At 47.7% G+C, this 140,712-nt stretch overlaps 4 protein-coding genes across 7 annotated transcripts; 3 read left to right on the forward strand and 1 right to left on the reverse strand.

Annotated features, from left to right (window-relative positions):
- On the forward strand, positions 30,536–71,023 carry ACAP3 (ArfGAP with coiled-coil, ankyrin repeat and PH domains 3). Its single transcript, XM_021374652.1, has 25 exons — positions 30,536–30,549; positions 31,490–31,547; positions 34,115–34,234; positions 34,738–34,791; positions 41,622–41,680; positions 43,969–44,152; positions 46,418–46,462; positions 46,908–47,003; positions 47,338–47,412; positions 47,931–47,942; positions 55,441–55,553; positions 58,467–58,518; positions 58,931–59,031; positions 59,454–59,565; positions 59,958–60,166; positions 60,879–60,948; positions 61,064–61,158; positions 61,514–61,728; positions 61,972–62,076; positions 62,557–62,658; positions 64,727–64,828; positions 64,998–65,218; positions 65,381–65,490; positions 65,649–65,759; positions 65,866–71,023. The coding sequence occupies exons 1-25, from the start codon at positions 30,536–30,538 to the stop codon at positions 66,011–66,013; spliced, it is 2,583 nt and encodes an 860-aa protein (XP_021230327.1). The 3' UTR covers positions 66,014–71,023.
- On the reverse strand, positions 71,530–78,963 carry SCNN1D (sodium channel epithelial 1 delta subunit). Its single transcript, XM_021374661.1, has 12 exons — positions 78,644–78,963; positions 77,671–77,923; positions 77,337–77,530; positions 77,115–77,218; positions 76,754–76,917; positions 76,458–76,553; positions 76,190–76,307; positions 75,743–75,821; positions 75,468–75,525; positions 74,969–75,024; positions 74,588–74,663; positions 71,530–74,348 (listed from the first exon to the last, which is right to left on the reverse strand). Exons 1-12 carry the CDS (start codon positions 78,961–78,963, stop codon positions 73,944–73,946), a joined length of 1,923 nt encoding a protein of 640 aa, XP_021230336.1. The 3' UTR covers positions 71,530–73,943.
- Positions 90,483–96,675, forward strand: UBE2J2 (ubiquitin conjugating enzyme E2 J2). Of its 2 annotated transcripts, none has more exons than XM_021417455.1 (7): positions 90,483–90,730; positions 92,357–92,487; positions 92,702–92,742; positions 93,582–93,684; positions 93,798–93,936; positions 94,392–94,472; positions 94,922–96,675. In XM_021417455.1, exons 2-7 carry the CDS (start codon positions 92,357–92,359, stop codon positions 95,204–95,206), a joined length of 780 nt encoding a protein of 259 aa, XP_021273130.1. In that variant the 5' UTR covers positions 90,483–90,730; the 3' UTR covers positions 95,207–96,675. The 2 variants fall into 2 exon arrangements, with proteins under 2 accessions (XP_021273130.1, XP_021273131.1); XM_021417456.1 differs by lacking the exon at positions 90,483–90,730 and adding an exon at positions 90,760–90,984.
- C1QTNF12 (C1q and TNF related 12) lies at positions 100,649–117,314 on the forward strand. 3 transcript variants are annotated; one of them, XM_021417453.1, is made up of 9 exons: positions 100,649–101,423; positions 101,767–102,026; positions 107,945–108,064; positions 108,738–108,849; positions 109,259–109,440; positions 112,643–112,751; positions 113,000–113,090; positions 115,362–115,440; positions 115,742–117,314. In XM_021417453.1, exons 2-9 carry the CDS (start codon positions 101,856–101,858, stop codon positions 115,838–115,840), a joined length of 963 nt encoding a protein of 320 aa, XP_021273128.1. In that variant the 5' UTR covers positions 100,649–101,423; positions 101,767–101,855; the 3' UTR covers positions 115,841–117,314. The 3 variants fall into 3 exon arrangements, with proteins under 3 accessions (XP_021273128.1, XP_021273127.1, XP_021273129.1); XM_021417452.1 differs by having other exon boundaries at positions 100,650–101,040; XM_021417454.1 differs by lacking the exon at positions 100,649–101,423 and adding an exon at positions 101,479–101,497.

The raw sequence follows: 140,712 nt of genomic DNA on the forward strand, positions 1-140,712 counted from the left end.
GTCCCTCCGTCCCCTTTCAGCCTTGAAAATAATAACGAGAATAAAATCAAGCGGAGGGGCTGCGCGGGGGGGGGAGCGGTGGGAAGCAGCCTCCGGCGCCGTGCGGCGGGGATGCGGTGCGGGCAGCCCGCTCGGGACGCTCGGCACAAGGCAGGCTGCGCTCATTGCAGCGGCCGCCAGCCCGTTCCGTAGCACGGGGAGCCGGCGTCGCCTCCCGGAGCGGCTGGACGTTCTGCCACCGCGCCCGGAGCCCACGGCCTGAAATACGGCGTTTTCCACATCGCCGTCTCTCGGAGGGTGGATTCTTTTTATTTAGCAGTCTTGAAGGAATCCGGGCTCTGACAACAAAGACTCCGTCGTGGCTGTGCTGCATTGAATCGGGCGGTCCGAGCGCTGCCCGGGGGAGTCTCAGAGCCCGGTGCGGATGCTCGTTGTGCCCGCAGCGCCCTGGCTGGGTGTCCGGGTGCTGTGGGATGTCCTGGTGTTAGAATGGGAAGATCGGAGCTTCCACAGCTGGCGATCGCCTGCTGCATTCACACAGTGCTTGGATGGGAACAGAAGGAAGCAGACAATAGCCTGCAGGAGCAAGTTGGTTGGAAATACGCGTAGGGGACAGATACCAAGGGGCTCTCCCTCCCAGCGGGCATTTCTCATTGCTCCTCAAACGTTTTTGTTTATTAAATGGAACGCTTTGCATTTTCCTCCGCGTGCATTTAGAGGCGTTTTTCTCAGAAGATGGGTACAAAAGGCTGCAGAGGTCTGCTGCTGTGGCTGCTCAGAACGGTTGTCATTCTGTGTGTGCATGCATGTGGCTGCGTACAGCTGCAGGTAACGCAAAAACCCGGGCGAGTGCACCCCGTGGGTGCTGCACCCCACGTCCAGGGATCCTGGAGGGTCCTCCTCCGCACCACGTAGCTGTAATTGCACGCTGAGATCCTGCTCCTACTTGTTTCTGGAGTGGCACGGGCAGCACCCTGTGAGATGACAGGGCTGCTCCCATCCGCGTGCCTGCTTGGCTCTGGAATCACGGGAGTTTTTAATCAGGAAAAGTTAGATGCTCAGGCAGGCGTGCGGAAGGTACGAAGCTCCATCCTTAAAGCTCCGCTCGCTCAGCATCCATTAGAATTTATTCTTTTTTTTTTTTTTTTCTTTTTAAACTGTCATTTTATCCTCGGGTGCTGCCGAGCATGTGAACTGCTCGGTGGCATCCTTCCAGAGCGGTGACCTCACTGTCCAGATGTCTCGTTCCACATGGCACTGACCCTTTTTCCCGGTGACGTCAAGATTGATGGATACGTTTATTTATTTATTTTGCCTTTGGTGTGCGTGGGCTCCGGGCCAAGTTTCTTAGTATGCAAGGCAGCATCATTCTGCTCTGTCTGCTCCATCTGTAAAAACAAAACAGCCCTCAGAGTGCTGCGCTGGACCTTTATCAAAAGCCAGTTATTTAAGGAGGGAATTATGAACTATTTCCCCAGTGGCTAGACGCAGCCTAGAACAAGAGATTGGGTGAGAGGAGTAAGCCTGGACCATTCAGGAAGGCCCATATGTATGTATAAGGGGAAGTTGTAAGCCACTGCTACCTTAAGCAGTGACAAAGCACTGACATTTGTAGGGTTATGGCGAAACCAAAACTGAATCCTGTGTCCTAAGTTCAACAATGAGCCTTGGAGGAAATCAAATCGTTTTCTGTTTGATATACAGAGGGAGAAAGAACAAAAACAGTCGCATAGACATAAAGGCACGCTGGATCAGGCATTCCAGAGTCAGGCTACCAAACTAGTCTACTTTAGCAATCAAATCCAATTACATGTCAAAGCACTCCGAATCAATACTCAATATGCAGTCAACCCATCATTGCTTCCTACTTCATGGGGACCAGTTGCTAACCCCTTTTTTTTTTTTTTCCTCCTTTTGATTTTCATTACTTAAATACGTACGGATCTCTAGACTGGCAGGTAAACCTTATTTCTGTTGGGCATCTTGCAGAGACATGTATATTCTGCTTCGGTAAACAAATGTTAATTAGCTTGTAAGACCAGTTTTAGCACATTTGAATGCAACCCCAGTGGATGTTGCGGCTTTCATCTCCCTCCCTGATATGGGAGCCTTCTGTTTGGCCAGCAGCAGCCTGGGGAATCAAGGAACACATTTCTACCTTGTCCTAGCCAGTGGTCCAGGTGCACTAAGGGACAGATAGAGACATCGTCACCTATCCTGGGTATAAGGAGCGACTGGGAGGGCAAGGCACAAATTGCAGGGGCTGGATCTGGTTGCAGCACTTGGTGAATCGTAGGAAAACCCCAAATGCCTCTGTGGTAATTCCCACGAGGGAGGGAAATAAGTGGTTATTTCCTTAACTAGCGCCGCTGTTGCTCTTAACTAACCTTGTTAATTGGGCTCGCCGCGAGGTCGGGCTTCCCAGCAGGCTGCGTATCGGGGCTGAGCCACCCCTGGTGCTCATGGCTCTCATGCCCAGGGAAACTCAGGCATGGAGCTGAAGCTCCATGAGAGGTGCAAGGAAAGCAGTTGTCATGTGCCAGAGGAAAAGGAAGTGAAAAGACAAGTACAATTAGGAAATATTTTCTCCCTCTCACTGGAGTGTTTCAAACAGAACGGGAAGAAAGAAGAACACTTTACTCCAACTGATCTTGCTAAGTCTGGTACCAGATTGAATGAGACAAGTTTAAAGCGAGCATAACCGGTTTCGATGAGTCCATGCTGCATGAGCATGTGTTAGAGAAGGCTCTGAAGAAAAATCTTCAGGGGCTTGTGTGACTTTTGGCTGTTGTCAGCTGACATTGCGCACCGTTGACATGCAGTCTGCTGTAAGCCAAACTTAGTAGCTTAAGTTACCTAAAAGCAAATGTAAATTATGCCCAGAGTGGCAGAAGAAAGACTCTTCATCTGTTTAATAACAAAAAGAGCACATGCATTGATTTGAAATTGTTTTTTGTTACACAAGGCTTCTTATGTAAGCAAGATCCCTGCTACTGATGGTGGTTGCAGGAGGATACACCCACACAGAGAGCTTCTCTTTGAATCGAAGCCTAATGAGTACCATTACCATCACTTGCTGGTTTAGTTGCACGAGTGAGAAGATGTTATCACAAAAGCAGCACGATGCTATCGGCAGCAATCATAATTCCTGCCTTTATTTCTTCTATTTCTCATCTCTTTATCACTGCACTTCTAAAGTCGCAGGGGCTGAGGTATGTAAAGGAGGAGTCAAAGCAGAGATGTCACACCGAGTTTCTTCCTCTCGCCCCGGCCGTGAGATGCTCTCCCTGCTGCAGCAGTCCGTCCTGTCCGTCCAGCTCTGAGATACCTGTACCTTGCTCTGATGCTTTACACACTCACTGGGACTTCCTTTCCTCTCCTGGCTCGCTGCCTCACCTACTCAGCATTGCTCTGAAGTGAGCCCAAGGCTACTACAGAGCCAGATCAGACAGGCTGGACTGGGGCATGGCTTCTGGTGGGGTCCGTCCCCAAGCTAGCAGGGTGGCTTGTCCCTCCACATGTGGCTTTGTCACCACATGTACTTGTGCCATACCAAGGCCATCGCTGTGGCAGCACCACCCAAAGAGGTCTTCTGATGGAGCAAGGCTGCGTCATGTTTCAGCTGCTCTTGTGTCAGGTTTACAGCAGATCATAGCAGGACCCTCGCACAGCGCAGGCTTTTTTGCTCCATGGGTGGTAACACAGAAGCATATGGAATGTGCATTCCTTTAATTGCATTTCCCTGTCATCAGAGGTGCCATGGGAATCCTGAAATATGATTCTACGATTCTAAATACTTAGGAGAAGCTGCACGGTTTGCATTACTGTGGGCACATCTGAAGGTATTTCTTCAATGGAAGTCAGGGAAAATCCCCTGGTATTAGAGAGTGCCTGGGTGAGAACTCAGCTGAGATCTCTGGCTTGGCATTGATGGTGGTGTTTGATGCCAAATTTTTGGCAAGTGGTTTCCTGAGTAATTTTGAACTGTGAACTGCTTGAGCAGAGTCTCCCAAAGTGCCAAGGATCTGAAGCTAGAGCCCCACAGAGCCATTTCCACACTCCAAGTCAGTAAGGGATTTTTTTTGCTGTTGCCAAGATAAAACTGGCCAGATGTAGAAGCTGTGAGTTTGCAGTGGATGGTATTAAACTCAGAAATGCAATCTCTCAGGCTGCCTGTGGGAGAGCAAGCTCTTAAACTCCACGATGTAGCACACTGACAGGGGTAATTTTGTCGTTTCATAATTTGGCCACTCAACTTTGTTACCGTAATCATGCTCTTGTAGCACGCTTTGTTGTGTAACTGCACGTACCTTGTATGAACGTTTGCAAACTGAGGTGTTTCTGGTTGTCTGACAGATCACTATGGGAGCTGGAGGTTGCTTTCCTGTTCAGCAGCTGTTCCTCTCCGTGTCCTTTGCTGGCTGGGATGTAGGTGGCTCCAGGGGGATGGAAGTCACCTCTGCAGGCAGTGACAGACTTCTGACACGTTTCCCTCTCCTTCAATCCCGGTTGCCATGAGATAAGTGTAAGGAAAAAGCTCTTCAGTCCAAATGATTTTGCAGGGGGTGAGCTCTGGCTCTCGCTGGGCGTGAGTGTGGACTGTGTTTCCTCAGAGCCTTCCAGAGGGCAGCCACAAGGAACCCTAGGCCTTGTCCTTTTGGAAAGGCCAGAAGCCACTGAGAAAGCCAAGATCAGGGTTTTGCAAGTTGCTTGTTTTCTAGCTGTAACAAGGAATGTAAGAGGGTTGCAAGTTAGTTGACAGAGCTTGCTAAAAGGAGAAAACACAAAAGGGCAATAAGCCTGTGGTAGAAGAGGATAATTAGACCCAGAGGTAATGTGGCAGAGAGATGCTGATGCTGGCTTTTCTGCACTACTGAAATGCTCTGTGGAAGAGTCACCCATTTTCCCTTGGGCTGTGCCACATGCCTTGGTAATGGTGCTTTGCTGGTTGTCCTGGCACCGTGTGGTGTCCCTGGATCCCAGTCCTGGTCCTCGAAGGACTGCTGCATGGCCAAGTGAGCACATTCTCTGTGTCACCAGGGTCACGGCCACCAGTGCTTTTGCACTGTCAGTAGGGCAGTGCAGCTTTGAGCTCTGATCACTGGATAAGGAATAAAGCACTTCTAATGCACTGATCAGGGCACTGTAAATTGTACTACAGCTCCTCAGTTAGTTATATCCATGCTGAGGAGTCTTGCAAGTCTGTTTCCTCACTTAAACAGTGTCTTCTGATTTGCAGGGTGCATATTCTGGGGTCCATCTCTGCTCAGTTTCCCATAGCTTGTCAGGACAAACATGCTGAAATGGCCATCCACATAAAGCCTTGATTCTGAGCCCCCTAAATGCCCTGTCTCTTTAAAACTTGGTTTCATAACACTGAAATTTCAGCTAAAGTATTCATTTTTTTTGCAGCAGGAAAGCCAGTGCAACCATGAGGTTTTCTGGCTTCCTAAGCACTGGCTTTGCTGCAAAGAACAGGCAACTGCTCGCTTTGTAACTCTGGTTATCTGGGATAAAGAAAAGAACTCTAAAAACAGACCTCCAGTCCAGGTTTGGCTGAATTTTGGGGACAAGTTGTCATGTTTCCTTGGAGCCAGGAGTACTTGCTGGATTGCAGTTCTCCTGTACATCACAGGTCTGTATTCTGATTTCAGACATTCACAGTGATTCCTGGCTGCTGTTTCCCAAGTGTTTGCTACACACACAGCTCCTCCCTTAACGAGTGTGCTGCTTGTCCTCTGTAAAGCTTGCTTTGGAAACAGGGGTGGAGGGAAGGAAGGGAAAAAGGAAGGTAAAAAAGAAGGCAGATTCAGCTCTGTGCTAACACAATGCAGTGCAGACTTTTCCTGTGTGGAAAGGAAGAGGAAGCAAGAGCAGGATTTGCTTCCTCTTTGACCAGCAATTGCAGACTTGGAGAGGGAGGAGCAGGCATCCTGGCCAGCACAGAAGGTTGGGGTTTGTGCCTGCCAGGAGCTTTCTAATTGCTTCTTCCTCTTCTTTGAGGCACTGTTGAGCCTGCCCTGTTAAGATCTTGGAAGCAAGGCAAGGAATTGGAGCTACAGCACTGTCTGTGTGTTGGAGCTCCAGGGAGCTTGGTGTCTCGGTCCCAGGCTGAGGGGTTGGAGGCTGTGGTTGCACTCCAGCCTTGGGAGCTGTGTGTACCTGCTGGGCTGCATGGAGATGCATTGCATCCCTACCCCAGAGGACAGAGAGCAGAGCTGGGTTCCTGAATAGCTATTCCTTTGCAAAGAGTCTTTTTGTTTGTTTCTGAACCTGAAAGCTGCCTGGAACTGAGAACCCCAAACCTATTTTGCAATGGCTGCAGGAAGGTGCTAGGCAGTGGGGCAACCAGTCTCATGCGTATGCTCAGAGCCTGGGCATGCATGCATCTGCCCTGACAAACCAGCTGAGACAGCACCAGCACAGGTCACAGAAGCAGTGAGTAAGCGACACGTGTTGCTGCAGGAGCTCATTGCTCCTCTGAGCCGCTGCTCCCCAGAGGAGAAAATAAGGCAAGGTAATTGCCCTGCTCAAGCATCGTGGCAAAACCTTCTACTCTTTTCATGTAGTGGGATGCATGTTTAGGTTTACCGGTGAAGGTTTGTTTTAAAACAGTGCATCTATGGATTTTGTTGTTTTTTTTGCATGCTGCTGTCTCCTTCGGCCTCTCTTTTTGCAAAGAAAGGAATTCAGCTCAGAGATCTTGATTTCTAGGAAGGGTGAGAGGAGCAGGAAAAAATGCAATGGAAAGGTTGTATGGACACAAGACTAGCCAACCCCAATAGGGTCCATTTACAGCAGCGTGCCCACACACACATTGCATTCTTGTCTTGCTCTTGTTACCTACAAAGCTGTTCACTGCAGAACTTTGCTTATATGTGAGGTCTCTTTAGGGGGCAGAGAGCACTCTGTTGCTCTGATAGAGTTAAGCATCACTTAGTTTCTGGGGAATAACACACAGACAGCCTCTGGGAGTCATGGTTCCAGCGTAGAAATGTACTGGGTAAGCACAGGCTGTGTGGTAGGGAATGGCTCAAAAGGGAAGCAGTATCTTCATTACAGTGGATTAAAGCAGTGATGTCAGAACTCATGGGTGGCACATCACAGAGTGAAGTGCTCATTCATTCCTTAAATAAGCAGAAAGTGGCACAGCCTAAACAGATTATATAATATCAGAGAGCGAGATAATCCCCCCCCTGCATACCCAGTCTGCTTCATCACACTGTAGCGAGGCTTGATGGCTTCCATCCTGTTTATTAATAGAAACAGCATGCGTGAACACGTGTGTAAATGTATATGTGCACATGCAGCTCTTCCAGGGGCTGGATACATCTGTCTTTTGATAAGGAGGGAAGATATTTTGTGGGAATCAAATGCATGGCCTACACGCACGCGCATGCAGATCCAAATATGTATCTCGTAGTCCTTTCTCAGCATCCGAGCAGCTGTGCCTGTCTTTATTTAACACAGGAGACTGACGTGTGGCTCTGCCTGCTGAATCTCCGAATGCCGGGCTGACAATGCAGCGTTCTGCATGTGTACATTTTACAGATATATATATAGCTACAGTAAAGCGGATCTCCATGGGCACAGGGAGCAGCTGGACGAGGTGTATCGGTTCTCCCAAGACAAAGCAAAGTTAGGCTGTGCAAGTATACAGACTCGTGGCTTGCCCTGGGGCCATTTTTTGCCCATACACACGAGAAGAATACCAGCTTAACATCACCACTGCATTCACAGTGCTGCAGTGATGCGGGAGCCTCGGGAACTACTTGGAGAACGTGGCAATATGAGCCTGGCAGTTGTTCCTGCTCCGTTCCAGCATCAGTGAGACAATACTGTTTCCCACAGCTTGGTTTCTTCCCAGAATATCACCCCTTTGTCCTCTCTGCTAAACCCAGTTTTTTGGCAGGAAGGCTGAGTTTGTCCCCACCCTGTGACCTCGCCCCAGGATGTAGGAAATGGCCGCAAAGATAGCACCGACAAAGCAGGAGGCCCCTTCCCCTTTCCTGTCCCCTTTCCTTTCCCCTTCCCACACCCTACTCTTGCTTACCCTGCTTGAGGGCTGGCCCTTCAGATGGGGCACTTGAATTTGGAGGGAAGCAGCTACCCGAGGGCTGGAGGATGAGGAGGCAGCAAGCTGACATTTGTAGGAAGGCAGCTCCCTTCAGCGTTCTACGAGCAAAATGAAACAGGTTCAGCTGGATGGAGTTAAGGAGTCTGGAATAATGGAAGCTCTTGATGTGCCACTGACTCACCTGAATTCAGAGATAATGCAGGAAACTATGGGCCAATGGCAGGCTGGCTGACAGGACTGCACAGCTCCGAGCTGATAGATCCTGCATGTTGATGGATGGGAAGAGACTTCTCTCAGAACTCAAACTGCTATCGCCTCTGGGCTCGTCCTTAATCTGTACTTGTGTTTGCTGCAGTTATTCCTGGTTTAATATTGCAGCCTGTCTTAGAGGCACCAGTGCAGTTGGGACATACAGAGGTGGGGGGGAACAAAACCCTACACTTTGCACGAGGAGGTTAATGGTGAGTGTTTTGCATTCCATAAAGACACTGGAATTGTCTGCAGTAGAGTAAACACTGGTATTTTCCTGTTCTCTGTACTGGTTGATAACATGGACAGTACCATTTTTCCTCAAGATAGTGGGAAATATATACTTCCGTGTGATACAGTGCATAGGTGCAGGCTTGCAGGCGAAAGGAAAAGATCATTGTATTTCAGTGCAGAAAACAGCATCCTATGGTAGAGCTGAAAGAAGATTTAAAGCATAAACTGGAAAAGTGTCAGTAAAATAGCAGTTCCTGTTTGGTACACTGGAGATAGGGGTTATTTGAAAAGGTGCCTGACATCTCCCCATGCTTCTTACACTCTGTGCTTCTCTTTTACCTGCACTTCTGAACTCTGTGGGATGAAGTGTGCAAGATGCAAAGAAGTCCAGAAGAGCTTGAGGTTTCTTGCTAGCTCAACCACAGTGGGAAAGGATGGAAGATGCATATCTGGGAGTCCCACAGGGTTGCACGCTGTTGTTCTGACCCTTGACTTAGTGCTTCAATTCTTTTTCTGCTGCTGAGGCTTGGGTACTACAATGCCAACTTTGTTCTCCCATGCTTGGACCACATCAGCCAGCACAGAGAACCCATTAATTTTTGCTCTGAGCAGCATTGGTTCCTATTTCCTGCCCAGTGATTCCCTCCACCCCCAGCATTTTGGCTTTTTGTGTGGGCTTGGGAATTTCCTCCTTGTAGCCAAGGCTAACCATCTCATCTCCAGAGCGTGGCCCAAGACAGTATTAGGGATGACCAGCACAACAAGGTTCTTTCTACGGGGATGATTTACTAGCTGAAGTGTGACGGACATGTGATAGTCCATCATATGGGACAATAGAGAGCAGATAAGTGATCTGTAGCCAGTGAAAGTCATGCTATCAAGAGACACTTGGCAACTCTGGGAGAGCACAAGCAGCACCCAAATCTTCCAGGGCACAGCGAGGGGTGAGGGCCCTCCTGTGCTGCCCCAGTTGGTCAGCACTTCCAGCACTGCTGCAGCCAGAGGGCAAGACCTTGCTGCGTTTGGCAGGCAGCAGCACAGGAAAAGCCTTTCAGACAAGAGACAAAAGGAGCAGAGATGTTGGGGAGCTCCATCCCGAGCCAAGGCCCAGGGAGGAGGGGGGGAAAGAAACAAGGAGCGTTCAGTGCTGAAAGATGCCTGCTGGAGGAGGGTGGATTGGATGAGGGGAAGTCTCAACAAAGCCTTCTGGATCTCCTCCAGCTCTGTTGGTAAACGGATGCTGCTGGGTTCACTTAGGGGGAAGAAAGAATTGTTTGATACTAGTTTCTTGATAAATCCATTTTGCTTTTAAAAGAAAGCTAACACGCTGTCTAAGGAGAGGCATGCCCACATAACGTTTCTTTCTTCAGCTGATGAAAGAATATTCCTGTATGTGGTCATTGCTTTGCAGTTTCCATTTTGCTGCTGCAAAACCTTAATCCATTCAGCTGAGTCTCGCAGCTGTGTCATCCTCTGCAAAACAAGTATTCAGATCAGAAAGAAAGGTAAAGATCCATTCGGTTTGACAATACAAATTATTAGCTATCAGCATGAATAGTGCTTTCTCTGATGAGCAAGAATAATAGAGCTTCAAAACAAAGACCATCTGGTAGCTGCCACAGAGCAATTTTCATCTTCAGATTCTGCTGTGGCTGGGGTACTTCTCATTACATTCATGCATGTTGAGGACTCTTCAATGGCTAAGAATGAGGGAGGATGCTGCAGAGTGAGTTTGGAGTGGCCTCTAAAAAAGCCCAATTCCTCTACTTGGCCACCTCTTACACACAGCTTTGCAGTCCTAATCATCCTTGGGATTTGCACCTGTCATGCACGGTGGAAACCGGCCAAGGAGTGCTCAGCTCCTCTGAAGATGAGCAGAATGTTGTAGTGAGAGCTTAATGTAGTTTGGATGCCTTGCTTGGAAATGGAAGTTGGCAAGTTGTGCAACAGAGTCTGCTGGGTCTGAGCTGGGAATCATTTTTCAATCTGTTTTTGTAAGAGGGTGAGAGGAGCATGCTTACCTTTTTTGATGCGGAGCCTCCTTTGTAACCTACACAGGTTTGGGATGGAAGTGTGCAGTAATTAAGTTATTGAGCTGCAGTGGCAGCCAGATGTTCTCTCCTACTGAATATGTCATCGTGAGTTGCTTTGCTAATTCATCAGCACTAGTGCACATGGCTGCTCTGCGGAACGTTCCACGTGGAGAACCCATCACTGTGGTGCTCAGCTCAGCATCAGCTGGGAAATGACTTTTAATGTACTGAACAGGACAAGGACAGCGCTGAGCAAGGAATGTCCTGGCTGCTTTGGCAAGCAGAGGGGCCCTTAGGATGATGGCTTTTTAAAGTCAGCTGTGTGATTTACTGTCAGTCAGACTGTGGAACCCCTCAGATGTAGATGTTCCTCCTGGGTTTTACTGTGGTTCATGCAAACATCTGCACACTGCTGACCTGAAGCCACCAAAAGGGCATGCAGCCAAGAGGGAGGCAGTCTGCTTCAAGACTGCTTCCTGGCTTGCTCTACCCATCTCCACCAAATCAGGTTTCTAACGGGATTTTCCTTTCTACACGTCACAATAGAAGTACTGTGAGATTAACAGCACTGTTGTGTTGCAGAGCTGCTTCCCTTTCCTCTCCAAATTTCAGAAGCTGTTCAAGTACCGTGGGCAGCAATAGGAAGTGGTTTGCTGCCATGTCTGTCGGGATTTTCTCCCCCCAGGCTGCAGTGATGAGTGGTGAGGAGCAAACTGCTGCCTGCGTGGCATTTCCTCTGCCTCGTGTATCTGCTCTCATCTGCAGGCCAGCCAGGGTCGGACGGCGAGCATCCAGATGCTCCAGGGAGAGGTCCAGATGCTGAAGGTGCTGTCTCCTTGAACATTTGGCTGTGGGTTACAGAAGGGAAGCTGAGGGGGAAACCTGTTATGAGATACATTACATAAGGAGTGCATTAAAGGAGCTAAGGAAAGATTTCGCCTTTAAGCCTTTAAATCCTAGAGTAATTTAGGTTGGAAGAGACCTCTGGAGGTCACCTAATCTAATGCCCTTCTCAGAGCAGGACGACTGGATCGTGTTGCTTAGTGCCTTGATTCTAGAGGAGCTCAGGCTATAGCTGCCAGAGAGCAGGGAGGGGGGATTCGCTGAATGGAAGACTACTCAATAAACTCAAATACCTCACTGCATTCTAATGGGCCATAATATAACATAAACGAGAATACTAGAAGCAGCCTGTGCTTGTGTATATATAGCATAGTGCAGAAAAGCCTTATCTGTCATTGCGTGTCTCTTGAAGAGAGGTGTCACTTTTTGCTAAACATTAATGTGCTAATTTGGAGTCAGCGGAGCACCGTGCAACCAAAGCATGAAGTCGTATTCCTCTTGCTTCAAAACTGTCTAAACGTACACCTCCAGCCACTCTGCTGAGGGAGAAGGGCCACAAACTGACATTTAGCAAGTTTCAGGCAAAGAATGGGATAGTTCTGTAGCTGTGCAGAGCATGTGCAAGACGTTATGAGCACCGTGACCAAAACTAGAGCTAGGCTATGTTCGGGCACAGAACCTCTTCACCCATGAGAAGACACACTAGAAGCTGTTGTGGGGATTGTGTTTCCACATCTAGCCAAGCAGAACACCAAATACCACAAAAACATCTTGCACGCATGTGAATCAAAAGAGGGCTTCGACAACAGAAGGTTGGCAACAGAACTGCAGTAAAACAAGGCAGTCATCATTTTGCTTGCATATTAGCGTGTCAGTGATTGGATTCAGTGCTTTGTGTTGGGTAATGACACGCTGCCATTCTTTAACGTCCTGGTTAAACAGATCCACGCCACTGAATAGCCATACTGTGAAGTAATTAAGGTACAGCTCTTTTTTTTTTAATAAACGAAGACACAAATTGAAGGACAGTTTTGTAATCCTTATTCAGCATGAGCAGTCCATGTTATTGGGAACAACTGTTTCTACTAGTGGGACCAAATCTGTTATCCTCAGGTCCTTTACAACCTGCCCAAGTCCATGGAGAGCCACGCTGTGTCAAGTCATCCCATTTCCCTCTGCAGAATGAAGCCATTCTCTGCTACAGTTGCACTGAATATAGCAATGCACGAGGGGTCATGACTTAGTATTGTTTAAATGGGATGTTACCAGAAAACTACATAGAAGACTATACAAGTAAGTTTAGATTAATACCAAAAACGTGAAGTGAGGGCTCAGCTCTGGCTCTCCGCTGTGTTTATTTGGAAGTAAGATTTATGTTCAGCAGCAAGCAGAGTCAGGAATTTGGGATGCTGAGACTGCATGGTTTTCAAGTGCAGGACTGAGAAAAGCTTGCAGGGAACTGACGCTGCCTGCACTTCCCATCTGATTCTGATGGGAACTGCCTGCCTGCTGCTGCCTGCTCCCACATCCCCCAGCACCCAGACACTGAGTTCTGTTCACACACCAGCGAAACCAGAACTGAGCAATCCGGTTTTCGTGTCTTAATGTCCTTTATCTGCTTGGAGGTTCCCGTAGCATTCAAAAACTGCGCTGAGATCACCTGCTCTCACCTGCAGAGCAGGAAGCTGATGGCACGTGCTGGCTGCCTGAGTGTGCTCTCAGCCAAGTGGTAATCCAAACCCCATCCTGCAATCCCTCGCTGCACTGCCCAGCAGGACTCAGAGGAGCATGGAGCTGAGTTGGCTGGCTGCTTGGAGTTCTTCAGCAGGAAGGGAGCCCAAGCTAATAGCTCTGATGACAAGTTCAAGTGTTTAAGCAGACGACGGGCTCAAGAAAGGAAAATAATGTTTTCAGTGGAGCCTTTGGGAAAAAAAAAAACAACAACAAATGAGAATAAAGAAGGAGGGACACGAGGACCCTGCAGCTCATCATCATTTTGGTTTTACTTACAGTGGAGCTTCTGCTTCCTCACCTCTGTTTTTTTACTGCTGAAAACTCTCTCCTGCTTCCAGGAGCAAAAAGCATTGGCATGACCTTTCACATCTGCATCACGCTTATTGCCATCTGCAGAGAGATTTTAGCCAAGATTAGAAATACAGCTTATTCCATTATCCGGGAACAAAAATAGGAGACTCGAGCCACTAAAAACAGCTCTTCTGTTGCCATTTTCTCCATTAAGCAATTGGTACTGTTTATCCCAAAGACACGCAGTTTAATGATGAGCAAAATCCCCTCTACACTCCTTAGTTCGCAAGAGCAGTGGAAAATGAATTGCTATTTACGAAACATTGCACGAACCCCAGATAAGGTAATAAAAGCAATTCAGTTCAAGTTACTTAAATGCAAGTGGCTTGTATAACGTGTTTTCACCTAGTTTTTTCTCACTTATTCAAGACACAGCTTAGGTCTCAGTCTGAGCCAGCAGTTTCCCCAGGGAAGGGGTCTGCAGGGTTCATATAGTGCATGTAGGCCACTCTGTGGTTCACCAAAAGGGAAGCATCTTGTGTAAAGCAGAGCTGGGGATCTGGGAGCAGAAAGGCTGCTGGCTGCAAGGAAATAGTTAAAAAGAACAGGTAGCAGAAAGCATTGCTGCTCCAGCGAGCAGAAGTGGATCAGGCTGGAGCACGGAATTAGCATCACACTTACTATAAATAGATTTATCTGGGCCAGAGGAAATCTCAGCCATTTTGGCCAGAAGCATGAGTCACCTTTAAATGAAGCAGATCCTCCTGCAAAGAGGTGCTCCAGCCTCAACCTCAACCAAGGGCTGGCAGGAAGAAAACAGAGCAGCTCCTATCACAAAGCCAGGGACACCTTCCCATGACCTGGCTGCACACCGGGTTGATCTCAGTGAGGATGCAGAGCTGTAGCAGCCTCCCTGCAAAGCTAAACTGTACCAACCACAGCTTCCTGTGTTGTCCAAACACCCAGGCAGCTGAGAGCTGCCCAAGGTGACATTTGATTTAACCCTCTCCTGCTAAAAGTTTTTTTAATTATTGTTATTTAATTTCAGAAGAGGCAACGGAGAGGCTGGAAAGAAACGAAGTATATGGATCTATGTGTATGTGTGTATTCCCTGAAAGAAGGAAGAGCTTTAGGTGCCTTGACCCTCAGTTTCCCCCTGTCTTATGCCTTGGAACAAGGCCTCTCCCAGCCAGGTGGAGCTGTGGGTTAGTGCTCGCTTTGTGGCTGCTTTGACAGGTTCCCTGCTCCCTTTCCCCAGCCCCTCAGCCCATCCTGGTGTTTGTCCTTTTGCAAGTTCTCTCTGGATGTTATGCTTTTCTTCTGATTTATGGTTTCCTGTGGGCTCGGAGGAATGTGAGGCAGAAGCAGCGTTCTGCTTTGTCACTTCTGAGCCGAAAGGGAAACAGAGATTAGCAGCAACAGCTCTCGGGTTTTGTGGAGGTTTGCAGGCTGACAGCAAAAGCTTTCGGGAGGAGCAGAGCTGCCCTGTAATGAGCCAGGGGCTGGCTGCCTTGCTTGGGCACTGGGAGCACACAGAGCTGGCTGGAATCATTGCAGCCGTTGTCCCCACTGAGCAAGAGCACAGACCCAGGTCTATGCTATCAAACACAAAGAGCAGCCATCTATTTCTCACTCCCGATGATTTTTATTTTAGATAGTCTGAACGTGCAAAAACCCTCCACAAAATAGAGCAAAGGCCTCAGTTGAGACTTGGCAAGCAAGCAATGTGAACCTTCCCTCCTGCAGCAGATCTGCGAGTAAACTACTCGGTGCACAAAGGGAGCCTTAGAAATGTGAAGATAAAGAACACAGAAACCAGGATACTGAGTGCTATTACTGCATATCCTCTGGGAACATGCGGTGTTTTTGCAGTGCATTTGGATCATCCCAGTCTCTGGGGTGGAGACAAAGCCCTGTTAGAGCGTGAGCTGGGAGATGAGGTGGGTTGGGATGGGGTGGGTTGGGATACAAACTGCATGGTTAGAGCCCCTTAGGTTTGGGGCTGGGATGAAGGCTGAATGGAGTTGGTTGGTTGCTTGGTGTGTCGCAGTCACCGGGTTTCAGGAGGTTTCTCTCCGTTGTTTTCCAAGTCAGGCTTGTGTGATCTCAGTGATTGAGAATCCAGGGCTGTGGCTTGGCCTTGACTCAGCCTCAAATGAAAGCCAGGCACTCCTCCCCATGTGAACTCCATCTCCTTGGCCTGTTTCTGGCCACGACATCTCGCTCAGAACCCTCCATTCCCCCCATTGTGCCTCCCCATCTGTCAGACCTGTTGGGCTCCCTGCCTTTTGGGCTGGTGTGGGGAATACTTCCAAATGGGGATCCTGTTAGACTCCTCAACAAGTTGTCCATGGGTCAGGGTCTTTAAACACAGCCTTCCTGCTATCAAAGGCCACAAACTTTTCCCTTGCTGCCACTCTCCATGCAAAGTACAGCCCCAAAGGGTTCCAGATCACTGTGGCTGCTGGAACAGCATCCTTGGCCTGGCACATGCTTAGTTAGCCCATGGATCACTGTTGGATGCCCGTGATGGCTGGTTAGTTCTACAGGTGGGACTGACAGTTCTTCCCATCTTTTCTAATGTTCTCTTATATTCTTACTTAAAGGCCAAAATCTGGATGTACTAGGCAGCATGTAGACAGGGAATGGGCTTCTTCCCAGTGTTGCCTGAAGCATTTCACCACCCTGTATGTGTATGCTTATCGTTGGGTGCATTACATACCAGCTGCAGGCTTGAGAACATCTGGCTTTCTTCCCAAATTCCAGTCTGGTGGCAATAGATGCAACTTCCAGCTTGCTTTTGTCCATTACCTTTCATTTTTTTAACAGAGGTTTGAGGTATATTTCTCTGGCCAGCAGCACAGGGTACTGAGGGATTAGGAGGATCAATTCTGTTTTTGGCTTCTGCGTTGACTTCATTGGGTCACATTACTTCCCCCATGCCCTCCCTTGCTATTTTCCTGCCTGATCTCCTTAAACTCACTGCAGGTGTGACAGTCTCCTTCTGTAAGGTTGCATAATTTCAGGTTTGTAGGGGTCTCAGTATGCATGAGGAATGCACTTGCTACAGCAAGTAGTGCCAGCATTAGCGTCCTTTCCTTTGCTCACTTTTCAATGGGTGTGTCATCCGTGTGTATTTTGTAAGCATTAACTAGTAGCCAAAACGAGTGCAGAAAAACATCGCCCTTGGCTTGACTAGTCATGTAAAGATATTAATAACCACGAACACAAAGGAAATGATTAAGGAATAGGCAGTGCTCCTAATTGAATGCTTCTTCCCCATTCATGGGAGGAAGGGTGTGAAATCTTTCTTATGCTTGCCAGCTCTTATTACAGGAATCAGTCATTAGCCCCATTTGTGCGACAAGTTAGTTTGCAGTGCCCTGCCAATTCACAGGGCAGAGCTGGGCTTTCTTTAGAGCCTCCTGAGGAGCTAGGAGTGCAGGTTTGCAGGAGTTTCTGCCATTGTTTTTCCCCAATTTTTTTTCTTTCAGAAATAGAATGGGCTGCGAAATTGATCAAAGGCATTCCCGTCGTATGAAATCCCAAAGTCTATTTTTTTTTCTTTTCATTTGAAAACTCTTGTTTCATTTCCAGCACTTTGCAGTGCCAAGATGTTGTTGTTTTTTCTTTTTTTTTTTCCAGAAAAGATGTGGTTTTTTTTCTCCAGAAAATTCCCAGGCAGCTCTGCATTTGATGGAACACTTCATGGATCCTGTGCCATCGCGGCCTGCAGCGCGCTGTGTTAACTCTTGGCCCTACTGATGGCATAAAGCAAACCGGCCGCGCTGTCCTTCCATGTGTGATCACTCCTACGCAGCTCTGAGCAGGAGAACCTGTTTCCCAGGGAAAGGAAGCACTTGTTAGCACGTGGGTGATGTCCACTGCTTTTCTGAGGGCTCTGCAGCTTTTCCTGCCAGATTAGAGCATCCCTGGGTGATCCAGACCATGCAAGTAAGGGCTAACAGAGTTCTTCCTACAGTCCTTTGCCAGATAGGGATGTCAAAGGTAGGTAGATCTGCAGGATTTTGCACTGAGGGAGAGTAAAGTCTTTTGCCAATGTGGTGCAGAGCATCGTATCTTGCTGGTTGCCCTTTCGGAACGTGTATCTGGAGAGGAGGAAGGGATGCACCTGGGAGCGCCGAGTGACTCGGGGCTGTTGGTCACGTCAGTCTGTCTGACACAAAGGTCAGTGTGTTTAAAGAATGTGAGACCTTAAACCAAATTAAACAGCACTGGACCAAAGGGGAAGACGTTAAGATTTGCCCTGGTATATCGATGTAACACCCAGGGGTTTCTGCAGTGGTCATTAAGCACCAGGCCAGGTGTTGGTTGTGGAAATGTGCAGAATTTATGCACTGGGCTGGTACAAATGAGAGGATATAAGCTGGTGGGGGTGGAAGCGAATGTCCAAAAAGAAAGCCAGAACATTCACAAAAACAAGTCTCATTCAGTCCTGGGTTTGCTTTGTGATTTCCTTGTGAATCGGGGAAGAAAAAGAGAGTGGGAGGAGGGGAGAGAAAAGATATTCAGAACCCAGTCCAAAAGCAACCCCACACCCCCAGGCAATATCTCTTATTTAAGACATTTGTTTCTTCTGGCAATGGGAGGAAACCTTTCCAGACATTGTCCTCTGAGAACTGTTCAGTATTTGCAGTTAAAAGGGCAGTGCGCGTGTAAATATGTATGTGCTCAGAAGGAGAAGGAAGAAAAAATAACTGTTATTGTAACACAAAGGACAGATTTTTACTTTTTGGACCTAAGAGTTCGCACTGAGCCGCGTCAAAGATTTCATTGCATGGAGCCCTTAGTGATCTGCAGGGCTTTAGCTGCATGGAGCACCTCCAGCTCATCCCTGCGGTCACCCTGATTTCTCTGGAGATGATGAGGGTTCAGTTATTATTGCCTTGGGACTGTATCCCCAAGTCCCCAGATCACTGGATAAGAAGAGCAGTTGTTTTCTTATCTGTCTTCATGCATCAGTAACAACCTTTCTTCCTGTTCTACCAGGAGAGGCCAAGCGAATTTCTTCATCTCCGCTGCACTTCTTTGACCTGGAGAAGAAGGGCCGAGCTGCTAGTGTAGAAATGATTTGCCTTGCAAAGCGCGCTGGCTGCAAGCTGCTCTTAGGTGCCAGCTTGGAAGACATCCAGCCAGCACCTCGAGCCAGCCAACCCCTGCATTGTGTTCGAGCAGAGACCGTTGCAGTTATAGGGAGACCGAGCTAATCCAATTGTCCTGAGCACCAGGGTGGGGGCTGCTGGGGGCTGAGATGATGCAGCCTGGGCAAGTTCCCCAGCAAAGTAAGAGCACAGTGTCACGGAGATGGTGCCGTTCTGCTTCTTGGTAGCAACTTGTCAAGGCTGGGGGCTGTTCTGGAAACGAGGCTTTCATTAAGCACATTGTTCTTAATGGCACACGTGGTCTTACAAATCAGTCAAAAGGCCTTACTGGCCTTTAAATCCAGCGTGCTGTCATGTGTTGAGCAAAGACCCATTAGTGCTGTGTAAGGATGGAGGGGCTGGGGCACAACCTGCTTTAGCAGATGTGAAAGGAAGCTAATCAACTAATACAAAGGCACCTAAGAATGACATGCTGTCCATTACCCTGGGATCTGTGGCATGGCTTGTTTTAAACTGCGCTGTGTGTGCAAACCGCTCAGCAGGATTATTTTGGAGGCTGCACTAATTAAGGGATTATCCAGTGAAAGTGGTAGATGCTCTCTCTGCCTTAGATAATGGGACACTGCTCCTTCTGGGGCCGAGGTGGAGATTCACGGGCTGCCAGAGACGCACCAGTGTGTTCTCCCAGGCTGGTGTTGTTTGGAATATTGCTTCCTTGGCGTCGAAGCAGCTCCTTCCCTCTGGAGGTACAGAAACATTTGACAGCAGCAGGTGTTGGCGAGGTGGAATCCACAGGTGGGATCAGCACCGTGTGCTTTGAGGCTGAGGAGGAGGGTGCTCAGCTCTGCCCCCAGCTCTCACCCCAAGCCCGTGTGGTGGCTGTATGTGTGAGATGTGAGCTTGAGCTGCGCTTGGCGTGACTGCCTGCGAGCTGCTGGCTCGGTGATGCAAGTCAGGCCAGATGGTCCTAACCAGCCCTGCTGCTGGCAGGCTGCGAATCTGTGAATTCCCACTTTATTTTGCCATCGATTTTGATGATAATGTTTCTGCTAGCAGCTTTCATCCGTTCTCCCTCCGCACAGCACTCCTCCACCCGTGGGAAGGTTGGGGCCGCGAGGCCATGGGCGATTCAGCACCGCCCAAATGCCCTCAGCACCTTGAGGGCTCCCAAAAAACGGGTCACAACTGAGCGTGGGATGGGGACATCTCACCGAGCAGGGAGATCTGGGGACAGCCGGCCCTGGGGAACAGCTCCAGTGTGGGGCACACAGCGGGGCGGCTGTGGCAGAGGCCACAAGAGAGGGCCTTGTCCATGGCCTCGGGCGAGTTGGGGGAGCACCGTCAGGCGGTGCAGGATGGTGCCGTGCCCGCAGAATAGGCCCTGTGTGCTCCTCTGCTCCGTGCTGCGGGGAACAAGGGTTGGAGTGTGCGTGGGCACTTGTGCTTGGAGGTCGGGGTGATATTTGTCACTGCCACTGCGCTGAAGGGACACCTGCCGCTGGCAGTTTCGAATGTTGGCGTTTGTCTGAGCGGCTTTCCTGCCACAGACCGTCTTTCTCTCTCGCTTGGCACTTCAGGGGCTGCTGGGGGACAAGGAGGCTTCAGAGCAAGGCCAGGTGCAAGCTCAGCTCGTGGTGTGGAGCAGAAGGGCCAGGACAGCCCCTTGGGCTGCATCTCCGGAACTGGAGGGTGCACATCCACGGTGCTTCCCTGGAGACAGCAGAGGTTCCCATCAGCTGGGATTCCGTCCACAAGAGGCCCAAAGCCCTTCTCTCCTCCTCTCTCCCCCTCCCCCTGGCTAGCTTACCCTTGCTGTCATTTTCCAGCCCCAGGTTTCAAGCACTCAGGCTCAGCGTCTCCAGCCAGAGCGTGTGTGTGTGTGCATGCAGCTATGCATGTGTGGGGGAGAGGGGTTATTTAGGAGTAAAAGATTGCTCTGCAGCAATAACCATGGTAGACTAAACAAAATCTTGCACACATCTGCAGTCCAGCCACTTCTGGTTCGAGGCAGAAGCTCGTGCAGCATAGCAGCGTCCACCTCACATCTGCCAGTGGTGCTTTTTTTTTTTTCCCCAAAGTCATTTTTCTATGGAATCCTAGTGAGTCGTAGGCCCTGAGTCTACCTGCCATCCCAGACACCGGTGAAGTGCAAGGCTGCATTATTTTGAATGGAACAAATGTAGTTTCTAACCAGAGACTTATATAAAACCTGCTGGTGTTGGAAGTTCTTTCTCTATGGCCTTATGTTATGGATATCACATAGATTGGTGACAAAGGTACACAGCCTTCATTTTAATGGTCCAATTGATCACTTGTCTCTTGGGCTAAGTTCACCTTCCACAGCACTCCTTTCATTAGGTTGCTGGGGGTTAGGAGTTGAGCATTAATTTGTGATATTTTTTTGAAGTTGTAGTTTCTGGTATCGTGTGATTGCATGGGATTCAAAGAGATGGGATTGTCGCAGGGCAATGCGTTTCCACAGACAAGGACATCTGTGGTGCCCTTGCACCTTGCCTAAGCAACACCTGGAATGAAAGAAATGCAGAGGTGATGCAGATCTCCAAAACACTTCACCCTTCGTTTCCTGCCTGGCTTTCCTCTTTTTTTCGTTTGTATAAAAGCATAGTAAACATATTTCTATTTAGAGGAGTTTGGCAACCTGCAGCCTGACCTACTGCGACCTGGGAAGCAACCCTTTTCCTCACTTTGTCCAGGCTAGCCTGGGATGCTCAGCTGTGTTGAAGACACTTGCTTAGTGCCTGGCTTTTCTGTCGGGCTTTGGTTTGTTGATGTGCACGCCTCCTGTGCCCTGCACCAAGTGCTCTTTGCTAAGCAATGCAGATGGAGCCAGCCTACAAAAACTATGCATACTGCACATACCCGGCTTAGCAAGAGGCACTCCAGGTCTTTCATCACACGTGTTTGGGACAGCAAGGCACCCAGGGGTTCGAGCATAGCTGCTTGTAGCATTAACTCCCTAGTTTACTCCTTGCTGGCATATCTCTGGATCTCGTTCATCCTACTGGCTATACCAGTGCAACTGGTTTTACCAAGAGATTTCTTCATCCTGATTCCTGCTCAGCAAACTGTTCCAACTCAGCAAGTTAGGTAAAGCAGATTCTTAGCACTAGGCATATTCATGAAATCCTCTTGAATTTTGTGGGAGTGAGTTTTAAAAATCACATATCTGCTTGAGGTCTTCGCATATGCGCGGCCTTTAAATCTTAGCTGGCCCAGGGCCTGCTGTCCTCTCCATGTGGGTGAGTAGAGGCTGCTCAGCCTTTGCTGCCCTGCTGTGGAGCAGTGTGTGGTGGGAGCTGAAGCGGCAAATGCCAGCTTTCTCTGCAGCGAGATGTATCACGATGCTCTGCCAAGGATCCTGGCCAGGTGGTGCATTTGGTAAATGGCATGGCTTCTCTTGATTCATGTTGCAGCATTCAGCCAAGGCTGCAGGCTGGTGGGTGGTTTTTGCACACATACATGCTTTGGTAGGTCCTACACGGCTCTGGGAGAGCTAGCACCATGTGGCTGGGTTGAGGACGCTTGCTATGCAGCAAACCAGGACTGCAGAAGTGAGTCATTAGAGACATCTCCATCTAATGGCAGCTTTCTCTGTCTTCATCCATCTCTGTTCAGCATTGTTCTTCCAGTTGCCACACTTCTCTCCCAGCTTGCAGTGCTGAATGGGATGAACACAGACATAGCCCCTTTCAGCACCCTTCAAGCTCTGCTGTTCCTTGTTTGTACAGAACTGAGGGCATCCCATCAGAGCATCTCAGAGTTCCCCCCCGGCATCAGCTCAGTCTCTCGACTCCTTTGCAGAGCAGACAAGAACTGTGAACTCTGGTTTCTCGGGAGCTGTGGAACAAGGACAAGCGCATAAGAGAGGCAGCTGTATTCACAGGCAGTCAGTGAGTCCAGGCACTGAATCTCACCTTCCTGACACTTGCTGTGATTCCCTCAAGCCATGACTCCTGCTCTGAAGGGCAGCTCTTGCCTTTTGAAGCAAAGAAGAAAGGTTTTTAAGAGCTAAAACCACAATAAGATAAAACAGGAATTAATTTCTGCAAAGCCTTTAATTAGTTAGTCTGGAGGGAGCGGCTTCCATCTTTTTGACCTTTCCATTCTCTCTACGTTAGTCCTTGCCCTGTCTTGGAGGTCTGCACACGTGTCATGCTGATGTCAGGATGACCAAGGCTCAGTCTGTGTGTGTGTGTGTCTGTAAGGACCCCAGGGGGTTCAGATTTAAGAGAACACTGTGAAACACTGAGTGGGAGAAGGAAAGGGACAGCTCTGAAACTGAAGGTAGCTATATATTCTCCGCTTATCTGAATGCTGCTGATTTAAAAGCCAGAGAGCAAAAGCATCACATGTGCCTATTTCCAGCATAATTACTCAAAATCTAGGTCAGTGTTTGCACTGTGTGGAGCATTTATGCTTGGGAAGGCTATTGACTTGTCATCACTGGGGGCGTGCTAATAAATCTCTGGCAAGTATTCGTAGTAATCTGTTCACAGTATCTTTGCTCTGAAGATAATTGAATGTGTTGCAGTTGTCATTAATTGGAGTTTACATACTGCTTTGTGAAAGCAGCTCCATTTTACAGATGGGGAAGCCAAGGCAGGGAGCGAGCATGAGCTATTTTTGATGGGAGGGCTGAGTCACTGCCAGAGGTAAGGATACGACCCAGGAGCACCAGCTCCCAGGCTCCTGCTCCCAGTCAGACAGCACTCTCCCCAGCCTCGTCAGACCCACCCTTGAATTATGATATTCCAAGGCATGTAACCCCAGCTGCAGGAAGTCTTCTGTGCTGAGCTGTAAAGGGCCGTGGTGATGCACATACCAAAGAACCAGATAAACACTGACTTGTCCTTTGTGCGAGCGCTGCAGCCAGCAGGGACTGCAGGAGCTCCCTCCCTGCTGCACGCAGACAGAAGGCAGCGAGCTCGCAGTGAGGCACAGGGGTAGATAACAAGGGGACCAGGGAACTGCACTGTGCAAGACGTGCTGCTCACACTATCTGCTCTATCCTGCTACTGAACACGGTTTTGCCAGTGGTGGCTCAGGTTGGATATTATGAAAGATTTCTTCTCTGAAAGAAGTGGTGAGGCACTGGCACAGGAGGTGATGGGGTCACCATCCCTGGAGGCGTTCAAAAACCGTGGAGATATGGCACTGAGGGGACATGGTCAGTGGGCATGGTGGGGGTGGGTTGGGCTTGGACTTGATTGTAGAGGTCTTTTCCATGATTGTATGATAATAATAGACTATAAGGGCCAGTGGACTCAATATCAGCTGAGTTGGTTGTGAGTTGATTCCTCTCTTGGAGAAAAAAGGGACCAGTGAGAGAGATGGTGCTGTCCATGTGCTGCACCTGAATCACGCACTCGGACTCAAGACTATGAAGGCAGCTCCTTCCAGCCATGTTTAACCCAAGCAGCAATTGAACTGCAGTGCTTTGCACCCAGCTTGCCTCAGATGTATGCAGAGCTTCCAGTTATCCTGGCTACCTCCCTTTGGTGCTCCCCCAGCCATGCAGAGAACCAGGTGTTTTGAAGAGGATGAATGGAAGTGTGGCAGAGCAAAGGCTGAGCATTGGCATGCACAAGATTGATGGAAATGCGATGAGAAAGGCTGGTTTGATTAGAAAATGTTATGCAACAGAGCTTGAAAGCTGTGCTGGCTGCTAATTTTTCAATGAGCCTGGCCAACGTGTGGTACTTGGGGTGGAGGGTTTGTTTGGAGAGCAAATAGAGAAGAAGCAAAGGAGAAGCAGATGGCAGCGGTGCTCTCTAGCCAGGCCATCAACCACGGAGCCACTACAGCCTCAGGTGCAACTTAATCCCAAATTAACACTGTATGGCTCCGGGCTTCCCACTGCTGTGCGTGTAATTGAGGGAGGGCAGAGTCCTTTGTCTGGCAGGGCTGGGTAGTGCTCGTGTAATAGCGACCACACTTAGCTGACAGCAACAGGATTTAGGGGGCTGGGGAGATTTCCTGCATGTTCCTCCTGGCTCCTGCTGGGCTTCGCTCCCCTTCACTCCTCCCCAAACCATCCCTCTCCCCAGGTCTAGGTTGACTCTCCTAGCGGGAGTCCAGTTTGAGACTGGGACCATCTCACCCAGAGGAAGCATCTCACCCAGACTCTCCTCCCTCCCCAGCCCACGCTCCAGCTGAGGTGGGATGCTGAGTTGATACGTAACGACACTGCTCAGTTTCAGTGCTCTGTAGCCCTCACATCTCCCGCGTGTCCTGTGTACCCTGCTCATTATCCTCAGGAACCTTTGGCTCGTAGCTTTCTCGCAACTGGTTCCAGGCTGTTTCCACAAAGCCGGGCGAATCACGCTGGCATTCGGAGCTGGAAGCGGTGGCAGTTGCAGGACCTGGTTGTCAGGGATATTGTCACCATGGAGCTGTTGCCATGGTGCTGCCTGCTCACGCTGACGGAGAGATGCAAAGTGTGCTTAATTTTTTGAAGAAAGGCGGAAGAACAGTAAAGACTGGAGGGCACGGGAGGTTTTGGATGGGTATTCAAAGAGGCTAATAATAACTTGGCTTTAGAGCCTGGCTAGCTCTGCTGCCTGTCTGTGTCAGGTTCCTTGTTTTCCTTTTTTATTTGCATCTTACAGTAACAGCCAACAAAAGGAGGTGAGACTAATGTACTTGCAGGGTTACCCACAGTGGAATTTCACCATGCAATGAATGCAGCACTTTCCCCTCTTGCAAAAAAAATATATATATATATCAATCCAAAGAGTGCCACTAGTAATAAGTGCTTGGCTTTTACCTCATCTCAGTTTCAACCTCTGAAAATAAAACATCTCGCAGAAGACAAAGATGTGGAGGGGAATGTAAAATCCCATCTCCCCCTGCAGGCCCCTTTCCTTGGAGGCACACCCGCTGCTTGTTTGAAATTCTAGAGAACTCTGTGCTCCTCTGGAAGGAGGTTTGGCAGCTGCCGCTGACCTTGTCAGGCTGCTGATGGTTCTGGAAGGAGTCGAATGAGAAGCAGTTTGTGTCTGTGCCAGCCATCCTCGTCTAGTTCGGGCAGGGCTCGTCGCAGCAAGGCAAGAACTGGTTTCACTCCATCTCAAATAGTACCCGGTCAGATTTAATAAATAATAACAACCGTGATTTGCACACCTCCAGCTCCTGGCTCTGAACGTTTTGGCACTGCTGTGCAATGAATCCTCCAAACACTGCTGCGAAGGAGGGAAAGGTTCATTTCTCAGTGTTTTTAATCGTGATAATGGGACATGGAGTCACAGGTAAGCGTTCTCCCATCGATGCTGTGGCCACTGGGGATGGCACTGAGGAGTTCCTGTTTCCAGTCCTGACCCCTGGAAAGCTCACACTGAACATCACCGCAGTGGCACAGAGTGGAGGGCCCACAGCAGCCTAACTTGGAACTGTGTGAGCTATTTTCTCAACGCTGAGAGTCCTTTTAGTATCGCACACACATGCATGCAGCTATTCCTGGTGCAAGGTGGGTTCTTAGGAATCACTGAGCCATTCTTGCCCACTCAGCACACCGAGCAGATCCAGTGCAGGGTATAAAAGCCCCGCTTTGCATTTGGGCTGCAGTTCCGTGGTGTGACTCATCCCAGTAGCAGAGGTTTGGAGCTGAAGGAGCCTGCGTGCACCCAAGCAGCAGGAGCTGGCCTGCAGGCCGGCTCTGCTCGAGGTCAGCTTCTCTCCGGCGGGGAGAGCTGAATGCACAGCAGTGCTGCAGGCTTGTAAGGGGGGTGACACCCTCAGCACGTGCCCCAGTCGCAAGTCAGCCTGAGCTGGAGCTGGCACCAGAGGGAGGGAGGCTCTGGGGGAGCATCCCTGCTCCTGCTGAGCTGAGGGGTTCACACCACGTGTCCTGCTGGCATCACGCAAGCAGGCTCGGTCCCCTGCGTGCACTGTGTTTCTGGACTTCATTGCTGAGAAGATTTCAGTCTTTTTTTTTCCTTTGTGCCTCAGTTTCTCTGCTAGAAAAGTGAGGAAAAATGAGAGAAAAGAAGGGGACGTAATGACGTCAGCTTTGCGAGAAGCTTTGAGAGCTGCAAGTGGAAGTGTTGCTATTATAGCAGCTAATAATTTGGAATTATATTTTATCATTTTTGGAGCTCTTCTTCACATAGTTGCCAGAGGTAACCAAGAGCGTTTAAGTCACTTTATTACTTTATAATGCTCTGTTTGGTGTTGGATTTCTGTTGCACTTGTCTTCCTTAAAGCACACGCGTGTTTGTGTCAAAGGTAACAAAAGACACCAAGAAAACCATGCCCACCATTCCCCAAAGAGAAAAAAAAAAATGTGAAAAATGCACCCGGGCCTCTTTGAGAAACATATGTTGATCACTTCATGCCTAAGCTCGTTACTAACACGATATCATCTAATCACGAAGTTTATTCATCGAATACACAGCTGATCATGGCTGGTAGTCAGCTTATCACCTGGGGATCCCCCTGAGGTTTCCAAGCATGAATTAATCACGGGCTGCTCACGGTATCACTGTGAACCACGTGCTTATCAGTTTAGCAATGGGGAAGTCAAGAGATGCCTTCCGTGGCAGCTAGTAACCACGGATGCTCCAGTCTCTGTCTCGTTTGTAAGCCTATTACTCAGCAGCCAGGAGCAAACGGTGACTAATGGTAATCAATTTCAAAAGGTGGTTTGCTTGTGGCAGCTTTGCTCAGGATGTCATTTCCCCTCCATCTTTGTCCCTGACTCTGCCCTGACTACATCTGAGCGTGGTGTTTGGATGTGGTGCTTGGCTTGGGCTGTCTGCTGAGCATGTGCAGAACCAAGCTGCCACAGGGCATAGGCAGATGTGTTCTTGCTGTTATCTGCTAGCAGGATAGGTTTATTACTCCTTTCCACAGGGGATGTAAAAATGCTTCTGGGAAGATTTTTGTCCCACACAAATCATGCTTCTGAATGGCTTCTTTAAAGCAGAAATTAAAATTCCCACTGCAGACCCCTCAGGACTGTGGGGAATTGCTCTGATGAAGGAAACCTGAGCCTCATTGCTCTGGTTGGAAGGGCTCTGCTTTGTGCAGAACAGCTAGCAGATGAGGCTGCGGATTGCTTTCTCTTCCCTCATGATGGAAATAGCCCAAGGCCTGGAAAAGCATTAGCAGGAAGAACACAGCATCAGGAAGCACGAAGGGCACCCAGCCAGGAGATGACAGCATGGCTTTTAGCTGCCCAGAAATTGGGACGTTGCTTTTTTGGGGGGTATGGGTGAAAGGATTCAATTCCCTCTGTTAGAATCCCTTGGTTTCCTAGCCAGATGCCTCCAGCTGTGAGCGTTGAGGATGGGAGCCCTAAGTGCTGAGCATCCCCGTGTACACACTGCAGCTGCAGTGCCTCTCACCGTGCTGCTTTCTCTTGCTCCCGTGGTCCTTTGGGATGGAGCAGTGAAGGAGGATGCTGAGGTGGCATTACTCATCCCCATGGAGTTATTCCAGGTTGTCAGCTTGCTTGTATAACTGGAAAGCCTTTTATCTGTGACACACTGCTGGAAGTGGGAGAATTTGAGTTAGGAAATGATGTTGGCAGAGAATTGAGCCCACTGCCTGTGTTCTGCAGTGAGCAGTTGTACTGGAACCTGTTGTTTGTCTTGGGAAAGTGTGATCAGTGGACTCTGGCACTGTATCTGTAAGTAGGGTAAATACATTCTGAACCCCAGAAGTCCAGGGGTGAACTTAGGCATAATTGTAACCTTGAAGGATGGGAAATGGGATGTTCAAGAACCTGGAGCTGTGGCTTTGCCCAGGCTTTCTCCTTCCCTGGAGCACTGTGCTGGGCTTGCCCAGAAAGATCTCAGCTACCACTCCTTTAGCTCCTTACCAGCTTGTATCATAATGACCACATAGCACAGATCATAACAAAGTTTTCTGGCATTGATGCACTTGCTCCTGGAGAGGGATTGGGGTGAGTTTGTGTGCAAGCACTTACATGGCTTACTAAGGAGCAAAGGGCAGAGCTGTACAAAGAAGAGTCCCTGGCCAAGGAGACCAGGCATAAAGGAAAAGACACTGCAGGGTAGGGATTAGGCACTTGGCTGAGGGCTGAAGTCCTTTTGTTCTGCACTTACAACGTATCTGGGTTGACTGCATGGCTGCACTGCACCGAACCACATTTCTGCCTCACGGTGCATCCCTCCAAGGTCTTCATTCGCTGGAAGGGATGGCTGAATGTTCACCCTGGCTTCCTGTGATGTATCTGGAGTTCTGCCAGAGTCCTGAAACTGAAAAGGTCCCTGAGACACCGTCCTTGAAATCAAACGCATGGGACCCTTTATATCAAGTCTGTGCAGCAAATGTAAAGCTCAGGTTTCACGCTGCCCCTGCCGTGGCCAATTGTATTCATACCTTAGTGGATTCCAGACCCAAAATGTCTTCCTCCTCCACACAGAGTCCAAATATATCAACTCCTTTTCTTAGGGCATGATAAAAATGGGGAGTAAATTATAGATGCTCTCTCCACCTTCTGGCAGGAAACACACTGCTAGACTGCCTTGCTATATTAGCTTCTAGCTGATGTCGGCAGATTAAGCAACGGCTGCTGTTGCTTTCCTGGAAAGAAAAGCAACCCCAGAAATACTGTCTCTCTCTCTCTCTCTCTCTCTCTTTTTTAGCTGGTTATTATGTCCAGCTATAAGAAGCAAGAAGAAACCAAGTGGAAAAATTGAATCTGGCAGTAAGAGGGCGATGCATGAAGGCACACGACTTCCAAACCCAGAGAACAAAAATAGCTGAAAGAGAAAAAACGGCCTGAAAGAAGCTCTTTAATTATTCCATTTCTTTCAAAAGCTTTGCCCCTGGCACAGCCAGGCTGCCATTCCTATAGGGCAACCATATGTGCTGCAATAAAGCTCGAGCACTGCTGCATTATTAGAGGGAAAGAAGCTTCTTTTTTGGCTGTGTTTTCAAAGAGCTGGTAGCAGATTGATTGCGGCCAGAGCCCTGAGCATGATGAGGGCACAAGGGAGGCTGCACTTGCATAATGAATCACCAGGGCTTCGTCTGCAGTCCTACTGATGGAGGGTGGTGAGCTCAGATTGCTGCCTGGGTTCTGGAGAGCTGCTCAGGGAGGAGCTGGGATGGTTTGTGGGAGCAGGCAGAAGCCCAGTGGGTCTTCAGAAGGTCCTTAGCAGGAGCTAAGCCACTCTTATCATCAGCAAAGCAGCTTCACATTGCAGGAGCCCTTGAGTCAGGCCAGAGCTTGGACAGTGAGAGCCATGCTGTGGGCTGGAGATGGATCTGCTTTAGTGATTTTCCATAATGTCATTGCGTGTCCTTCTTCACCGAGCGTCTCTGGTGAGACAGAGGCTTTTGTAGAAAGCAAAGGCTGGTGTAACAGTGTCATCCCAAGGTAGAGCTTGTTCATAAAAAGTGCAAAAGCACCTCACTGCAGTTTTGAGGAGCTGCTATTGAAAAGGGCCATGCCAAACCCTCAGTTTCTTGCTGTCTCACCTCTCTGTCCTGGTTCTCAGCAGCTTCCCCTGAGGTACAGGAGAAGGCCTGGGGTCAGGTCCACTCCTGGGCAGCCATGCTGTGTTACTGCACCTTTGGAGGCGCTGTGTGGGGGGTCAGGGAGTTTAGATTTAGACCCCCCATCCTTGTGACCTTCTGGGCTTTCTTCTTAATGTATTCTCATTTGTCTTGGAAGCACATCTCTTAGTGAAGACAGTCACTGTCTTCATCATTCACTTACTGATTGAAAACACCAAGAGGATTAGAGGCATAGAGTTCCTACGTGCTCAGGTGGTTCCTGCAGGACTTTTGCCATTCCCTTTGGTTTGTGAACGTCCTTCCCTTTTGCTGTGATAGGAATATTGATTCCTGTGGCTCTAAATCACATCTCTCCCCTACTGTTCTTTCACCTGGCAAATGTTCAGTGCTGGATTTTTCTTTAAAGCCCGAGTGTAATATTTCAGGAGCCGACATTTTAAACGATGAACCCACAGACGTAAGAACCTGTTTGCAGTGGAATTCAGCCTGTATATCCTCGGTACATTGGGATGGTGTGAGGCTTACCCCATTTCCAGGTGTGTGGTTAAAGAATGAGCCCATGCAAGCAGAGGCACGGGATAGTAGCGAGCAGCTCTGCAGGAGGAGGCTGTTGAGTTTGCAGTGTGTGTGCTGCTGGATGCTGGCCTCGAAGAAGGTCATTCCACACCACATGGCTCGGCCTGGGAATGCCTCTTGCAAATGGCTGATGTCATGTTGATATTTTATTTCGTGAGGGAGGCCTGGTGACCTTTGCAGCTGGATCCCACTAGCCTCTTACCGTCGCGTCTGTCCGCTGACGTGGAGAGAAAACAGATCCAGTAATTGCGGAGCAGATTTATCTGTATTCATCCAAAGGGCCACGTGCGTGGGGGAGAATTAAGGTTTTCAATGACAGAAGGACCGAGATGTGTTTCTGCTTGAGTGGTGGTTCCTAAGGCTCAGAGGACATTACTCACTGTGTGGCTGCTCTTCAGGCACAATTACAGCTGAGGAAATCAGTTTTGGTGGTGGGGAAGCATGCAGTTTGTGAGTGGATGGCTGAAGTGTCTGCACCACTCAGTATGTGCTACCCATTAGCAATGCCTGCGGAGTCAGAACAAGGCCACTGCGTGAGTTTGCTCTGTGTGACTGTCACAATGCATCCAAATGCCTCCATGACACTGAGAGAAGATAGCATAATCTCCATCCCTTTTGTCAGCCCTATGGAATTCATTCCTGACCAGGTGGCATTCCTCCCCCTAAAGGTAAGACCTGAGCTTATGTAGGCAGAAGCGTGAATCCTTCCTTCCCGTCCCCCAACAGCACGTATACTTTAGTCCCTCTGATCTTTACTTTTCCGGGACTCCTCAATCATCATAAGCAACCAATTCATGATGACTTTGCTGTTCTCATTTCAGGGCAACCATTGATGAAGTGGAAACAGATGTGGTGGAGATAGAGGCAAAGCTTGACAAGGTAAGATGGAGCAGCTTCGCGCGTTGGTTTGAAGAGGGACTGATGGCTTCCTGCTGAGGAAAATGGCCTACCAGCCTCCTCTAAAAAGAAGACCCATTGCAAGCTGTCAGTCAGATGATGTATAATAATGCACTGGGCTTGTCTCTGGGACCATGTCTCCCTCTACTGACAGGCACCTGTCAGGGCTCCTTTGCAATATCCAAAATTGATGGGACAAGAGGTCCTGACCTGGGCTCCTAACGCTGCATGGTGGCCTTCTTGTCTGCTCCTGGATCTCAGGGGACTGCCTTCCTGCTGTGGTGAGGTATTGCAGTGCCGTCCTTTTCCCCTCTCTACCATCTCAACTCTGAAGTGAGGAGCTCTCACACGGCCCTGCTGGATGGTGCAGGGAGCTGGGCAAGGGGTGTCCATTGCCTCTGAGGCTTTGTGAAGGATGGAGGGACAGCACTGTGGGAGTGCTGAGGTGGCTTGGGGCTGAGTCAGAGGCTTGGTGCTCGAAGGCGCCTCCTCCACCCCCACCCCTCCTGAAGTCTGAGACATCAGCCAAGTTGTTTCTCAATGAGTACAGAGAAGTGAAGAGGAGGAGCCAGAAGAGCTGTTGGCAAAGCTAGCACGGAAGAGAAACCCTACGTCTGATGGAAAAATGGCTTTGCTGAAGTCAGCTCTAGGCAAACCTGTGCCCTACAAAACCTATTTAGTGTTCAGGCTGCTAGGCATGGACATCTGCACAAGCTAACTAGTCTCACCGGTGAAAGCTGCAGAGGGATTGAGGTTGTCTGTTCTCCTCTGTGGACAAGCCTGAGGCGCTGAAGCTGAAGCGTGGGGCACAGCTTGCTCTGATTGAAGCAGTGCTACTGTCAGTGCTCCTAAAGTTAGACAGCTTGGTGTGCCAAGGAACAAGCCTGGGGCGAGCAGGGAAGGCTGCAAGTCCAAGAGCTGCGCAGGGCTCTCAGCTTTGGGTTGTTCAGTGCTCTGTTGCAAAGTGATCTGAGCTCCTTTGGGTGAGGACTGCAGTAAAGCAACAGACGTATGCAATCTTGTTCTTCTACTGGCAGCAGTTACGGTGATATCCTGGTAGCACTAAGAGTGACCTCAGGTTTTCCTCCAGCTGCTGCAGACACGCTTCCTACCAATGGTGTCTGAGCTCTCCGATGTCTCAGGAGTTTTGCAAGAACTAGGAAATGTGATTTCAAAGTGTGCTTGTGCTGAATGGAGACAGCCTTGGCCACAAATGTTTGCACAGAGGTATGCTAGAAACCGCCACGTTGCAGAATAGGCCGAGTTCCCTTTCTAGAGGATCTGTCCAACCCCTAGTGTCCATCTGGGCTCCAGATGTGACAGGAGCTGCATCTATTTGCTCTCCTTCTCTGGGCTTGGATGGGATAGCACAACTCTGCTGGCTCCCACTGCTGCTCTGCTAGATTGTGTGGACAGGGGAGGAGGTGAGTGTGAAAGAGTGAGGACTGTATATACAGCGTATACACAGATATATGTGTGACTGCATTTATATTTATGTACTGCTGTATGCTTACAATACTGCAGATGGAGGCAAGCAGGACTGTTCTGTAATGCATGTGTACAGAACATGGCTCAGCACAGAGCCTGTGGCTGCACAGACAGAGCACAGATCAGTGCACGCTGCTTTGGGGAGCTCTGACAGCAAGCCAGACTTGAGAGCTCCCCGTTCCCAGCCTGCAGGTGAGGCTGGCAGATGGGTAGATTCGTAAAGCCATTTGTTGTTAGTAAGATCAATATCCCTAAAAAGCTCCTGGATTTTGAGAATGGAAAACCTCGGTTTTAAGCATTGCTCATTGTCAGCAGCAAAAGTTTTTTTCACTCAGTTAAAAAGCCTAAAACAGTGATTATTCAAAAAAAAAAAAATAAAATAAAATAAAAAATGCTCTGAGATCATCCATTAATGTTGCAGATCTCTTGGGTCTTTGGTTTATGGATTTGTCTTGTTTCACTCGACCTTTTCACAAGGAGCTTTGGGTGAAAGGAGACATACTAAGAGCCAGGATGCTGCCATCTTTACAGCCAATTCCAGGCACGTGAAGGCAGTTTGCTGGGGCTGGGAAGTCTGGGAATGTTCCCAGCAGCTGTTCAGATATCAGAAGTTAATAAGGGCTCTCTGGAGACGTATGCCCATGCTGCAGCAAACCTGTTCCCAAGTTAGGAAGCTGCAAGATCCAGGAAGCTCCACTGGAGTCCCAACAGGGATGGTGATGGGGATGGCGTGTTTTAACATGCACGTGAGGAACGTGCAGACCTGATGCCTGATTGTCTGATGAACAGTGGAAACTCACAGGAGAAGGTGGGCTGCCCTGGTTCACCTGTCCCCGGGGCTGAGCCCGCAGTTATTGATCCCAAGGGATGAAATGCTGACAGCATGACGTGCTCTGAGAAGTGAGATGTGCATCCCTCGATCTGCCCAGTGCAGCCGTGGTTGCTCATTTAGCATCCTGTCCTTGAAGGTCTTGTGCTGTGATGGTGATGCACATTAAGACCAGCCCGGTTGCATTTCAGTTCAATGTGATCAGCTGCCCATCTTCTCTCTCCTTGTGCAGCTGGTGAAGCTATGCAGTGGGATGATTGAAGCAGGCAAAGCCTACATCACCACAAACAAGCACTTTGTCAGCGGAGTCAGGGACTTGTCACAACAGTGCAAGAAAGATGAAATGATTTCGGTAAGTCATCCTGCAAGGTGGATAAGGGCTGGGGAGTGGTAGGCTTCCTGATGCTGTGTGTGGACTGTAATGTCCAAGTCCTTTTTTACTTCTTAAACATCTACTTAGTATGAGATTTTCTATTTGGAGGAATATAGACACTGTCTGATAATGCAGTGCTGAAAGATCACAGTGAGATTCATCGTTTGCAGGGAGAACTGCACTTTTAAGAAGCCCCAGTGCTGGCAAGGTTATTGCAATCTAGGTCAGTGAGCATCAGTTGTTTAGGAAGCACGGGTAAGCAGCCTTCAGAAGAAACAGCTGGCATGGTGATTCCAGCACTAACCTGGAAAGGATGGGGAGCCTGTGACTTCCATGCCAGACGTTTGTTGAACATCTTCTTGTCAAGTGATGGAGTGGCCCTTCAGTGACTTAACAAGAGTCCCTCTTAGACCATTGAACCCCTGGGGATGAAGGGCAGCTGCTTCTGTTCACTGCTAGTTTTCTTTACCTTTCTTTTTCAGGAGTGCCTCGACAAATTTGGGGACAGTCTGCAGGAAATGATCAACTATCACATGGTAAGTCCCAAACATCCAGCCCCAGCATCTGTAAGCCTTACAGAAGAGGAAGGTGCTTCATCCATGGTGGCTGCATGCCAGAACCACAATTTTTAAGTCTGTAACTCGGTTGGAGTTTAAAGCACAAATGCTTTCAAGTGAAGGAAGCTTCGGGGTGTCAGCCCTGGCTTGACCCACTTTTGTACCACGATGGCCCTGTTGCAGTGCATTAGGCGTGATGCTTGCGTTTGGGATGCAAGTTAACCATGTGCAGCTGGAGAAGGAGCTGCATCAAATCTGTGTAATTATTTCAGGAGGCAGGTGGGAGGACGGTCCTCTAGAGAAAAGTGACAGGGAAAAGAGGTGCAGCTCTCCTAGAACCAATATCTCCAGTATTCGGGAACAAACAGCGGTATTGGTGGTGGGGAGAGATTGAATCAACCCGTGTAAGCATCAGCCAAAAGGTGTGTTCGTGTCCATGCAGAGAAAGTCAAACCCTGGTTCTCTGATGCTGCTGAATTTCCCTCTGACAATGTGTCCTTTCTGCCAAGGAGGACATGAGGCCCCAGGAGTTGTTCCTCCGTTCCCAGGGATCACATCACAGCTGCACTGCTGGCTGCTGGCTGTAGGCTTCCCACGCCAGCTGTGCAGCTTCCCCTGGATCCCTGCTCAGTGCCAAAAGTGGCACTTCTGGGATTGCTCCTGCCTCAGCCAACTAATAAGCAGGAGGACCCTTCCCAGGGCTGCCAAATTCCCAGCTGAGGTGGTGTAACTCTTCCCATGCACCCCACCCTGGTCCACGGGGCTGAGTTCCCTCTCAAAGTGACCCATGGGCTATCACCAGCTGCACGCAGAAGGGAAAACGTGCTGAAATCCTCCCTACCTCTGGCCTTTGGAGAGCATCCTTCTCCCCTGGCTGTGCAGCAGTGTCAGTCCCTCTCCAGGAAATGGCTTTGGAGTGACTGCTGCATCTTCCGCCCTCTTGGACGACGGCTGTTCAATTAGTGGAGTTATTTTTAGTGCCTTCTACCATCTCCTTTGTGTGTGTGCTTGCGTGTGTGTGGATGTGTATCTTGGCTCATCCACGTCTGAGGAGCTCAGCTATGAAGCAGTTGTCAGTGCTTAATCTAGGCTTTTGGCCAGGACAGTATGTACAACTGGAACAAGTTAAAAAGAAGGGAAAATGTCCCAAAAAAATGGGTTGAAAAAGCATGTTCTATAACTTCATTGCTAGTGCACTCGGCCAGGAGATATCCAGCTTCTAGTTCAGCAAAATCCAAGAGTAAAACTCCAGCAGATGAACACACTGAGATCCGGAGGGTTTCCACCTTTGTCTTAAGGTGCCAAGAGGAACAATCATCACAGCATCCTTTGGGAGACAGATGACAGAAGAGTGAGTTTAGCTCAGAGGAGCCGAGTCCGCGTTCCGTGCCTTTTTGTGCTCTTAGCCACCTGCATTGGGCTAACGCTTTCCTCCTTGCCAAAGCGTGCACAGAAGTTAGAAAGCTCAGCAGCCCAGCACCCTGCAGCACTCGTGGGGGAGCAGTTTCCAGCCTCCTCCGTGGGATGTTTGTGCAGTGGGTGGCAGACAGGGATGCCAGACCCTTGCAGCAACTTTCCTGCGCAGCTCGCCAACGGGAACCATTCATTTCCTTTCTCATGAGTTTGAGTGGCATGAGCTGGAATTTTGCTGGAGGGCCCTGGGAGCCCTCCTCCTCACTACATACCACACTGCAGTCAATAAATTTTGACTGTGTCTTGCCAAGCTCTTCTGCACTGGGAAAGCTCCTTGCTTGTCTACAGACAGATGCTTGCCATCAGCTCCAGAACCTGTTGATTTGTTTGCTCACCTCCTTCCTTCCTCCTTCTCAACCTCCCCAAAGCACAAAACAAGTTGAAAGGCATTAGCAAGCTGCCAGGCTGCACATGAGAAAACAACTTTTCTCTATTTTCATGCAATGTATTATGAATGTAATTAAGTATAACAAGGTATCCCTGTAGGTAAAGCAGCACACAGTTGCCTACCAGCTCCAGAACCATAGCTTATAATTATTTGCCATTGGACATACACTGTGAGGAAAGGCAGTGTTGCTTGGAATTACAGCAGTGCAGAAACTCTTCATTTTGTTTTCACCCCATTGCCAAATAAAACTGGTAAACCATAGACTTGAATTGGATCTTTTTGCTCCCAAAACTTCAGGTTAGGTTGGAGTTCCCTGCAGTGCTGCTGGCTGCTGTTCTTTCCATTGCGTGGAGAGGCGAAATCAGTTGGGAAATGGGATGGCATTGGAGTGTTTATTATTAATTATTATGACATGGAGTGAGGTGCAGGGAGCTGTGAGCTGGAGAGAAGGGAAGATTTCCTATTCACATGCTTGGGATGAAAGCACTTGGGGTCAGGAAGGAACCCTGCAGCTCTCTCTGGGTATTGCTTTGTCTTCCTCTTGGGGGCACATTTCCTTCCTGAGGGTCACCTGGATATTTACACTGGAAAAATTCCTTGCTATTTCAGGAACTCGGGTCTCCAGTGATGCCACTGGTTTCTTCTCTTTTTTTGGGGAGCCCTTTGTACTCAAGGCAGCCCTCTGTGGCCTGCGGAAAAGTGAGGGGATGTTCTCTGGATTCTTTTGGACTAGCTTGGCCCAGGGAATTCCTAACAGCAACCCAGACCCAGGGGAAAGGCTTGAGTCACCAGAACCAGTGAGAAAGATTTAGTGAAGGAATCAGTGCCAAGAGCAAACATGTGGCTAACTGTGCTTACACGGCCCACTGCTGTATTAGCAAACAGTGCAGGACATGGGATCTGCGTGTGGGGAAGGGGCTATGGCTTGCTACTGGAGTTGGTAAAAAAAAAAAAAAAAGAAAAATCAATATCAATGAAAATCAAAATAGAGAAAATCCCCACGCAGCTCCCAGCTACAAAGTCTCCCTTTAATTTATCTGCCAGCCTGCCTACACACTTGCTTTCTGATATCCTTATCTGCACTTTTTTATGCTCTTTCCCATGCAGTTCCTTCTCTCTATCTCATCAGAAAGATAAGGAAAGCAAGAGGATGAGGGTGAAAGTGCTGCTGAGATAAGGTTCCTCTGTCTGAGCCCCCTTAGTGCATCGTCAGCAGCACCGGGTATTTTCCACCTGGTGAACATTGCCCTCACCAGTATGACCCCAGGCATCACTGTGAGCTCCACCAAGCCTTCCTGTCTGCCATAAGTCACTGCAGCTACACTGAGGATCCTCTAGCAGGAGCTGGAGCAGCTTGCAGGGGAAGGTTCGGCTGTGCTGAGCGAGCCAGGAAGTGTTTCCTGCTGACAAGAAGAAAAGCCACCCAAGCTGCGATGAGTCAGTGAGGCAGATGGCAGATGTCATGGGTGGAGGACAGTGGTGGAGTTCAGGGAAGGATGAGGGAGGTGAGAGCAGAGTGCTTCCAAGCTGCCTGCTCTCCCCAGGGCTGGGTGGACCGCCTGCACGTTCTGCTAGTGCTGGGAAGGGTCCCGGTGCACCCAGCTGCTCCAGTGAGGTGTATCAGTTTAGGAGACCCCATTACCACCTGACAGGGGATGTTTTCTCATCTCGTGGTGTCACAGTTGCTGCCGTCATGTCCTAGTGCAGTGACATTACATTAGAGTTGGACGAGCTGCTACCGCTTGAGATTTGACACCAGCGCTGGATCCCGGGTTTCAGAAAGACTCAATTTTTGTACATTTCTACCATATCTTAGGATATCTGCTTTTATTTTCGAGGGAGGGAGAAGCAGCTTTGATAATATGTGAGGGGCAGGAACAAGCATCCCATGAACTGATGTGCTGGCATCCCAAAGGTGTAATCAAAGTTGTTGGCTTGTTGTCCAGCGAGCTCTATCACAGAGGCATTGCGATGGGACGCTGTTTATGGGTGGCATTTATCTGCTGTGCCATCACTTAAGAGGTGTAGGGCCAAACCATACAGCCCAAGCAGACAGGAGTAAAAGCTGTGTTAACTCCTCTCCTTCATGCTGACCCTCCTCAACACAGATGTGTGTGAGTCATAGGCTGGACTTCCCATGTCTTGGTGGAAGCTGAGAAGAGAGGGTGGGGTGATATTTGGTCTGGAAAATCTTATCCCAAATGATTTGTTCCAAGTATGTCTGGGAAAAGAGAAGAAGCCAAAGAATGATTTTGTAGTTGAAATTCTGGGTCTTAAAACACCATTTATGTTGCACTGGAAATTAGATGAGACCTATTTGTGTATGCTTTCTTTATGATCATGCCTGGCAAAATTTAAGAAGCAGTAAAGAGTAATGTGGATAGCATAGGATGTTTCTGAGCAGAGATGCTGCTGGCAGGATAGGCATTTTCATTATCTGGTGTCCTCTCACCAGCCACCTGGCAGTCCCTGCCCAAAACTTGCACCATGGGATGGAGGTCACCATCACTGTGATGTGGGCCTTAGTGTGTGAGTAATAGGAGCAGGGGAGAGGACCATGAGCAGAACAGTGTATGGTTTGTATGTGTCTTTTCTTCCTTTTCTATGTAGTTCTGTTCTGATACAGACGTATCTGATGTATTTAAATCAAAATCCCACCTAAAAATGCTCACCTACACCACAGGCTTAGGAACACCCTCCTTTCCCTGAACTTCTCACTCCAGTGGAAACCAATGATGGGAGCTTTCCAGGTGGAGGTGCAGGTGGATGCCAGGAGGCTTTCTTGCCATCTGCATATCCCTGCCATGGTATCGTGGGTAGAGGGAAGCATCACCAGTGCACAAGCAGCATTTGGGGAAGCTTCTCCATGGGAAAAGTTGCAGACCAGTAGTTCTTGGAGCGCTCTCTGGGAGGGCAAATGGATGCCAAGAGCGGTGAATAATTTACATTGGTTAAAAATGCAAAACCGGGTGGTCTTGGGGTTTCTTTCTTTCCCCCTTGCTTTGCATCTGCTCATATTTACAGGCCGTTCATGGCTGTTTATGCTCAGCTACTCCTGGCAGGTTCCTTGCTTTGTCCTTGGCTGCAGAAATACATGTAATGAATGTGGGGCTCTGTCACCAATGCTGCTGCTAAGACGTACTCAGAGTGTTTTGCTTTCTGTTGGAGTACATTAGGGTAGCATCAAGAACGTGATTTGTCTCCGAATGGGAGATGTTAAGAACGGCATCTGTATGTGTATGAAGCTGTTGGCCGTGGAAAGTAATGTCAGGAATGAACCTGAGTGTTTTTGCTAGCAGATTGCTATGGTGCATAGGAAGGCTAAAGCTTGTGACCACCCCAGAGTGCATGTCATGCGAGGTCTGAGCGATGCCTACCAAGATCCTGGTGTTGTGGACAGAGTGCTGCTCAGGCTGAGAACGTGGCCCATGCTCCAGTGGGTAAAAAGGAAAAAAACACTTCCCCAAGGAAACAGTCACAGTCAGTTTCTCAAACGACAGAATGAGGATGGACAGAAGCATCCCTCCGAGGGATGGAGGGCATTGAATCTGGGGCTGAGAACGTTGTGATGCTCCTTTGAATTCCCAGACTGCTCTTATCCTCACAGCAAGCTGCTTTTAAGTGGTCTGATGCAAGGGGACTGCTCCTGCCTCTTGGAAAAAGCCATGAGACCCAGAGATGCTCGCCACTTCTGGGTCTTGCCTGAGCAGTGTAGTGAAGCAGGGAAAAGCTCTGGAAAAGAAGAGATGATGGGTGGGGTTTAAATGGAACCTGCTTTAAAACCTCCCACTGGGAATCTTAAGCTTGCCTCAAAGAGAAAGGAAAAAGAGCAAACTCACTCTGTGGCTCAGGCAGCCTCTGCTGAAAGGGCTTTGGTCATTTAAGGAGAGAAAGCAAGGCCAAATGCCGGATTGGGAAACGCTGTTTCTCCTTTCAGGAGGAAAGGCCCAATTATCATTGTGTGATCTAGATTCAACTGGCTGCCCGGGACACAATGTTAAGTTGGAGCAAACGAGCCAAGGCTACACGTGCCAAACAGCTGTAGTGATGCCAGACTCCAGCTCTGATGTTTCAGGACTTCATTAAGGCTTGGGCCAGTGCCCAAGTCTTGCTCTCCTGGAATGAGATGGGGTCCCCATCCGTGGCACATGGGCCACTCTCGCTAGCTGCAGCCTGGCCAAAGGCTTCCCTGTGTAACCCCGGGATGATGTGTCCTCCCTGCTGCAGCAGCTGTGTGGTCTGGGAGCCTCTCTCCATCTGGTCCCAATTACCCATGCATCCCAAGCCCTGTCTGAAATAGAGCTATGTGTAATGGTGCCCACCAGAGGGATGGATGGGAGGGAGCTGAGCAGACTCTATTGTGCCATCTAGCAGAGGGAGAATGTCTCTTAAGGGAAGATGGGGAGGGCTGGGGATGAGATGGGCCGAGGGTGTAGAGAAATGGTCCTGTATTTTTTTTTTTTTTTTATGAGATATAGACAGGAGTGTAATGTTTGAAAGATCTCTGGGAACTAACTCTATTTATACCACCATTCTTGGACATCAGCATGTGGGTCTGATGGACCTTCAGATGATGCTCCCATCTACTTCCCAGGACACTGTAGTGTTGAGGTGACAGTGCCCTCCTCTGGCAAAATGAGAAATTTGAGTCTCTGGTGAGAGATGGTTCAAAATTGACAATGAAGGCAGTTGTTCCTACAAACACTCCCTTTAAGAAAGTAGGTTGGTGGCTCAGGTCTCACCTGCTTTGAGAGCTGCAGTGCAGGAAGTCTGCCCTGGTAGGGGACTGCTGCAGCCACAGGGTGAAAAAAGTCATTATCCATTGTGTAACTGTTGAGCAGAGGGCATGACCAAGCCCTGGAGTAATGCTAAGGTCCTAGATGGCATCCATTTGCTAACTCCTCAATGCTTCCATATTTCAAACATACCTGGTATTCTTTTCTTTCAGATCCTGTTTGACCAGGCTCAGAGGTCTGTTCGGCAGCAGCTGCACAATTTTGTGAAAGAGTGAGTATTTGTCTTATCAGCTTGGCTTTCAGCTTCTACAGCTTCCACTGGAAATAGCACTGCAACCTCCATACAACTACTGAAGGCTCTGCTTGGGGCAGAAGAGACACTGCAGGCAGAATAAAGGATCTGTTTGTGATGGCTGTTGCTGTCCTCTTGCTGGACACAGGGCATACCTCCAGCTCAGAGCAGCATCTCAAAGTCTGGAAAAGCTCCTCTGCAGAGCCCATCCCTGCTTCCTTCCCCTCACCGAGCCTGAAAGTCAAACACTCTCTAGTGCTCAGAACTGTGCAGTTGAGGGCCAGCTCCACGTTGATGTTATGTTAAATTTACAATTTCCTCGATGGTTTAAACCAGTGCATGCTTGCAATAAACTAATGCATGCTTGCAGAAGGGGGGAACTTCCATGCCCGATAACTTCAAGGCCCATTCGAATTAGTGTATTCTTGGTTCCCTGCATGGCGTGCTCAGTCACCCAGGGCTGAAGTGGCCCAGGAAGCCAGTTGGATGGGGACAGTCTGTAGCTCTGATGAAGTCTCCCTCTGCTTTTGCTGCGTTAACAGCTTCCTCCAAGAGCATCTTTTCCCCGGGGCAGGTACCACGTGCAGTGTGGGATCCCAAATCGGCTGAATGTAGGTCAGAGGCATCCCAGGCCTCCAGCTAAGCATGAGCTGGTTGCCATGGGAACTGGTGACTGAATCCCACAGCAGCTGTGTGGTTTGGTGTAGGGGGGCCCAGCTGACCCCCCCCCATTCCCCAGCCTCCTGCCTGGCACTCACCCTACCCCCACTTTCTCTATAATCATTTCTGTGATGTGTTCAGATTTAATCTCCTTAAAAGCTGGCAGTGGGAAAGGGAATTTCACCTTCACTTTGGGTCTGTCATCCTTGTAGCATCTTTGCATTTTGCTTTTCACATTCACGTTGGTCAGCCTCTGCATGTGCAGGCCCTGTTGGGTGGATCTTTGCACTGCAGCACCTGGCCTTGATTAGGAAAGTCATTTCTACACCTGGGACCATTTTGAGGATGGGAATAAAGAACAAATGCAAACTACTCCCTTGCATGGTGATGCATATATATGAGGGCAATATTCACCTTCTAGCCTGCCTCTGCATCCTTGAGCCCTGGAGGTCTCTGCTTGGTGGTAAACATGGAAGAGGTCAGCTCGCCCTGATTGTGCTGTCAGTTGCCAGATGCTCTGTGACTGCCTCAGCACATTGCTGGGCTGCAATCCTTGCTGAGTAGGAAGCTTTTATTAGCTATGGCTGCAGTCACGCTGCTGCAGCCTGGTTTAGGAGGACTAGCTGAGAATTCCCCAGCAGCATCTCATGCCTCCAAACTCCTGCTCCTTCCCACTGGGAATATGCACAGGCGAGGAGGCTGTAGGTTAAATTTGCCAGAGGCTGATCCAGACATCAGGGTGTGCAGCTTCAAACAGTTTGCCATGGGGCTGAGTTCAGCTGTTACTGGCTGTTGTCACGCTCACCTTCGTCTGCCCTAGGGAAAAGAAGTGGGTGCTACTTATTTACTGTCAGTTTTCAACTGCTTTGTTAAGTTATTATAACAGTTTGTAATTGAGGTAAGTAGAAGTCCCATGGGTAGAAAGTAGAGGTGAACTCTGTATCAGTTCAGTACCATCGCCCATGAGTCATGAGGCACAAATAAAGCATGGAAAGCTGATATTGTGGCTCAGGTATTTCCCAATGCAAAAACCAATGTGCCTAGTATACAAGGGGAAAAAGTAAAATGCCTGGCATTTAATCAGACAGGACAGAATCAGCTAGAGATGCACATGGGTGGCCTGGCTGCTCTGATTGAATGCCCTGTCCTGAATTTGAAAAGCAGCTGGTTTTGTTCTTTTTCACAGAGTGAAATAGGAGGCATGTGTTTTTACAGGCAGGATCTGACATTTTCTGCTCGCTGCTTCTTCTGAGGGCAGTTGTGGACTGTATGTAGGGCTGGATGTGATCTTGCTTGGCTTTCTGGATGCCGTCCTTGGAGGATTTCCTTCAGGCTTTGAAGGCAGGATGTAAGATCCAGCATCTTCCCTTGCCAAGTTTCTCTGAAGACAATCTAATGCTAGTATGGAGCCAGTCCAGCTGGACACAGTGACACTTTGGGGGGGGTGGGGCGGGGAGAGGAGGGGTTAGGATGCCAGTGACATCTGGAGCAAGATCTGAGTGACCATAGTGCACCTGGTTCCATCCCTCCCTGCTCTGCTGTTATCAGCAATATTCTGTCTGCGGTGTGACAATGATTCCCACCCTCTCCACTTCTTTGGGTTCCAGTGACGTCCGGAAGTTCAAGGAAACCAAGAAACAGTTTGACAAGGTGCGAGAGGACATGGAGATTTCACTGGTGAAGAACGCGCAGGCGCCTCGGCACAAACCCCATGAAGTGGAGGAGGCAACAGGAACCCTGACCATAACCAGAAAGTGTTTCCGGCATCTGGCCCTCGACTACGTGTTGCAGGTTGGTGTCTGCTCCCCCTGCTATGGCTGCATCCCCCAGATGAAGCATCACAGGCAGGTTGCTGTACCTACTGTAGAGGCTGATGGGTGAGAGGAAGCAAATAGGGCTCAGAAGTGTTTTGGGTTGCCAATTCGTGGAACATTTTGCCCTTTGTCCTCATGGCCAGGGCGTCCTTGGAATTGATGTGTGAGGGTGTGTGAAAGCAGCAAGGTTTGCTCTGGTTCCTGGTGCACTTGTGCCATCACAACCCCATGGGTGCATTGCAGTAGGTCACGGGATTCTTTGAGCTGCCTTTTGTCATAATCCAGCCTATTTATGTGCAAGGCTTTCTGCTTGAAATACTCACAGGATGTGGGTATAAGTGCTAGCAGAGAGACTCTTCCCCAAGCCTTTAGCTGCTTTCATTGTGTTGACATAGATTTGCCTTTGCATGGCACTGACATGACTCTGCATGTATGTATGTTCTCCTTCCTAAAAATGTCACAGCACAGGTGAGAAGGAAAATCTCAATCACTTTTCAATAAGAAATTAAATGCTTCCTTAGGTGGAATTTCTCTTCCCACTGGGAGATTTCACGGAGTAGCACTCGTTTGCTGCACCTAGAATGGTGAAGGATTTTTCTTTGAATCGCCCATAGGCTTCACGTCAGGTCTGTCCTTCTGAGCAGTGGGTATATGAAGCAAACTGTGTTTATTGATCCATGTGTGGCTCCACTAGCTGTCACTCCTGCAGCACCAAACAGAGACCATCTGCCAACATGCTCTGTCTGATCATGAGGTAGTCACTGATGTCACATGCCGTGGCTTGCAGCTGGAAAGGCAATGCTTTCCTCTGGCTGCATAAATCATGCACGTCTTCACTCCTCTAGGACTGCAAGTCTTTGCATCTAGGACGTAGAAATGATTGAAACAGTGTTTGCTGTTCAGGTCACACTCTAGTAAGCTTCTCTGTCAAATTCCATTCCTCCCGCTGATGAAGAGGAAGAGTTCCTTTAATGTGCTGATCCAAAGCTGGGGAAATTTCCCTGTTGGCCCACTGCAAGGCACCACTCTAAATCCATTAGTAGTGAAAAGCATAGATGTGAACTTGCACAGGCATCCTTTGGTATTTAATTAAGGATATATAGCAAGGAGAGTTATGATTTTATTCTTGTATATTTGTGTCAAGTTTTTTTTCCCCTCATCCTGAATGCCCACACAACTGAAAGGTAATTCCTTTTAATTAATTAAAACTATACCTAAATTGCAGCAAGATCGCCCGCCACAAACCCCAGCTCAGATATGTGGAGAAAAGGAATGGCTTGGCTCACAGCAAAGATCAAGTTATTGCAAGCCTAATGCTTTTGAGGAAACTGATACTGCATTTATAAATGGGCTATTAACACTAGAATTGTGTCTGCCATGGGAACACATTGCTTGTGACACAGCTGAAACCCCATAGAAACCTGATGTCTGCTACATCTGACAGTGGTTTTCAGTGCTAATTGCAGCATTTGATGACTTACCAGTAGAGCTCATGGGGTCTGTGGGCAAGGTGTTATGCAACTACATGCTACTTGTTCTTTAGTTTTGAAATGGTGCTGAGCTAGGTCAGTTCTCAGCCTCTTGCATTGACTTATTTCTTATTTTTAAATCCATTTTTAAAAGGAGGATGTTTCTCATTTCGTGAAGCAGGCCTCTTCTTCCACACCCCAGGAGCCCGAGCACGTTGGCAATGGCCCAGAACATCCTGAACTACTGCTGCTTCAGTGTGAAGGGGCTGCAGGGATCTCTGGGGCAGTCAGCCAGGCACTTTTCTCTGAAAAAAGCATGCAAAGGGTCTGTACACTGAGAACATAGGCCCACTGCAGGCACCACAATTTCACGACTGGCTCCACTATGCTTACTCAGAAAGCCTGGGGTGCTGCACTGGCTCCTCTCGGCCTGCTAAGGGAAATCAAACCAGTGACCTGATGGATTAAACATATCCTTCATGTGGTGCCAAACGGGACTCCAGAGTCACTATTTGTTGTCAGCTCATGTACAAACATGCACCTAGCAGAGATCTCAGTAAGAGCCCAGGTCAGAAACCTTCTCTGCATTATCCTTTTTATTCCATCTGGAACTCACCAGAACTGTCTTTGCAGTAGCTAGCTTTCTGGAACTGTCCTTGCATAGGCTCTGTTTTGCTGCTAGGGTCATTGCAACGAGTTGTTCCCACTTAAATCCCCATGTTGGACTGCCTAATGCTGCTGATGCTGAGAGTCTTATCTTGATCCCTTCACAGATCAATGTCCTGCAGGCCAAGAAGAAGTTTGAAATACTGGATGCGGTAAGGGCTCTGTGTTTTCTGTGGCTGCTCTCAGTGACTCAATGAAAGGCAGCCCTCTCCATTTCAGGTTGCATGGGTCAGCATACCAACTCCTCGGTCTGCCCTGGAGATACTGTCTGTCTGGGACTGCTCAGGGCCTGCAGGTATGCTAACGAGAGGGGAGAACCAAGGCCCAGTGCAGTTCTTCACAGCCCTGACCCAGAGGGAACTTTTAGGGGTGAAGGATGCTGCTCTCAGTGCTTTGTGCTCAAGACAGGGGTTACCTGGCAGTATATAAGAGGAAGAAAGAAGAGAAGAGGGAGAGGCACCTAATGAATAGATTGGTTTGAGAAAGGAAGGTGTTAGAGCTGTGCCTCGAGGGGATGTTTTTGTGGGAAATAAGGGATAAGAACTCTTCACGCTGTCCCAGGGCCTCTTCCAACCTTGCTTTTATTTCTCTCCCCAGATGCTGTCCTTCATGCATGCCCAGTACACCTTCTTCCAGCAGGGCTACAGTCTTCTCCATGAACTGGATCCCTACATGAAGAAGCTTGCCACAGAGGTGAGGGATAGAGAACTTGTCTGATTCAGTCTGCCTGTTTACACCCCTTTGTCCTGAAAGAAAGTCCTTGATCCCATTCAGCTACTTGGTAATCAGGGAGTGGACAGAGCATCATGCTGAGCTGCTTGTTGGGTGCACTTTATTACACTATGGGGTAGCATCCAGGAGCCACAGTAACTTCCAGTGCCCAGATGAACACAGCCCATGGCCCTTTTCTCCTCTTGTGGGGGCTTACAGTTTTAGGGAGGGTGGGGGTAGCCCTAGATCATCATGAGATGGACTCATAAGCTCGTGATTCTCCTTTCTGACCTCCTGGTGTTCTCCCCCACTTTAGCTGGATCAGCTGGTGATTGATTCCGCAGTGGAGAAGAGAGAGATGGAGCATAAGCACGCAATGATACAGCAGAGGGTGAGTTCTGGGACTGCAGCTTGATGTTGAGCAAGTGTTGTCTGGCAAGACCTATGAACGCCAGCTACTGCAATACAAGCACATCCCTTCTGACACTTTTCTGCTCACATATGTCCAGTTCAGTTTCCTGTCACAGCCCCGTGCCCCATGGTTAGGAAGCATTGTGGCAACGTGCCCGAGTGCCCAGCCCAGATGGCCAGAATCTTTATTAAATCAGCCAGCAAACAAATTCATGGATGCACTTCTTTGCTACCTATAGACATGAGCCATAGTAACCCACCATGTGTGCTCCCACCTGCTGTTAATTGGGAAGAACCACCATGATTAGGTGAGCTACTCGGATTTACTAGGAAGCAAGTCTGAGCCTTCAGCAGGGAGACAGCTTTGGTTAATGTAGGCTCTGGGTTTCCAGACTATTCGTTTGTGCAACGACCCAAAATCCTTGTAGAAAATAACTATTTTTTCTTTTTCTTTCTTGTTTTCCTTTTCTTTCATGGGTTACTGACGTGTCCCTGCAGACCCTCCTGCAGGTGAGTACCACATTTCCTTCTTTCAGCACCTTGGTTTCTCAGAATTAGCACTTTGCTGCTCTGGATATTTACAAAATCCTTCCTCTGAAAGCAAAACAAAGAAACTGCCACAGGTTTAATGCTGTAACACAAACATGGGAGATGTGATTTTAAAGCCCAGTTTCAAATGAGTTTGGTTTAATTCTCCTCAGAGTTGTTTTCAGTTCCTTTAACGGTGGAATAAGAGCTAAAGTAGATCAGAGTGTAAGAATGGAGAAAGAATAAGGCTGTCTGTAGAGAGCTAGCAGTATGAATTCCAGCCTGGCTTTGGAGCTGCTTATCACTAGGGCTGTTGTCAAACCTTTTGGTTTTGCTGGCTGCTAGAGGAAAGCATGCCACAGGTGGCTTATGCAAATTGTACTCCTGTGTCCTGGACACTTGGGATTCTGAGAGTTGATCAAGCATAGGAGCCTCCCCCTGCCCTCTTCTTGTTCTGTGTCTTGCAGAACATCTCCGTGCACTGTGGCACAGAATGAGGGAATTTCAGAGAGCCCTGAGAAATGTTTGTGAGCCAAGCCCCGAGCAGGAATCATTCAGGAATCTCTATCTGACAGGCGCTTTTGTGGATCAATACTTTGCAACAGGACAAAACCGAGTGCCCCTTGTTTTCCTTCTCGTGCTCTCTCAAAAATGCCATAAGCCATGAAATGGAAACGTAACTGGATTTGAAAGCTAATGACAGACATCCCCTGTGAATCATCCTGTGCGTGTGCTCCCTGTGGTTAAGCGTTGTGAGGGAGGGGAAAACCCATCTGTGAACCCTTCATCCCCCTGGGGACTCTGCTGGAGTGATGACTTCATTCAGGGGACGGTGAAAGGTCTCTCTAGTGCAATGCATTTCAGTTTAATCTCTTTCTACTGCATGGCTTTGAATGGACTAGCAGGGAATGAAGCAGGGGTCAGGCTCTGAGGAGGAGAACAAGCACTTATTTTTCACTAGGGTGCATATGCATAGAGCTGTGGCTCCCTGTGTGCATGAGCTTGCAAGAGAGCTGAACATCCCTACTGCAATTTAGAGCTTAAAGCTTCCTGCCTGGCAATGTGATGAGCTGCTTTTTGGCTGCTCTGATTTGCTCCTGCAGCAGAAGAACATGGCACTCCACGTCTGGTGAGCATCTCGCCACCTCCATAGAGAGCACAGCACGTGTCTGGATGCGTGCCTTCCTGCTCAGCCCTGCCAAAGCCAGGGGTATCCTCTGCTCTCTGGAACAATTTGGAGATTGGGTTGTACCTTATACTAGAGAGGAGTGGGAGAAGCATCTTTTTTCCTCGTTGTCTTTCTGAGCAACCTGATAGGTACAACAGGAAGGGAGGGAATCCAGTGTATATAATGCTTTTTGAAGCGTTCCTTGGGATGGGAGAGCTGTGCAGGTTCTGAAGGCAGAGCCTTTGGCACTGAGTTCTCTTCAGGCAGCTGTGTGAGGGCAGCCTCCTTAGAGCCAAGCTCCTAAGAAAGCAGTCATTTTGTTTTAATTAAAAGAATTTTGGTAGGAAAGAAACTCAGCCCGAATCTCGACTATTTACTTTGATGCTGGAATTCAGGTGCCTTTTCTTATGCCTCCCTTTCCCCTGCATGAGCATCTGCCAGCTTTGGTGTAGATTCCCAGAGCAGCTATCATTTCCAGCTGTCTTCTCTGCCCTCTCTGCCTTCCCAGCTCTAAAACCTAAGAGCTCCATTTGCAGCCTCACACTGCAGATGAAAATAGTGCTCACGTGTGCTAAAAGGGTGCCAATAAAATCAGCAAGAGGAAAGGATGGATCCGTCTGTACAGGCTACAATAAATACGAGTTTCCTCTTTGTACCACGGGAGAATGAGGTTGAATGTGAAGGCTGGGGATGCTTCTTGTGTGTGCATGGGATGCATGCGTGGAAGGAGTGCTTTACAGGAGACATTTGTGCAAAAGCTGTGGAGACAATCCTGTTGCTTCCCATGTCTTTTATGTGTTGAGCTAAACACTCTTAAACCACGCACGGGATGAGTTTGCACGTGGGCTCAGTTGTTTCAGGTGGATGCACAAAAGCACGTGGGCCGGTGCAGGACCACAAAGAAGGAAAACTGGGGACTCACCACTGGAACAGAACTCTAGGAAACTTTTGCAATGGGAAATGGGGTGAAGTTAGAACACTTAAGCAAAACTGGCAGGCCAGTCTGTGGAAGCAGAAGAATACGATGCTGTACAGAAGCTCCTTTGTAGGCTTGTGCCAATTCCCTGGTCCAGAGAAGCCGGAGGAAGCAATTGTGCTTCTGTTGCTGGTTTGCCTGGGAAGGGAAGGAGTGCCAAGGCAGAGCTCTCTGCCTCATTTAGCCCAGCTGGTAGATAACAAACCAGGGGCCATATGGTGCTTCACCACCCAGATTTCTGTGGCTGCAGTGGGAGCAAGGGTGGAATTGCTGGCCAAAGGGTGGCCCTGCTCCGGGAGCTGGGGGAAGCAGACCCTGCTGAGAACAGATGAGGCTCTTAAGGTCAGGGGACGTTCGGTGAGCATCTTTCTGTCAACCTTGCTCTGTGCTGCTTGGCTTCTCCCGCTCCCTTCTGTGCCTCCCTGACAGCTGTATGGTAATTAGCCCTTGCTCTAAGCTGATTGACTGTGAATGGGAGGCATGGGGGGGGGGGGGAAGGGGGGAAGCAGGCAGGTGGTCCCCAGAGGCCAGCAGACTTCCTTTGCCTGGTGCCCCTTGCTTTGACGGGAGCCAACGGCAGAGCTTGCTGCTTCCCAAAAAGGAGTAGGAGGGGTAAAGGAGAAGGGGCTGAAAAAGAAATCCCTCCTTTCCTGCCAGCCCACGGTGCTTAGCAGAGATGCTGCTCTAGAGAGCGAGCAGAGAGAGGACACAGCTGCTCCCTGCAGAGCTTCCCTTGCAGCTGGCATCATGAAGATTTTCGGCAGGCTTGAATACCTCCTGGTAAGGAGACTCCTGCAGCGTTGGTTTGACTTGGGGAGAAAGTTTAGAGGGTGCTTTTCCCTGGGGGGGTGCAAGGAATGTGCCTGTGGGGCTGCGTGTGATACGACCCAAGTGCAAGAACAGCTTTATTACTGCAGGAGAGCGAATATGCTTGGTTCTGTCTGCGGCATTGAAAAGGCATGGGCAGGGTACAGATCTCTAAGCATCATCTGCTGGCAGGCTGAAGAGCAGGGGGTTTGTTTGGTACTAGGAAATTCAAGAAACAAAAGGTCTGTAGATGGGATTTGGCTGTAATGAGTGAAAACTGACTGTGCAGAATGGGAATATACGTGGGGGAGCTCTCCTCCAAATTCCATCTGCCTTGGAGGATGCCTTGGGTCGTACACATTATATACACAAGGTAAAAATAGCCAGATAGAGAGAGGCTTGAAACATATTCGGGCACCAGAAGAGAACAGAATGTGCATGCACCTTCATGTAGAAGGGGGGGTGTGCATCCCTAGGGGCTGTGAATATTCCTCTCAGTGTTGCTATCCTTGGAATCAGAGAGCTGAGCTTGTCACTTTGCTCAGGAGAAGTTCTGTTCTGTGCACGGGTGTACATAATGTTATTGTCAAATAGCGAGCATCCTTCCTTAACAAATAAAAAAAGGGCACTTTTGGATAAAGCCTTCATTTTCTATGAAGGAAAGCATTTGCCACGTGCTGTTATTTTATTTTAATCGACACCATCTAAGATACTACCAGGTGGGCAGAAACAAGCCCTTCCTATTACAGGGAGCAGCCCATAGGCAGGGCTGCTTCCTTAAAGAACAACCCCCTGCCAAAAGCATCTGCGGAGGTGGGGACCGTCTTCACTCTTCATGTTAAGTCTGTGAATGCTGGAGGTGTGTTGAATTTCGGCCGTTTCCCCTGCATGAAGTGCTGGTCTCATGAGAGAGAGTGGGAGAAGCGTGGCTGGGTCTGCAGCACCAGCAGTCCCTATGCACACTGCCTGCAGATGGAAGGGGCAGTTGGCAGTGGAAGGGGCTGAGAGGCAACCTTGAAATGGGTTTATTTTCTCTCCTAGCTCTGCTGGTGTCTGTGCCTGCATATGTTGGTTTTTTTGCTGGTTCGAGTGTCCCCAGTGATGCCCTTTCTCACGTCCCTCTGGATGTGTCACTTGGAATTTGTTGTCTCATTGTTGTTTCGGCAGCAAGTCAGCGTGCTCCCATGGAAACCAGCGTGGCATCACTTCTCAAATATCGATTCCCAAGCAGCCTTGTTCGTAAGCTCAGGCTGAGGGGCTGGGGAAGGGGTGCTGGACCCGCTGTGATTCGCTGTGAGTGGCTGAAAGAAAGGGAAGCAGATGATGATGGCAGAGATCTGGCTTCTTCTTTTGGCAGACAATGGATTTCTTTTACCATTGTGTGATCCAGCGTGTCCCTGCTGTCTCTAATCGTGATTGCATTGCAGTTGCAGCTGAAACCATTCAGATCTCAATCCTGGGAAGGCTTTTCTGTGTCAAGCATTTTTTTTTTTCATGTTGCAGAGATAATGAGGTACTCAATGCAGACTCAATAAATCAGTCCGAAGTCATTTAGAGCAGACTTGCCTCTTTTATGCACGTAGCAATGATGGGAAGAAATTGGGGAAAAAGTTGTCTATGGCAATCCTGCATTAAAATGGGAAAGAGGGCCCAAGAGAAAGCATACCTGTGTGCTCTTACTCTGCTTTGTCAGGCCTTTTAAAGTGAAAGCAAACAACTTTGGGTGTTGTGTAATGGGGAAAAATTCCTATTCCTTCGTTCCACCTGGAGCCAGGCAGCCCCTGCTGTGCTTTGTCCTTTGCAGGAAGGGCTAACAGACTTTCTGATGTGCTTGGCATCAGCTCAGCCAGGACTCTGACTTATTTCCCAGAACTAACAGGATTAAAATCTTTTTGTGCCAATGAATAGAGCAGACTTTGGGCCATTTAATGGCAGGTCCCCCTGTTAAGGGGATTCATTGTCACATCTGTCTGTGTCCAGCTATGGCCGTGCCACCATGCTGTTTCAACACCGCTGGGAGGATGATTTTAGTCAGCTTTCTAAGCTGGCTTCCAGCTGGAATCCAAACGTGTGCACATGTGAGGTATCAACAGATGTTCTGGTAACTCCCTTTTTCAATGGCCATGGTAAGAAAGATCTCTGTATGAGCTTCTGCCTCGGATTGTGTCGTTGGAGCCCATAGTTTGAGCTCATTCTGATGTGCTGGAACTCTGACAATTAGGGCTGAGCCATCTGAGCGGTGGGTACCCGAAACCATCCCGAGTCCAGCCATGATTTTACCTTTTGGCTCCATGAGCCATTTCTGTACCTTTTCCTTTCAGCCTTCAGAAAGGAGAAATGGCATCAATCAGGGGATAAACCCTGGATTGGTTTTTGTTCCTTCTGCCCTTCAGGGTAGTGTCGTAGCAATAGCAAAGACCACAGGTGTTTCCCAGCAGAGTGTGATGGAATGGAGCAAGCTGCCCCTGAGGATCAGACTAGGAGGTGCACAAGATAAGAGGCTGATTGCTCCTTCCCCCTCAGCTCTCCTCTGGTTTTAGCCTGCTTTACAAATCCAGTTTAGGGTCTGCTGGGCATATCCTGTCCTCCAATAGTTGTATTGACAGCAGTGGCATTGCTCTGGAATTACAAATGTGAGCAGAATTTGGCCTGAGGATGTTTCCTCACCAACAAGAGAACGAGGAAAATCATCTTCTAACTAATGCAAGCACAAGTCACTCTTCTTAGCAATGTGTTTGGAAACCACCCAGGCAGCTCTGAGTCCTATTAGCTTTATGTGCACTTAGTGTTTCGTGTATGATTTTTTTTTTCCTAAAACTGGGTTTGCTGCAGGTCAGAGGCAAGTCAAACCACCCCGTGTGCCTTCAGCTGCTCCACGTCAGCCATTGGGTCTGCAGGGAGGTGTAACACAGCCCAGGCTCAGCAAGGTTAAAGGCACACCTGGCTCCACTCCCCTGACTTCCAGTGGATTTACTCTGACGCACGTGGCCCATCTGTTCCTCCTGCTCTCATCAGCAGTACATCCTCCTTGCTGATTCCATGAGGACAGCTGAAATCACGTGGCTAAATTCGGATCCTCCCCTCTGTTTTGTAGCCATGTCATTTCTCAGGTGCCCTTGGAAGGGTTTTAGCTCCTGTTTGTTGCATGGTTCCCAACAAACTTTTGGAAATCTGCGTGATTTATTACAGAACAGCACAGATTCTCATCACATTTGTAGAGCAGCCCTACAAAAATCACACATTCAGATGGCAACAAGTTAGAGGAAGATTTCCTCTAGCCTTTGTTTGCAATATGTGCGTGAAAGACATCTGCAGAAGAGACACCCCCCCCCCCACCATGGGATTTACCCTCCTATGGCAAGAAAATTTGGGGCTGAGCAGACCTCATTTAATTGTGTGCCTTACAGCAGAGTTTCTAGTGCATAATTGGGCATCATGCTGTTTTTTTTTTTTCCAAGGAATGACTCAGTCCTGTCCCATTATATCTCTTCCTTCTGTATCAGTATTATTCTTCTTATGACACCTCCCAGGCAAGCTGGCATCTCTGAACATGAAAATAACTCATCTTAATGAGAGTGAAGTGCACGTTGCCTGGCAACGCAGCATCACGAGGGTCTTCGTGTGCTGAGCTGGGGAAGGCACTGAAGTTAATGGGGCTGCTTTTCACTGTGCTGCTGGGTCTTTGAACCAGGGCGTGCAGGGAAAAATGTTTGCTCTCAAGAGGGAGATGTGGGTGGAATGCATTGTTAGACTGCAAAGAGAAATGTGCCTCAGTTTCCCAGCTTGGGGGACGTTGTTTAGGTTTCCTGACCTAGATTCTCTGGAGAAGGAGGCAGATATTGCCCAGGGAGAAGAATGCCATGTTCTGCAGGAGCAGCTGCTATTCTCTCTGCTCCGTGTCTTGCTCACCAGCTGTCAGAATCCATGAGATCTCTCTGGTGAATCAGTGCCAAACCTGACAAATTAGCTCTGACTGGTAGCATAGCATAGAGAACCGTGTGAGCGCAAATTGGAGATGGCGTATGATGATAGGTAATGAAAATGGAATTGCTAAGTCTTGCTTGCCTTCTGGAAACCTTCATGCCTGCTTGCCTGGTGCGAGAAGGCTGGGCTTTGCTCTGTACCTGGCCCCTTGCAGAAGAGTCAGCACTGCTGACTTGCATGGCCAGGGAAAAGCAACTCCATCACTGTGCTTCACGCTGCGGACTGCCCCAGATATTGGCAACTTTGAATTCTCACAGTAATGAGCTACCTGCCTTTCTCCTTATCAGCTCCCAGAGTGGGAAACGCGGCACGTATAGCACATTCTCCACCAATAGGGGTGGCTAAGCTTACTGCAATGAGGATAATTCCTGGCTGCTATTCATGGCTGCAGCCCACTACAGCGAAGGAATGCGCTGTGAGAGAGAGCTCATCCTGAACCTCACAATCTTGGCATAGGTGTCTTCTTCCTCTTCATGCTTTTAATAGGCTCATCTCCATCTGGAGGGTGCAGCCCTGTCAGAGTCTCAGTCTCTTTGTATCTGCAGGACTTCTCCTATGATGACTCAAAGGTGGAGTTTAATGTCGATGCCCCAAATGGTGTGGTGATGGAAGGCTACCTCTTCAAGAGAGCCAGCAATGCTTTCAAAACATGGAATCGGTGAGTAATAACTCATTTCCTTTGCTATCTGGGCCAAGGCTCTGAACACAGCAAATACCACGGGAAAGCTGTAAATTAGTAGCAATTAAGAGAAATACCTACCGCAGCAAGACTTGCTTGGTTTTAAAGAGCCGCAGCTATTTAACCTGTCTGTTGTGCGAGGGGGAATAGGCAGGAGTGGGAGTATCAGCCCTACTGCTGGGAGCTGAGAGGTGGCTGTCTGTGCACTGCCCCTGCTCTTAATTGCTCATAAATATTTCAGCTGACAGATCACCAGGAATGCCAATCTCACAGGGCGCCTGCACCAGCCAGGAGCTGCCAGAGACCTTGGGAAAGTGGAAGCGAAGGTTTCATGTTCTAGCCTTGCTCGATACGTGTGTGTTTAGCTTCCCTTGAGATTGTTAATGGGTTTCGTAGATGGTTGTGCAGGAGTTTTCAAACCCTTTCAATTAGCTTCTAATGCAAGAAATCAATGCTTTTTTTTGACCAGCGTTTCCTCCTCTCACTTAACAGGGAAATGATGTAATACTATGAGATCCTGCACTTGGCTATGGGATACACTCTATATGCCACGGCAGGGTTGAAATATGCTGTCATTAGACTTTGGAATAATTAAACACTTAAGTGATTCAGTGAACAGTCCATGGGATGCACAGAAATTGCCTGTGTTTGCATGGAGGAAAGATCTGAAATTACTAGAGGTCTTGGAATTGGTTGGGTCAGTGAGTCCTCTCTGAAGCTTGCCTTAGTGCTAAAGAGACTCCAGTCAAATTTAGCAGAATGTTTTTACCCCTCAGGCTGTCTCATCCTCTGACATTTAAGCACTAAGTTTGCAATTGAAGGAACCAGAAACTACAGCAGCAGGTACAACCCAGTGCATCAGTTGTTTGATTTCAGTGCTCACCTGGAACGCGTTGCAGCTGAAATCTTATCATCCTTTTAGGAGTTCCAGCCTGGTGTTTCATAAGTGTAGCCTCTATCCCTAGACGTGCATGCTTTCACTGCACACCATGCCTCTGTGCAGAGGAGAAGGTCATGCCAAAGTGGGTCAGGTTCATGCTGAGACCTGTACCTTGAGAGCTTGTCTCTTGTGAGATAAGATTAACACTTGTGAGACGAGATGAACAGTTCCAGGCAACTCCCTTCTTCTCCTGGCTGTAAACTCAAGGGGCTCTCTGTAGGGCACTTACCTTGGAGGGAACATGAATCTCTGAGACCTTCTAATTGTCCTGATGTCTGAAGTAATGCTTGTGTCAAGGGCTCTAAGTTTTCCCGATTTTTTTCCCCCCCCAAATCCCAGCTGTCCCCTCTGCCCCGTGTCCTCCTACATCCCAGTCACACGCAGTTGGTATTCTCTCTTCAGTCCCACCCACTCTTAGCCATATCTGCTGGCAGCTCACAGCTCCTGTCACCTACCTACTCATCACCCTCTTGCTGTCACCCTGCCACTCACTGGTGATGCCTCCCCCTCGTGAGTGGGGGTCAGGGAGAGGAAAAAGCAAAATCCCCTGTTTGGTTTAGGCTAGGAGCCAGCATCAGGCAGCAATGGATTCCTTGGGGTGGCAGAGCAGGAGAACACAGCTGCAAGGAGCAGGAGTGGAGACCAGAACCTGAGAGAGAGAAACCTGACAGCAGCAGAGCTCGTGGAGCACAGACTGTGACTGTCACAGCAGCTCAGAGATGCAGAACCAGATGAGCTCAGCAAAAGGGGCTCCCACGTAGGTGGGATGGCCTCCAGTTACCTGCGCTTTCCCATTTGTTCACAGGCGTGTCAGATCCTTTTATTACTGCTGTCTTTTATCTCGCTCTTTAATGTTTCGGCAGTGACGAAGGAAAGAGAACCCTGTCTCATCTCATTCTCCCAGGGAACCTAGTTCCATTGCAAAACAAGTGTGATGCGTGCTCAAATGCCAGCCTGCTGCAAACCTCTGTCTATTCATGCTCGGATGTTTCAGTGCCTTCTTCCAGAAAGATGATCAGGTTGCTGAATCTTAGGCTGTGTCTTGGCTTAAGGAAGCGACTTGGGAGGGTTGGATTTAGCACTGCAGATTAAGACACCAGGGAATTACCTCTAATATCAGCATCATTTGGACCTTCTGTCGCTTGTATTTGAATGGGAAGCTGGCAGCTGGGGGTCCCCTAAGAAGGCAGATTCCCTTCCCACGCACGTGTCCTTGCTCTAGCCGTAGCAAACAGGAGCTTTGACATTCAGTTTGGCATCCTCTTGGGTGTCGTGGCTGCTGGGAACTCAACCTGGTAGGTAGCTTATTCTGTATTAACAGCAACGTGTGCAACCTGTTTGTATTACTTTTTCCAACGCTGTTTGTAGTACTGCCAGTTAGCAGGGTTTTCCAATTCGTTGCTGTTATTTTTTTCCTCTTTTTGCCACTTGGAAGTTTCTTCATGATGTCGAAGAATTTCTGGCTTTCCCTATGACAGCTTGGAGAGGCAGGAGGCACACTGCCTGTGGCATGTGCAAGCAATCCAACCTTCCCAGTAAACGCCAGGTTACCTACTGTGTAGGTCCATCCAGCCCTAACCAGTGCAGTATGTCCCACTGACTGCTACCTGCACCGGGGCCAATGTGCACGCAGACTTCTGCTCCAGAAATCCGAGGCAGCAATATGAACTGCCCAACTCACTTCTTCCCTCCCTTCCTTCCTTCCTCCTTCATACATATCTATGTACCCCAGACAATTGCTATCACAGTATCTCAGTGCCAATAGTCATTCCCTAAAGCTGTCAATCCTTTGGTTATTCTCTGACTGAGTGCACTGGAGAAGCATGAGTTTGGGCATTGTTTTCAGCTTCTTCGAATACGTTACACTAGTTAAATACAGAGAGCAAACCACCTGTCTAGAGGTCTGCTGGTCACTTGTTCTGACGTCTGTCTGTCTGTCTGTCTTCCCCCAGGAGGTGGTTCTCCATACAGAACAGCCAGCTGGTGTACCAGAAAAAACTAAAGGTCAGTGAGGCTTCCCCAGGTGACCCTGGGCAGATTGGCCAACCTGTCTGGTGTCCTGCTTTGCTGGGGACTTCTGCACCATGATGAGGAGGGTTGGATTGGATCAGAGGGAAAGCAAACCCACCCAGGCACTGTTGTGCTCCAGAGTTAGTTGGTGCTGAGAACCAAGCAGCAGCAGATGGTGTTTGTGGGGATCTAAATACTCACATTCAACTGAGTAAGCTGTCCATGTCATGTTTGTTGTCCCGGAGTTAGTTCCTCCTATTGCTCTAGAGTTATCCTGTGGTGGGCTGGCTTGTTTTTTCCTTGACCTAGCACATGGTAACTGGCTGAGTCTGGGGAGGAGCTTTCTGAGAAGCTGATTATGACAGATTTGGAGAGCTGACAGAGCCACCTGTTCTCACTCTTTCAGGATGTCCTCACGGTGGTGGTGGAAGACCTGCGCCTCTGCACTGTCAAGCCATGTGAAGACATAGAGAGGAGGTTCTGCTTTGAGGTTGTCTCGCCTACCAAGTAAGTTTGGAGGCTTCCCTGCGTCATCCTCATCGTTGGTGGAGTGCACACAGAACTGATATGAATTCAGTTTGAGTGGATGCTGCCCTGGTCTGTTCAGTGATGACTGGGAGATAGCTCTGCCTGTGTTCCACAGTCTCCATGAAGTTCATCACGTATCAGCATAAGCTGTTGTCTAGATTATGCAGACCTAATGTACATACAGACTGTAAAACTGGCAACAGCCATCTCTGCAAAATAACTAGCAGACCTGCCTGGAGATCTTGAAGAGGGAGCACCTCTGACAGCATAAGCTTGTAGGATTCATTTCTGTCCCATGCCTGTCAAATCAAGGTGCTACGTCAAGGACCAAGTGGGACAGTTCTGACCAAGACTTGCATCCCGTCCTTCTGTTCTTTCTGACTTTCTGCTTTCCCTCACAGGAGCTGCATGCTGCAGGCTGACTCGGAGAAGCTGCGTCAGGCCTGGATTCAGGCTGTCCAAGCCAGCATCGCTTCCGCGTACCGGGAGAGTCCTGACAGCTACTACATTGAAGTGAGTGAGGGTTCAAGGAGGATCCCTAGTGACATCTCAGAGCCCTGGCAGTGGGCTTCTGAGCTGTGATATGCCCAGCGTGGGTGGGTAGACTGCTTGAAAATACTCCTCCTGCCCTTGAGGTATCCAACTGGAGGCTGTGCTAACTCAAAGGCAACAATGATAGTGGGCTGCCTGCAAGGGGATGGTCTGCCTGGTGCTGCACTCCCTGAGCTGGGAGGGCTGAAGCACAGTCCTCTGGCAGTAACAGAGAGTAATGAGACTTTACCTTTGCCTTCCTTGCCTAGCACTAGCTCATTCCTCTTCCTGTGAGTGCCTCTGCAATGCTAAGATCTGACATGGATCTTTCCACACCGCTTTGCAGATCCTAGATCCCTTTTTGTTCCCTGCAGAGACTGGACCGAACTGCTTCCCCATCAACGAGCAGCATTGATTCTGCTACCGACTCACGGGACCGCAATGTGAAAGGGGAGACCATCTTGCAGAGAGTGCAGAGCATCCCTGGGAACGACCAGTGCTGTGACTGTGGTCAGCCAGATCCCCGGTGGGCCAGCATCAACCTGGGCATCCTGCTATGCATTGAGTGCTCTGGTATCCACAGGTACTGCACGTGTGTTGCCAGCCAGGAGCTTAGATTGCAAGCTCCTGGAAGAAGGTGGAGCTTGGGTTACAAGTGTATAGTGTACCATGTTTGTACAGATTCAAAAATAGCTGCTTGCTGCAGCACCTGTGTGCAGGTACCTCTATGTGTATGCAGCGCTGGTTCCCTTGTGGCTGCAGTAGTTGCACTTGGCAGCATAATCTAGATTAGGACACCAGGTGTCCCAGGACACCAGGAAAGGGCACCAGGAAACAGCCTAAATAGTAATAAATTTGGCTGCATTGATGATTTTTAGCACTTGTTGTTTGCAGAGTATTTTACAGACTTGTTTTACCCATATTACACGCATATATAACTGCACCTCTGAGCATTGCTTCTGCCAGCAAACTGATCTGCATCACCAATCAATGGCACACGCTAATGAGCCATCAAACACTGGGGATGTTCACCTCAAGTAGGGAAACCCTTCTCGTTAGGGATGTAAAGACAAGGAAAGTAGAATGGAAGGATTCAGAGAGAAATAGTGCAGAAGAATAGCTTTTAATGTGAATAATGTAGCAGGATTGTTTTATATCAACTTAAGCATTTCTACAATAGCTGTGTCTGTGTAGATTAAAAACATAAGTACTGGACTGACCTTGTTCATCTTAGGATGCATGGTCATTTCTCTGTTTGAGGTGCTGTAACCATTCCAGTTTTCTTCCTTTTGAAGGAGTCTGGGTGTCCACTGCTCCAAAGTCCGATCTCTCACGCTGGACTCATGGGAGCCAGAGTTACTGAAAGTGAGTGGCTTTTAACACCAGAATCTGGAAAATGGTGGGCAGGGAGGGCAGTCGTACCTGGTAGCAGAAGCAACTCCTCACCTGAGTATATTACTCACTCCTGGTTGTATTGCAGCTGATGTGCGAGCTGGGGAACAGCACCATGAATCAGATCTATGAGGCACAGTGTGAAGAACTGGGGCTCAAGAAACCAACAGCGGGGAGCTCCAGGTGAGTCTGAGTGCATGCACTGCTTCTTCCAGCACTGGGGAGAGTTACACATCCACACTGACCCTCAGCTCTACCCTGAGCAATGTGGAAAGCCAGGCAGTGGGGCTGGCATTCAGTGAGGGCCCAAACTGGCTTGGGTCATCCCCTTCCACTCTCAGCGCTCCTCAGTTTTGCTTTGAAATAGGAAATATTTTTAGGTTTGAGAAACTCTGCCTTTTTCATCCAGGCCTCGATGGTTTTTCGGGCTGCAAGCCAGGTTGAGAAGCTGACCCAGAGCAGCCTCATCTCCTCGTGGCTGTTAGCTCTAGGTGAACGGTGTGACCCTGCACAGAGCTTTACGCTGTCCTTCTCTTAGGCAGGACAAGGAAGCCTGGATCAAGGTGAAATACGTGGAGAAGAAATTCCTGAAGAAGCTACCAAGCGGGGAGGCTCTGGCAGAGAACGAGCGGAAACCTCGGCGCTGGTGCGTGAAGAAGTGCCAGAGGCACAACAGCACCACGAAAGCACCCACAGCTCGGAGAAAGTACCGCCACGAAGCAGGCAACGCGTCGCCAGCCATGCTATCCTCAGGTGGGAACCTCCCAGCTTAAGAAGGGCTCCGACTGCTCACAATGCTCTAGAACGACTTGCTCTGCAGTGTTACCAGCAGCTGTGGCCTGCTCCTTGTGTTTTGATGGGGTGTGTGGGTATGGTTACGGCACCGAACGCATCTGAGACGCGCAGAGCTCAGCGTGTTTAATTACGGCTGTGGAACTGTTGGGTTTGTTCGTCTGCGTGTTATTAACCACGCATTGCCAAATCTCTCTAAAACAGCAGCCACGCTGGAGAGGAAGTTCCGTCGAGATTCCCTCTTTTGCCCTGATGAACTGGACTCACTCTTCTCCTACTTCGACACTGGTGCTGGCTCTGGCCCACGCAGTAAGTACAAAGAAAGAACGAACGTATCCCTGCTTCTGGCACGCTTTACCTCCCCTCTTGTAAGGCATGTGCATTGCACCAGACTTAAGGCAAGGTATTGGCCTCACTGGAGAGGCAGTCAGCTGGCCAAATCACAAACATCTTGGGTAAATATATGAGAAGAGTGATGGGGAATCGCTTCTAACAACTCCAACCCATCGCTCTTTTGATTGCACTTATTTCAATATCCTATCCAGTCAGTCCCTGGTGTTTGCATTCCAGTGGATGGGACTTTTTCTCCCCCACGTTTTTACTTCCAGACTATGCATTCCATCAACTTTTTTTTCTGGTTTTACTTTTGGCTTTTCTTTTTATTTTTTTTTTTCCCCGTGGTGTGTGTTTTTTTTTTTAATTTTTTTAAGCAAGTCTTAACTGCGGACAATTTTTTTTCTTTTTGTGTTTGTGACCAACTCCCCTCACATTCCGTCCACCTTCCTCTAGGTGCCAGCCACATCTCTATGCAGCATCCGCTAGCAGGTGGCCCATGGAGTGGCAGTGGCATTGGTCCCGGTGGGAGCGGTACGCCGTTCCTCCTGGACGGAGGTAAGGTGACGCTCTGGCAGCCAGCAGCAAAAGAGACACCCAAATTTAACTCGTTCCAAACCAAGCATCAGAGGCAGTTGTGTGTTTTCTTGCAGCCAAACAACAGGAGCCCATCCATGAGCTGGATGTCATAGGCTTTACTGCATTTGAGGCCAGCTTTATTCTGAATGATGGAACAGGTTGCCCAAGGAGGTTGTGGATGCCCCGTCCCTGGAGGCGTTCAAGGCCAGGCTGGACGTGGCTCTGGGCAGCCTGGTCTGGTGGTTGGCGACCCTGCACTCAGCAGGGGGGTTGAAACTCAATGATCCTTGAGGTCCTTTTCAACCCAGGCCATTCTATGATTCTACGAATGATGCGGATCAGGCTAGTGGCTGAGCATCGCTGGGATGTGTCCTCGTCCTGGCTGCACTGGCAGACAGCAGTTGGGAGTGTCTACCTTCAGAGTGAGATGCTGCGTGATGGCTTTCAGAGACTTGCTTTCTCAACTGCTGAAATTGAGAAGGGTCTAAAATGCTCGGTTCAGATTCTTTTGTGGATCAGGATGCCAGTTTCAAGAATGTCCAAGCACCACAGAAACTGGTGTGAGTCTGTATCTTCCAGAGATTATATCGCTACCAAAGGAGGACAGCCCACAGACCTCTTTGTTCAGTGTCCTCGCAGTTGATTCTCAGTAATTCTCTTCTGGATCAGTCAGTGAACATCACAGTCCTAAGCTTGAGCTCCTACGGAGCGCTGAATGAAGCCTAGTAGCAGTGGTTGTCAGTGTGGCACAAGTGAAACAGTACAGAGCAACTGCAGTGCAAGGGGCCACGTCTGCACATAGATCTGTTAGCTGTCTTCTTCTTTGTTATCCCCCTTGGTTGGGGAAGCACTACTTGTGAGCTGTGACTTCAGGAGCATTTATTCAGACACTCTTCTTGATTTAGTACCTAGATGTAGCTGCTTCAAAGGTTTCTGTGGGCAGCCCTGAGGTTGAGATTTCTTGCTCTGCTTTGGTTTTCAAGGCTCTTCAGTTCTTGCAGACTTCTTACTCTTTGCCATGACTACTCAGCTCATGTTTTTGAAACGCTTTGCCAGCTCCAGCCTGGCTTACTTTTCTTTCTAATCACAGCAACTTGAGCATAGGTACATGTAAATCCTGGGCACTTAACATCTTGGGTTCTGGGATGAATTAAAGATAGGTGCCCCCAACCCTGACAGTCACTGGCAAGCTAAATGCAGCATGCAGAACCCAGCCAGCATTTGTAAGGAGGAGGGCAAAGGTGATGTCCCATCCCTGTTCTGCAGAGGCAGTTCCTCCACTGATTCTTCCTTCCCTTCATTCATTCTCTTGACTGCTTTTGGATCTGAGTTGGAGAAGGTATAAAGTTGCTGAGCCACTGGCACGCTGCGTGTCCTTGGACAAGTTGCCTCTTCTCTTTGTGACACCACTTATTGCGGGTAATCAGCTGCCTTATAGCTTTCACCAGTCAAGCAGGGAAGGTGTGAAGCTCTGTGAGGAGACAGAGGGTGAAAGAGCCAACAGAAAACACCTTAAGAGATTAGTTTGAGATGCACTCTGCTGACATTGTTTGGCCCAGCCATGGTCAGTAATCAAGAGCAATGGATTGGCAAATGCCCCAGTGACAACTGAAAAGCTCTGGAGAAAGCACAGAGTGAAACTGATATTATTAACAGTGAAAGCAGAGGGGTGTCCTTATTTACTTACGACACTGTGTAACCTGCTGCAAAGTTGTCTCTGCTGCTGCTCTGCTCCAGTCTACGTCACAGCGTCCCTCATGGATTGCAGCAAGTGCTGTCCTCAACAGTCCAGAGTGCCATGGCAATGCTGGAGCATCCCTGCATGAAGGGCAGCGTGGGGACATGGACACCATAAGGCTTTGCAGATTTTCCTTGGGCAGTTTTACTGAGTGGGGCTAAATGGGGTAGCAGTCCCCCTCTCCCTTGCCAGCAGTGCCTGGTGCAATGTGTTTGTGACGCTCTGCAACGCCCTTTTCCCTCGTGGTCTCAGCTTTGACTGGTACTGGAGTGCCTGGGTATTAAAATGGCCTTGGTTTTTCTTCTGTTGGCCCTGCAGGTCTGAGCAGTGACAGCGGACTTGGAGGAAGCACAGATGGCAGCACTGATATCCTGGTGTTTGGCTCTGTGGTGGACAGCGTGACAGAGGAAGGTGGGTGTCACACACAGGCTGGTGATGGAAGTAGGGTGAGGGGAGCAGCTAGAGGTGAGGAAGGAGGAATTGTCACGATTATTTGGTGCCAAAACCAGCAGGGGAACGTAGCAAACTGGAAATGCCAAGCGTTTGGGTCACATCTCTCCATGTCTTTCCTGCCCTTCAGAGTGTGAGGTGTCAGAGGAGTCAAGTGGCGAAGCAGAGATTGAACAGGAGGCATCAGATCTGGAGGACCTGAGGGAGCTGCATCCCGGCCTGTTGATCTACAAGGCAGCACAGGCCCGAAACCTGCCACTCATGGCAGAAGCCCTGGCACATGGTGCTGAGGTCAACTGGGTGAATGATGAAGACGAAAACAAAACTCCTCTGGTTCAAGCTGTGATGGGGGTACGTTGTGCTAGTGGTTGGGAGGCCGTGTTTGGAGATGTGAGGTCTTGGCTCCAGTTTGGAGTTCTCTGACCATGAGCGACGTGCAGTGAGGTGTGCGCTCGTCCACCCACTCAGTACTGCTGGCAGAATTTATTTAGAAATTCCACTTTTCCTTGCCAGGGCTCCTTGATAGCCTGTGAATTCCTGCTGCAGAATGGGGCAGACGTTAACCAAAAAGATAGCAGAGGCCGGGCTCCCTTGCATCATGCCACGTATCTGGGACATACTGGGTGAGTCCTCAGCACACTGCTCTGATTTGCTCCAGCACCCTGGGGTGGGCAGAGGAGCTGGGCTTTGGGTGGATTTCCCACCCTAGCGGTGGTTGAGAGGGGAATCTGCCCTGGGAAGGTGAGATTTCTGTTGATGGTCTTTCCTTTCTGTTGTGCAGCCAGGTCTGCTTGTTCCTCAAGCGAGGGGCAAACCAGCACGCGGTGGACAGTGACGGGCAGGACCCGCTCAGCATTGCAGTCCAGGCAGCCAATGCAGACATCGTTACCTTGTAAGTGCAGCCCAGCCTTCCCTGTAGGTGGAAACGCTGCCTGTAAATAACCAGCAGGAAGAAGCAACTAAACGTTTCTCCCTTGGCTTTCTCTGTTTCACTCTAGGCTGCGGCTGGCTCGAATGAATGAGGAAATGAGAGAAGCAGAGGGCCCCTTTGGACAACCAGGTCAATATCCCAGCAACAGCCCCACTGAGCTCCAGTACAAGAAGTGTATACAGGAGTTCATCAGCCTTAATATAGATGAGTGTTAGTGACAACTCCCCCACCTCCCCTTTGCTGTCTTGAAGTGGGGCTGGATTTCTGGAAGCCCCAAGAGCCCCATCCTTGGTATATTGGTGTTTCTTGCAGATTGGTCTGTTTTTGATGCCTGAGCATTTGGGTTGAAATGCACGCAGGAAGGAATGGGGTCTTTCCTCTTAGTGTGAAGTTCTCATACTTGACTACTGGATGGTTGATTTTTGTGTAGGAGACTCTTGGGGCATAACCACAGACCATGACGTGTGGATTTGAGTGTGTGAAAAGTATGGGAGATGAGTTTAGCATTAAATAAACATTAAAAAAAAAAAACCCACAAAACAAACAAGAAAAAAAAAAAAAAAGAAAGAAGGAAGGAAAGGAAACCCTCTATCACCAGGAGAAGCCCACCAACAATATGATCAGACGAACCTGTCATGCCTCTCCTTCAGTGCAGTCACCGTGCACTGAATTCTTGTCTGAACAACTTGTTTGGAAGGGATTCTGATGGGGAGCCCTCTCCTGGCAGTGTGCCCAGCAGCCTGCTTGCTCCTGGGAGTCTGCAGCATCTGCGAGCTGCTGGGGCCAGTTCAGAAAACTCAGATGCGACCTCTGAGTTGGAAACATGCTGTATCTTGGGGTAGATACTTTGCTCCAGAAGGCAAAACAGAAGGGGTAGAATTGAGAGCGCTGGCTGCCCACCTTACTTGCTCTCAGGACTATTACTAGCCACGCTCCCCTTTTTTTTTTTTTTGGCCTTGGTGGTTAGCTGGTCAAAGCCATAGCTCACCTGCTTCCTGGGCCAAGGTGCAGTCTGCACAGTGGTGTGGAAGCAGCACTGCTAATCTTTTGAGGCTGGGAGAAGCTTGTCGCTGGCGATGGGCTTTTGTGTCAGGGAAGAAAAGCCAAGTCCAACTCCCAGTGCCAAAACGGCCGGCTGCACGATGCCGCTTGGTTTGGTTTGTTTCCTAGTCACCAGATTACTGACTTTGCATCTCTGTGAAGGAGACTTCTACCTGCATGTGTATCCCTCTGTGCTCACCCCGCATGCTGAAGCATGTGAGTAAGGGCATCTCAGCAGCTGGCCCAGGGACTTAAGAGTTTCCCAGTTCCAGTGGCCGGCACAATCTTCTTTTGGTTTCTTTCCTTTCTGGTGTTATTCTTTGCTGGAGTGGGGGGAATGTGTTTTGGCTCGGAGCACTTTGTTGCTAACGTTTATGGTCTGTGTTACGGGGACCATGCTGCATTAGCTGTGCGGAGGTGCTGCTGCATGTGGTGCTGCCTCAGGTGGGCGTACAGAACACGTGTACCACTAGCAGATTGTCCTCTGGCTGGGAATTTGGATGCCAAGCTGAGATGTGCTCCTGTAAGAGCCACTTCAGCATGCCCTCAAACTGCTGTAGACATCAGTGTGTTTCAGGACTTGTGGGTGGCAACCCACAATTGATATTTAGCCTGCCTGGGCACCTAGGCTGCTAGGTGTTGGGCCATAGTGCCTTACAGATAGAGCTGGGATCCTGAGGGGGTCAGGATCTCATGAGGAACACAAACTACCAGGCAGAGTTCCCCATCCTCCTGCATTACATCAGCAGTGATACACAATCACGCTATTTCTCATCCGATACCTTTGACTTCTTTCCTTTCTTTGTAAACTGGCTGCTGTCTTGCCGCAGCCCTTGGTGGGTTCAGTCCTTCCAGGTTTGTTTCTACGGGCGTAGGTCTGTCCTCAGATAGGAGAACAACCAGCTCTTCATATGAGACAGTGCCCTCAGAGACTGAACCAGCTGCACTTCGAGTCCACCCATTTGTCTGAAGGTGGAAAAATCAAGAGGCTCAGGCTCTGGTAGTTGTCTTCTCAGCTCAAGGGAGAGTCCCTGCTTCCTTAGGAAAGTGTTGCCCCACGTTCTGCTTCAGACAGACCACAGTTTTCTGTCTGTGTGATCTGTGGCTTGAAGTTCGTCTTTCTCTTGGGGCTTTCTCATTCCTGTTCCCTTTGGAGCTGTCAGGTGCCCGGTGCCGCAGCCCCAGCTGTGTTGTGAACCTGAAATAGTCCTAGTGAACACGCTGAGCCTGCTGCAGAGTGGCGGCAAGGGGGAATCTGACCCCAGGGCCTTTCTTCCTTCCCTATATAACAAAATTCATGAGCTTAGCCCCATCTGCTTCCATCACTCCACCAGGGGACCCGGTGCTTTGCACTCAGCCCACTGCTGCTGGATTTGGTCCCCACTGGACACCTTCCTTGTGAGCTGAGCCTGCCCGCTCTGCAGCCAGCCTTCAGCAGGACTGTGCCCCACCAGTGCTTGAATGCTCAGAGCAGGACAGGAACCAGCCAAGAACTGGCTTTGCCGCCTGGGTTAGGAACTGAGAGACCTTCTATAATGAATTCTCTTTGATGATCCCATCCCATCTTATGCTGATCCGTGTCAGTTTAGATGTTGGAGCTGACGTGGTCTCCCCAAGTCGTGCTCTTTTCTTGAAGGGGAAGACCACACTGCATCAAAGCTGGCATCTTTCAGGGTACTTCAGAGATGGTAAAAGCAGAATCCACGTTTCACCACCACCACGGTCCTGCTGTGTTAATGAATTCCAGCACGGTTATCATCTAGCGATGTCTTTCACATGCACAACAACCTAAAAACACCCCAATTGGTTTTCCAGCTTTTTATGAAAAGATAGAAATAGGACTGACCTTTCTGTAAGCCGACGAGGACTGGAGATGTGGCTTCCATTTTTGGGTCATTTTATTTCACAGTCAGCATTAGTGACTCGTAAGAACAACACAAAAATCATGTACAGGTCCAATGAAGCTCAGACTCACTGCTGAAGTACATGAAGTGAAAGCATATGTAAATACTGGTGCAAAAAGCAGTGTCTTGCAAGACAATTTATTTAACATGTATTGGTACTTTTATTTAGATTCAATGTATAAAGCGACTTTGTGCACTTTTCCTACATACAGTATTTGGGGGTTTTATGTTCTTTTGTTATGGGTTTTGTGCTGTCTTTTTTTTAATCGGTGAAATTGTTAAGTATTTAATTTATTATTGATGTGCCCAGAGGACTAGTGCAATTTTTATTCAATACAGTTTGTCTGTATTTAATGTCAGGATTTTTTTTTTTGTAGCAGTGTTAGGGAATATTTTTCAAATCCTGCCTTTTTTTCCCTGCCCTTTTCCTTTCTCTTCCCCCCCCCCCCCCCCCTTTCTCTTCTATTTTCATTATACAGATAGTGAGGCATTAAATGCCTCTAGTTTGTAATATAATCAAACACTTTAGTACGTCCTGCGGTTTCTAAAACAAAAAAATGGTTCTCCAGGAAAATAATGTTAAGGAGGCACTTCTCAATGTTTTCTGTGTTTATTTGATTTCTTGGGTTGGGGTGGGTGTGTGTGTGTGTGTGTGCGCGCGCGTGCCTAGATGCTTGGAGTGGGGAAGTTGTACAAAAAGTTTGTTTTCAGCAAAATAAATGGCCAAGCAGGCTCCAGGGAAGGTCAGACATGAACACTCCTTTTCTTTAAATTCAAGTACAGCTGTATTTGTGTTGTACAATCACATTTGAAAGATTTAATGCCAAAAACTACTCTTCTCGTTCTTCCTTTAATCTCAAAGAGTGCATTTGGCATCTCTGTGACAGTAACTTGCGCCCACACTTAACATGAGAAGCTTTGCCTTTGTCTAGAAAGCAACATGCCAGGCGTTCTCCAAACACAAATGGACCAAAACCTGCAGATTCTGTCATCTCCTGTGTTTTTAAGAGCTGCATGAATATTTATATACCTGTACCAGCTTTTGAGTTGACCCAAACCCTATAACCAGGTGCCTGGAATTATAGCCTAGGTTTCAATCTTAGGGCGCTGGCACATCTCTGATTCCACATGGGACAACTTCAAGTTGCTGGCAAGTTGAAATGATCCCCCCCCCCTGTGATCCCTCTCCAGGTGTCATCTGGGCTTGCCTCAGGTGTTTTTGATATCGTGGTCTTTGCAATGTGCAATTCCTTCAAGCAGTCTCAAGGCAAAACGTGGAACTGATGTTCCTAAAGAGAAAAAAAGATTTGGCAAGCTGAGACTGCCATCAGCATAAAATAGATGAGTAACATCTCAGAGTAGCCCACGGGGCTGTGATTATGCAAAAGTACAACAGGACCTCCTAAAGAAATGCACTGATATGTGGCTGGCCAGTGGCCTAACGCAGCTGTCAGCTCCAGGCTGCTGCTGGCCGCCCTTGTCCCACCTCTCGCTCACTGCCCGAGCATTATTGCTTTCAACCAAAGACAAACCAGAATGAACGGATTCAATGTGATATTAAACCACAGGTTTGCTGATGACAAACGTCGGTGTGCGTGCGTGAGAGAGCATTTGGTGCTGTTATGCGGAGAAGAGGCGGGGAAGGAGGAACCGAGCAGGAGGAAGGAGAGTGGGAGTTTGAAACAACGCTTTTTTTCTTTGAGATTCCAAAATATAGAGTGCTGTTTCCATAGGAATGTGATTCATATCGCAGTCTGCCCGCTGGTTCCTCCGCCTTGTAGGGAACGTGGGCTGGGATGCAGCGCTCCAGAGCTGTACGCCCAGGCCTGCGTTAGCGGGAAGACAGAATGGCTACGGGGGGGAGGGAGCGAGGGGCAGAGGTGGGGTTAGGAGCACAGGAGCGTTGGTGTGGATTCCTCATCCTGGAGTAAGGCAGCCCTGGAGGTGGGCGAGCTCAGCCAGCTTCTTGGTGGCCAAAGCTCCGCACCTTCCGAGCTGAAACCTTCAGCCGCTCTGCGCCGGGGCTGGCACCTGCTGTAAATACGCGTCACCTATGAACCTCCCTCACTTGCCTGCTTCCAGTACCACTTTGGACCACGTTTTTTAATCCCCCCTCCCCCCCCAGTTCCTCTACACAGCCTGTAACGATGGAACCAGATATTCTGTACGTTATTATCTTTGTACAATTTTAAAGCCGTTGCTGTGGTGTCTGCCTTTTTTTTCCTCCTTTCTCTTCTATCGTCTCTTGAAACACTGTTAATAAAAACCTAGATGAACTCCTCCCCTTCTTTTTTCTCTGGCTTGATTTATTTAACTGGGTTTTCTTGCCTTGTTGCCTGCATTAACTGGATCTGGAACGCTGCCTGTCCAATTTTAACCTGTTTTACTTTTCCTGCAACCCACAGCTTCCACTTGTTGTCAGTGAAGTGAATGCCACGTAACCGCTGTACCCTCTGGGCATGTCCGTGCTCCCAGAGCTCCTCAGCGTGAAAAGCCGAAAGCCTTAAACCCTAAAAAGAGTAAGAATTTTAAACCCTAAAAAAGCCTGAAAACCCGAACCCCTCTCTCCACTCCCATTATGGCTGACTCAACTCGATAACGCCACGCCCAAGATGGCCGACCGGAAGTAGGGACAGCCACGCCCAACATGGCCGACCGGAAATCCGGCGGCGCGGGAGCTCCCAGCATGCCTCGCGGCACCCCCCCCCCCCCCCCCCCCCCCCAGCGCCCGCTGAAGTGGGCAGCGCCTGCAGTACCTCGCTGCGTCCAGCAGGGGGCAGCAGAGGGGGCGGGAGGACCTGAGGCCACGCATGCAAGGACCCGAAGTCCCCAGGTTGCTCCAGGACACGCTGGAGGCTTCCAGTGATCCTCACAGCACCCCCTGAGCTACTCATGAAGGGCAGGGGACAGCAACGTACACCCAGAGCTTGTCTGCGTTCACTAGGGTGCACTCGAGCACTCCCAGGATGCCCCCGTTGTACCCCGGAGCACCCTAGAGTACTCCCAGAGCTCCTCAGTGTGATCCCAGAACGGCCTCAAGGCATCCCAGGACCCCCCAGTGCACTTTGGGGCACCCCAGTGACCTCCCAGTGCTCTTCGGTGTGCCCTGAGGTACCCTAAAAGCCCCCAAGGATCCCTCAGTGTACTCTAGGGCATCCCAGCGTGCTCCCAGACCTCATCAGTGTGCTTTGGGATGCCCTAGATGCTTCTTGGTGTGCCCTGATGGCCTGCCAGGACCCTGCAGTGCCTGCTTTTTTGTTGGGTTTCTGTGACGCTGCCTCGTGGTAGTGTGATTTCAGGATGGGATAGAGGTGTCAGCTCTCATCACCCCTCAGCTCATGTCTCTTCAGAGCACCCGACCGGTTGTGCTCTGTTACAAGCTCTGCTGATGGCTGCCCTGTGCAAGGAGCCCCCGTGCTCAACGGGAACTCTCAGCATCCTGCACCCAGATCTCCCATTGCCACATATCGCAGAGCTATTAAGCACTCATGCTGTGTGCCCACAGCCGTGCAGCTCTCAGCTGTGGGTCTGCCCTCCCGGTTGCTCCCCAGGACAAGCAGAGGGCTCAGGGCATCTGTGAGAGCCTCGAGGCAGCTGCACCTCTGCAGCTGAATACCTGGGATCCTTCCCTTATCTCTTCCCCTATGGCTACGTGGGTTCATCTTCAGGTGAAAACGAGCTCAGTCTGTGGCAGAAGTTGTCCTGGAACACCGAGCAGTGAACGTACAGCACAGAGGGGATGCGGGTGCCCAATTATCTCTGGAATTACAGCGTAACTCTGAAACCTTTCCTGCGCCGAGGGAGGTTCTGTCCCAGAGCGGCGGCCGAACCCTTTGCCTTCAGCCGTGCCGTGAGCCGGGCCCTAACAGGGCAGGTAGCTCAGGGGTGACATCACAGCTCCGAGGGATGACCCTAACGAAGAATCTGTATGGCTGATTGCTCAACTGCAGCAGACAATGGGAATGTTCTGTAATACAGAGGCGGCTGCTAATCTGACAACTGGCCCACGCCCTCGGAGAAGGTTGCTCCAAGCTGTCTTCGGGCTGGAGGCTGCTGCTCGTGCTTCTGCTACCTCCGAACCATTGTTCGGTTCTACTAAGGGTAGCATAAGCAGACAGGAAGCAGATTCTCCTCCCACTGTGAACCCCACAGCCTTGGCTGTGCTTACAGCCTTACAGCTCATCGCCCTTCCTTCCCACGTGCACACCGTGTGCAGCTCCCTCCTGCCTTGCAACACCGCTTGCTCTGTGTCTGCACGTGCACAGCCCGAAGCACACACCCCTGCTGACAGATCCCTGCCCTGAGTTGTTGCCACAACCCTCGTGCTCCAAGGCTGACGTCCAGGCAACGCAATCCCATGCCCTGTTCTCCCTTGCCCCAGTCTGACTTTTCCAGAGCCCAAAATTAGAAGGAACCATTCGTTTCCCTTCCAGTGACTCTACGGGAATAAAACCAAATATCAACCAGAAGCAAGACAAAATCAAACTCAATTTGCAGCTGTGGTCCGTGTTCAGAGCGTTTTATTATTACAAAAATAAGTTAGAAAACAAAGCTCAGCTATTTCTTCACAGTTCTTCTGCAGAAAGTCATCACACTGCCGACATTGTCATCAAAAATAAATACGTTATTTTATGTACACATAAGTTACTGTCAAATATTAACATTAAAACATCTCTACAAATGGGCTGCACTAAAAATGCAGCGCTGTTTTAACCTCAATAACTCCAAAGCGTCTTCTGTGGCAGAAAAATTGCTCGGTCCCATTTCTTCTCATTCCTCTCCTTTGAGACAGCGAGTCCCACTTGAAATAACCCGGGCTGAAGCATTCTGTGCGTGGCCCTCTATGTGCAACAGAGGTAAGCTAAGGACAGGGCTGCGATCGGAGCAGCTCATGGCAAATTGTCATCTCTGACCATGGGGAGCACGCACTCCTTTCCCCTCGGTGGACGTCCACCCATTGGTGTTAGGCTGACTTTTCTCTCAAGTATATCTGTGAAATGCAGATGGGCCTGTCTGACACCACAGGCTGGTTTCCTTGCAAGGGTTTGGAAGTTAAAAGCTGTGAGTAGGCTTTTAGGAGGCCAGGAGGACTGCATACAGTTCTCTCCTCCCTGGGTACTCGTTAGGAACAGAAGGACATTGCGTGAAGCCTGTACTCAGGATGCAGCCCTTCTGATGGCTCTGTGCCACACACACGTTCTTAGTGACTTAGTTCTCCTCCCGAAGTGCTGTCCTTCATGTACCTAAACCCATTCAGCACCACATCTGGGCAGCGCTCTGGTATTGCCTTGCTGGAGAGCGGGGCAGGATGTGGGTCACTGCTGTTGGCTGCGGCCATAGGTGCTCCTGAAGGATGGCCATGGGCAGGAGCAGCGCCTTTTCCAGCCTCCTGCACTACACGGTAGCTTTCTAGGGTCAGGCTCACACTGGGGATGGAGGGCGTGCGAGCTACTTTTAGTGTCTTTGACCTGAACCTTTGGTAGCAGAAGAGGAGAGACAGCACCAACGTATCTATGAGCAGCTCTAACATTTCAACTACAGACAGCACTGAGGACCCAAACCAGAGACTCCATTGGCTTCCCATGCTGGACAGAAGCAGATTATCCTGTGGAACGAAACAAAGGATTACGTTTACCAAGCACGAAATCATTGCATGTTACCAGCAGGTCAGTTAGCTGTTCGTCATCTGGGGACTAATTGCATGTGTCTGTGTAAACTATGGCATTTAGAAGCCGATCCCTCAGGAAGAATAATTCCAGCCCACCCTGGGGCCTGGAAGTAGTCCTCCCTCTGACCACACACAGCACACTGTCATTAAAGAGAACTGATCTAGAGCAACCTTACCGAGAGCAAAGGAGACTCGTTTAGTGACTGGTAGTTCAGCTGCTTGTAGTAGATGGTCACCTTGGCAATGTCCTTCCTGCATGGGAGAAAAGGAGCAGTCAGAGAGGTGCCCACACATCCTATACCTGGAGGAAGGCACTGCTGGCCTTCTCGTCTTGATTTTACATGCCATTCACTCAAGTTCTCCTCCTAAGTGTGTTTAACACGAGCTTGGAAAATTAAGTTAGAAAAAGGCTACAGAAGTACAGTGTCCTGAGGAAAGATGAGATGGTTATTGCATGACCCTGTACATTTTTCTCTTGCCCTCCATTTCTAGTGTAACATTTACAAAGACAAAGTCAAGCCATAGTTTAAGAGCTGTTTTTTTTCTCAGTTACTAACCTGTTGCTTGTAGAGTTATATCCATTCTGATGTCTTAGAGCTTGGCGGATCCAGTCCTGCAGCAGATACATGCATGTTACTGACAATCCCATCTTCTGAGTTTCATTATGTTTAATATCTGATAAATTTCATCTCTTGACTCACAGAGCTTCCATTGCAGGACCTCACATACAGTGACGTGTGAGTTACTACACCATAACACCCACTGGAAGCAGAAAGTTATTAATGCCATTTTGTAGGTGGGAACTCAGGCAGTGACGTGCATTGTTTTGGGTCACAAGGAGGTTTGGATTTAGAGCTGGAACAGAATGTGCCTCTCCAGAATCTCAGTCTGGCATCTCAGCTATGGAGTCCTTCCCCTGTGCTCAGGTTTGGGACCAATTTACTTTGTTTGCCTCTTTCGTTGCTGTTGCCCGAGTCTTTGTTTTCATTCTTAATGTTCCCACAGCTACATGGATACAGTTCCACCTCTAACCCCGCAGCTGTCTGTATGGACTACCTGAGACTTTTCTGATGGCCATTTGGCTGTCCCAGCAGACACCCTGTACAGCGACTCCCTGTTAGGACAAAAATGGAGACTACAATCACTATGACTCTTGGCATAGTGTTGAGAAGCAAGACACATCCCTGCTCATTGCAGGGGAGTTGGACTAGACGACCTTTAAGGGTCCCTTCCAACTCAAACCATTCCGTGATTCGATGATACTTTGCTTTAAAGGTATTTCTTTCCATTTTGAAAGCTGGAATTGATTGCATTCTACTTCCGTGACCTACCTGCAAGGCTTGGGGCACTGGTCAAAGCAATTCAGGTGGTGGTTCCTGAGCCTGCTGTACAGCTGGTAAAAGCAGTGGCCTGGTGGGAGAGATGAGAGAGACGCACTCAGGGAATGGAAGGCGAGCAAACAGAACGCTCCCCAAACCTCTGCCCCCTCTTGGCCATCCAAAGCACACAGCATCCTCTCAGAGAGACCCTCAGTCTCCCTTTGCAATGGCTGCAATGTCCTCAAGAACGTGGTGATGCTTGATAGCATCACGATTTTTCATGCTCTAACTTGATATCTGTGCAAACACGCAGACAGACAGACTGGATGGATTCAGTGATGTGAGCAAACTGAAGCACAAAACAGAAGGGCAGCGATCTAAGGAGGCACACGTACAGCCAATGTCTGCTCTAGGAAGGTACTCCCTGCTGAGGAGGACAGGACAGCATGTTTTCCTTACCCCACGCAGGCTGCTTGTTGTAGTTGCAGTACTCAGCACCAGGAGGCAGTGGGTAGTAGTAATAACCGCAGCCACATTTTCGAACCATTATGTGCTGAAAGCAGGAATGCAGACAAGCCTGGGGAAAAAAAAAAAAAAATGAGGCACAAAAGAATGGACAGGCTGTCAGTTCTCCAGGGCTCAGATCTCCAATAGGAGCCCTCTGGAGAGCAAGGTATGAATTGTTTGCCAAATACGTAGGGACCTTGGCTGGCCACAATGGCAATACCTGCAGGGTGTAGGAGTTGTAGAGGAGTTTGACATTCACGTCGCTGCCGTCCGTTGTGCATTTCCCATAATTGCCACCCAGGCGATTCACCTTGTCCTGTGGACACAGAAGAAAGGCCTGAGTGATTAGCAGCTTTAATTGATGGCCCTAGCCATCGCCATCTATGGATGGAGCACCACGTAGAGGCCAGGAAGGACAGAATTATATGTATGCTTTGCTAACAGAACACAGAGTTCAGCCCCCCCATAGGTTTCTGCCATCAGAAGGAAAAGACTGCTCTCAAGCCAGCATCCAACCTGCTGGATGCCGATGGTGGTGGCGATGCCTGGTCGGATGTCAAAGCCTTCGTGCTCAAGGAATGGTGTCTGGTTGTGGTTGTGTATCATCACTTTCACACCAGCTACTGTAGACAGGAGTGGGATGTGATCCTTCTGCTCCGCTCTCAGGATAAGGGAAAGTCCTGCAAGACAAAAGTAGAGGGAGGCTTAACACCACTTATCTGGGGTCAAAATAGGAATGTCATCGTGTCTTGAATTCTCAGCACTGATGGAACTGCTCTCCTAGCTCTCAGAAGAGGCACTGGTGTTCCTTAGACACCGGGGGAATGGTCAGGAAGCTGCTGCACGTCTTCTTCCCACCCTTTGCCAAATAACATACCGTAAGGAATTCCTGGCTTTGTTGCTGTCCAAAAGGAGTCTGTTCCCTTGCTGTTAAAAGTATAGCAGCTTCCAAAGACTGGGTGGTGAAAGTGAACATAGTCACTGAAACAAAGAGAGATTCCAATCAGCTTTGCAATATGTCAGCTGTAGGCTTAGTTTCAGTCTCCCAAGTCCTCGAGTTTTGCTGAAATCCCCATCAGCATCTGAGGCAGCAGCATACCTGGGCCTGCAGGGCTCCCCGTCGTACTGACAGGAGTAGACCATGTCTTCTATCTTCTCCTCGTGGTCAGAAATGTTGATTATAACTGGCTGCTGGGACATGATGTTCATGTAGTGAAACCTGTACCACTCAAGAATTGCATCCATCCCAGATGAATAGGTCTTGTAGAAGCAATTCCCACCTGTGGCATTGCACTGGGAGAGAAGAAGAGAGGAAGGCGTTCAGCACAGCCATGATCCTATGATGCCATGATTCTCTCCTTGCTCAGGTAGAGTGTGATGGGGCCCTTGCTCCATGGAGACAGGTTCACATCTCCAAGAGGACCCACACTTACCAGTCTGAAGCCCACGAGAGACTGTCTCTTTCCCGTCCTATTATTGAGCTCAGTTGTTCTTATCAGAGAGAAGTTTTGGCTCAGCTTGAAGCTGGATCTGTTGTGGTTGCCTGTGCTTGGCAAGTCTCTCATGTGGATGCTCTTCTCGTTGACGTGGAATAAGCTGGCAGACGTGTTGATGCCATATAGAAAGGTAACAGATTGCTCTGCCATGCGATCCAATTGAACCAAGTGCTCACTAACCAGATCAAATCTGTGAGGACGAGAGATATCGGCTCGTTGTGAATATCCATGTATCTCTGAGGCAAACCAGCTGCACAAACAGGCCTTCCTGTCAGCCAATTAGAAAATCATTCTGAGGAAATTACATAATTCCCTCGCAATGTAATTTAAAGCCTCTTGATAAGTCGCCACAACGGTAGGAGCCGTGTTTGGCGAGCACAGTCATGCAGACTTTCAATGGAAGTTTTGTTGCTTCCTTAAAGCCGTTTGTCTGAACAAAAGAGCAGGCAGAATCTTAGCATGCCTCACTCCAGCGAGCTGTGATCGAGCTATGGACAAATGCAAGCAGAAGCTGGGTGTTTCGGGGAAAGGCTATTTTTATCAGAGCACAAAATCAGGGAGCACTCGAACCAGATGGCAAGGCAGAGTCCTGATCCTGAATCTGTGCATGAGATAAACTGTTGCACAATTACAAAAAAATCTGGTCTGAAAACCAGTTTGGAAATAGAAGTGTAGAACCAAATGACAGAATGGCTTAGGTTGGAGGGGGATCAATGAGCTCCAACCACCAGATCAGGCTGCCCAGGGCCCCATCCAACCTGGCCTCGAGCAACAGTCCCTCTCCATCTCATGAGCTCTTCCTACAGCCCACCCAAATCATGGCAACCTCCACCGGATTCACTCAGCTGCGACCACCTCTGTGCCCTTGTAGCTAAGGACAGGGCTACAGCCCAGGGGAAGCCCGGGTTACCTGTACGGGTCCAGATTGCAGATAGTAATTGCTGGAAACATCTTGGCCTCCGAATGCATTGACATGGTCAGGACAACGGGGTAGGCCCAGTACTGGCTGAACATGAGTGCGAACTGCCAGTACAGCATGCCAAAACTGGCGAGTAAGAGCAGTGTCCAGAAAGCTGTCTTCATCTTATTGCTGCCCGAGCACACGAGGCGGATGGTGCCGTGGATGGTGGTGTTCTTACAGAAGAACTCAAACATGTCCTTGAAGGAATCGTAGAACTCTATCAAGCCTTCTTTTCTCTCTTCCTCCTCTCTTGCCGTTTCCTGCTCCATCCTTTAAGTCTCTTTCTGTTCCACAAAAAGAAAAAGGATATTCTTATTAGCTTGCCAGAAAGACCACTGCTGATCTGCGGATGCTTTCCAATGGGGTGCCAATGAGTTTGCTGTTGGCAAAAGCTGACAGCAGCAGTGAGATGGCCCGCATCCTTCTTCCCGGAGTTTGGACAGCAGTGAGCAGAAAAGAAACTGAATGTTCTGCATGCCACTGCCTGAGTGGCTTCGGGTGATCGTATCGCTCACACTATGACATCTCTGTTAGTGTGGATATGCAAAGTTAATGTGACTAATCCCCACACTGCTGAGAAGTCTCTAGCCCAAGGGATGTGCAGCTTCCTTCTTTCTAAGAATACTAAGGACCAACACTTAGTTCTGAAATGTTGTGCCGCCATTTATCAGTACTGACACGCAACAAATTCATTAATATGGGTAAATTACTGGTGGAACACGCTGGGCTGGGAAGCTTGGAACAATCTCTTAACCAGCAATATGGCTCCAACCTCATACCAGGGAATCAAAGAGTAAGTCCAACTTCAATGCGTTTGGAAGGGATGAACTGGGGTCTGTTTTGAACTTTCTCATGGTCTTGCATTCTGCAGAATGGAAGTGAATGGGATTCACATCTGCCATCCCTGAAATACACCATGAGCACACAAATACATAACCAGGAATTTGGGAAAGGAAGTGGAGAACTCCGCCACCTCAGCTGAAACCACAGAGGGAATTAATCAAACTGGGAGGCGGATTAAGCACTGCAGGTCCTGCTTAAAATGAAATGCCTTTGGGTTGCTTCTGGAGACCGCAGTAACATGAATTACTGCTATTAGAAATCCTACCACATATCTCTTACATAAACGGTTTCTTCTGAGCACCTAAACATTTTTTGTAAGGATTTATCTCTATTTTACAGAAGTGAAAAGGAAGAACAGAGACCAAACATCATCCGAGAGTGGCAAAACTGGAAATCAAAATCCTTCTCTCCTTCGTCATGGTAAGTAAACAGGCTGCTATGCTGCTCTAAATTACCCCCAAATTGTGCTGATGGAAACGTGAACATTATTTATGCTCGTGCTTTAGTCAGCATGGTCTGATGGCATCTTCCGACGTTTCAGTATCAGTTTGCACATGGGATTTATGCTGTCATGTTCAGTAAGTGGAAGTATGCCATCAAGCCCTGCAATATGTGAGTTTCCAACATGACAGCACTTTGTGAATCACCGTGACTATTACGCTATTAGGAGAAGTTTGCTGAGTGCAACACTTCGCTCCAACCTTAACTCCGAATATAATGCGCTAACAGTGTTTGAAGCCAAGAAATGAGTGCACAAATAACTAAAGCATTGTTCAAGTGAACAACCAGGGACAGTCCTCCCAGTTCTGCTGGCCCACGAAGTGTCGTGATCTCTGGTGCCTTCCCCCTCAACTCAACATCCCCACGCTGAAACATGGCTTTATCTCAAAGATTCTTGGACCAGAATGCTTCAAGTTTATCTTAGGGGTATATTTGATAGATCTTAAGGAGTTGCAAGCTGTTAAAGCAGCTTTTTCATTGTACATTCATATGTAATTCATTAAGAACAGTCCATAAGGAGTGCATAGCACTCCACAAAGGTGTACATTGGATCAACTTTATGACAAATAACTACATTATCTGACAAGGAAACCCAGCCTAGTGCCAGCTATTTTCCTCAAAGACCACAGCACATCCATGTTTGTGTTTTGAGATATCATAACAGCAATACAAAATTAACTCAAGCCCCCCTGCAACTCCTACATACTTTTGTAATTAAAATGCTTTTTCAGTTTTCTTAAAATAGCCAATTCGTAACAAGTACAGAAAGTCCAAATAGAGTGGAATATATATGTAAACAAAAAGCATGACCAAATAAAAGAAAATACGTGACAAAGACCTGAAGTGGAAGATGAGCAGTTCCACTTTCGCTACAAGAAACACTGTGCTGAAATAGTTAAACATTCATAAATCATAGAATCATAGGATGACTTGGGTTGGGAGGCACCTCAAGAATCACCAAGTTCCAACCCCCCAGACCACACAGAGCCGTAGTATTTGAGGCACTGGCTACAAAACCTCTTGGCCAGCCTAAAGGTTTCCATCTGAGTGCCAAAGGATTATCCCTGGCAAACTGGAAATGAGTCCTTAGATTACATATTTTTGATAGATAGATTCAACGTTTATGCTAAACTGCATTCAACCCTTATCTTACTCAATGCTTTCTTGTTTAGATAATAAATGAAAAGCTTAGAGTGTGTTTTAAGAAATATGCAGAATGAATCCTTAAATGTTGATAGTAGTTTAAGATGGAAATGAAAACTGCAAGACCAAAATGAGAAAAGGCAGTCCAGCAATGCAGGATAACAGGGAGCCTTTCAGAACACATGTACAGGCAATGAGAGATCCTCTCTCACACATCTCCCAGGTCAGCCTATCCCTAACTCACTTAGCACAGCGCTTAGAGCAGTGAGCAGGCATTGGTGCTAGATGCCTGGAGAGAGGCTGCAGGTCATAGAATCATAGAATCATAGAACCATAGCATGGCTTGAGTTGGAATGGACCTCAATGATCATCAAATTCCAACCCCCAAGCAGGTGCACGCTCATCTATCATCACAGCAACTCCATGCTCAACATATTAAACACCTGAACAAGGACACAAATGTCATGCAGGCAAATATTGAAGCATGTGTGTATAGACCTAGAGCTACAAATCAATTGTGCATAGATCCAGAAAGACACAGCAAAACAGCAAAGACCAAATTGCGAACCACCCCTACCGTACCTTGGCAGAAACTCTGGGCACTCAGAGCAGGCACTGAGCTCAGCCTTCAGCTCTGGACAGGAGACAGTCTTGGTGCCACGCTTTTGGGCTGCCTGTTCTAACTGGAGATAGGCTGGAGCTCTCCAGCCTATATGGATCAAATTGATGACATCAAAAGGGGCAGGTCTTATTAAGAAACAAATCATGGAAATTATTCAAAGCATGATCCAGGGAATAATAGGAAGTGAATGAACTGGACAAACAAGTTGACACGAAGGCTACACTTGGGTTAAGGTCAGTTTGACGGAGGGGAAGGGGTGTTCCTTTTTTTTTCAATGGCCTAAACAGGTTTTTAGCTGTATTTCATAAATACCTAGTGAGTTAGCCACAGATCCTGGAAGGTTCTTCCTGCTCTCAGCTTCCCTATCACGGAATTAGCTTTCTGCCTTCTCTCCATGGTTTCCATGACTTGCATGATCACTGGTAATTGAAGCCATTAAGGTTTCCACATGTGTGCTTCAGGAATTACATACTTCATTGTAATCTGAAATGATCAACTACTTGATCAGTGCAAGGTACACACAGCAGTGGATTTCTTCCTGCTTCTCCAAAACTATTGCTCATCTGTAGTGGATTTTCCCATAGCCATTAATAATTTGGCTCTTCAGATTGTGGCATTTGAATGGGTTCAATCTGAACTATCGATTGTGATCTAAACCAGGGCCTCTTGCTTTTGTAACACTGCTCAAGAAGCTTGTTATAATATGACAGATCTCTAAATGTAATAATATATCTACATATTGATGATGTTTAGAGCCCCAGATCCGACTGGCATTACAGTTGCCTTTCAAAATCAGCTAGGAAATGGGAAATGCTCTAAAATATTTAAACAGCATTTCTTTTTTAAAGCTGCTATCTATTTTTTTACTTTCCACCTTCGGTGCTAAAAGGAAATTTCACAAATAATGCTTGGAAAATGTCTACTTGTTTTTTTTTTTTTCAGCCAGTACTTTGGGGTGCAAAAAACCTCTGTGTTCAAGAAAAGGGTAAATGTGGCACGTGTGGACATGGTCAGTGGGCACGGTGGGATGGATTGGGGTTGGACTTGGGGATCTCACTGTTCTTTTCCAACCTGAATGATTCCACGAGTCTATGAAATTTTAAATTCAAAAATAAAATCCATCTGGCTCTTGCCAGCAGAGCCACTTGTCACCGATGGACAAAGCAGTCAAATTCCCATTAGAAACCTCAGAACACTGAAAACCTAATTCTGTCACGTTCATTTATTCGTCCCCCACCCTTCTTTCTCTCTTCACTTGATATTGTGCAAGAGCAAATGACAACGATAAATCCTTGACAATGAAATTGTTGCACAATGAACACTCACACGGCAAATTCTGTTGCTTCATTATGGCTGCGGGCCTCAGTGTAGAGATTGGCTCAGAAAGCATTGTTCTGATGTGTTGCCAGACAGCCAGGAGATTTTCCTGCAGGAAATGGAGAAGAACTGGATATGCAGACAGTGCTGTCCCCCAAGCAAGATGCCATCTCTGTTGGCCCTTGCTCATTTGTCATCCCATGTCCTGAGCTGGGAGGAGAAGGGAAGAAAACTCTTTGGCTAATTACAGATTGGTGTTAAAGATTCTGCAAAAAACAGAATGACCTTTTGTGCTGTAGAAAATGATTCTACACTGGCTTTCATTGCTGTGGTTGATAATGTGATTCTCTCCCATCTGACAGATTGCTGAAAACAGGAATGAAAGTGATTCAGCACTCAGAACGAACCCCGGTGTACCTTGGTATATCTGCCTATCTCACATTGGCCCCAGCTCAGAGTGATGCAGCAGGTACAAAACATCCTGCAGGCAGAGAGCTGAGACTGAAGCTATTGCACATGGCAGTTACTCCAGGAATTGATGCTCCTCGTCTTAGGCACCCAGGGAAACCCATGACAGAATGCAACACTGATCTGGGGGAACTCAAATTGCAAAAGGAATCCCAACCCCCTGCTCCCAGCAGCTTTCCTTGCAGCACGCCATGCCGTAATTTGCTGCCCACTAACTGCACCAACCGTCTTTGTTATTAACTTTCTTCCTTGTCGCATTTGTTTGATGTTATTGGACGCTCTCACACTTGTCCCATTACTTTCCATCCTTACTCCTGACCATGCCTGTGCCTTCCAGAGGTTCCGGTTCCTCCAGCAGCCTTCATACGTCTAACATTTAATCTTGACTTTCAGAAAATCAGGCTTTACTCACGTCACTTGGTCCTGGGTGGATAGAGCTGGTTCTCCTGGACTGCTCCAGGTACTCCCAAAACCCATCTTCCCACACTACCCCTCACTGCAAAGGACGCCGCATCCCAACCCAGCTTTCCCTGCTCTGGCATTGGCGTGCCTTGCCTCCTCCTGTTTGGTGGGAACTCCCTCACAGGGCTGTCTTGATGGCCACTGGACGAGCCAGTCTATTCCTCCTCCCACTCAAAGGCAGACACACTCCTGTGGGTGAGTACAGAAATAGGCAACTCCCAGCATTTCTCCTTGCGTGCCATCGTTGGTTGTGCTGTATGGGCTTGAGCTGGCATGCACCGGGCTCTGCCTCTTCTGGCTCTTGTTACTCAGAACTGCTTTGCCTTCCTTTCAGAGCAGGGCACAAAACTGCTCTCCGCTGTCCATGGTTGTACCCATGTGACACTTGGAGCTGTGGCTGAGGGGATCTGTATCTTGAAACCGCAATGAGCACTGCCTGCAGAAGCAGGGGAGCATTGGGTTGGCCTCCTGTGCTGGCTTGCAGCTCTGAGCTGCCAAACCTGCTCATGGCTGCTCTGAGCTCCCCAGTGCTCAGGTTTATCCCCAGCTGGGCTGAAGCTGGAGCATCCCTACACAGCCCAGAAATCACAGCAATGAGCACACGCACATTCTGCTAGTCACTGGCATTTAAATATTCCCTAATTACACCCCTGGTTCCAAAGAGGCCCCAGGTAACTCCTGCTTTTCATTACGCCTCCACCAGAGGTGCTTACAACCAAAATGCAGCTGCAGCAGCAAAATCCTGCTGGCTCCAGTATGACCAAGCATTCATTTCCACTCACTCACCTTCCTGAAAAAGACGTGTGTCGCTGCTCCTGTCATCCCTCTGGGATAACACCTCCTCCTTTTTCTCTTCCTGTTCTCTGCTCTCTGTGCTTCTGTCGTCACAGGCCTCCAGAGGCGCTCCACCTGCTCAGACTCGCCTTGGCCATTTCAAAGGCTGACAGAGTGGTGAAGTCCTCCTTCCAGTGGATTTTTTGCCCTCCTCCAGCTCAGACACAGGACCTGTAGGGATGCTGACACAATTGGGACTGGCAGAGGTTGGAGAACATCAGTGAGAACCTCTTCTGTGGACACGTGCGATGCAGGCACCTTGGCACCACAGATCTCACATCTCCATCGTGCTCGAACCCCAAATCTCCCCAAGCGTTTGGCCAAGCTCCTGGAGAAAGTGGCAGATGGTGTATCCCTGGCTCCTCTCTTCTCTTCTCTTGTCCCGTGGCGGTTGCTGCTCCTCCTGGTACCCAGCAGAGAGATGGCAACACAGTATGGGCCAGCAGTGCGCTGGGGTTATTCAGTCCACCACCTCCAGGCTTTCCTATGGGAGCCGGAAGAGATGTCAACAAGAGGAAGAGGCACTACAGTATGGCAGCTAGGAAGGAGGGGAATGAAGAAACCGGGAACAAACTGCGCAAGGGCAAAACAGTCATTAGCAAATCAGTAACTGAAACTAGCTATTACATAAATGGCTGTGGCAGCTGTCATACCTCTGTAGCTGGATGCTTTTCAGTTAAATTCAGCTGCAATGCTGCATTTTCCGTCAGCAGCCTCTGAAGGACGCTTTCCTCCTCCTAATGAGCAGATCTGTCTGTGCCTGAGAATTATTTCAATGTCATAGAATCATTAAGGTTGGAAAAGACCACTAAGATAACCTAGTCCAACCGCGCCATAGAGCTGGTGCCCTGATGGTAAACGTACAGACAGCTCAGCACTGAAAACCTTTACAGATGTAGCAATAATTCTCTGAATTCAGGCTGATCCTTGGGAGACATTGTGGATGGAAAGGTGCCCAGGGAAGTGGGGGAGTCACCATCTTGGGAGGTGTTCCTGAAAGGTGGAGATGTGGCACTGAGGGACATGGCCATTGGGCACGGTGGGATGGGTTGGGGCTGGACCTGGGGTTCTTAGTGGTATTTTCCAACCTTGATGATTCTACGGTAAAACCTGACTTTAAAAAAAAACAACAGATCATATTCTAACCTTAAAACGATGTCAAAAGCTAGACAAAACGCTAGACCAATGCGAATATCACACACGATTTATTTTTAATTCATTCAGACACGATTACTGGGAGGTCCATAACTACCCGCGCACCCTGGGTCTGTTTGCTTTGATGTTTGGGATGTGCTTATTCATACAGAAAGCGCTGCACTGAAATGGTAAGCCCTAAGATTTGCCTTTAATCATATGTTTTTCATTTTTTCCATGTTTGGGACAACTTTATCAGCCAATTAAAGAGTGGAAATGATGCCACGTGGTTTCCACAACCCGTATGTAACCATGAGTAATGTTAAATGAATAGTCCACCGTAACAGCCCAAGTATTCCTGGTCTGACCTGTGTGGTCAGCACTAAGGGAAATCCATAAAACATACATATATTCATATATTCATATATAAACCTCCATAAAAAATCCCCAAGCAGCCTCCAAAAGTTAGACCAGGAATGGTCTGTAACCAAAATGAGATGGACTGGCACTATACAAAATCCATCCAAAGGCAGAAATCTCCAAACTCTCCACACACAAAGACTAAGTCCAATTTGCCGGAGGCTCTCTGCTTGCCAAGAGTGGCACGTTTTCCAAAACAAGAAACAAATGCAACATGAAGATTTCATTTTTTGCTCCATCTGCAAGTCCACGAAGATGGCACTCCACCCATAGACAAGAGCAGAGTCTGCCACAACACGTGCATGGAAACACCAATCTGAAAGCCTTCAACTCTTGAACTTCTCTCTTCTCTTGCTGTGCAATCTTGGGCAAATCTTTGTGCCTCTCTCTGTTGCTTCATCTCTGAAACAGGTGTAATGACACTTGGCAGCATTATTGAGAGGGTTAATTGGTGTTTGTATAAAGCTCTGGTGATGTAAGCTGCCATGTAAGCATGATGATGACTATTGCTTTGATACTGCTTGTTAATTGCAACAGGATGGGTAGTAGTCATGCTGCAGTATTTAAACATGTTTTTAAGACATATTCCTAGATCTCACCTGATGTTTTAAGATGGTCCATACTACTCCTGCATTAGACAAACAGAATTCTTTGTGCATTTAACAACCCCGCAGGTATTTTCCAGCAATGTGCAATGGGTACTCCATGCATCAGACCCCATATCTTTGGGCCTTTAGCTTCCAGCCTCATTGAATGAGCTCCTTGCAACACCCATTGCTTAACATAACAGACTTTCTTACCACTTCATCAGCATGAGAGGACGAGATCCAGAGATTATTTTCACTTCAGGATCCATTTGTAGCTCAGAGGTCTACAGATAAAGAACAGAAGTGAATGTACACTAAGAAGGTTTACTCATTTACTTATTTTTCTCAAATTCCCTCTTCCTCTTGACAGAACACATTCATCCCCTCATCACACAAGGACAGACAGTGAGGCCAACGATGAAAGTAATGCATTTTTTTTTACTTAATTTTGAAAAATATATTAACATAAAACACCCTGATTCTCCTCTCCACCTCTGGCACTTCCCACAGGAATCTTCCAGAAGGTTTTGGCAGCAAATATGAACAGCCTGAACATTGACTTTGACTTGATAGATCAGCAGCAATTACCTGTGAAACTCCACTCAAGACATCCTCTGCTTCCCATGCCCTGCTTTGCCCCTGTGGCTAGGTTTGTTCTTTGTTCAAGAATGTCATTTGCTATATATATCTGTTACACATTAAATACAATATTGAAGTACACATAGCGTAAGATTGTATTTTCTTGCTGTTGTGATGAACAAGAGCAGGCTCACTTTGATCTGTCACAGTCTTCAGAATATGCCCTGAGCACCCCTCAAGGGAAGATTCTCTGGGACATGTTGTCATGAATATTCAGTGTAAACTGTGAGATGGGATGTTGTGCTGTTATTCTGGGTGCTACTGGAAATCATGCTGTCTTATTTCTGATACTGTCTTATAGATATTTATTTTTCAAGTTGCCCAGAGGCTGTGCTGGCAGACATAAATTCTAAGGTCGTCTGTGTTGCTTAGTGACCTCTACAGGGCAGGAAACACTTCATCATTCAAGGCTCAGCTGTGCTGGGGGCAATACTTCTTGGTCAAGGCAGAGGAATATTGGCTGAAAGAAATGAGCAAATCAGACCATCCAATGAGGCTCACTTTGTGTCTCACCGGAGGAAAACAAATCGCTGCTCTGTTCAGCCTCAATCTGACTGCAAGACTAAATTATCATTTTAAAGAAGTAAGAAAAACAATGTTTAGATATAAAAACGTGCTTTGAAATTGCAAATGATCTCCGTGAAGAATGATTAACTGTAAGGTTTATCTTTCTTTAAAGGAAGTCCAACAGCAACAAAAACACAGCCTTTATAATGGCTTCTGAAGGCATACATCCATCTTGCAAAGTAATAGCTTAATAACATTCTAATACCACGCATGCTGCACTTTGGATATAAAGGGCAATCATACAAATGCCGAATGCGGAAGCAGTGAAAGGCTCGGAGTGAAAGTGATGAACAATAAGGAGAAACTGGTATGTCACAGCTCGTCTTCAGGTGATGTCATTAGGCCACTCATGGCCACTGATAGCTGTGTGCCAATTATCCTTTGGGAAGCACAGGATGGAGAGGTGAATGGGAGCAGGATCGTGGTGATGGAGTTTGTTATCTAGTATCAGAGGAATAAACCAGGAAGAGGAGTGACCTTTACTCTTTCTGACTCAGAAACACGCCGGAATTAATTTGTAAGTACTAATAGCTCCATGTCAGTCATCACAAAGGAGGTCATCCTGTCCTTTGCCAGGCAGGAGAGGAAATAAAAAGGAAAAAAAGCTCTGGGTTCAGCAAGTTTATTGAGGATTCCACCTGTGGTGTACAGGCTAAATTGCCTGTCCTTTTATTTGGGTCACCTAAGGCCAGCAGATTACCTGCTGCCCCTCCAATTTAGTCTGTAGAGAATGAAGTAAAACCCAACAAAAGTATGATGCCTGGAAATATTCACCTGACCTATAAATGAACAACATTGATCATTATCATAACAGCAGTGATTATGGAAAACACGGATTATGATTCATGTTTGGCATTTGCTGCTGCAGAACCTTTAATCCAGAGAGCTTGAAATGGGTGATGCTCACCAAATGATTAAGCACACATGCTTCCACTAAAGGCAGATAAATAATATTCACCTTTCTTTGAGCAGAAAAACAGAGCTTCAAAGCAATAGAGTGATTGCTTCATGATCAACTACGAATCAGTGAGACTTAGGAGCCATCATAGCCCTTAATGTGAAACGTGAGATAATTATCCAGGTTGAAGCTGTTTATGAACAAGCTATCAGTTCCCTATCAAAACAAAATGATGGGGAACAATTTCATAGGAAATCAAAAGGGTCTGGCTTCTTCAAAATGGTACAATGTACCGCAGAACAATGCACTGTACTTCTGTAATACTGTTAAGCAAACATGCACTGTGGTGACAAAACATTCACCGAAGGAAAGATATTCATTTTAAAGCAAGGAATTACCTCTAGCTGAAATATACAGGACAACTTCATTCAGTAAATGCTAGTATGGTAGTTAGAGCAATAAAACCCCCCAGCAGGAGAAAGAAACACCCGTCATTGAAAAGGAACCACATTTAGATGGAAGGCAGCAAGGTGTTTTGATACAAATGGCATTCATTGGTCATAGGCAAGGCTGGAAGTGAGGCATCTCACACGCACTTGAAATTAGAGGGGAATTCAGGAAGGCAGAACATAATTACTCGAACGGAACCTGGCCAAGATGTTAGCATTAACATCCTGTACTCTTACAAAAAGGTCTGTGAAGGAACCTTGGTCAGGGATATCTCTAGGTCTGAACTCACACTCAGACCGTGGGGAATGGGATCAGTCAGCATGCCATCACCAACACGACCCTGAGCGAGTGATTTAGATCCTCCCTATCACAGCTCCCATCCATACATAGGGAGCCACAGCAGTGATTGATGGTGTGATGTAGACTTGCTTCGGATTAGAAATATTCTTCTGCTTTTTCAGATTTCCAAATTTCTTTTGTGAAATCAAAAGAAGGAAAGGAAAAAGACTTGTAAAAGCTTTGCGTTTCCCAGAATGAAGAAAGACGCTTTTAAAAGTAAAGAATAAACACAGTTCAGCAACATTTATTGATGCTTAAACAGCACTCTGCGGCCCTCCAGGTAGCAGTGTACAGAAGGCAGATTTCACCCAGTGTAAATGAGAAGCGGGTTCTCCAGCACAGTGCATTTCCTTCTGGCTGCTGACTACACCCGCCCACCCCCAGAACGAAGTCTGACAACACTGTGCCGCTCCTGCAGCAAGAAGAACCAAGAGCTGCACTAAGTGTGCAGGCTCCCACTGCCCTCTATTGGGTACATACAAGAAGTGCCCGCTTCAGAGGGGACAGCGGACGTCAGCTGACCCGGAAGTCATCTGACCCGGAAGTGCCTGCACACCGGAAGTGGAGCGGCTCCCTTCCGGAAGCAGACGGCAGCACTGCGCCGGCTCCGCCTCGCCGGGCCGCCATCTTCGCTGGAAGCAGCGGTCGCGCCGCAGCGGGAGGTGCTGGGGTCTCGGCCCTGCCCTGCCCGGCTCAGCCCGGCCCGCTGTTCCATCTCGGCGCTCCTTCTCGCTCTGCTTCCATCGCTTGGCCGCTGGCTGCGGGCCGGTGGAGCGTCCCGGCGGTGGAGGGGCCTGCTCTAGCAGGGAGAGGTGAGCGGGGCCTAGAGGGCAAGCTCGGGGATTGGGGGCTTCCGATCCCCTGTCTGGAGGGGCCCGGAGCCGGGCTGAGGGCAGGCCTCGAGTTCGCCGTTTCCCTTCTTGTCCGGTCTTTTGGGAGCTGCCTTCCCGCAGGCCCCGTGCTTGGGTTGCTGGGATCGAAAGGCCTCGGTTTAGTTCCTCATCCGCCCTGCCGGACTTGGGAGCGTCGTGCTGCTGTTCCGGCGCTGCCCTTTGCCTTTCTGCCGGTGAGCTGTGTTGTGGAGATGGGGAAATGGATGTGCTACGGTAGCTTCTGTAAACGTTGTTTTCAGTGTTTAAAATGCAAAGGTTCTCTTGGATAAGGCTCCAAGGGCTGTAGGAATCCCAGTATTTATTAGTCTCGACGATTTCAGTATATTTTTGTTAACTGTAGTGAAGGGCACTATTGCAAAGCTTCCTTTTTTTAAATTGCGGAATATGATTTAATCTGTGCTTTAATGCTGAAGCTGACTTCTTTAGAATTTTTTTTTAATTTAAGGAGGTGTATTTTTAAAAAGGGCTGCTTCTTATTCAAGAAAAAATGCTGTGCGTTTAAATGATTTACAGTACTTTTAAGAAAAGCCAGGTTAAATGTGTTTATTTTAAGGAAGGTTTTGCGTATTTGACCACATGTAGTTGTTACTAAGGGTATAAATATTCTCTAGAAGTGTAATTCATTTTCTGTATTGAGTGAGTAGAAATCTTTAAGATATTTGACATGCTTCTGGTGTCCAACACTGCTATCACATGTGAGCATCACCTTAGATCTTTACAGAAAAGTGTTCATAAAATCTTTCCTTTTTTCCTCCTGAATTTCCAAAGCCATGAAAGAAACTGACTTGCTGAGTAACTTGTGATACTTCTCTGAGGGAAAGTGAGCTGAGCACCAGTTACTAATTGGTGTGTGCTCTGTAGATGCATTGCAAGGGCTAATGCTTTCTTTGTCTTCAAAGTGGTGTGGATTTCCCTTTCTTCACACTGACTTGCTTCATTTTGGATGAAGTTCTTTGTTTGGAGGAGAATAATCTGGCTCAGAAGTTCTCATCTCTAAACTTAGCTGAACCCTAAGCAGGCAGCAGATTGAACTTAAAATTCCTTACCCCAAAGAGTAATAGGATTACTGTATTTTTTTGCTTGTGATAGAAAGAGCAAATGAATGTAAATCACAGGCAAATTTGCATCACAGATATTCTGACTAATTTGAGAAGTGATTTACTGCAAAGGACTAAGCCCTTTAAAATGTTATGGCCGTGATTTATGCCCAGCCTAAACACAGGTGTGGCTGTTAACAGTTTAAGTGGGTTCTGTAGTGGAGCTCATGTTCATGATAGCAGTTTACTGCGCATACACTTAAGCAGCAGTCTTCTGGAAGGGGCATTTTTCCCACTTGGGTGATGTAAGGAGTCCCTTGGGAGTGTGTTAGTTAAGATTGTGTATGGTTCTTGCTACTTAAAAGTTACAGTAATTGTGTTCTTAAAAAGATACAGTGTCTAGTAGATTTTGTAAAAAATCTGGGGCTGTATTCAGGGAAAGGTAATAGCTCCACATCTGTTAAGACTGTATTGAGATTGTATTTGTATATATTTTTTTGAAAACTAGATGAGCAACAGCAGTAATAAGAGAGCACCAACGACAGCAACACAGAGACTTAAACAAGACTACCTTCGAATTAAGAAAGATCCAGTGCCTTATATCTGTGCAGAACCTCTCCCATCTAATATTCTTGAATGGTAAGGCTTAGAACGAACTGTTGATGCACTTGTGGAGAGAACAAGACTTTCCAGGTCATCAGGTCTGACTCTCTCACCCCTACAGATGGTAGGGGAGCCTTGGTTTTGGGAGGTGTCATATGAAACTTCTTAAAGTGATCCTAGTCTTCATTTTTCTAGAGGGGCTGATGGTGTAATGGCTTTCACACTGTTTACATTTCCTCTTTTGTCTTAGGCACTATGTTGTCCGGGGACCTGAAACGACTCCTTATGAAGGTAAAAGCATGAAGCAAAAGCGTGCATGTATTTCGCATTGTGGTTGGCATGGCTCAGTAAGATGACATGGCTGTTTGAATGGGCAAAGCACGGCTGTGGTAAATAGCTCTAAAAACTGTGAGTGCAGCTTCAAAGCAGTCTGAGACCACTATGGTAGCTTATTAAAAAGAGTTAGGGGTACAACTGTTAATTTTTCTGTTTTCAAGGATGGTAGTGAAACCACGTTTATGTTAAATTGAAGATAGATAACTTTCTAATAAGTAACTTAGGTAACTCACTTGAGGACAGTCAAAATAACAAAATGAGTTTTTTGAAGTTATGTTTCACGGTTGTTTTTTTTTTTAGGATATTTACTTAAGCCTTACTGCATAAGCATCTCTCACTGAACTGAGAGCTGTGTTCTCTTTATGAACTTCCTTGGAGAAACTGAGGACCAAAAAAAGCTGTATTAATTTGCTGCAGTTCATAGTTCACTATGTCTTCTGGAGCCTTTCACAAAATGCTTTTGAAATTCAGGTTCTTCATAGGACTTCATTTTGCAGTTAATTGTGTTTGTGAAAGAATAAAGTGTTTGTATTAAATACGCTTTGGCTGATGTTCTTTAGATGTATTACAGACTAGAAAACAGAAAATAGTGCTTGCAATGCGGATGTGGGGGAACTGTCTCCAGAGTAAATCTGTTAGAGGTGTGGGTTGTTTCAGAGGCATAAAATGATGTGCTTCATCTCTAGTGTGAGGAGGAGAGGGAAACCAATAAAGGGTTTTATTTAGCCCAGTTTGAGTAGCTTAGGGCTTCATCTTAATGCAAAATAAGTAATTCATCTCTTTATGTAATGCAGGTGGCTATTATCACGGAAAGCTAATATTCCCCAGAGAGTTTCCTTTTAAACCTCCTAGTATTTATATGATTACACCTAATGGAAGGTTTAAGTGTAATACAAGGTAAGGATTTTCTTCTAACACTTACAGCAGTCAACACCATTTTAGCGATATGTATAATGTGTAGTAGTTCTAACAACAAAACCAAAACACCCTTTTGTCTTATCTTTTCAAAGGTTATGTCTTTCAATCACTGATTTCCACCCTGATACGTGGAATCCAGCTTGGTCGGTCTCGACGATCCTGACGGGCCTCCTTAGTTTTATGGTGGAAAAGGGCCCCACCCTGGGCAGCATAGAGACTTCAGAGTTTGCAGTAAGCTCCAGATTGCATGATGTACCTTTAGCCAGTTTAGGGACTACTGAATGTGACCTCCAGGTTAACACAACAGCGATAGCTGGTGTTTTGATATCTTATCTACTGCATGTGATGAGCAGGTGAATCAAGGCAGTTTTAGGCAGTGTGGGGACGGGGAGGATTTCTAAGAAAAAGTCAAAATCCTTTTTTGATAAACTGCATGGTTTGGACTTGTTCTGCTTGAAATGTCTGCCGTGCCACTACAGCACACAAATCCTATGAAGTGAAGGCTTGAGAGCGTAGGTTGAGTTTAGAAATGCCTGATTTATAGCATAATATTGACAGGTAGGAAGTTGTAAATGTTAAAAACTAGTTAGTTAGCAGTTTACACCATTTGTGTGGGAAGTAACTGGACGCAGCGTTGAACTATATGAATTTTGTTTATATGCTGATAATTCTTGTTTCCTTCACAGAAACGCCAGCTCGCTGTACAAAGCTTAGCATTCAATTTGAAAGATAAAGTCTTCTGTGAGCTCTTCCCTGAAGTGGTGGAGGTAGGGGCATTTATTCATGTAGTAGCTTGGTTTTCTGTAGCTTTTCACTTTCTCTGTGTAGATGTATAAGCTATGTGTTTAGGACTTCCAAGATGCTGTCTACTTTTATCAACCTTGGAAGCCTTTTAAAAGGCACTGTTGTGATATGAAAGAATTAAAAGCTTGAATCTTGAACTGTTTTGCTGTTACGCAAAGATCCCCTGTCTAGGGAATCGAAACACATATTAGGGTTGTTATAGCCTTGATTGCTGCACGTGCAGCAGACATGGCTGTGGTCCCAGTACTTTAGAGTTGTGTACACTGTTGAGTTGGAATAGGACTCATCTTTGTATATCTGGCCTTGTAAGAACTGAGGTTCTGGAATCTGCTCAAAACACACAAAACCTTCACCACTTTCAGTTGCAGGTATTCCCTTTTTTTTTTCTTCTTCTTTTTTTCTTTTTCTCCAGGAGATTAAACAAAAACAGAAAGCACAAGAAGAGCTCAACAGCAGACCTCCATCCCTCCCTTTACCAGATGTTGTCCCTGATGGGGAAGCACACTACGGTCAGAATGGAATACCCCTTCTTAATGGGCATGTTCCATTGGCACCTGCCAACCATCCTGGCCTCCAGCAGGCCAACCGTAACCATGGACTCTTAGGTGGAGCTCTGGCGAACTTGTTTGTTATAGTTGGTTTTGCAGCCTTTGCCTACACAGTCAAGTATGTACTGAGAAGCATAGCGCAAGAATGAGGAGAATAAAAGAAATCCAAGACCAAATTAGAGGTAGTTGCTGAGTGAGTGGGACTCTTTGGGCATCTGACTTTTGACACTGGGATAAACATTTGTGTTACCAAGTTGCAGGTAAAACCTTGGTTGGCTCATGTCTTGTGTTTGGGAAATGGAGTATGTTCAGTTAGTCAGAAAACTAAACGACGTTCTGCTCGCAGATCCTGTTGTCAAGTCAAAGCATTATTGATGAAACACCAACATTTCTAGTGCTTTGATTTTTATAGCACTTCTCCATCTGTTATTTGAGGTTGGAAAAATCTTAAGCAAATAAAGCTTTTTACTTCATTGAACAGTTTTTAAGATTTCACACTTGGTGCATATCGTTTTAGTTTCATTAGGGAAGAGTCTGTACACAACTGGAAACGAGTCAAGTGGGGAAAATGCAGACTTCATAAGGATTTGGTTAATGTGAACATGGGTGCTACAGAAAATAGATGTTTTCATTTTTAAAATAGAATGAGCATCATTGCATATCTAGTCAGTAGCGATTAGATGAGTGGGGAAAGAACACCGCGTGTGTTAAGTGTGTTGTCTAAATTGTCACCGTGTAATTGAAGGTTTGGTTTGGGCTACAGGGGGTGCAGCTGCCAGCCTTTAGGAAGGATTAGCCAGAGAAAGTGTTTGAATCACTCTTCAGTGGGAATACAGATAGCTGGTGTTGTTTGGGATTCGTTCGTTTAGGGTTTTCCATTTTGGGAGATGCTATCTTTGGAAACTGTAATACTTTGTTGTGATCACAAGGTGCCACTGTTGGAAAATAATAAAAGTTCACAGACCAATGGAGAGTTGATGACCTCTTGAGGAAAATGTCCGGAATCGTTGGGTCTTGGACATTGAAGTAAACCCAACCCTTGTGAAGTCATAAAGTCAAACTTGTCTGAGCAACAAATGAGTTTCTTCAGTGTCAGCTGAATTAATCTGAAATGCCACAAGCCGAAGGAAGTAAACCCCTGGCATTAGTTCTGCTTGCTTACTTGAGAATGGGCCAAAAAAATCCCAAAGCCAAACAAACGAACTCAGAAAGCCCCATCTACTAATTTATCTAAGTTCTTAGAAGCTTTTGGCTTCTAGTTCCGAGTTTGTCTCTGTTCCTCTTCTGCTGATAGCAATACCGATGTTTGTCCGTGAGGTTACAGGATTGTGAGTAAAACAGTGAAGCTGCGAGTATAGTTTGAAAGCCTGAAGTTACTTTTTCAACTCATCCTGCTTTTTTCTTCCTGCATATTTTCTCTCAATGCTTTTTCAGAGGCAAACATACTGTGCCTTTTACAATGGGCAGTGATGTTTAGTCATCTGGGGAGGGTGCACTTGCACTTGTCAATGGTACAACAAACTGCCGAAGGTGACAGCAGGGTAAGAAGCTCTGCCTCCAACTGCTTTGTCTTTTAGCTGTTGTGAAGAGCCCAATAAATATTACCTCATGTATTTAAGATTTTTTTTTTTTTGAAACTGTTTTATTTTCCCTTTCAGATTTGTTCTCTCTCTGCTTCTCCTTGGTATCTTGAATTGTAAGCAAAACTATATGATAAACCCATGAGCCGTGCAGTTGAGAGCTTCAGTAAATGTGACCAATTCTCTGCACTAGGTAGGAAGTATCAAAGCAGAACAGCTCTACACTAAAGAAATCTTAAAATAGATCTTACAGAGATAAGGGAGGGGATGGGATGTGGAGAAGGCTGAATTTTACAATGTATTTATAGATTTTTTTTTCTTTGATTTTGTGGTTTTACCAAATCTTATTTATAAATAACTCTAATTTGCCTCTTGTATGTGCGTAATCAGCTCTTGTTAAAAGGAGAAGCACCGATTTTTCTGTGTATCTAGAAGTAATTCTGTCAGTGTGGACGTACTGGGAAGGAAGGAGGGGTGTCATGTCATCCTTGCAGTGATAGCATTTTCCAGGTGGCTTGTCAGTGATTTTTTTTTTGTATTTTTATTTCTTTTCCTCAGAGCAGATGGACCTTTAGCTGGGGCTGCTCTCCATCACAGATCTTCGTATCGTTCAGTCGTGTTTGTGTTCTCACAATGCCTTTTTATTTTTAACCATTGACGTCGCCTGCAGACAAAAGCTTGTGAATGGCTGTCTATCTTTATCTTATGGAAAATCTTTTGTCCACGTAACTGAAGACAAAGGCAAGGAGACCTTGGGCATGGTGTGATCACATCTTTTGTGAAATGCACCTTGCCAAGGGAAAAGAACATACAAGAAATCAGTAAGGAGTTGGCCCTAAGCTGTACGTGAGCATCTGAAGGTGGGTCCCTTGTTTTTAAGAAGTGCTGCAATTGAAAACAACAACAAAAAAACAACCCTTTTGTTATACCCTGGAGATGCTGCATCTTCTGTGAGGATTGGCTGCATTTAAAAGAAAAAAAAAAACATACAACAGAGAAACCCCAACCTTAGCTTTGCTTTTGCAATTTCTTTTCGGTACCCTGGATTCCGAGAGATTTGACAGTCCTTTTGGGTGCTATTAGTTGAAAGCTAGGAGCAGTATCTGATTGTACCCTTGCACCTCTGGCTTTAAAGAATTTCCATACATGTCCTTGCTCCTTGCCTTTGGTAACGGAAGATTTATTCCCTTTGGTGTAGTTGTCATTTTGTTGTCGTTGTACCTGATCTTTTTTGTTACCAAAGTCAGTAGGTGGAGTAAACCATTCTTTGCCATGCAAAAATGTTACCGTGCCCTGAAGCAGCGCGTTACTTCATGTAATAAAACTCAGTGTCCCTCTGTGTGTGAGACTGGAGCAAATGGTTGCCCCTTCGCTTTCATGCTGCGATTTCATAGATGGCTCTAAGATTGTTAAATACAGTTGGTAGGGAAGCTTTGCAGCTTGAATCGTGAAACATCTCGATGATGGCCTTTAAAGATCTCATGACTTTAACGACCCTGGATTTGTGTGTAGTCTTAACTCCCCCTTACCCCCCCCCCCAGGAATTTCAAGGTCACAGGAATTACCTCACTTCAAGCATGTACTGAGGAGTAGAAATGACTGCATTGTAAAGTTGTTTGTTCATAATAAACATTCATGATGAAATTTAAACTTTCTGTGGGACTGTTTCTGGCCAAGGGATCGCTGGGAAGGAATCTGAATGGATGTATGCGGAATGGAAAGCGAAAACGGGTTAGGATTTCCTAGGAACCTTTTCTGAATGGGAAGCACTTAGCACCAACAGCCTTATTTCACACCTTGGTCACTGAAGAGCCCAGAAAAAAAGAGAAGCAGGGCTCCTCTTGGCTCTTCTAGCAGCAGCTCGGCGTTTCTACGGGCTTGCCACCAGGTGGGGTGGTAATTCCATCCGCTTTTGGGCCAGAGGCAGCTGGATGGCTGGGACTCCACATGGAGGGGAGCACGAGGGGGATCCGAGCCAAGAGGTGCTCTGGAACATGGCACAGTCAGCTCAGCTGGAGCGTTATGCAGAAGGGAAGCAGTCTCTCGAGGTCCTGCGCTTTCATTCCAAAGCTGCTCTTGTGTCTGCTGTTGTATTTAGGTTGGTCCTGACAGCTGTTGTGTATCGCCCCAGTCAGCTTGAGTTTATAGGGGGTTGGCATTGGGAAGCTTCACATTCACACCTGAGGGATCTGCTGGAGGAGTACTCCAGGTTTTTGTCTGCTTATGAGGCAGTTGTGGTGTCAGTGAAGGGCAACGTGCCTTCTTCTGTACTGGCTTCAAAACTCATCTCTTTACCAAGGCTTTGACATCATTCCTTGTACCTACACCGGACAACAGGGCAAATCCCAGCTTTTTGCCTTTTGGATATTATCGTAATTAGGGAATGTGGGATTTTTGTGACTAAACAGCAGATTGCACGAGTGGAGATGGAGGGGCGTAGTCACAAGTTTCTCACCTGACCTTTCAGCTTCCAGCTTTATGCACTGTTCATACAGCATCTACAAATGGCACTTGGCTTGGTGCGTGGCTCCTTACAATGTTTTCCCTACTTGAGATCCCTCCTCATGCAGAATTGATGGTGGTGTCCTCCGAGCTATTCCAGTTATCGTTGCAATGCTGAGCGTGGAGAGGAAACTATTAGTTGCTTTGGTTTGCTGCCCTTTTAAGCAGCTTATTCCTATTATTTTTTTGCAAATGGTTGAATATTGTGCCGGGTATTCAGGCACTGGCAAAGCTCAGGTGCTTTGGAATCGTCGCAGCTGGGATGTAAGCACAGCAAGGCGTGCAGTTCTGCAAATGATGCAAGGAACTGGAGGTTGGAGGGGAGGTAGTGGCTGTGCCGACACTTGTTGCAGCCCTAGAAAACCACAAGGGCAGTTTGTATTAGTGGACTGAGGAACTGTGCCTGCCCCAAATCTGAGGATACAGTCTTGGCACTGAGCTCTTGGGATGAAAACAGGGATGTTACAGGCAGACAGCACCAGCAGACCAGAAAGCGATTACCCCATTCCAGCTCTGAATGTCATCTCTTGCCGCGGTGTGTGGATCTGTCAGGCTGCTTAGCTGCGATATGACAGATTGTCCTATTAATGTGTCATCAAGTGCACTTTTACAAATTCATGGCTTGTCTACAACTAACCTGAAAAAAGAGGCTTAAGTATGAGAAGGCGCCAAAGAAAGTTAAATATTATTAACAAATAAAGTCTGCCACGTAGTTTTGATGGAATGTGAGCTGCTTGGGGGAGGGGTGAGATGCTGTTAACTATTTAGCTTCTCTCCAACACCCGTTCTGGCTCTTGCTCTTTCCCAAACTTCACTTCCCTCTCTTAAAAAATGCTTTAAATGTATCTTTCCTCTGAAGAATTCTTGGTTTTTGGGCTCGGATTGGTGGTGCCTCAGTTTCCCTGAGACAGGAGAGCTAATGGGCAGCTCTTAAAGGCCAACAGAGACCTGTAGTGTTATACCTGGATGGCAGGAGGCATGGTAAGGAGGTTAAAGCCAGCCTGCTGCTTCCTAACATCACATTTTGTCCTTCTTGGATGACACGGGTACAAGCTCAGATAAATTTTTGCATCCCTGTGTCATAATCAGGCTATTCATTCTCTCTCTTTGCAACTAGCAAAGCTGAGCAGCTTGGCCAGATATCTCCCTCATGAAACGTTTGTAGATGTGTTTCTCCTTTGGTTTTCTGTTCATCTTAATGAAGAGCCCACCCCCCAATTCAGTAAATAACGCAGAAAGCCCCCGCTGAGCCATCCTCCTGTGGGATTTGGGGGAACGTGTGTGGAACACAGCTCACCCCAGCACTGGGCAAAGCATCTGATGCTGAGTGCCTATTCCAAGCCACAGATTGTGAGCACTACCACACGCTCGTGTACAGCTTCACAGGCTTCCCAGAAAAATGATGATTTCTCAGAGATAATGAAGGGGAGGTGCAGAACAGGGCTGAGGGGAGGGAGCAGGGAACGGGCACTGATTTAAATCTGCCTGGCACACAGGCCAGCTCCACTTATCAGTGAGTCTAATAGGAATGTGAAGAGAATAGGCTTGACAGCTCATTAGAATGTGATCCCTCCTCCTTTTTTTTTTTTTCTCTCCTTTTCTTCAAGTTGATGGAAACTCGTTCAGGAAAGAAGTACTTATTTGCTGAGGTAGAGCAAGAGCTGAGGAGGGCTTTGCCAGTTTTCAGCCTGGGAAAGGAGCAGTGAGAAACACCAGCCAACAACACTTGGAGGTACCTGAAATGCTGCCGGCTGTGACACCAGGCACACGCTTCTGCATCCTGACAGCTGCCTTCAGGACTTGCTGCTCATCATCTCATTAAAGAGAATTGAAGACAAACCCAGCTGAAGAGGGGGAGAAGCTAAACTCGAGATAACTTTATCTGCTCCTAATGGACCGAGGTACACCCTCAGCTTCTTTATTTATCCCTGGTTTAACTGTGTGATCTGTGAGGACCTGGCTTTGTCCCTAGAAGGCTGAGCGCTTGGCAGGGATGCTCTCAGCCTCTGCAGAAGAACAGTGGCTGTAGCAACCGTGGGTGGCAGTTCCCAGTGCCCTGACAGGACAAGATGAGGACTTGTCACTGAGGTGCCTTTCGAGGGAGGATGGATGGGACCTCTTCATGCCAGCTTTGCAACGAACACGGCGCCTTCAACGACAGAAAGTGAAATCTTCTCCTGAAGAGGAACAACCCAACGACCCCCCCTAATGAGTTTGTGTCGTCAGCCCCGACCTGAGCAACTGTTGCCCTGAGCAATCTGACTTCTCTGGGTTTCATAGCTGAGTGCGTTTTAATCGAGGCTGAAGACTTATTGTGTGTTGGGGGAGGTTGGCGAGGAGGGGGAGCGACACTGCAAGGTGGGTGGCAGGGCTTCCCAGGGCCCCTCGTATTTATGTAAGCTTCAGGATCCTGAATGGACTTACCTCTGCCTTCGAGTGAAGCCAGATTTTCAGACGAGTTTATCTATAGCGTTTCAATGTGTCCTGCTTGAACAGAGCTCTCTCCAGCAACCAGCACGTCCATGCATGCTGCTCGTTTGGCATTGCATAGCCCAGAGGATCGTCTTTAACAGTTCTAACCTTTGTGTTTTTTATTATCATTATTATTATTAATTTATTTTTTTTAGAGAGAAGTCTGAGTCTGTTCCTCTTATTGGTGGTGAAGGTTTTTGTGCTCGGAGAGTGCCCTTCCTGACTTGGCCACTCCCTTTGCAAAATGAAGGGCTGCACCTGGGTGTTTGTGGCCACTTTGCTTTGCCACCAGTTCTGCCTCTTCAGAGTTATGGCAGCAAAGAAAGAGAGAAAGATGAAGAAAGAGCCCAATCAGTACACAGAGCCTTTCAATGCCACCCTGTCCAACAGCGAGGAGCTGCACGGGCATCCCAAGGTAGGTGGTACATTGTCAGCCCTTGGTTGAACTCGTGTTGGCAGCAATGTGATGCTGGTTCCTCTTCCACTGGAGCAGTCTTGCCAATCTCTTTGATTTTTTTTGAAGAGAGTTTTCTCCCCTTTGCATCTGCATGATTTGTTTCCTAGCAATTCCAACACCTGGGCGTGCCTGGGCTTTCACTGCGCTGCCGTTCCACCGGGGAGAGTCGTGGTTGAAAATTACAGGTGGGAAACACGCTGGTGTATGTTGGGGATGATTGTGGCTCTTACAGGAAGGGATTCAGGATTCATGCCCCAGTGACAAGGGTGAGGCTGTGTGTGCTTCGTGAGTGGCTGCAGCTGATGGTCTGCTGGGCACAGTGACTTCTGATGGGCAGGATCCCACAGTTCCGTGCTTGGGGGATCACCCCAGGCTGCAGGATCCCATTTCCACTGAGTCAGTCGGAGACCTCAGAATCTTTCAGGATGAAAATCTGCACAGAATCCGTGGGAGTAGGAGGGGAGTCTGGGGAATTAAGGGCAGGACCTAGGGTTAGGAGCAGGGTGGAATGGGAGGCTGAAACATTGAGACCGGAGGGAGTGTCCCCTGTCACACTGCCCCTGCTCATACAAAAATGTCCCTGGTGACCTCTAGAGCACGACTTTGATCACAAGCATTAGGGATGGCAGTCACTATAGCAATTGAGGAACAACCTGTCAAAAATTGGGGCATGGCAGAGGGGGCACATTGGAACAATTGGTCTGACATTCTAAACGTCCCATTCAGTGCTATTGTGAGAGTAATTGGTTAAGGTTGGGCAAGTCTGGGAACGGTCCTCTGCATAAAAAAAAAGCTGGCTGCTGCACTTGGAGTGATCATTAGGGGACTGCAGGCAGTGCTCCCTCTGCTCATTTTCGTTGCCTGTTGCAGGGCTTTGTCAGGACAGCTTGTATACGAGCTGAGTTCTGGAGGTGCTTACATTCAATTGCTTTCTTCCACTTTCTCTACAACTGCTTCATTCTCCTTCTGCACAAGAGGCAGATATCTATCTGGTACAAATGCATTCCAGTCTATTTTGGAATTAATTTTGCTTGTGGTGAAACACACTGGACCAGAAGCAGAATGTATTCTGATGGCAGAAGCAGGAACCGGTCCTGGTTTATGCTGTTAGAGTCACACATACGTTACTGCTGCAAGAAACACAGCAGTCACTCAGGGGCGTTCATTAACACAGACACTGGTTGGAAGCTGTAGTTTCTGTGTTGAAATGCTGTGCTTTAAAATATCCATGGCAAAGGTTTGGCACTTTGAGAGCTGCAGAGCTCGGCGTGGGCAGGTTCTGTTTCGTAAGGATGGGACTAACCCAGATCTCTGCTGTCAATGCTTGTGAACTCTGCTTGATACGCACTCCCCAATTCTGCAACGTGGTTTTCTGCTTGGAATCTCTCCAAGGCTCAAGTATTGCTTCTGAACATTGTGGGTGACTGCGTCCCTGCTGTGAGCAGTTCTGCTTGGCGAAAGGATGCACAGGAACAACAGCACCGTCCTATTTCCCTGCACTACATAACAGGAAAGATGGGATTTATTTTTGGCCTTGTACTGTAAAAATTAAGGCTGTTTACCTTGGAAGGCTCCGTGGCCAGCTGGTAGGTTTGTCAGAGCAGGAACAGGAGTGAAATCTTAGATGAGTGGCGATTTTCATTTGCGCTGTTAAAAAGGTAGATTTGTTTTCCTTCTAATTAAGCAGTTTGGGAGCAGGTTTATCTTGGGGATTCTTTTCAAACACGGAGCTGAGAAAGATCCCTTGAACACCGCCAGCACGTGAGCCACGTGGTGGGGCCTCTGGTCAATGGGGGTAGGCAGGAATCTCAGCTCTCCTCTGATAAACCAATAGTTCATAGAGAAATAGTAAGAATGTTTAAAAATATATATATGTATCCAGTTTTTATCTTTGCATAGCTGTCAGTGTGTTGTGCTTGCAGAGCACGTGAGAGTTTTCTCTCTGGCACAGATGGAGTAAGACAGAGCACGATGTGATGGATGGATACAGAGGTTTTCATCTGCTGTGTCATCTTAGTTTAGCTGGGAGTGGCTGAGCACAGCTGCCACTTGCCAGGCTTGTCTTCCCTTTCCCAGGTATGGATCTTGCTCATTGGGGGATATCGGGCCAGTGGGATATGGCCCAATGGGAGATATCAGGCTGGCACTGACTGGGAGATGTTTCATACCCATCTCGTGTGGTTTGGAAGCAGTCCTTCAGCAGCTCAAAGCGCTCTGCCGCATGCCCAAACCCATGTGTCCCTCTGAAGACAGAGGCAACCTTTTGTGAGCTGCCTGGTTTCTGTCCGACCCAGCTGGCACGGGGTTTTATCAGGAGCACTGACAGCTGTCTAGACAATTTTCACACTTGGGGTTTGTTAATATTCATGGTGCTGGGCTAGGCATTGCCTGATGGAGGCTAGTGAGCATTTGTTTTTTTTGGAATCCAGGTAATGTGCTGACTATGAACAGAGCTGAGTGCATCCGTGCCTATGTAGAGGGGATAAAGAAGGTGCTCAGTGGGAGGAGGGGAGGCACTGGGTGCAAACTGAAATACAGAAGTTCCACTTGAACTTAAGAAAAATGATCCATCTTTACCATGAGAGTGATCCAACACTGGAAAAGGGTGAACAGAGGCCATAGAGTCTCCATCCTTGGGGCTGTGCAAAGCAGCTGTCCTCATGATATTACAGGGATGATTTGAGGTCAGCAGGTTTTTACCTTCAATGGAATTTCTGACGATGTAATATTTTACAGTTTAGTTACCCGCTATGTGGACAAAGAGTCCTTGAAATGGGATTTCCTCTGAAAGCATAGGGGAAGAGGAAGAGTTCTCTACCACCTGTAGCCGTTCCAACAGTCATGCTCCCATGAGCTGCTCCATGAGGTTCATGGTGTGACCGCTGCAAGGCAGTTTGTGTATAAGAGGAGAGGAGGAGCTTTGTGAGATGGCCATTGAGAGAAATAAAGAATAACTTTTTCAATCACAGAACGCAGTGGGAATTTAGATAGCCCGATCCCACTTGGGATTTGGCTGAGGCACCAAACCTAACACTTCTGCTCTCAGGAAAATTCTTGAGAGGTCTGTAAAAACCACGAGTGGTCAGGACCTTGGTTTTACATCTCATTAATAACAACCAGGGGTGTGCACAACCGTGAGTCCATAGCAGCCGACATGGGTTTTTTGTGCTTAAAAAAGGGGATTTGTCACTTTTTAACCACTTCCAAGTAAAACAGGCTACTGGAGGAAATCATTGGCTGCTCATTTCATAATGAGGCTGACAGTGCTCTTGTTGGTGTAAATCAGACATAACAACATACGAATTTGTGGATTAACGTAATTGAAATGCCAAGTCAGGTCCATCGTATTTCTGGCAGCCAATTTCTTAATTAGCAAAGGATTGGTAAATGTCGTTCCATCCCAGATGGGCAAATACTTTGGCAAACCTTTGAGCAAAACTTCTAGGGCAGTGACTTCAGGCTTGGAGACTGTAGGCCAGGATGGTTGGGTGTACATCCTTGGAGACCACTTCTGGCTCACTGCAATGGAAGGGACGCTGTCCTCACAGAGCTACAACCTTGTCTCGCTTCTTTTCCATCCTGAGAAATGTCCAGGCGTGCCTGAGAACCCTTGGAGATGCTTTTGGAGGCACAGACTTCCTCAGCCTTGCTCCTAGTGCTTCCTGCTTTTCATCCTGAACGCTACTTCAGCCCATTTCCCTTTGGTCTTTAGCTGAGGTGCAGACTGGATCCCACCATCCTTACATTTTAGGGAAGTTCAGATACAGTTCAGATATTTCTCAGGATCTCCACAACTCGGCTGTAGGTTTCTGCTCCTAGTTCCTTCCATGCTGGTTTAAGCCCCTGGGCAGTGTGTGCTGTCCTGGGAGCCAGAGCCAGAAAGAACCACAGGTTCTGCCTGTGCACCGCAGCCCAAATGACAGCTCAGCTCCTCTTCTCTTGTGAGCAAGGCTGCTGAGCTGCTGCTGGTGTCATACCATTGTTCCAAAGTGATGGGTGCTGTTGTATTCGGATTCCAAAGCTGCGTTAAAAGAGCTGACTGAAAGTTGATTAAAAATTGCTGGCAGGGCTTCTGTTGTTTTTAGAGGCACTGCTTCAAGCGATAAGGGCTAAGCTGATTCCTCTGCAGTTACCATGAGAATTCCTTTGGACTCCTGCAAGCTTTGCTCTGCAAACAGCAGCCCAGGAGGGACAGGTCCCCTCTGCTGGGATTCCAGGGCTGTTCCCAGCCCTGCTTGATACCTGAGTTGGCTGCAAGGTCTCTGGCTGCTGCAGGCGGCTGCTGCCAAGAAAAATAGAGGCTTGCATGCTTATTGCTGGGATTGCTCATGCATGCCGTAGTAATTAAATAATAATACCACAAGGATGGAACATTGATTTTAACTGTCAGTCATCCTTGTGAAGGAGAAACTGGGGAGTGCCATGGCTGTCTTCTGGAGGGGTTAGTAATTCAAGCAGCCACTGGAGATGTGCTGATTTTTTCTCCCCATTTTCTCCCCATTTTCTCCCCATTTTCTCCCCATTTTCTCCCCATTTCCCCCCTATTTCCGCCGCTTTCCCCTTGCTTTCCCCTTGCTTTCCCCTTGCTTTCCCCTTGCTTTCCCCTTGCTTTCCCCTTGCTTTCCCCTTGCTTTCCCCTTGCTTTCCNCTTTCCCCTTGCTTTCCCCTTGCTTTCCCCTTGCTTTCCCCTTGCTTTCCCCTTGCTTTCCCCTTGCTTTCCCCTTGCTTTCCCCTTGCTTTCCCCTTGCTTTCCCTGTTTTCCCTTGTTTTCCCTTGTTTTCTCATTTTCCCCCATTTTTTCCCTTTTTTTTTTGGTCCTTTTGTCCTTCTATTTTTTCACCCTTATTTTTCTTCTTCTTTTTTTAATGACCCCCAAAGTTCAGGTGATTTCCTATCTCCTTTATTTTTCTGCCTTTCTTTTTTCTCCCCGAGAAGATGTATGCTCCGGGCTGTTTCTTCCCAGCTGGAGCTCCAGCAAGGCTGAGGACATCTGTCTGTCCTCACAGCTAACAGTCAGAGGCTGCCCACAGCTGCTGCCTTCTAGCTGGCATGTTTCCCCATTAGCAGCAGGTGGGGGGTTGGTGCCTGTGTTGCAGCCTGGAGAAAACCTGAGATATTTGGATATACCCATTCATATCTGCAGCCAGTACTGCGTCCTAGGTTCCTATAACCCTGGTTAGTTAATAGCCAGCTGGCTATAAATGTTGTTACAAACATAGGAAGCCTGTTGAAGACTAATTTGGGTACAGAAATAATGAACTTGATGGGTATCAGTATCTCATCGTGCTTGTTTGAGGTGCACACTACATTTGAGCGTGCGAGGGAGACAGTTTAACCATAACTCTGGTTAATTACAGTGGAATACATGATCAATATGGCAAAATGGTTTGGAATCTCCTTGCCTTGGCCTAGAGCTGGGAGGGAGCTCTCTGCGCTCATCTTTGGAGCACCAACACTCTGTGTATCCTCCCACTGGAGCTCCAGCACGCTGCCCAGATTTAACTCTGATCCTATTTATTCTGCATGGATTCTTCATGGCAGAGCATACAGATTGTGGTCTTTTCTCCTCAAAATGAGCTTCTCGTGGTATTTCTTGCCAAAATTTCGCAAAATTTTTTTGTGATGCTTCTGTAAATGATGACAAAAAGTGACACGGTAATGGAGAATCCAGACTGAATTGCTTGTTACTGAAGTGGGATAAAATGGAATTTTACAGTAGACCGTGAACCTTACATCCTCTCAAATGCAGTATGTTTGGACTGGGGATTTGGCTTAGGTGGCAGATGCCTGTCTGATCTGGAAACTTCCCATTCTCAGAGTTCCTGAAGGGGCAAAGATACCCAATTTCATCGGTGTTTGCTCTCGTTTCTCTTCAGATCCTCGAATCTCCAGACCCTCGAATCACAGACCCACGGAGGACCTGGATCTCCTTTGTCCACCGCCCAGATGATGGCAACACCTCTAAAAGGAAATGCAAAGGCAAAGACAAGAAATTAGTAAGTCACTGCACTGCCATCAGCTAACAAACGTGCACCATGGCTTCCCTTCCCACTGCTGTTACTCAAGGTGTTCTGTGTGCTCCAGCTTTTGCTCTCCCACCCCAGAGTGCTGTGTTTCCTTTTTTTTTCCTGTTTAAGTTTCCCAAGGTATTTTGGAGAAGCTTGAGACAGTAAGTGCTATATGCTTTGTAAGATGAGTGTATGTGAATTCCGCTGTCAGCGCTCACTTTGGTTTAAATCAGCTGTTTCTTAGGCTGAGCCTTTCTTATTTTCCTTTCTGCTCAGTAGAAATAAAATTAACATTTTTCTTCCACTAGATGAAGTGCAAATGTCTTAGAGGATATACTAACCAAGGCATGGAAAAATAGTTTACTGCAATTTAATGAATTGCTGCTCATCTGTGTGTACTTTTCATCTGCAGCTTAGTCAAATGTTGAATATGTTTTTAATGCCTTCCTTTTACCTTTCAATGGGATGATAGCAGGGGTGCTTCCATGCACTGATGAAACTCCAAGGGAATGATACAGCATTGACAACACTGGTTCATGTTCCTTCTACCAGCTTCAAGCTCCTTGTAGCTTTCCTGGCTCACGGCTGGGAGAACTTTTGTTCTGCCCGTATGCAATGGCCCGGTTCTAATTCTTGTGTTTTGCTTTGGTTACTTCCTTAGCGTGGTCTTGTTGGACCTCCAGGGCCTCCTGGTCCCCAGGGACCTCCAGGAGCACCTGGTGCTGAAGTCACACGGGAAGTCCTGCTGCAGGAGTTTAAGGAGATATTAAAAGGTAAACACTTTTAAGAGTTTTGAACTTACGTGATTTGTTTCCTTTGGTAAGCACCGTGGCAAATAAAGAACTGGCTTTGTGAATGTTTAGCCCTTGCTGACAATTGGAAGTTTGGGAAAATATTTCCTCAGCGCTGCTGAGTTTGCCCAGGGAAGTGGTGAAGTCCCCATCCCTGGAGGTGTTCCAGAACCGTGGAGATGTGGCGTAGAGGGACATGGTCAGTGGGCATGGGGAGGATGGGTTGGGGTTGGACTTGGGGATCTTAGAGGTCTTTTCCAACCTGGATGATTGTATGGTTCAGTTCTAGTTGAAGAGTTGAGTGGAGAGAAATTTAACCACACAGCTGATGGCTTCGTAGACCAGGGTCTTAAACTAAGCCTTTTTTTTCCTGGACTTTCTTTCTCCTCAGAAGCCATTGAGCGTCGGGCATCCCTGGCAATTTCAGCACATCCCAGCCAGCTGCCTCCACTCCTGCTCTCCTTGGAGGAAGTTTCACCCTACAGACGTGTAGAGGAGGCGTTCCACTGCAAGCTAAAAGGACAAGTCGTCGTAGACAAAAAGACCCTGGTAGAACTTCAGAACTTCCAATCGGTGAGAAGGGATTACAGGCTGACCCTGTGCAACACAGCAGCCATTGTGTGTAGATCAGCTGTGGTTCCCCTGGCCTGCAGGGCTGCCAGGTGTTTCCTGAAAGGGAAGACTGGATGCTGTGGACATAGCACTGCCTTGTTTGTAATTGGCAAGTTGGATCTCATATGGTGACAGCAGTCCTAAGACTCAACTGCAGTAGGACGTAGATGGATGGTTAGCTTTAAGACTTCTTCCCAACAAACCCAGGGCTTTCTTTCTCTCTTGTAGCCCAGCTGCATCTCATGATGGTTCTTACTGAAGTTCTAACAGTCTGTGCAAGTGATGGCTCTAAACAACAGTCAGCTTCTATTTCAATTAATAACAAGACTTGTCCACGTTTGGCATTAATCTGAGGGATATGTTCTTTTTTTTTTTCATTGCAAACCTTATTTTATTCCAGAGTAACCTTCAGATGTAAAAAAAAGTCAGAAGCAGGGAGCAGTCATCGGTGATAGATATGTGAGACCTAAGAGAGGCATCTTTCTGTCATATGATTCAGTCTCAATGCTAAAATTCTTTACATATTGTCTTATAGAAGGCTAACAAATGTCAAAGTAACAGCTAAAACTTGCCTTTGTAGTAAGTAAACTTTCTTCCCCACTTCACTGCCTCATCTCTGGAGAATCCTGTCCAGCAGATCCTTTGCTATGGAGTGGTTTTGCTGCTGGGACTTCTCACAGCAGCAGGACTGGAGGCAGTGGTTTTGCTCTGGGTGCTTTCCTGGATCTTTCCCAAATACACTTGTGGAAGCCTGGTTTGACAGCACTGTGGGTGCTGGCACAGAGGCAAGATTGTACTTGAAGTGTGGGCAGGGCTAGAGAGATCTGCTGCCTCATTAATTAGGAGGGAAAATGTGAATAAAGACATCTCAGCAATCAGTGCGTAGGCTGACACTTCCCATGCTTTGTTATCATATGCCTAGCTCCTTTCTAATTGCTTCTGGCCCTGAAGCTGATGTGGGAGGGCTGGCAGGGCTCTGGATGCCAGCCTTTCATTTCAGCTCTGGGACAAGAAGTATCTGGTTTTAGCTTGTGTTCTGATATAGGGGAATTCAACAGGGAGGGAGACAGTGGTTGCTCCCGCAAAGATGAAAACATTGTCTTTCGACAGTCCAAGAGGAGAGAATTCCCCTCCCTCCACCCTGTCAGCTTAATAGTGCAAAGAAGCCAACGGTGTGATACTTCCCAGTGAGATGATAGAGGCTGAATCTCACTCTTTGGAACTTACCCAAGGCATTCTGAGTTAAGTGGGAAGAACACTGAGAGAGGGACTCGCAGTCCTACTCTTTGCACTCCTTTGTCGTTAGGGTGTTGTGTTGCCCTGACCCTGGGTATTCAGAAAGCATGGTATTTTTTTCATCCTAACTCCCTCTCTTCTCTCGATCTCACAAATTCCGTTGTATTTGGAATTAAAAGTGATAGAGCCTTCCTACACATCTCTACCTACCTGTGGTTGCTGTACCAGCTGGGTTCACCATTTCTTTAATAACAAAAGTCAACACATTGCTTTATCACAGCCTTTATCACTGATAAGCTAAGCTGGTAGCTCACTTCTCAATTCTCTGTGCATGCTTCCTATCTTCAACTAGGAAATAAGATATGGAGCATATAAGAGAGACATGGGAATAAGAGATGGACTGAGGAAGAGAAGCTGGTCTTGGTTTGTAGAGCATGACTGGATGCTAACTTGTTTGTTTGCTTTGGGTTTGCTTTTTGAAATAACTGGTGTACAAGTAGTTTCTCAGCAAATGCAACAAGGAACTCTAATTGGCATGGAGTTTAATGGAATATTTTTGCCCAAAGAAACCTCTCCTTTCTCAGAACCAACCCTTTGCATTGTCTATTTCCATGAGCAAAAGAATAACAAAGCCACAGAAGGCGTGAAGAAACAGGAATGCTTTATCAGTGATAATTTACTGGTGCCTACAATTGCCTTCCATGCCCATCCAGTGGTTTTGGAATTCAGCTGCTGATTCCTCTAATAGCTGTAACAGGAAAGGAATGAATTAACAGTGCAGTTTTGCACACAGGGGGCTTGGATCTTGATGTAAATCAAACATAGCATTACCAAAAATGACAGCATAGTGATAGCATAAGAACGGCAGCAGTCTCATCACATAGTCTTTGCTGTTAGGTTAGCTGTTAGATTGTCTGTGTATACACAGAGAGAAAATGAGTTCCTTTTTTGTGTTCTTCTGTTCCTCAGGACCAGTGCAGGGCAAATCCCTCCAGACAGCATTCATGGGATTGCATTTACACTGCACAGAATGCCCTTGTGGTGGAAGCAGAGTCTGGCTAATGTGCTTTCTTGGCCCATGGAAGCCCCTCCTGCTTCTCCCCAGCTCTAACCGAACTCATACTGGACAGGCCAAAACTAACAATAAACATTTCTTGTGGAGTTTATTTTAGTCTAAGTCGGATAATCTGCTGTGAGTTTGACTTAAGACTGCTCCCTTGCAAGAGGAGAATCTGCGTGCTGTTTCCCTAGGCTTTTGCCTATTCTGTAGAATCTGAGGCTGGAAACTAAATATGGAATCTGTAAGAACCCAAACAATTGTTCTTAACAGCATCAGAGCTGTCTGACTTCTACCTTAAGTGGGTTGAAAACCTCTGGTGACCCATATGATTGTTTCCTCTGCACTTGCACCACAGAAACGGTGTATGAGATTCCAAATTTTTAGGCCTGGGGGCACTGCTTGCCCCCATCTAAGAGTTTTTGGGTGGTAGTAGGGATCACTTGACTCATGTAATGGAAGGTGCTGTGGTTCAGTGGAGACAGCAGGACCAGCAGCAGTGAGCATGGTCAGAGATATGCTGGCAGAACTGCTGCTGAAAGCCTAAGTCTTGGGCAAAGTCCATAGAGTGATAGAATGTCTTGGGTTGGAAGGGACCTCAAAGATCTCGTTCCAACCACCTTGCGTCATTAAGTTAGAAGAGTTGGGCAGTGAGCAAAAGGGGTATCTTCAGATCTTATACTGATCGTGGTGGGCATCAAATGCTGAGAAGCAGCTCATCTGGAAGGTAAAATCTGGGTAAATACGGCAGCAGCCTTGCAAATGTTTCAGCTCTGTCCTCGTGCATGCAAGGTGCTTCTTTTTCATGGGCACAGGTAATTGCTGAGACCAATGGGGTCTTGTTCAAGATCTGCTCTGCTTGTTTTGCAGCCCTTGGCCAAAGGAGCTTTTCTCCGGGGGACAGGGTTAAACCTGGCAACGGGACGTTTCACAGCACCCGTGTCCGGCATCTATCAGTTCTCAGCCAACATCCACATCGGTGAGTGCTGTCCACTTGAGAGGTGCTGGAAGGAGTCCTGGCATTCTCTGGGTCTCTGGTGGGTCCTGTGTGATGTGAAGAATGTACGATGGCAGCCCTTCGCAGCGAGCTCTCCTTTTGGTACCACATCCTAAATAGTTTGGGATTTCCTAAGAAGCCACAGCGTTACTGTGTCTTTTGAAGCAAACACCAGCAAGTGATTGTTGCTGTGTTGCAGATGTTTATGTTGATTTCGCTGCTTTCCACAGACCATAGTGAGCTGAAGAGCAAAGTCCAGCTTCGAGCCAGAGATAATGTCCGAGTGTTGATCTGCATTGAATCCCTCTGCCACCGATACACGTGAGTGACTGCAATTTTAAACCAAAAATGCGTGTAGAACTTTTCTGAATAGATGGATTCCATCTGGCCCTTAGGCTTCGTGGTTTCTTTTTCTTTCTGATTTGTAATGTTGCAGTGGGTGGTGTCAAGTGCTCTAAATACATGAATAAATACTATGTGTGTTGACAGAACATATCATCCTTTCAGCTGTAGCACGTAAATACCCTGTGTTGGAAGGTCAGCTTGATCAGGATGAGCTTGGTGTGTGTTGCTTGGAGAAGGGAGGCCGAGAACCCATGGGCTGGGCTGAAATGCACCCAGCAGAGGGCAGTGCTGCTTGGGTAGAGTGGCCACTGCCTCTGGTTGTGGCTGGATCTGGGGAAAATTGCCTGTACGGGGCTTTGTGGATCTGCTTTGCCCTGCCTGCAGCTCTTCCAGTGCAACCCATGTAACAGCACCACCAAAATATATCTGTAAAATGCCTTATGGTACAGCTTAAAGCTCACAAAACTATAAATTTGCCGCTGGGCAAATTTGCCTCGCCTTCCCTGCTCTGTGACTCAGAGTGCAGTAAATAGGACTGACCCTCCACACCCATATCAGTTTTAGAGCCTTTATTGGAGGATTAATTTGACATGAAGCCCCAGAAAATAAATTCCAGCTCTCTTAGGTTTCATTGGCCTGTGGAAAAGACTTGATTGGTGTTGGAGTACTCATTAGTAACTAGGATAACTAGCTGTGTGCCCGTTGACCTGGTGGGAAGTAAAGGAGCTTGTTGACTAGAGCAACTGGCACCTCTTCAGCCTCGTAGGTTGTTTTGTAACAATCTTTTATTATTGCAGCACTTAGTTGAAGCAGTGACAGACTGGTTGCAGTCTTGCACTCATGAGAAGCCCTTTAGACCATGTTAAGAATGGACCTTGGCCTCAGCTTGCAATCTAGGATGCCTGTTGGCACTGAGTGATTCTGGGAGAGCTTCCTTGTTCTGATAAATGCAGGCACAAGAATTAATTAAAAGGAAGCTCCTGTGTGGATCAGAAAGAGCAGTGAGGCATTGGCACAGGCTGCCCAGGGAGGGGGAAGGTCCCCATCCCCAGAGGTGTTCAGTGTGGAGATGTGGCACTGGGGGATGTGGTCACTGGGCATGGTGGGGTTGGGTTGGGCTTGGGGATCTTAGAGGTCTTTTCTAACCTTTATCATTCTATGATTCTATAAAGTGAGATGAGCACTGGCTCTGTGAAAGATATTTCTCTCCTACACAGTGGGTGAGAGTGTAATGGTCGGTGGGATGGAAGGAAGATGGGTGGAGGGATGGGAACCTGTCTGGACACACACTCTGCTGGCATGAGCCGAGCTGCTACCCGTGCTTGTGGAATTTCCTGGGGATGTCTACGTATGCAGTCATTCATTTTAGGGAGCTGAAAGAGCCTTGAGGGCTTTCGGCTGAGAGAAATGGAAACCGAGAGGCACAGAGACAGTTGGAGTAGAAGAGATTAATGGTGGGAAGTTCCCACCCAAGCAAGGCTTTGGCAGGATATGACACACAGACTGAGCTCTTCAATCAAGGTGGTGCCAAGTGGCTTGCTCTCACTGGGCCAAATTGCCCCTACCTTTTGTATACATTATTTCCTTGCAAGGGGGATGGAAGCAGCACGTTTGCACTTGCTAGGTTTCGTCTCCACCCCTCCATGGAAAAAAGGGAGGGAAGGGGTTGGTTTGTTTGGAAAAACAACTGGATCTGCTCGCAGTGGCTGGGTAGATTTCAGAAAAGCCAGCCAGTCATGGAGCTCTGTGCTTTCCCATTGCTTTGGAACTCAGCTCACATAGGTGAGTTGCACTCAGGCACGTCCCTCCATCCTGAGTCCTGCACAGGGAGTGGTTCTTCATTAACAGAGGATGACATGAGCTGTCCTACGTCTTGCTGCTGCAAGGAACGTGATGACTATTTGGGCATTATGGTATTAGAAAGCGACTGGTATTGGAAGGGACTGAGGGGTGATCTGGAGTTCTACCTCAAGCTTAATCTGAAGAATTTTTTTTTTTTAAGTTTATGTGATTCCTGATCCAGATGTCCTCCCAAAACAGCTTTCAGCTGCAGAGTATGTTCTTTCTTGTGTAGGCTGACTGCATGTATTTTTTTGGTGAAAATGGCCTTCCATACCTCGAAAATGACCCGTTATTGGCAGAATACATACAGCTAGCTTTTTGCAGAACATCAAGAGTGTGAATTATTTGTGATGGTCAGCTGTTGTGACTGCCTCAAGGTTTTATTGTTCTTTTGCTACTGTTTAGGTCTCTGGAAGTCATTGCTGGTTTGGAAAGTAACAGCAAAATCTTCACCGTCTACGTGCATGGCTTGCTGCAGCTGCAGGTAGGGCTCTGCAGGCTGGGAGTCACTTACGGTCGGTCTGGAGTTATTTACTGGCAAGGCTGAATCCTCACCAGGAGGTGGGAAAGCTATCAACCTTCTTGATGAGGTTAATGAAGTTAAATGACATACCCAGGGTGGCCGTAGAGAATTGGTGGCAGGGAAGTGGTAGCTATCTGTGGCACTGAGGGGCATGGTAGGGGGCACGGTGGGGATGGGCTGGGGTTGGACTGGATGATCTTAGCGGTCTCTTCTGACCTTTATGATTCTATGATTTGTCCTTTCCCTCTTGCTCGCTCTGCAGGCTGGCCAGTACACCTCCATATTTGTGGACAACAGTGCTGGAGCTCCCATCACCATTCAGAATGGATCCGATTTCATGGGCATGTTAATGGGCGCGTAGCATCGTCTGCAGCACTGCAGCAGGGAAGAACACGAATTACAGCCTAACAGCATATATTTGACTGAAGAAACCTTTACTTTGACTCTTGAAGACTGCTTCATGTAACTGTTGGCATCTTTTTAAACAAGCAAAGAGCCTTTCCTTTTGCAGATACTTCAGCTTGCTTTCAGAGGCTACTGCTTCTCAAGGTCCGCACCAGTTCATTCACCTTAAAAAAAAAAAAATACATTTTTGTAACTCAGAAACAAACTGTAATATTTAGTGTGCTTCACCAGATGCGCACCGAGCAGCACACTGAGATTTGTTGTAACTTTATTTCGCACGATTACACTTGTGATCAGCATGTCTTTGGGACTGATTGTGGTGTGTTTAAGTTTGCAAATGAAGGATTGAGGGGGGAAGTGAAATAGGGACTGCATTCCATGTGTTGTGGAGGAAGGAGACAAGACTTTGTCAGCAAAGCTGTTTGTCACGCAATTGTAAGTGGTGTGGGCCCTCTCACGTTCAAACTTAGATACGTTTGACAAATAGCATGTTGAATTCTCAAGCAATGCCTGTTTCCAAAGATGGGAGTCCAAGGGCTGAACTGTTTTAATGGTGGTTCCCTAAATCTGAGCATTTCTCTGATCTTACTGACGAAGCCGAATACCTCGCTGCCTGCGCAGTTTTATTTTTATGAAAACGTAAGGCCAACGGCACCAGTTCTAGCATGAACTCCCTCAGTTATGTTCTTATGTTTTAGTAAGATATATATCTGGCTCTGGACTGCATCACATACACAGCATCCTCTCAGGTGTCATGTATCCGTTTGTAGAACTGTCAGATGTGTTTTGCCGCTTATGGGTGTTGTCATGTCATTGGGTTTTTCCCTTCAACAGACACTTGGCCTTTTAATGGTGCAACTTAACTAAGGAAATGGCTGTTAAGCAGTTTCATAAATAGATGGCAGCAGGGCCCCAAATGGAGTCCAGGTACTTTTCTTGACCATTTGCAGTGAATGGAAGATATCCATTGTTTAATGTTGCAATTTGTTCATGATCCATTACAACACCTTCATGCGATGAGAACCAAGACCGCTGGGGACAGCAGAAGGTGTGAAAAATGGAGACAGCAATTCACCACAGCAGTGATTGTTGGGGCTTCACAAAGTGTGTAACTCACATGAAGATCACTCAACCCTACCGACAAGGATTGGCTGTTTACACTGGGTTTTGGTGGAGTAGGTGTAGTCAGGGCACACGGCCTATATCCCAGTATGTATTACTATACTGTACTTTCTACTGCGTGAATATTTGTAATAAATTGGGCTATTTTGTGCATGACTTGCAGCAACATAATCTCCAAGTGTTGTTACATTCAGTGTATGTCGTTACCTATGGGTTTTTTGAACAAAGTCTCACTGTTGGTAAATCGGAGTTAAACTATTTATTTTGTTGTAGAACTAAAGAAATGTTTGTCAGATTTTGTTTTGGGATTTGCGACTTTCTTTTTTCCTGTTTGTTGTGTTTTATTCCTATGATCTCAATAGGGGGTGACTTGTTGTATTTTTATTTCTACCTGTTCTGCCTCTGGTTGATGAGTTGACAGTTGGACTTGATGATCTTAGAGGTCTTTTCAACCATAATGGTTGGAAAACATTGCCTTGTTAAGAATATCTTAGCTCTGGATGCTTCCAGGTGCTGAAGAACGTGCTCGGTGGGCACGGTGGTGATGGGTTGATGGTTAGTCTTGGTGCTCCTACCTTTATGATTCGATGATATGCTGCAGTTCTCTTGAATCCTGGAGCTACAGCCATCGGTGCAAGCATGATGTTGTCCCTCCAGCAGCACGATGGGAAGAATGGGTTGAAACAGCCAGGAATAAGCTGAGCCTGGCCTCCAGTGTTAAGGTGCAAGTGTACCAGACTCAGAGCTCAGCTGGGCACGAGGCTCCTGGCTGGGCTGTGGGTGACACCAACGCTCCGCAAGGCTTCCGTGCTGTTTGGAGGCTGAGGAGATTAATGATGTGAGAAGTGAGGTTTCAATGCTCCTCTGTTTGTAGTCATAAAATTTATAGTCCAAGAAAATATAACGACTGAGTTCAGTATGAACGAGTTGTTTGTAACAAAATAAAACCCGTGTGCTTGAGACTATGGTTTAATGGCCAAGTGAGCTAATCTCACCCAATGGGAATGGCAGTTTGTGGCAGGCAAGGCAGGGAGAAATCTGAGAGAGACAAATTAAATTAAAAAAAGTCACTTAATGAACATGGCCACTGAGATGTTGACATCTTCAGCCTGGCCTTTATATGGGACCCATGAAGAGTCCTGCAGAGAAGAAGCTCTCTTAGCTTATATTTCAGGAACAATAAACCAAGCCATCCTAGGAGGAGCATCGACTGCTAATTTTGATGTCTATAAAAGTGATTATTTCCACTCATAATTCCTTACTCTAAACAGAGTCCAGCTAAAAGTTTCCAGCTTCAGGATAAAGTTTCTTGGTTAGCAAGACGGTTTAGTGGGTCAGTGGACGGCTGGACTAGATGATCTTTTCCAATCTCAATGATTCTATGGTGAATATCATAGCCTCATCATCAGCCCTTCACACCTGGAACCTGCAGGGATTCAACCTCCCTGATTAACTCACATGCAGCAGCCCTTGGGCAGGCTGTGCTGGGGTGGGGAGCTGAGCAAAGCCCCGCTCTCTCCTTGCTGCAGACAATTAAAAGCAAGGGGACCCAGCCTGCGAGGATTTTCCCTGGCTGGGAGCTGACAGGTTATGAGGTTTTAAGCTCTATTCAAATTTCCACTTTTGTAAATGATTTTGATGCTCCGCTCCAGACTGACTCCAGGGGTATTTATGTCGGATTAGCAGCGGATTGCCTGCTTTTCCTCACGCAGTAGAAGAGGGCCCAGCAGATGTAAACTCCCCCTGAATGGTGGCCTATTAACATTGGAGCAAAGCGCTTCGTTTGCCATATAAAACTCTCGTTATAAATCAGCGCTGGTTATAAATCAGCGCTGTGGATGAAATGCAACAGAAAGAGAGAGCCTGCACCCGGGGGTGAGCACTGGAGGAAAGCTCAAGGGGAACTTGAAAGCCATTCTGAATTGGTGATGGTAGCAAAAATAAAATAAAATAGCCCTATGTAGCTATTCATACCATTTGATATATTGAAATTAACACCAGGTACTTCAGCATTGTAACTAGGGTGACAGAAAAAGCTGTAGCAGCTTCTGTTGTGGTTCCATAGAAAGTCAGGGGGGTGGTGACTGTAAAAATAGAGCTCACTAATTACACAGCTGATTCCGGTTCAGTAACTTCCTAACGCTCAAGCCAGGCTGCTATCAATGCAGGCTGAAAACCATTACATGAGGCCTTCAGGTGAACCAAATTTCATCCAGAAGAGCCAATTTCTTGTAGTTCTCTAGGACCCAGTATGTGGTAAACAGGCATTCCTAGCAGCAGAGCTGGAGCCCTGTGGGATAGAGGGTTTGCATCTGCAGGTTAGTGGTGATTTTACTCTTTGTTTGTTGTCTGGAAAGCAAAACTGTTTGTTGATGCTCAGATGGCCTCTATCTTTTGGAAATGGTGTTGTGTTCTTATTCCCTCTGTGGCAAGCAGGTCTGATTTAAAATAACCTTAGGGGCTTCTTCGTAGCCCTGAGAGAAGATGAGTGAGGCCTTAAGAGAAAGGGTCCTTGGTGGGCTCTAGCAGCTCGTGGGTTGGGACTCATGGGTTAATGAGTGCTGGAGTTCTGGAGCTTGCCCTGGTTGACTTTGGGTATCACTTGGTATCCTTGTACACCAGTGGGAACATTACCTTTGTGAAGAGCTTGATTATGAGCTTGATTGTCTCCTGCTAATGGTGCAATAAAGTATGAGAGCATCAGCTCCTTCCTGCTGCTGAGAAGGACAAGGCATTGAAAGAATTAGAGGACTTGGGCATTGGCACTGAGGGATCATGGCTGCCTTCCTTTCAGAGAAGGGGTCATCAGCCTTCCTGAAACCTTCTTGATGAAAATCAAGTGAAAACATCCCAGGTGGTGGTGGTGGAAAGTCTGCTTTGGAACATTTCTGGGTGCCATCTGGATAACTTCCATTGTCTGGGTGTTTTTTTACCCATTTTTTTTGTGCTGCCAGAGGTGCTCCTCCATTGAAGGTGACCTCAGAGGATGGTATTTCCAGTTTCAACCACAGCCAGGAGCTACTGGAAATGTCGTTCCTCTGAAGATTCCAGTCCTGCTCTGCTGTTTTCTGTGGTTTGGATAAATCTGTGTGGATGGATCCTCACCTGGGCTACGCCAGCATTGTTCCACTAAGAGCAGGGGCCAAAGAGATGTGCTGGATTGGGATAGCTTATTGCTGGATCCTAGCCTTGTCGTTACCTTAATTCAGAGAATCTGTAACTGGAATTTCAGGCTCCTACCTCTTTGATCTCCTTCTCACTCCCTTGTGATGTTGTGATTAATGACGGACTATTTGAAAAATGCTGTGGTGTCTGACTAATGCAGTCAGAGGGGTGTGCAGGGTTCCTTATTTCCTCCCATTGCAGACCTGCGGGGTGACTGGGGAAGGGTTTATTTTCCACTTTACATTGCCAGAGCTTCTGAGTGCCCAGGGAGAGGAAGGGGTTAAATGCTTTGCTGTGTTAAAAGAAGCTTTTAAATCAATTAACAAAAAAGGTCCAATAAAAAAGAAACGAAAGTATGTGCAACATCCAAATTCAGCACATGAAAACCTCATTTTGTAATTATAAAATACATAATGTTGCTTAATTGGGGGAAGAAATGGGTGGACAGGACGTGTCTTGTTCAGTAGCAAACCTCACACTTCTGGGGGTGTTCTTCACTATTGACTCAGGAGAAGTTGGTGGGGGGCAGGAGCCCAAAGCTGTGCTGGTGATTTGCAGGGAAAGCATCTTTGCAGCTTGGTATTTGTTGGCCTGTGCTGGTGTATTTATTCTTTCTTGTAAAGCTAGACATCTCAGTGCTGCATCTCCAGGCTCAATGGGTTACATTCTTCTTTCTTTCCCCCCACTTTAAGCAAATAGGAGCTGGAGCCTTAAGGTATATTAGGGAGCGATAGGGATCTTGGCTGATAACAGTGTCCTGGGCTGTGTGAGGAAGCCATTAGCTTAACCCTAGGGATGGACAGAATCTGATAACAGGGCTGAGTATGGGGAGAGGAAGAATTGTGTCCTGATGTCCACCCCTCATCAGCTGGGGGGGCTGAGCAGCCTGCAGGGGCTGTGCTAGGGAAGGAATGTGGAGAAGCTGATGTCTGAGGCCTTCACCTTGCTGCCCAGCGTAGCGTGTTGCACGTGGATGGCTGAGGCTTGATGGCAAAGATCCCCACCCAGGAAATCACTCCTTGGAAAGCTCTGAGTCGTCTCTTATCGTTGTATCTGAACACGAATGTTATTCAGCCAGCTCGAAGCCCAGGGGACTATTGCACCTGCCGCGATCTTTGAACTTGCTAGCACAGTGTCAGTGAGCCCTGTGCAGATTGACAGCTCCTCTCTCATACTGATAAGGACAAAGGCTTGAGCTGAGGTGTTGCACCTGACCTGGAAGGTGGTGCGGAGGGTGCTGGTGTCTGGGGTTGGCAAAAAGGAGCCCAAACCTCTCCCACTGGCCACTTCTCGTAGCTGTCTGATATGGCAGGAGGGGAAAGCTGACAATGAAACACAGGGGGAGTTCCTTTGCTGGTCTGGACTTGCAACAGAAGCGAGCCACATGCTTGAGTCACTTGCCAGCAGTGCTTGCCCACAGGGCTATGGTCTGCTCTGTCTGAGCAGCAGGAGTGCTTCCTTCCTCCATGCAGCTGCCCTGGGCTGCAGAAATCATGCTAGAAAGCACAAACAAAAAAGCAACTCCTGTCCAGCCCTGTGGTCATTCCTGCTGTTTTTCTGCTCGTGAAGTTGAAGCCTTTATGCTCTCATAAGCATTGCCTTCAGCTCAGCCTTTACTCTGAGTGTATTTGCTTTGGGTAGAAGCTGCGGAGGCCAAGGGGGACTGTGCCAGGTCCCAACGAGAAGCCTAAACATTGAGAAATATTTACGTTGTTAAATAACTTCTGTGTTAATATAGTGTTACAAGTAAGGTGGTGCCTTCCTGAATCTGCTGCAAGAGACAAAACAAGTGGGTGAATGGATATATCATGTTATGGTATACATCAGTGGTGTTGTGTGTTATTTGATAGGGTTACAACAAAAAAAATCAACGTAAGAGAACAACCTGATGCTGGGTGATTGAGCTCTGTGTTAGACTGGGAGCAGTGGGCTGCCAGGCTGCTATGGGTATGGGGAAGGAATGGGTTTGGGGTGCTCAGCTAATGTGAGTGATGCTGCAAGGAGGGGTGCAGTGCAGGAGGGATCCTGTGGGGGGTGGGGGGGGTTGGGAAGAGCAAAAAAGAAAAAAGCAAATGAGTGTCTGCAAGGAAGCCCTGAAGGACAGGGATGGGAACAGAGTTAGGCAACGCAACAAATGGATCGTTTTTCATCACAATCTCATAACCACCGTCTTGTTCCCAGTCTGCTCTTGTGACAGACGGTACAATACCCACTGGGGACACTTCTGGGACACGCTGCTGAGAGCCAGAACCTCGTTCTGGGGAGCGATGCTAGGCAAACTGGAGCCATGGAGTCAAGTCTGGATCTAAAGTACATTTTGTTTAAAAAAAAAATAATAATAATAATTAAAAAATTCCTTTTATTTTGGCTCCAGAAACCCAGAGCCAGGAATGTAAATTGGCTTAGCAGAAGTATGTTAATTTTGGTGCCAAAGTTTCATTCAGCATCATCTCTGTCTGGCACCTACACAGCAGGTGCTTCCTGAGACGACCCGGGGAGTGCAGGCAGCAGCAGTGCTGGGTGCTCAGAGGGCCTTAGGGTGCAGGTTAGGATGCTCCTTGGCAGAACCATACCATTCCCCTTTAGGCACCAGGTTTGCACCTTGGTCCTCAGCCACAGGGAAGTTTGGGTGCTCAGCTCATAGCGAGCAGGAGTTGGGTGAAGCAGACAAACCTTATGTGCTTGGGTTTGTTGCAGAATAAAGGACAGATGTTGGGGCAGAGCAGTTTGGAGCATCAGCCATAGCCAAGGGAAGGGCAGGAGGATCTCCCTGGATTTAGCTGTGCGTGTCCCTGTTCATTGAAGGGGAGTTGGACTAGATGACCTTTAAAGGTCCCTTCTAATTCTAAGGATTCTATGATCTCAATGCTGACACGGATTTGTGATGATAAGAGTCTTAGCATCTTCTCCGTCCATCTGTGTCAGATTTGACATGTTGAGTGGGAAGGTCTGGGTGGGGTGGGATGGATAGGATTCACCAAAGTCAAATCATGGAGTACCCCAGGCTTGGCAAGTCCAAAAGGGACTTTCTCTCAGATTCCCATTGAAAGGACTGTGCTCCTGCCCTGGCCCTAATAGTTAACAGCTCAGCATCAATTGTTTCCGTGATGGGACAAGGATCTCTGCTCTGCGCTCCCACCTGAGCTCGTCCTCCCTCTCCTGGTGCAAGTTCTGCCCCATTGCTGCTGTGGGTGTCTGGGCTATGGGGAATCAGGCGAACCCACCTGCTGCTCACAGGTGAAACGTGCTCTCCTTTGGAACGGTAACGTGAGATGTGGTGGAAAGGAATGGTGATATAACACTGGAAGAATGTTTCTTTTAGCTGGGAGCAATATTTCCTGCGCTTTGTTTTGCTTTAAGCAGACACAGCCCCGAGTGAAGGCTTTTAATGTGACGCGGAGCAGCGTGGAGAATTAGTCAGGGAGATTAAAAAAAAAAAAAAAAAAGCGGGATGGAGCTTGGCAGAGAGCAGCGGGGATGGGGTGGTGGGGTTTGCAAGGAGACAGGTGAAGTGCCCCGTGCTTGGCTGGAGGGATTTGCGAGGGTCATGGTTACCTGTGGCATGCACATAGAGTTGTATGGAGTTTCGTGATGCTGGTGGGAAGCAGGATGGAACTGCCTTGCTCCAAAAAGAATCATTAAGGCTGGGAAAGATCTCTGAGATCATCTAGTCCAACTGTCCACCTACCACCAATGCTGCCCACTGACTATGTCCCTAATTATCACATCTACACTTTTCTTGAATGAATAACAAACTGATTACTATGTGCTAGCTAAAGCTGCATTGAGCCACACCAGGCAGGAGACTGCGTGCACCATAGGTGCAAAGCCAGGAGCTGCAAAAAGAGGTGAGGAAGAGGTTGAGAGGGGACTGTGCATGGAGGCAGAAGGGCTGATGATTAACCCATGGGATGCACGGAGGGGACAGAGCAAGAGGAGGCCATTTGCTGCCTTATCCCTTGCACCTTCCCCTTGGGTCTACAGCATTCCCCTCCAGCTCTTTGGGATCGCATCCTCCCCTGCATCAGACACAGTCCTCCCCCGGGGCCGGGCGCCAGGCTGGTGGCAGGGGGGGCTCAGACTGGCGGCTGCTGAGTGACAGCCTGGCCCCCGGCCAGCAGGACCCACAGAAACGAGGTGCCTGCTTAATTGATCTGCCCTGCTCCTTGCTCGTTGCTGCGCTCTCATTCCTCTGTCTTAAAACACGGGTGCCTGATGTGGGCATGTTGCAGAGGGATGTTGCTGGAGGACGGTGTTTTAGCTCTGGGAACTTAATAGCAGGCTGCTCCCAGCAAGCCCAGCTATAATCATTAGCCTGTCGGCCCTATGGGTGTGCTGAGCCTGACCGCTCGCCTTCCTGCGATGAGTGACCAGCTGATTCCGATCAGTGCTGACAGCCCGTGGGGATGCTGCTTTTAGCCCTGGTTTTGCAGCAGGCAACGTCCGTTCCCCTGCCATTTCACGTGCCCCCAACCCTGCCTCCCCTTCTATTTTAATTACTAGGCAATTCTCAGAGGGGAAAAAAAAAAAAAGACTGAGCTATTTTCCTGGCAGACCCAAACTATCCATTCCATCATTGCAAAAAGCTCTCCACGGGTGAATGGATGGGGCCCTGGGCAGCCTGGTTGGGTGGTTGGCAATGCTGGTTTGGAGCTCGATGGTCTTTAAGGTCCCTTTCAACCGAAGCCATTCTGTGAGTAGGGCTTGGAAAGGTGCTCCCGGTGCTGTGGCACTCCTGGGCAGCACGGCTTGGTGCAGAAGGGATGCTGTGGGGCTTGGTTTCCTTCTGCAGCTGATTCATAGCCCCTCAGCACCGTTCTTTGGTTCTGCAGCACTGGGGGGATGTGGCAGAGCTGGAGCCTTGCACAGAAATAGGTCACGTTTCTGAAGAGAAAAACTTAAATTTCTGGGTGATAGTCCATAGCTGGGGGCTCCCAAAAACTCCATGAAGTGTGCGCTGGTCAGAGGGATGCTTGTCAAAGGTCAGAGGGAGGACCAGAGCTGCATGTGGGGCCGCCAGAAGTGGAGGGATGGATGTTGCTGCCCCTCTTTGTAGGAAGGTGTTTTCTTTTCTTCCAAGTGCACGTTGATTTTCTTGCTGTCGCCAGCTCGTGCCCTTTTCTCACTTTGATCTTCAGATCAAAGAGCAGAGGGGCATGGGAGGTGGTGGGGACGGGCAGAGGTGGGGGCAAGTTGGTCACAGAATATTGGATTTCCCAACAAATAGCACAGAGAGGGGGGGGTTGGAGCGGTGGGAAAGGAAGCTTCCTAAGGCTCCAAAGGAGGACGTGTCCAGTTCCTTCAGGAGTAATTCCCCCTTTGGTTTTCCTGCTGGATAGAAGCGTCACGGAGAACGCGGGTGGTGAGGAGATGGTGTTGCGCTGAGCTGGGCTTCAGCGGGTGCGGGTTGTTCCCAGGAATTAAGCCCTAGGCAGGATCACTGTTCTCATTTCTGAGCTTCCCAGAACGTTTTAGGTGGACCAGCTTTCTGGTGACGGCCCACAGAGCGAAACCAAGCTGGGTGGATGCGAAAAGCAGCTTTTATTTTTCCGAAATGTCGTTTGTTTTTCCATCGTCTCCACTAAAGACAGTGCCTTTCCAAGCCTGACTGCGGGCGCAGAGCCAGGACATATCATGAATTACAATAATACAAATAATTTTTCACTAGGAGGGTTGGCTCCCTCCGGATTGCGTGGATCCCTCCCTGGTAAATAGCTTTAATACCCCGCAGGCGCCAAATCACTTGACCTAGGTTAGCCCGTGAACTGGGATGCTTTCTGCTCGGCTGAGTGGTCCGGAGCCGGGATTTTTCCTCCCATTCTCTGGCTGTCAATCCAGGTAATAGTCAAAGCCTTATCTGAAATGCATTAGACTTTCAGCGAATTGTCTGGGCTCCGGGCCCTGGGTGCTGAAGGCACTCGTGCGTGTGATGTGTACGAAGAGGCGAGACAGTAGCTTTTAACACCCCTTGCCTCATCTCTTTTCTTGGCTGGGGTTCAGCAAATTTCCACCGTCTGCCAGCACGAAGCGCATGCCTCTGGGTTCAAATATGTAGGCAGTGGTAACTGATCGGCGACGCGACGCTTCCCCGAAGCACTCAGCACCAAGTTTTGAGGCTATTTTGCCTAATATAGCAAAGTTATTTCAGAGGTGTGGACGGCTTGAAAAGCAGGGGGAAAGGAGAGGGTATGGGTTGTCTGAGAGTGAGGGTCTGGAGAGATGTTTGGGGTCTGAGGAAGTCGAATTTGGGAATGTTCTCAGCTGGGGAGTGGAGGTGAGGCTTCATTGGAAATTCAGACCAGGAATCAGACCACCTGTTTTGACTCCCTGTGTCAGCCAGACCACACTTTGCTTTCTTATACCTATGAGTGGCCACAGCTCAAACTTGGGCTTCAGCGCCCAATGGCCAATGCTGTAGTTTTAAGAGTGAAACTTTCAAGTTGAAAGCACACATTTCCTTCCAATGGTACCCAGTGAATGGACGTATCAACAGTTTTCCCTCATGGCTATCTGCAGTACCATATTAGTTCTACCCAAGGGGAAGATATGACCAAAATAACTTGGATTGCTCAGCCTGATACTGCTAAAACTTCAAGCACTGCGGTTCACTTTGTTGGGGTGCTTGTAGTCTGCATGGTCTTGGTCCATGTAGAGTCACATGCAGAAGTCAGAGGGGATGGGAGGAGCTGGGAGGAACAGACAGGCAGAACATCCATCATTCGTGTGCTTATGAGCACTGCAAAACAGCACTTTTTGACAGCTCAGAAAAATGCCAGTGGCTCAAAAAAGGCAACTGTCATAAACACCAGGTGGGCAGCATGTGAACACACAGGAGGATGGTATCCATGGGGGTCTGCAGATCGGCATGGCACCTCTATGGAGGTCTGCTTCTGCTGGATCTTCCCCAGCTCTGCTTCCCCAAGGCTGCTTCTCAGCCCTCTGGGTTTCTCCAAAGGATGAGGATGCTCGGCAGCTCCCAGGGCTCCTGCAGCACTGTTCCCACCAGGTCAGTCCCAAAAGCACAAGCAGCAGCCGAGCGTGTTCCTCATCTCTTGAAGCAAGCGGATGACTCAACGCTCGTGGCCTGTTGCTTCCTTGGCCTCTTTGCTGATGGGAGAGGAAACCAGTGATGAGGGTGGTATTCTGGCACCCTTGTGGAAGCTGGTTAATGGAGGGACTGCTCAGTGTCCCGCTGCCAGGCAGCCCTTGAACAAACAGGAGTGAATTCAAAAACCTCCCACTGCTCTGTGCTGGAGGGAGCAGACATCTAATTCTATTGAAGGCTCTGAGAAGCAAGGTCTGTCATTTTCTACATTTTTGCTCAATGTCTAGCAAAATAGGCTGAGTATAATACAAATGATGTTGTTATTAGTGGGTCAGCTAGGAAGCTGTGATTCACAGATATGTAACAATTGTAGCTGGCAAAGGGAATGAAATGGGGTGAAAGGAAAACACATCAGAATGTCAATGCAGCAGGATCAGAGCCAGTTCAACATATGCAGTCGGGGCAGCAAATTCCTAATTTGCAACGGCATACAGAGAAACTTGATAGGAATTTCGAGGTTTGTCACTTGAATCTCATTTCAGTCTTGTGGAAAATGCTCTAAAGAAGCTGTCAATGTTGTTTGTGCCTTTTTCTCAACATGTTACCAAAACAAAGAGCTGAAGGAGCACAGAGGAAGAGCTGACTCTTTCTCTGCACTTTCTCCTGCTCTGACTTCCTTCACCCAGCCAGGACCCATGGAGTCCTTACAGAAAAGCTGCCACGTGGGCAGTGTGAAGACCTTCCTGGTGCTATTCCACAGGTAGAAGCACCTCCCTGGGTGGAGACCTAGCGCTTTTTGTCCTGCCATCAAAACGGACCTGATGGATTGGCAACTAGGTGCTTCGCTTGAGCCTGCAATGAATGTAGCCCTTAGCCTGAGCCAGGCTGGAAAGGCACAGCTCAGGAGGGCTTGTGTGGTTGGAGTTGCTCTGCAGTGGATGCCATGGGGCTGGGGACAAGATCCAGCTTGCCTTTCCCTTTTCCCCTTCCTCTGTTTTGTTTTGTTTTTCCCCTTTGGATTCTAATGATCCTCATCAGAGGTTATTAACCACTTTTGGTGTAATCCTGTTGGAATGTCTCTGCCTCCAGAGCTACTCAGCGACCAGACCTGAGACAAATCGCTGCTTTTTTCAAGAGCTTTAGGTATCCAGGGATAGGAACTGCAGTGAGAAGGCTGCAGGGAGCTCTGATGCTTCTGAGGCATGCCCAAGCCGGTTTGTAAGCAGGAGGTGATGAGAGCAGGCACGGTCAGTGCTGCCTGCAGGGTGGGCTTTGCATGCGTATCTTTGTTTAAGCCTTTTGCAGAAAGGTTCTCAGGAGGAGAAACGGAGGGACCCTAAGTTACAATGGGAGAACCTGCATCCTTGATGTGAGCCAAAGATTGGCTGCCAGAAAACCTTTGTCTCTCGCACTAAAGGATCTGGAGTGCCATGTGTGAGCTTTGCAGCAGGTTTACTTACTGCTTTCACAGCTGCCTTGGCAGTGGCAGGGTGATCTGAGGGAAGTGTGGGCAGAATAGTGCTTTAGCACATGACTAACCTGTCTTTCCTCCAGTTTTTACCCTTGTTCCCCACATCAAATACTCCCTCATCCTCCTGAAAAGAGCAGATGAGCAGTCTGCAGACACTGAATAAGCAGGGGGTTTGGTTCTGACTTTTGAAAGGAGAAACCTTTGTGGTAATGTTTCTTGGAGAGCTGCTGCGCGAGGCTGGCCAGCCTTTAAGGTTGGGGAAAGAGGGAGAAAACAGGAAAGTTGGAGTTTCACAATGTCTGTGCTGAAAGAAAAGAGAGCCCAGGTCTGCAAGTCCAAGCCCTTGACTGGAAATGCAGAAGCAGGGCTAATTTATGGTTTGCTGGGTAATCCTTATGGAATTCCAGGAGTGAGAAGCCCTTCACTGGCCCCTTCAGAGATAACTTCTTGTGCTCAAGCTTGGCCAGGAAGGAAGTTGGAGCCCTTCAGCTGACAGTGATCATGCATGGGGGCCGAGGCAGAGCTCCAGACCACAACCACATCCTGCATGTCCAGCCTGGGCAGGAGCCATCATGTGCTTGCCCCACAGGCTGTGCCGGCAGCTGGTGCAGCCTCATCTGGGCTGGGAGCAGATACATGGTGGCATGGGGACGGTGAAACCATGGCCATGCACTTGGTAGAGATGCTCACCAGATGCTTGCCCTCTTAGTGCTGGTTCTGCCTGGAAAAGCCTAACATCTAAAGCTCAGCGTTTAAGATTCGCCTTGTTTTCTGCTGGGATGTTTTTCTGGCCTGTTGTTTGAGTGGGCAGAGTGAGGGGAAACATGGAGCTGTGTCCTCGGTCAATTTGGATGCCTCGGTTCCCAGGAGGTGTTGGGAAATGCTGGGAGCTGGTCTGGTTGGTCTGCAGGCTCGGAACTGGAGGGAAGGGCAGGGTATGGAGTGCTTCCAGCAGCTCCAGATCTGCAGCTGAAGGGGTCAGAAATCCCATCCATCAGGCTGAGATATGTATGGAAGGATACAATCTTGTTTAGGATGAGAGGAATCTCTTTCCAACTTTGTCTTGGACCCCCTTAAATCCTTTAGAGTGGATTCTCTGCTCCTTTTTCCTCTGACCTCTTTACATTTGTGCAAAGTGCACGCGGTGCTGTCACAACATCCAACTTTGGATTATAATTCAATGGAGGTAGACGTGCAACAAATGAAACAGGAGATGTTCGCAGTGAATGTCCAGTCTGATTCTCTATTCTTCTGCTCTACAGCAGAACAATGCATTTGGGGCCCTGACTACTGGGGTGCGAAGTTGGGTTCTGCTCTTCATGACTGGAGCCATCTTCCTTCTGACTTCCATGCACGCTACATTTTTTGGGTGTTTTTAGAACAATTCTACCCATTCTCAGTAGATAGAGGGTGGGGAGCAAAACACTCTCCTTTTCTTTCACAGCCCCTTCTTTCTTTGGAATCCTGCTGCTGCCCCTTGCTGCAAGACAGAGAGACCTTAAAGGCATGGGTGAGAGCACAGCTCTTGCTCAGACTGCAAATCTTCCAAAGGATTAGGGTTTTACTTCAAATAGAGGAATGTAAATGTGTCTGGCTCCATAGTGGCTGGAAATTTCTCACTGGAGCCAATGTTGGGCCATACTTGGCGGTGACAAGACATTTGTTTGCCCACCCTGGTTGGACTACAGCTCTCGGGCTGGAAAATGTTAAAATGGGCTGTGCGTGCTTTTAGTGTCATAAAGTGGAGCCGGGAGGGGGAGGGCTTAACGGGAGGAACTGGATGTAGGTGATTATTCTGCAGTGCTCACAGTTGTGTGCATTAGGGATGGCAAGCTGGGGAAGAAGCTGGGTTCGTTTAGTCTGACTGCGGGGCTGCGAGCTTGAGCTCATCTATTTTTCCTCCTCTTTTCTTTCTTTATCACTGTTTCCTGGCTTTTTGTTGGCTTGTGGATTCATGAAGGTATTTGGGAGTCTAAATCCTACTGAGGCCAGTGGGGATTTGGCATTTAAATGCCTTTGTGGTTTCACTGCATTAGGACAGTGCTCATGGGAAGGAAGGGCAGTGGTATAAAGGGCCCCGAGTGTCTCCTAGATCACCATGCAGGAGGCCAAACCTGCCAAGGAGGGTCTGGATTTTCCGAATGTCCTCCAGTGTCTCCATGGAGTGTGATTTGCTGCTACTCTCCCGCAGGTGGACAGTAAGATCACAGCTCTATGGGAAAGCAGTTGGTTCATTATGTGCTTACCTGCAGCACAAATACCCAACAGAAATACTGACATTGTCCACAGGAACCTGAGGGCAGAGATGCCCAGCATGCTTGGATTTCTTGATGTCAGCAATAACCAGAAACCTCCTTTTGCCAAAGCTCTGTTCTGAAATCTAACGTTATATCAAAGTCATGGCAGTTGTGAAATAAGAAAGGCTCTGGCTCAAAGCGGGAGAATTGAAAAAAGGGCATGAGATAAACAGGCCTGGAATTAATGCTAAGAGAAAGTAATAGTGGGGCTTCCAAGTGTGGAATGTCTCTGATGTTTTGAAGACTAATAAAATATTGACAGATATTGCTCAGTGATCAGGTCCAGCCTTCCCTCTGCTGTGGGAGGAGGGCATCATGGCGCATGCAGAGGACTGGGAGCAAATGGTGCATATTCTACCTCCAGCTCTGAGCACCTGGCTGACTTCAGGCATGCTGCTTTGCTTTTCCTCCTGCTGAGGACTCCTGAATACAATGGGAAGAATAGCAGTGCTTTCTTCAAATTGTGACTGAGTCTGTCGTGTAGATGAAATGCTTTGATCTCCACGAAGGACTAGTTGCTCGTGGTAGGTGATGGGAAGCCTGAGAGGGCCAAGGGATATTTGGCTTTGATCAGCAGAGTTTGTATTATCCCATTCTGGCAAGTTTTTCCTTGGAACCAGACATACGTTTTAACTCAGTTGGAAATAAGACATTATGTGTCCCCATGGCTTCCAGATTCAAGTCATCAGTGGTAATTTACAGCCCTGAGAGCTTTTGTGTTCCATCATCCACTCTGTGATGTGCAATGGGAGGTGCAAGTTACCACGCCAGTTCCTAAATGCATCCTCTGTGATGGATAAACTTATCAGAAATACCTGTATGCAGCTGATAAAGGGCAGATATGAAAATTAAAATGCCAGGCTGTGTGAGACAAATACACTGAACTGAGTGGGCGAGATGGATCCGAGGTGCTGAAGGAAACTGTGGGAAGTGATTGGTTAAGGACTTCGAGCAGGGATAGATCTATGGTCAAATTAGCTAAATAAGTCCTTTATCTTTCATGAGACATGAGACCTTTGCCTCCTTAAAGCTCCTTAAAACGAGATCTATCTTTCACGCTGACAAGTGCTCATCATGAAGCTACAGATTCAGTGGGTATACAGTCAGTATCAGGTCTTCTTGAACATGCCCTTTGTCCCATTCTCCTTCCAGAACCCTTCCCCCTAACTCCCAGCAAAAAACAAAGCACCTTTCACTCCTGACCCTTACTGTCCTTTCCTGAGAAATACGCTCAGCCAGGGGTTTTGACAGGATCAGCGCTTCAGCCCTCAATGGCAGTTTGTATTTACATAAGTGGAGCACTAATATTTACTTAAGATTATACTTGATTTCTCATGACTGAAGGGAAGATTATGCTGCGTGCTTTTTACATTTCGGAGGTGGGGAGGCGGGAGTGGTCCCACGGCTTGCCTACAGGACCAGAGGCTGTTCTGCTCTGCATTAAGTATGAAAATTAGAGCAGATGGCTGATTGGGACCAGAAACGAAGTTGTCCAGAAGCAGTGGAAATGCACGCTGCTGTGATTTCTTGGGCAAAACTGCACAAATCAGCGGTGCACGGCCATGGAGAACCTGTGCAAGCCTGCTGCTCTGTGAGTTGGTATCTGAGTATTTATGTTTGATAACAGCGTGCCCTATTTATTATCTATTGACATAGTGATTGTAGCAACACAGCAAAAAGAGCTGGAGTTCAGGGCCTTGAGCCTCGTAGCACCTGGGCCTTGTTTCTTCACCTCTGCCTGCACAGAGCTTGGGCCTCGTGTCTGCTGGCACAGAGGGCTGCAGGCCGGTCCCTGCTCTGTGTGCTTGCAAACCAAAGCAATATGCTTCTCCCAGGCTTGTGGTAAAGCAAGAGCTGCCTTTTAGTTGCTCCCAGCACCGGGTAGGCAGGGCTGGCCCTTGCACATGCACCGGCCCTGTAGGCCTGACCCGCTGGCGTGCCCCAGCCTTGGATCTGCACATTGAACTGCGGGCTCGAACCGCCAGCACAAGGAAATACATTGGCAGCAAGAGAAAAGAGAGGCTGGGCGGCTGTCCCCTGAGGAGCAAGGCCGCGGTGCTGTGCCATGTGCAGGATTCTCCTTCCCACACAAACACGCTGATGACATTACCACCAGGTTGTTAAGCCGAGCCTGAAAATGGCAGGGAAGAGGCGAGGAGTGGGAAAGCCCAGGCTGCTGTGTTTCTCTGCAGACCACACACACGCTGTATTTATGAACCAAAGAAAGAAAAACGAAGTTGTCTCTCTCTCTCTTTTTTTTTTTTTTTTAAATACCTGAATAACAGAACTGTGTGGTCTGGCAGTGCCTCTCTACCCTTCGCTTAACTGACTGGAGAAACAAACACAACCTTCTCCAATTTTTATCGCTTTGCTCGTGTTTCTCTCCCGTTTAAGCTCTTGAGAGAAATCCTTGGAGGAAGCCTTCAGAAGAAGAAGTGCTTCGTGACTGGAGGACTGATCGTTGGCAGTGTGTGGCCTGAATGGGTTCCACTGAGGGTGGATTGGGTTCCTCCAATGTCTTTCCCCTCCCTGGGGCTTCAGCTTGCAGCGTGGCTATGGGTGCTCATGGCTGCAGTAAGCAAGCTTCCTTCTGGAAGGAAATTTCCTGGAAACATAGTGTGGTTTTAGAAGGTGTAGAGCGTTAGGGCACTCTGTAGCCTTTGTCAATGTTTGTGGTACAAGTCAGCCTTAGGCAGGGCAATGAAAACTGCCTCTTCTTCCTCAGGCCTTTGGCATTTTGGACGGTGAGGAACGAAAGGTTCCCGGCTTTGCGGTGGTTTTGGTCTTGCTTCCTCTGCCTCCAGGGAGCTGGCTTCCCCACCTCCCAGCATGGCACTGGGGACTCAGAAGATTCACCCCCAGGCTCCACCAGAGCTCCGGAGGAAAGGTCGTTAATACATTGTTGGCCTTATTCAGAGTTTGCAAGAGTGGTTTTAATTAGCTCTGCTTAGCTATTGAGCACCTGTCCAAAGCTTGTCTGGATGTGGAAAAGTGAGTTGGATAATTTGGGAAGGTCTGCGTGGTGCCAGCCAACTCTCTGTTCGCAAAATGAGCTCCTTGGGCCAGCACTGGCACTTCTATAAAGGAGAGCTGGTCCCTTTGAGGTTCAGGTCTATCTGCTTTTATCATTCTGCATACTCTTGGGTCCAGCTCCCTGGCATTCACTTACAGCTGCTTGATACCTCCCCAACCACATGATCTGAACTCAAGAGAAGGGCAGTTCATTTCTCGGAACATCTGCAGGGGAATGAACGTGGCTACATGGGAAGGCTGCACTACGTTTAGAGCTTTGATTTTTGAGAAGCTCCCCAGAATCTAGAAGCTTTTTTTGAGTTGAGCTGTATGTGTTTTTTAAACTTGCTGATAATATTTGAAAAAAAAAATTGTCAATTTACGTTTGGTCCGTAAAGCTGAGGAATTTTAAGAACAAGTTAATGAATATTTGCTTCCTGTTCCCTTCTTTTCTCACCTTCCTGATCAGCTTGTCAGAGGCAGAGTTGGGAACTTGGATGCTTTAGACCCACTCTCTTGTGCTTTTGAGAATAAATTCTCTTGCGTATCTTGTATTACAATTCCTGCTGTCCGTTGAGCCAGATAGCAACACTGAGATGAAAAATTTGCTTGAGATGTCAGACCCCATTGGGGTGACATGAGAAGAAGACAGAAAGTGAGTTGATCCTTTGGAGACTGCCTGGGGCCTGCAGCAATTCCCAGCAAAACAAGATTAAGAGAGCAGAGAGATAGTGTCGTATTTGGCCCATGGCTCTCAATTCCTAGAGTGCTGAAGTCAAACTGCCAGAAATCTGATAGTCTGGAATGTACAGAAAAATAAATATAGGTATTTCTTTTGTCTGAGGGTTACTAGTCAGGTTGACAGGCCTACGACCAGCTCCACGCTTTGGGTGCGTTCAGGCCGTGATTGCCACTCTTCTCAAATGGATTTTGTGGCTTAGCCAGAAAGGATGAGAGCAATGCAGCTTGTGCCAGGCAGGGCACAGTGCAGGGAGTCCTCTGTGATGGACAGAATCACAGCAGAGTCACGGAGTGACTGAGCTCCTGTTTGGTGGAAAGAATTTTCAGGTTTTTTTTGCACCGTTTTGCAGTTCCTTCTAATCAGTGTTCTGAACTCGGTGATCTTCTCGAATCTTAGCGAGTGCTTATTTCTGAAGAGTGCAAATTCCAGAAATAAGTTGGTTTATAAAACAAAGTGGCTGGCTCTGCTTGGAAGCCTTTGATTTGGTTTATATTCAAAGATCCAAAGTATAGAAAAATGTCACACATTCCTAAAGCTCTATTCCCAGCAAAGAAATGCTCAGTGCAAGGAGAACATGTTTCTTTGTGATGCAGTTACTGGAAACCTTGGCCGTAGTTGAGATTTGGCCCTTTGTGTTGGGCACAGCAAGTTTGCTCATGTGCATGGGTTCAGGTATGTGCCCAGGAATGTTACTGGCTCAGGGCTCATCATCTTGCAGGACAGAGCCTTGAAGAGGGGTAGAGAAGGGTTAATCATCTGGGGACTTTCAGTGGTATATGTGTAATTAATGCAAATGAAGGGGAAAAAAGGGCTCTCAGTGACAGTGCTAGCCTGCAGGTGCTCTCAGTTTTGCAAACAGTAATGATGGAACACGACCAGCTTTTGAACAAACTTGTGGTTTTATACAGGTTTTCATTAGCAGACCACGTGCAGAAAGTAAATAGTTGATATTCATGGTTAGCTTGGTACTGCTCTTCGAACCAAGCAGATTAGGAAGCAGCTCTTGCTAAAATTCAAGCTGTGATTGCAACCAACTTCAGTCAGAGCATCATCTGACTTGGGTCAAGTATGGGAATCCTTAATGGAATAGCACCCTACCCTATGTTCCAGATCTGGTTTGTATTAGAGCCAGGAAATTTTGAATCTGTCTGAAGATCATTAGACGTACCCAAATTAATTTGTTAGAAAAAGAAAACCTATTGAATGCAACTTTTCTGTTCTTCATGTGAGCATCAGCTGTTATTCGGAGACCAAGAAAATAACCTGAAACAGAAAATGAATAATTCCCTTGTATATGGATTTCTGACATCTGAGTAACTCTCACTTCATGATGTGCTTTGAGATCCTGGGGAAAAAAAGTACTGTAGAAATACGTACAGTCCTTACAAAGTAAGGATGGGGTATAGCTAATCTACTGCTAGAGGGGATAACTCTTCCCACCATTCTTCTGGTTGTAATTTGCTGCTTTCAAGAGCTCAGTCCAAGTTGGATTTAGGGCTAACAGAGCTGGAGCTGGAGTCAAACCAGGTCAGAGCCAAAGCTACAGGCCAGCAAACGCTCTTTGGAAGCTCGTGTGCTGAAGTGTGCTTGTGTCTGTGCCCATGAGTTTATACACTGTCTGTGTGGTTCTGTGGAGGCCTGAATTATGATTTCTGAGAGGACAGAGAATAAGTAGCTGAGAATGAATAGTGTTATTTTTCCACAGCTCATTAGATCCCTAATAAGCGACTTGCTGTGTTGCTTTTGGGAGGATGTTCTGTGGTTGCTGAGGAAAAGATGGCTAATGTGTTTATTTGTATGTTGCAGCTTGGAAAATTGCTTAAGTGGTATTTCTTTCTGCTTCAGTCAGGGCCTCAGTGGGAGCCGACTACAGAGCTTGCCAAAGCTGGGAAAAGGGCAGGCAGGCAGCAGGGGGAAAGGGCTTTCCCCTCTGTTATCATGAGTACAGACTTCACCTTGCGCTGCATTCTTCATGCTTGGCACACAGGATGCCTGATCCTTGTCAGCTGATAGGGCAAATGGGAGAGAAACAACTTGGTTGCATTGAAGCCAGCGTCCCATGTGTTTTCTGGCTGAACCACTTGCCTTCCCTTCTGATAGGAGTGCTGCCTTTATGCTAGCGAGAGGGGGATCCTGTCTGAGGTCATGATAAACCTAGAATAACACAGAGTCTGTGGAAGATGTCTGCACTGATCTGTGCAAACACAGGAGCGTATCCTCTCAACTGGTTGCACAGAACTATATAGAATGTTTGGATTGGAAGGGATCTTAAAGATCATCCAGTTCCAACCCTCTGCCATGGACAGGGTTGCCTCCCACCAGGTCAGGCTGCCCAGGGCCCTATCCCATCTTCTGAGCCTTCCTGCATCCTGTGTTTCAGCACGCACACCAGCTAACTTCTTGGCAACATAAAGCACTGCATAAAATCAGTCTTCTCCTGTTAAATTCTCCAATATTTCATGGCATAATGAAGTTAATTGACTCAGTAGACCCGCATTTTCACACATAACAACTTGCACATTACTAAGCAAACAACAGTAATTCAAGAACTGCAGTTCTCACAAGATGAGATCATGTTCACTCCATTTCTAACACAGCATTTCTGTTCTGCATTGGCCTGACACCTAAGTGAAAGCGGTCTACTTGTTTTATGTCATTTTAGCGAAAAGCTGGGAATAACCAGGGCTGAGTTTGTAAGGGAAGGTTTCCAAGTACAAGGGGTTTAATCCCAAAACTTAAACTTGGACCAAAAACGTGTAGCATATTTAGAACTGTTCACAATAAACTAAGATTGGGCACAAGGCCTAGGAAACAATTCCGTCTTCAAAGCAGAATCGTTGTGGAACTGTAGTGCTAGCAACTTCTGTGGCTTCTGTTGTAAGAAACTGTGTTTTCCTTAAAGCTGATGGTTGGAAATGTGAACCCTACAGCTTCCAGTCTCAGAAGCTGTATTAAAAGAAACCTGAATGTTTGAGTCCCCAAAGCCTTGTGATAGAAGATAACTTTGTGGGCAGAGCAGAATATATAGCCACAGATGTGCTCAGAGGGTGAATCCAAAAAAGCATTTGATCCTTCTAATTTCCTAACCCTTGAGCAAGGCAGACACCTTCATCTCTTCATGGAGCAGATCAACCTCAGACCTGGAGTGCACCCACCACCAATCACTGCAGCACAGAAGAGGAATGACACTGCACAGAAACGCAACCATTAACTAGCTGACCATTGCCTGAACGTCCTGATAAAATAGTGATGATCTGTCACAGCTATCTGAGCTCACACACTCAAGCTGACAAAATGCCCCAGCAGACATCATGTAGTGCTCTGTACGACCTCTGAGGCCACCTCCTAGAAAAGCTTGTGACGCGATGTCTTTTTTCTGTCTTATTTAGCAATGCTTGGGCCAGATTGGCTTTCTGTTGAGCCAATGGAAATTGGGTGATGGAACAGAGAGCTGCAAGTTTGAAGAATGAAAATTTCCAGCACATGAGGGAACTTGGTGGTGTTTACCATCAAAAGATGATTGGAGGCCAGTTGGAGTCGAGGAGCTCAGTGTCACAAGATGATGGAGAACTGAGCACCTTTTATGGAGGCTCAGAAAGGGGTAAACAGGAAAGGAAACGTCAGAGAGGGAAGGAATTTGCCTTCAGAATGGATGGCCTCCAAAGGCAACTGCTCACAGTACAACCAAGATAATGATTTATTGTCTGCTTTGGGCTGACTTTAACCTCATTTGACTGCCAAATGCAGAGTATAGGCCTGCCTTGCCCTGGGGAACATGCAGTACGAAATACAGACTCACAGGGGAGGTGACAACCAGGGAATAAGCATAGGAAAGGAGCTGACTTTGCCAGGTATCGATTTCGCTAGCATTGGGCAGAATCGTGCCCTTTTCAAACCCAGAGTGGCTTGCAAACTGATTCTTGGTGGTCTTCAGCAAGTTCTAAGCAAATTACTCTCAAATTCAAATGAATGGGATCATGCAAAATGCTGCATCCCTCCATCACTGTGATCTTATACCATATGTAAAGGTAAAGGGTGGCATTCTCTTGAGCTGTTACTGTGGGGAATTGGAGCACTAAAAATCACCTGCTATGCACCCGTTCACCACTTGAGCACTTCTGTCAGGCACTTTGGTACTTTCCTTGGAAGGAAAAGGTGGCAGAACAGCAAGGTATTGGGACTTTGCCAGAAAGATGCTTCTCACTTCAGTGCTTATTGCCATAGACTTCTTCCTAATGGGGAGAGAGAAGTCTGTAGAAATGGCTGAGTGATAGGACAAGCTGTGCAGTGAGCTGACACTCTGAGTTCTGTAAATAAGAAAGGGATGCATATTTCTACCATTCATATCAGTGTACTCAAATAAATTTAGGAGCCAGATGGTATTTCATGCTCACAAGCATAGAGTAGAACTAGAAAAGGTCCAGCAAAGACCAAGACGAGTCGACAGGTGTCTATACAATAGACTATATTGTATAAAGACGTGTTGAATAGACTATGACTATTCTGGGAAGGAAAAAAAAAGATTAATGGGGGGACAATAATACTCCATAAAATCCCATAAAGCAGAGAAGAGGAATAAAGTAGACAAATTTTTGTATAATATGTGGCAAAGCAGTGCACTGATCCCAGCACTAGGCTATTTCTCTGCTTTGTCATGTGTTGACAAGAAGATTTCAGAAATGGAGCCAACACCCTCCGAGAACAGAGTGGGAGAAGCATGTAAGCCTGGCTTTGCCCAAAGTGAATCAAGATGATATTCATTCCAGGAAATTTGTTTTCCTTCACTGGAGAATTTAATTAGCCATGGAAGGAACTCTAATTGCACTCAAGAAAAAAGTCTTTGGATACATGTGACTGAGAGCCAGTCATTTTCTATTGTTTCTAAAGTGAACAGGGGAGGCTTGGGCAATTTTTAGATCATCTGAATTACAAAGAAAATAACAAAGATGCATAGAATTCAGTCAAAATTAAAAAAAAAATGCAACAACATATTTCCTGTGAGCATAGTGCCTGCATCCCCTAATGGTAGGTACACGCTTGTTAGCCAAACTACAACTTCTCCTTGTTTGGAACAAATTGTGTTGGGCTCGGTTGAGCGCTCATGATCTCCATGGGAAAACTCCTACAGGACGTGGGTCAAGCCTTTGCTTTCAATCTCTTTCCATTTGAAAGTAGGCAAGCTTTGACTAACAAATGGTCTAGGATCCTGAAATACATGGGCAGTGCAGATCGGAAGCTGCTGGAGAGAGTGTCACTTGTTGCAAACTAAGATGCTTATTTTGCATCTTTCTGATGAGATTAGAATGAAATTACTTCAAAATGAAAAATCAAAGGTTGTGTTCCTCATTCGTTTTCTTGGCGTCACAACAGACCTGCCACATTGCCTACCACAAACCTTCAGAAATTAAGGTTTGAGACCCCAGAATTACGATGTTGCATCTATAATATATTACAACAGCCATGCCCAGGGCAAGTCCCTTTGGTTTGCAGTGCCTCAGCGTTTTCTTCTGTGACTGAGGCAGGAGGAATCCTTCCCTGCCTTGCAGATGTGCATGTGTGGCTTAATGAGGCTTGATTAATGTTATCAAAGTGCTTGGAGATCTTTAATAGGATAAGAAGCTTCCCAAATGCCAAACCTTGATCTTTCCAGATGAGTTAGGTCTAACTCAATCCCTGTGAGAGCACACAGATGGTATTTCCCTTAGTAAGATTGTTGAATTTTGGCAATGAGGAGCGCTCGTTGGTTCTTGGCTGCGGGGTGGTGTAAGACAAACATCCTGAGGCTGGTGACCATCTGGAAGCCTCTGATTAGTGGTAACATCTGCCTTTGGTCTCTGGACACCAGATGGCACAAAACATCTTGTTATACCGTCCAGGAAGGATTCTGGGGTTTCAGCTAACCCAGACAACCTCTTCTTTTTGCTAGTGGTTAAAGCACCATTTCTAAGTCTACTGCTTTGTCATGTATGCTACA

Source organism: Numida meleagris, chromosome 20 (genome assembly GCF_002078875.1).
Source record: "Numida meleagris isolate 19003 breed g44 Domestic line chromosome 20, NumMel1.0, whole genome shotgun sequence".
In the NCBI taxonomy this organism is placed as follows: domain Eukaryota; kingdom Metazoa; phylum Chordata; class Aves; order Galliformes; family Numididae; genus Numida; species Numida meleagris.

Excerpts from the sequence above, each read along its gene's own strand:
- SCNN1D (XM_021374661.1), bottom strand. The coding sequence starts at position 78,963 with ATGGAGCAGGAAACGGCAAGAGAGGAGGAAGAGAGAAAAGAAGGCTTG. Across the intron at positions 75,822-76,189 it reads CAACAAGCAGCCTGCGTGGG|GCCACTGCTTTTACCAGCTG; the intron begins GTAAGGAAAACA and ends CTCTCCCACCAG. Across the intron at positions 74,349-74,587 it reads ACGAGTCTCCTTTGCTCTCG|GATAATCTGCTTCTGTCCAG; the intron begins GTAAGGTTGCTC and ends TTCGTTCCACAG.
- C1QTNF12 (XM_021417453.1), top strand. The coding sequence starts at position 101,856 with ATGAAGGGCTGCACCTGGGTGTTTGTGGCCACTTTGCTTTGCCACCAG. Across the intron at positions 102,027-107,944 it reads AGCTGCACGGGCATCCCAAG|ATCCTCGAATCTCCAGACCC; the intron begins GTAGGTGGTACA and ends GTTTCTCTTCAG. Across the intron at positions 113,091-115,361 it reads TCCCTCTGCCACCGATACAC|GTCTCTGGAAGTCATTGCTG; the intron begins GTGAGTGACTGC and ends GCTACTGTTTAG.
- UBE2J2 (XM_021417455.1), top strand. The coding sequence starts at position 92,357 with ATGAGCAACAGCAGTAATAAGAGAGCACCAACGACAGCAACACAGAGA. Across the intron at positions 93,685-93,797 it reads AGGTTTAAGTGTAATACAAG|GTTATGTCTTTCAATCACTG; the intron begins GTAAGGATTTTC and ends ATCTTTTCAAAG. Across the intron at positions 93,937-94,391 it reads TAGAGACTTCAGAGTTTGCA|AAACGCCAGCTCGCTGTACA; the intron begins GTAAGCTCCAGA and ends TTTCCTTCACAG.
- ACAP3 (XM_021374652.1), top strand. Across the intron at positions 41,681-43,968 it reads CTGCACAATTTTGTGAAAGA|TGACGTCCGGAAGTTCAAGG; the intron begins GTGAGTATTTGT and ends TTTGGGTTCCAG. Across the intron at positions 62,659-64,726 it reads GCCGTTCCTCCTGGACGGAG|GCCCTGCAGGTCTGAGCAGT; the intron begins GTAAGGTGACGC and ends TTTCTTCTGTTG.